This window comes from Leucopleurus acutus, assembly GCF_964270905.1.
Source record: "Leucopleurus acutus genome assembly, chromosome: 9".
NCBI classification, from domain to species: Eukaryota; Metazoa; Chordata; class Mammalia; order Artiodactyla; family Delphinidae; genus Leucopleurus; species Leucopleurus acutus.
This window is the reverse complement of record NC_139144.1, coordinates 18629954-18761697: the sequence shown is the minus strand read 5'-3', so window position 1 is coordinate 18761697 and position 131744 is coordinate 18629954. Positions and strand designations below refer to the sequence as shown.

At 41.5% G+C, this 131744-nt stretch overlaps 1 protein-coding gene across 1 annotated transcript; it reads right to left on the bottom strand.

Moving 5' to 3' along the window:
- Positions 1 to 14996: 14996 nt before the first annotated feature.
- LAMB4 (laminin subunit beta 4) lies at positions 14997 to 127035 on the bottom strand (the record flags this gene model as incomplete). The annotated part of the gene is given in 51 exon segments (XM_082846248.1): positions 14997 to 15128; positions 22382 to 22513; positions 22517 to 22540; positions 23833 to 24000; positions 26586 to 26724; positions 29662 to 29870; positions 34078 to 34221; positions 37212 to 37306; positions 37309 to 37369; positions 38350 to 38515; positions 38517 to 38553; positions 41428 to 41588; positions 45370 to 45745; positions 50809 to 50905; positions 55390 to 55610; positions 56445 to 56461; positions 56463 to 56574; positions 56577 to 56649; positions 58088 to 58092; positions 58095 to 58194; positions 58199 to 58250; positions 58689 to 58736; positions 58738 to 58773; positions 58775 to 58866; positions 58869 to 58906; positions 60362 to 60458; positions 60462 to 60505; positions 62029 to 62206; positions 67855 to 67865; positions 67868 to 67974; positions 68761 to 68870; positions 71647 to 71841; positions 83394 to 83544; positions 84463 to 84479; positions 84483 to 84542; positions 86884 to 86993; positions 89614 to 89683; positions 89689 to 89780; positions 108879 to 109067; positions 110373 to 110493; positions 111833 to 111883; positions 111887 to 111918; positions 111921 to 112046; positions 112225 to 112288; positions 113631 to 113795; positions 113799 to 113819; positions 115521 to 115594; positions 118128 to 118263; positions 121355 to 121440; positions 121443 to 121508; positions 127002 to 127035. Coding segments are annotated over 51 exon segments (5142 nt in total).
- Positions 127036 to 131744: the final 4709 nt, after the last annotated feature.

The following is a 131744-nucleotide window of genomic DNA, read 5'->3' as shown; positions in this document are numbered from 1 at the left end:
TTGCCTAAAAAGATTGGACCTATTTCTATGATACAACTGAAGGAAAAAGTAGGCTCCAATTATGAAAAAAGTATATGTATCATATTTCTTGAGATTAAAAAGAGGTGTCACCCAGGAATTATCTGTGTGTACAACCCCAAATATTAGACGATAGTTCTCCTCTTTCTTCTCCATAATGAACATGTATAGCCCTTGTTCTAAAAAATCAAAATTAAGATAGCTTCCAGTATTTGCATTCCTGTGGCTGCATAAAAGACTGATTCTCCTTGTTTAGAAGTGAAGGTCATGTTAATAGACTTTACAACCTAGATGGAGATATTGGACAATGTTCATATCTCTAAGAAAAGGGTCAGTCTTCTGGCCAGCCGAGACTGAGGAAAAACAAATCAATCTTGCAGATATCCCTTAAAATATGCAGGTACTCCATAAAAACTTGAGTTTGAGTTCTGTAGGAAGTGTCATGGTCTCTCTGGGTTTGAATGCAGTGTTACAACAGCCATGATTAATTTTTTAACCACTTCCTTTGCTCCTATGTTCTAATCAAAATATGGTAAGCTGTGTTCACAGTTAAAAGTAGATTCTTCTTAGAGAGTGTGTTTATGTCAAAATTTAAATCTTGAAGATTATCTATTAAATGTGCCTCCCATAGTAGGTTGAAAGAAAATTGAGTTTAAGTAGAAAATTTCATATACATATTTTTCTGTATCTGCTGTTTAGCATGTATGATGGTGGTCTAGACAGTTGAGGAACAGAACTGGGATTTTTTTTTTTTGGCCATGTGGCATGTGGAATCTTAGCTCCCTGACCAAGGATAAAACCTGTGCCCCCTTCAGTGCAAGTGTGGAGTCTTAACCACTGGACTGCCAGGGAACTGGGATTTTAAAAATAAAAAGTTGTAATTTAACATATCAGGCATCTCTAAATAGACTGACGTTTTTACATTTATTCATAAGACATATTACACTTCCTCTTTCCAAATGAAAGCGATTGTTCCCTTAACCCTGAATATTTGGTTTTTCCCATTCATATCTTGCCTTTCCTAGATGAGTCATAATGGCCAACAAAAAGCTAAACCTGAAGGTCATAAGATCCTAAGTGTTTATCTTTAGATATGGAATGTTTATACAACTTCTCCAAGATTTGAGCTTCTTCCCATGGTATGAATCCCTGGAATCCTCAAACACTAGTTCGGTTGCTAAATTTTTTTGGCTCCATTTAACTTCCATTTCTACTCCTTTTACGAATGTTCACAGTATGGTGATAACTTTAATAGGCTCAATTAACTGAGAATCAAGAAAAAAAGACATTGAATAGTAAAAGGATATGAACATGTAAAAGAGGACATCAGGAGAGCAAGAAAATGCAGTTTTTTTTTCCTGTAGAATGTGTTTGATCCTATATGACTACCAGTTGAAGGCAAGATAGGAAGGGGTTAATATACTTGAAAAACAGGGTAATCACAAATCAGAAACATACAATAGATTCACAAAAACGAAAAAGATGACAACATAAATACAAAAGAAAATCAAACCAAAAAAGGAAAAACAAGAAGAAAAAGGGACAAAGAAGAAATATAATAAAATCAACGGGAAGACAAGGTTTAAAATGGCAATACATTATCTATCAATAATTACCTTAAGTGTCAATGGACTGAATGCTCCAATCAAAAGGCAGAGTGGCGGATTGTATTTTAAAAAAAAGAGGCTACAATATGCTGCCTACAAGAGACCCACCTTAGGGCAAAGGACACACATAGATTGAAAATGAGGGGATGGAAAAGGATATTTCATGCTAATGGAAATGACAAGAAAGCAGGGGTCACAATACTTATATCAGGCAAAACAGACTTTAAAACAAAGGCCATAAAGAAAAAGAAGGACACTATATAATAAAAGGATCAATACAAGAAACGGATTTTACACTCATCAACATATATGCACCTAATATAGGAGAACCCAAATACATAAAACAAATACTAACAGATGTAAAGGGAGAAATTGATGGGAATGCAGTAATAGTAGGAGACTTTAAAATCCCACTCACATCAATGGACAGATCTTCCAGACAGAATCAATGAGGCAACAGAGATCCTAAATAATACAATAAAACACTTAGACTTAATTGGTATTTTCAGAGCATTACATACAGAATACACACTCTTTTCAAGTGCACATGGACCATTCTCTAGGATTGACTGTGTACTAGGGCACAAAACAAGGCTCAACAGATTTAAGACTACAGAAATTATCTCAAGCATCTTTTCTGACCACAACGGCATGAAACTAGAAATCAACCACAAAAAAAAAAAAGAAATGAGAATAAAATGATTATATGGAGACTAAACAAAATGCTACTAAAAAACCAATGGGTCAACAATGAAATCCAAGAGGAAATTACAAAATACCTTGAGACAAATGACAATGAAAACACAACCATACAAAATCTATGGGATGCAGTAAAAGCAGTCCTTAGAGGGAAGTTCACAGCAATACAGACCTTCCTCAAAAATAAGAAAAATCTCAAATAAATATAACCTTCCACCTAAAAGAATTAGAAAAAGAACAAACAAAACTTAAAGTCAGCCAAAGGAAGGAAATAAAGATCAGAGAGGAAATAAGTAAAATAGAGATTAAAAAAACAATAGAAAAAAATCAAAACCAAGAGCTGGTTCTTTGAAAGGGTAAACACAGGTAGCAAACCTCTGGCCAGGCTCACCAAGAAAACAGAGAACCCAAATAAAATAAGAAATGAAAAAGGAGACATAACAACTGATACTACAGAAATACAAAAAACCATAAGGGAATACTATGAACAATCATATGCCAACAAATTTGACCACCTAGAAGAAATAGATAACTTTCCAGAAACATACAGCCCACCAAAACTGAATCAAAAAGAAATAATTTGAACAGACTGATCACTAGAGGTGAAATAGAATCTGTAACTTAAAAACTCACTACAAAAAAGTCCAGTACCAGATGGCTTCACAGGTGAATACTACCAAACATACAAAGAAGAACTTATACCTATTCTTCTCAAACTTTTCCAAAAAATTAAAGAGGGAACACTCTCAAAGACATTCTATGAAAGCCACCATCATCCTGATACCAAAACCAGAGAAAGGCACCACCAAAAAAGACAAAGGCAAATATTTCTGATGAATAAAGATGCAAAAATTCAGCAAAATTTTAGCACACCGAATCCGACGACCCATAAAAAAGATCCTACACCACGATCAAGTGGGATTCATCCCGAGTTCACAAGGATGCTTCAACATATGCAAAATCAATGTGATACATCACATAAGCAAAAGAAAAGACAAAAACCACATGATCATCTCAATAGATGCAGAAAAAGTATTTGACAAAATTCAACATTGATTCATTATTAAAAAAAACTCTTACCAAAGTGGGTATAGAGGGAACATATCTCAACATATTAAAAGCTATTTATCACAAACCCACAGCCAATATAATACTCAATGGGGAGAAGCTGATAGCCCTCCTGCTAAAATCTGGAACAAGACAAGGATGCCCACTCTCACCTCTCCTATTCAACATAGTATTGGAAGTCCTAGTCACAGCAATCAGAGAAAAAAAAGAAATAAAAGCTATCCAAATTGGAAGTGAAGAGGTAAAATTGTCATTATATGCAGATGACATGATTCTATATATAGCAATCCTAAAAACTCCACACAAAAACTACTAGAACTGATCACCGAATTCAGCAAGGTAGCAAAATACAGGATTAACATACAGAAATCATTTGCATTTCTTTACACCAACAATGAAATATCAGAAAGGTAATGTTAAAAATACAATATCTTTCAAAATCACACCTCCCAAAATAAAATACTTAGGAATAAACCTGACCAAGGAGGTGAAAGACTTATACACTGAGAACTACAAAACATTAATAAAGGAAACTGAAGGTGATTCAAAGAAATGGAAAGCTATCACATGCTCTTGGATTGGAAGAATTAATATTGTTACAATGGCCATACTACCCAAAGCAATCTACAGATTTAATGTAATCCCTACCAAATCACCCATGACATTTTTCACAGAACTAGAACAAATAATCCTAAAATTTATATGGAAGCATAAGAGAACCAGAATTGCCAAAGCAATCCTGAAGAAAAAGAACAAAGCAGGAGGCATAACCCTCCTAGACTTCAGACAATACTACAAAGCCACAGTAACCAAAACAGTGTGGTACTGGCACAAAAACAAACATATGGATCAACAGGACAGAAAACAGACCCTATGAATAAACCCACACTCCTACAGTCAATTAATCTTCGACAAAGGAGGCAAGAATATACAATGGGAAAATAACAGTCTCTTCAGCAAGCGGTGTTGGGACAGTTGGACAGCTTCAAGTAAATCAATGAAGTTAGAACACACCCTCTCACCGTACAAAACAAATGAAATCACGATGGCTTAAAGACTTAAAACATGACACCATAAAACTCCTAGAAGAAAACATAGGCAAAACATTCTCTGACATAAATCATACCAATGTTTTCTGAGGTCAGTCTCCCAAGGCTATAGAAATAAAAACAAAAATAAACAAATGGGACCTAATCAAACTTACAAGCTTTTGCACAGCAAAGGAAATCATAAACAAAACGAGAAGACAACCTACAGATTGAGAGAAAATATATGGAAACAATGTGACCGACAAGGGTTTAATTTCCAAAATACACAACAAGCTCATACAACTTAACAACAAAACAACCCAACTGAAAAATGGGCACAAGACCTAAATAGACATTTCTCCAAAGAAGACATACACAGGGCCAGTAGGCACGTGAAAAGATGCTCAAGGAACTTCCCTGGTGGTGCAGTGGTTAAGAATCCACCTGCCAATGCAGGGGACATGGGTTTGATCCCTGGTCCAGGAAGATCCCACATACCGCAGAGCAACTAAGCCCATGTGCCACAACTACTAAGCCTGCGCTCTAGAACCTGTGAGCCATAACTACTGAGCCCATGTGCCACAACTACTGAAGCCCATGTGCCTACAGCCTGTGCTCTGCAACGAGAAGCCACCACAATAAGAAGCCTGCACTGCAACAAAGAGTAGCCCCACTACCCACAACTAGAGAAAGTCTGCACACAGCAATGAAGACCCAATGCAGCCATCAATCAATCAATCAATCAATGTATTTAAAAAAAGACAAGATGCTCAACATCACTCATTAGAGAAATGCAAATCAAAATTACAATGAGGTACCACCTCACACCAGTCAGAACGGCCATCATTAAAAAGTCTACAAATAACAAATGCTAGAGAGCGTGTGGACAAAGGGGAACCCTCCAACACTGCTGGTGGGAATGTAAGTTGGTATAGTCATTACGGAAAACAGTACAGAGATTCCTCAGAAAACTAAAAATAGAGTTGCCATATGATCCAGCAATCCCACCCCTGGGCATATATCCAGACAAAACAATAATGTGAAAAGGTACATGCACCCCTACGCTCATACAACACTATTCACAATAGCCAAGACATGCAAACAACCTAAATGTCCATTGACAGAGGAAAAGATAAATAAGATATGGTACATATACACAATGAAATACTACTCAGCCATAAAAAGAATAAAATAATGCCATTTACAGCAACATGGATAGACATGATCATACTAAGTGAAGTAAAAGAGAAAGAGAAAGCCAAATACTGTATATCACTTACATGTGGAATCTAAAATATGACACAAACGAACCTATCTATGAAACAGAAACACAGACATAGGGAACAGACTGGTGGTTGCCAACAGAGAGGGGGTTGCGGGAGGGATGGATTGGGAGGTTGGGGTGAGCAGATATAAGCTTTTATATACAAAATGGATTAACAACAAGGTCCTACTGTATAGCACAGAAACTACATTCAATATCCCATGATAAACCATAATGGAAAAAATAAAAGTATATATATGTATAACTGAATCACTTTGCTGTACAGCAGTAATTAACACAATTATAATATCAACTATACTTTAAGGAAAAAAACGTGCACTAGTTTAGATATGCACTTTCATGGAAGTAATAATCTGGATAGCTGTTATTACAGAGTCCTAGAAATTTTTATATCATATAGAACTAATGCTCCCAAACAAGTAGTTCTTTTAGTAGTTAGGTTTATTTTCTTTTCCTACATGATCAAATGAATTTATTAAATATATATTGTAATAAATTTTAGATAAAGCTTCATACCTAAAATTTGGCCTATCTTGTACTTATGTTACATTGTAGTTTTTTTTTTTAAACTACATGAAGAGTTTTGAGGACTGAAAATAATTCAGTTGAATGTGTTTAATAACTACAATGTATGCTCATGGAGTTGGATATTCTCTCAAAAGACATACTAGTTTGAAAAGAGTATACTTTTTTGTTCATACATTAAGGATAAAGTATTTCTATTTGGTTAGCTACTTTGACCTTTTTTTCCCCAAGCAGAAAGAAAGACTTTCTGTGAAATATTAACGTTAAAAATCTTTAACTTTTAAGACAAACCACTTATGTAAAGAAATGGGCTAGTCAATTTTAAGAAAATGGTTTTGCTGGATTTGATGGCCCATTAAGTAGAGCCTAAGACCGGTTAAAAGAGCAAGTGGTCTTGAAAGGGAGGGCGAGACAAAGGGGTGTATTTCCTATCACACCTGCCTTGGCCTTTCTGCCGACTAGCTGTGCGACCCTGGCTAAATTAACGTCGGTGCGCTACACAAAATGAGGGGATGGGACTAGGCAATTGTTTAGATCTCTTGCATTTGGGATTTCTTCAACCTCTTTCCTGAGCAAGAGGCAGGGTCAGGGAGCACATTATGTGTGAGAGCTCCGGAGATGCCTGCATCTAGTGTCTAAGGGTTTGCCCAGCTGCATCTAGTACTTCTGATAGTCATTTTATCTCTTTTCCCTTGAGAGGTAACCTCTTCCACTGGTAGATTTTATTATTTGGGTTTTTTGTTTCGTTTTTTACACTACCGGGAACGTTTTGTGGGCTAAATATTTCAAAGTCTTCACTGCAGGAAAGTAGCAGTACTATTTAGATTTTAATTCTTGGTGCCACGCTGGGATGACTAGAGAGAGCTCTGAAATGCAGCATCCTTTAACTATTACTACCTAGTGAATATAAGATAAAATGCAACCAACCACCTAACCCTAGCCTCTGGTGCTTGTCATCAACAGAGCTATGGTTGCATGTGGAACTATGTCAGATATCGCTGTAAATCAAACACTTGAGTGTTAAAAAAAAAAAAAAAAATCACAAATTCCATGACAGTCAAGAAGACACTTTGTGTCTCTGTTCAAAAACCCTGTATGTTCTGATTAATGTTTAATATAGATGGTAATAAGCTTGCTTGGTGTAACAAAGTTCGTTCAGGTGGCAGGCTGAATCAGAGACATGTAGGTAGAGCAGGAAAAGCCTTCTGCCACGGCACCCCGAATTTCATGAGTAAAGTTAAAGATTATACGTAGGTTCGAATGAACTTACAAAACGGAAATAGACTCGCAGACACTGAAGACAAACTTCTGGTTACCAAAGGGCAGAGGCGGGCAGGGACAAATCAGCAATTTGGGATTAACAGATACATGCTACTATATATAAAATAGGTCAACAACAAGGACCTACTATATAGCACAGGCAACTGTATTCAATATGCTGTAATAATCTATAAGGGAAAAGAATCTGAAAAAGAATACATATATACATATAACTGAATCACTTGGCTGTATACCTGAAACTTTGTAAAATCAACTATACTTCAACTAAAAAAAAGATTATATGTAGGTTCAAGTTATTCCCCCGAAGAGACAAAGCTAGGTGCTGACGGATGAGGTGTTAAGAGAAGGTCTGCTTTGGCTGCTTTATGTTGGAGAGGGAAAAACATATCCTCCTTCTGCCACTCTCACAAGAGAAGCAGCAGAGGGCTGAGGGCATGGAACATGAAAGAAGAAACAGGGGACTCCTGAGAAATTGTAAGCAGGCAGCTCGTTACTAAAAGCCTTAAAGCTTATAATGGAAAAAGGCAGTGAGAACTTCGATCCACGTTTCAAAACTGTTCCCTTTTCTGAAGCACGAGAACCAGGGCTGGGAAAGAACTTTTAGTTACAAGCATAAAGTGAGTCAAAAAAAAAAAAAAAAACCAAGAAAGTTCTAGTCAAGCTTGCTTGGGGAGGGGTGTGGCATGTTTGTGAGGGGTGGGAAAGGTTGGGGGCAAGGGGTAGTGAGGGCAGCATGAGGGTTCCTACACAGGAGGGTTTGATTAAACTGGTTTGTTTAATGACTAAGGGTTACTGAGAAGCCTAGCGATTCTAGTTGCATTTATATAAATTTTGCATATATCTTGAAGGGTATACATAACTATAGAAACCTTTATATATCTAATATTTATAAAAGTAGGTTTTCAAACGTGTCCTTTAGCGTCGTATGCTTAGTCACTTAAGCGCAGTCACTTTTTCTAGACAAAGGCTGACTGAGTGAAGAGGAAAGGCTGCGCTTCCCCCTGGCTCAGTGGGCTCTGCCTGGGAAGTGCGCTGTCACCTGTCGGTGAGGCCACGACCTGGGCTGGGGAGTGACTCACCCTCGTTTATGCTGTGTGACTTGGAAATCGTCAACGGTCCTGTAAACACACATACGTGGTGGGGGAAAAGCAAGCGCGAGCAAGGGCAAAGCGAAGACGCTAGATCTCAGAAGCAGAGGCGGCCACACAACAGAGTGAAGAGCTTGGCCTGGGGGGAGTTCTTAGCGGGGGCGGAGTTTCCAGAGACAGAGAGAAAGGGGACAGGATTTGCAATAGCTGCTCTGGAGGGGGTTAGTCACCGAGGGGGACAGAGATGCGGAAGAGGATATCTTTTGTCTTACGTATTCTCCCCAAGTGGCATTGTTTCCTCCAAATATGGAAGTAGAGGCTTGAATGATTCTCGAATACGTGTTGAGAGAGTTGACCCATAGGTTGAGCTGGGTTCATATTACAGCGAAGACCGTCTAATTCAGCAGGGGTCCGGAGCATGCCCGACCTCCAACACTTTGGAGTCCATTTACAGAACTAATGCGTAAGTGAACAAATACTGAGCGTGTTCTGCATTGTGCCGAGTTCTAACAGGGACACTGATGTGGCCGAGGACATTGTGTCTTCAGGGAACTTACCCTCTGGTTAGACGGGTAAGGTTTATCAGCCAGTTGGCAACAGGAGAGAGAGCTTCAGAGAAAGGGCTTTGAAGCAGGCCAGAGAGAGGGGACTGCAGGGTAAAGTGAGCTTTCCCTTAAGGAAAGGGCAGGTTTGGAGGGGCGATAACAATTGGGGTTTCAAGGAGGACAGCACTACAGGAGCGACGGCGGAAGGGAAATACAGATGTACCACATACAACGGGATAGGAATTATGTCTTAAAGGATTTCAGTAACACCTCACTCTGCTCAAAGCCCTTTCACTCGAATTGGCTCTGTGATCCTGGTGGGGAGGCCAGGTCTATTTACTGGCATGTTACAGCTGAAGGAAATGAGGACTCCAGATTCAGAGAGACTGTGAATCACCTGAGATCGCGGAGGGAACGAACCAGGATTTGCGCTTATCCCCCGACCCTTGGTGCCCCGTCCCCCTAATACGGGGCAGAGAGGGGACTGCTGTAGCAGTCTGCAGAGGGTTTAGAGCCCCCTTAGCACCGCAAAGATACTGATGAGAACGTTGGTTCAGCTGCTTTGACAGAGCCCCAAATCATAGTGACATAAATAGCAGGGGTTTGCTTTTCTACCTTATACAAGTTCAGACTGGCAGGTAGTCCAGGGGAGTCAGGCACAGACAGCTTTAATCCACAAGGTCACTGGACCTCTGCAGATCAATGTGCCCCCGCGCCCCCTGCACCCAGAGGCAGAGCTACTTGGACACAGCAACCCAGTTCCTTGGTTCAGCTAATGGGAAGTACTAGCAAGACATTAGACTTGGGGAGGGGGAGCAAAACCGCAGGGTGTTTACACCCCTAGACTCTCTGCAGGGTGGTCACAGTTGGCTGCATCCCTCAACCAGAGATCACAGGTTGCTGTTTTTTTTGGCCGTCCCCTCGGTTTGCGGTATCTTAGTTCCCCGACCAAGGATTGAACCCGGACCACCGTAGTGAAAGCACCAAGTCCTAACCACTGCACCACCGGGGAAGTCCCTACAGGTCCTGTTGAATGCCCCTTCTACGCACTCCATCTTTAGTCTGTTGTTTTCACCCTCTGTCCACACCCCTGTCCAACGGTGGCAAGAGCCCCCGCCTGGTGCTGGATCTGGGGTGCTGTCCTTTATGGCTTTCCTTCTCCCTGTCCACATCTTTGTCAACAGTTCCTTATTAAACCGTCCAGCTCATGCCCTTGTCTCCTGCCGGAACCCTCACCGGTACAGTCCTCCAGGGATCCGTACTGCTTTTACCTTGTTTCACCAGTGTTATCCCCCTCTACATGGTCACATCGGACTCACCATATTGTGGCCCAGCTGAAGGGTGAAAAAACAAATGGAAGGTGTATTCCTCTCCTATAGGCGCTGTTACTAATCACCGCAAACACAGGCCTTAAAACAACATGACTTTACCTTACAGTTCTGTGGGTTCAACGTCTGACACGGGTCTCCCGGGGCTGAAGTCAAGGTGTCCCATGGCTGTGCTCTCTGTTTGGAACCAGCGGAGGAGAGTCCTTTTCCTTGCTTCTTCCAGCTTCTAGGGTCCTCTTCTTCCAGCTTCAAAACCACCAGCAGCCGCCAAGCCCTTCCCAGCCTGGCGTCTCTCTCTGCCGCCCCCTTCCTCGTTTATAAACCTTTATAATTACATTGGGCCCACCTGGGTGATCCAGGCTGATTGCCCTGCGTCAAGGTCAGCTGATTAGTAGATCAGCACCATAATTCCACCTGTAATCCTAATTTCTCTTTACCATGTAATATAACCTCTTCTTACAGGTTACAGAGATGACAAAGACATCTTTTGGAGGCCATTATTCTGCCTACAACAGAGGGCAAACAGTTTCTCTTTTCTTTTTTTTTAATTGACGTACAGTTGATTTACAATGTTGTGTTAATTTCAGGTGTACAGCACAGTGATTCAGTTATACATATATGTATGTATATATTCTTTTTCAGATTCTTTTCCATTATAGGTTATTACAAGACACTGAGTACAGTTCTCTGTGCTATACAGTAGGTCCTTGTTGTTTACCTACTTTATATATAGTAGTTTGCATGTGTTAATCCTAAACTCCTGACTTAGCCCTCCCCCTCCTCCCTTTTCCCCGTGGTAACCGGAAGTTTCTTTTCTGTGTCTGAGTCTATTTCTAAACAGGTTACTTTTAAGGTTGTGCCCTTGTAGTTACACTCAACACTCTCACGACCATCCTGTTGGTCAGAATTTAGTCCCGTGGTCATACTGAACCGCAAGGGAGGTTGAGAAATATAGTCTGAGTAGGCAGCCGTGTGCCTGGTTCAACCATGGAGGAGTTCTAGTACCAAAAGAAAGAAGAGGGATATCGAACAGCACTTTCTAGCCTGTGCCCCATCAGGCTCCTTTGCTCTTGCCGGGATCTACTTTCTGTTTCCCTTCACTTCATTTTGCCCCCTTGGGGCTTTGGCTAATTGCACTCACCTACTGCCCCTGAGCCGCCCTTCACCTGGGATTGGTTTCTAATTTAGGAGAAGACATAGAATTGTTTCCTAAATGGACCACACCAGCTACCTCAACATCAGTTGTCCCCTGATATTCATAATTTCTCTAATGATTATCCTGATCTTCATAGTGAACTCAGGGGTGAGTTGCAAATGTTTCTAGCCGGTCTCTGGTAACAGGGTTTCCTCACACTTACTGGCCCGCACACCTGCTGTGTGGCCTACCCAGCCCGTGGTCCACCATCTTGCTCTGCCTTCCACATGCAGTGTCTTAGGTTCTATCTGCCCACCCCCACTATCGAATCTTCCAGTCTCAGTCTCTACCAGCCTGGTCACTACTCCCAGTGACCTTGGCTCCTGGCCCCTACCCTTCCCTCAACCCCTGCTCTGGGATGTCAGAATTCAGTCTAACCTTCTCTGTGTTGGTCTCTCATGCCTCGGCAGACCTCCCAGTGCTGGGCAGTTGATGTAGTGTTCACTCAACTCATATTTAGGAAACTATTAGAATAATTATAATAGAGGCAAAGGAAATGGATGCATGTCGATGCGTGTAATATTTATAGGAAGAATTAAAATTATCTTCTAATCACATTATTTGTTGACTATCATATATAGGTGCTTTACGTACTCTAATTCATTTAATTCTTCTTCGTTTTTAGCTACTTACATCAAATTATCTTCCTTAGATGGGAGGCAGAGCCATGCCTTCTACCGGGAAAGTTGATGAAGCATCGTATAGGCAGAATACACGGATCTAAAACGAAGAGTGGAAATATGTGTGAGCCCCCGCACCACAACTACTGAAACCCGTGCGCCCTAGAACCCGTGCTCCGCAATGAGAAGCCACCGCAATAAGCCCACACACCGCAACGAAGAGTAGCTCACGCTCGCGGCAGCTAGAGAAAGCCCGCACAGCAACAAAGACCCAACACAGCCAGTAAATAATCAAAAAAAAGTGACACTAGCGGCAGGGACGGCTGGAAATTAACGGGATGGTGGAGAGTGTCTATCAGGGCCAGCATGAGCATCCTTACCTGAGTGTCCCTGAGGTGTGATCTTGAATATACGCCCAGATGCATGATTGTCCTTGGTTACATTTTCTCCAGCCATTTCTTCAATTTTATGTGCTTTCAGATATCCTTCTTGTAAATTCCCTTCCTGCTTGATAAACTCTCCTCGGTTTTCAGTGTTTGCAGTCAAGAACTCAGACTGGGAAAACCATAATATTTAGTTGGTTTTTTATGTTTAGTGATTTGGATTCTTTTCATTTTACCATAAGTAGTGTGGCAATGAATTATCCCCAAAGCTCCTCCCTCTAGAACCCCGTGTTTAAGATTTTTCTTCTTAATGTACAGGTTTAACTGGTCTCAGGATAGATCATGCTATACATTGTCAAATTACTTCACAGTGAATAGGAGATACTGTTTTCACTGAATCTTTGTCTTGGTCACATCAAACTGATACAGCAAGTAATAGAAATTAAGATGATTTATCTGACATAACCGAGGAATGAGATTTTCCATCTATGTACATTTTAAAAAAGATAACCAAAGCTTACTATTTTCAGCACCAAAGTTTAGAAACCATAATCACTTTTTAGTTACAGTCTTTCCAAAGTACATCACATATTTCCAATGTCATTAAACTGCAATCCCTGGAGGCCCACAGAGATGATGGGTTTACCTTTGCCCTTGTACTTGATTCCCCAGATCACTGTGCTTTCCTCATGACTGGGGAATTTTCAGTCTCTCTGGAACTCAACAGCCTCCCTAGATAGAGGAGAGAGACTCTTCCCTCTTTAACCCTTTCCTCACTCTCTGGCCTATTACTTGTAGAGTGTGCCCACTGTAAAGGTAGAACAACTGAACGTAGCTATTTCAAACAGATCGCCATGCTTGCAAAACTAAGTCTATCATTTGTACCAAGTTGAAAGTCATCATCCTAGTGGGAAAGTTGGAGTAAACAATCATGTTTGTGATAGTCGTGTTCTTCGTCTGGTTCATTCTGTGGGCTGTTCGTTGGTGGAAGTTTCCAAAAGTCCAAGTGCTGGATGCATGGAGGATTACAACCATGTATTTCAAGAGAGACTTCTGGGGTGGTCCTTCCTGTAGAAAAGTTTCATCCTATTCTTTAGAATCACCAGGGAAACTGCGATTATCCTTAGTAACCTACATCTAAAGAAATTCCATACTTATATGGAATCCTAAAGCTCCTTTGTTGCATTTTTAAATCCATCTGTTATGAGTCAGCCCTTAATGGAAATGGTTCCAGCTGCTTTCTCTCTTTTATACATCAGTGTTGATGTATATGATGTCTCATTCACAAACGTGAATTGAGACGTTCAAATTCCCTTAAAGTAATCCCTCCAAAGGAGAGCGTTCAGTGTGCTCTGTCATACAACATACACGCAAGAAAAGTTAATATGAAATCATAGATCCATTTTGAAATGAAACAATCTGATCTTTTATACTAAACAATAGCAACATGATTGCTAGTCTTTTAAAAATGAGCAGATCTTACAGCAAAAATGCTTGCAGACAAATTATGAAAAGTAGCTCAATATTTATCTTCTTGTATATTGTTCTAGTGCCATTTGGGGAAAACAGAATCCTTTGGTTGAGAGAATGAATATGTAGGAGAGTGGGTGTAAAAATGAGTTATATTTTGAACTGTATGCATTTTATTCAGAACAGAATAAGAGTTTTACAGACAAAGCAAATCCAGATAGAAACTACAGAACAGTCTAGTATATCCCCTCCATATTTATGCCATCCTAGTATTAGAAATATTGATTTATTTAAATTTGTTTAAATTTATTTTTTGTGGTAAGAACATTTAATGAGATTTACACTCAACGCTTAAGTGTACAATACATTATCATTGACTATATGTATAACATAAGGCAGATCTCTAGAACTTACTCATCTTGCTTAACTGAAACTTTACTCCCATTGATGAGAACTCCCTACTCCCCCCACCCCAGCTGCTAGCAACTTATTTAACACTTAGGTTCACTGGACTGAAATGAGTTTGAATACATACTTATTTGCAGATTTGTACTTGTTATATGTACATATGTCTATATCTATTGTATGTCATATTTAGGCTATGAAAGGAAAGGAAGGCAAAAGGAAAGGTTTCCGAAACCAGAGATGATCCCTTTACTACTCCCTTTCTATTGCATATAAAGTGGCATTGCCTTAGTCAAGCTTCACTCCCCAGCTACACTGGGCAAGGAGAGGGCTCAGGGACGGAGGCAGAAGAGGCTGACCATTTGTGCGTCCCAACTTCAGCACTGCACCTCAGGTTTGCTCAGGAGAAGCCAGAAACGAAGGCACAGGTGATTTTGCACTTTAACTCCGCCTAACTGTAGCAGGTAGCATATTTATTTTCTTGCTCAATAATTTCTTTTTTAATGGCAATGACTTGATCTTCCAACTGTTTCAGCTGATCAGCTTTTTCTTGTCTACTTAGATTCAAAGCTTGGATCTTTGTTTCTAAATCTCAAAGAAGAAAATGGAGTAAATGTTTAATTAGGTCCCATTTGTTTATTTTTATTTTCATTACTCTAGGAGGTGGATCAAAAGAGATCCTGCTGTGATTTATGTCAGAGTGTTCTGCCTATGTTTTCCTTTAAGAGTTTTATAGTATTCAGTCTTACATTTAGGTCTTTAATCCATTTTGAGTTTATTTTTGTGTATGGTGTTAGAGAATGTTCTAATTTCATTCTTTTACATGTAGCTGTCCAGTTTTCCCAGCACCACTTATTGAAGAGACTCTCTTTTCTCCCTTGTATATTCTTGCCTACTTTGCCACAAATTAGGTGACCATAGGTGCGTGGGTTTATCTCTGGAGTTTCTATCCTGTTCCACTGATCTATATTTCTGGTTTTGTACCAGTACCATATTGTTTTGATTACTGTAGCTTTATAGTATAGTCTGAAGTCAGGGAACCTGATTCCTCGAGCTCCACTTCTCTTTCTCAAGATAGCTTTGGCTATTTGGGGTCTTCTGTGTGTCCATACAAATTAAAAATAGAGCTACCATATGATCCAGCAATCCCACTCCCAGGCATATATCCAGAGCAAACCATAATTTGAAAAGATACATGTACCCCAATATTCATTGCAGCACTATTTACAATAGCCAGGACATGGAAGTAACCTAAATGTCAATTGATGGATGAATGGATAAAGAAGATGTGGTACATATATATAATGGAATATTATTCAGCCATAAAAAGAACAAAATAATGCCATTTGCAGCAACGTGGATGGACCTAGAGATTGTCATGCTGAGTCAAGTAAGTCAGACAGAGAAAGACAAATAACATATGACATTGCTTATATGTGGAACTAAAAAATGGTACAAATGAACTTATTTACAAAACAGAAATAGAGTCACCAATGTAGAAAACAAACTTACGGTTACCAAGGGGGGAAGGGGAGAGGGGATACACTGGGAGACTGGGATGGACATACACACACTACTAGGTATAAAATAGATAACTAATAAGGACCTACTGTATAGCACAGGAAACTCTACTCAATACTTTGCAATGACTTACAAGGGAAAAGAATCTACAAAAGAATGGTATATGTATATGTGTAACTGATTCACTTTGCTATACAGCAGAAACTAACATACCATTGTAAATCAATTGTACTCCAATAAAAATTAATTTTAAAAAAAGTGGAGTAAATGATATCTATTTGATAGATTCCTCCTGGATACCCATGTTATACCAAACACAGGGATTTATATGTCAATTAAGGACATATTTAGTTTTCTGTTTTGATTCAATGGATAAAGCACTTATTTTCACCAGATTTCTCAAGGTTTTCACCTAAATCAGCAAATTGATATTTTTGTCTAAAGCTAGTTAGAATTCATTAGAAATGAAAAGACAGAGGACAAGCCTTGATTGGATTGGGTGAAGTGCTGTATTTTCAAAGGTTTGTTCTTCCTATATTCACTTTTCTTTAACATCTTTATTGGAGTATAATTGCTTTACAATGGTGTGTTAGTTTCTGCTTTATAACAAAGTGAATCAGTTATACATACACATATGTTCCCATATCTCTTCCCTCTTGCATCTCCCTCCCTCCCACCCTCCCTATCCCACCCCTCTAGGTGGTCACAAAGCACCAAGCTGATCTCCCTGTGCCATGTGGCTGCTTCCCACTAGCTATCTATTTTACGTTTGGTAGTGTATGTATGTCCATGCCACTCTCTCACTTTGTCACAGCTTACCCTTCCTCCTCCCCATATCCTCAAGTCCATTCTCTAGTAGGTCTGTGTCTTTATTCCTGTCTTGCCCCTAGGTTTTTTATGACCATTTTTTTCTTAGATTCCATATATATGTGTTAGCATACGGTATTTGTTTTACTTTTTCTGACTTACTTCACTCTGTATGACAGACTCTGGGTCCATCCACCTCACTACAAATATCTCAATTTTGTTTCTTTTTATGGCTGAATAATATTCCATTGTATATATGTGCCACATCTTCTTTATCCATTCATCCGATGATGGACACTTAGGTTGCTTCCATGTCCTGGCTATTGTAAATAGAGCTGCAATGAACATTTTGGTACATGAGTCTTTTTGAATTATGGTTTTCTCAGGGTATATGCCCAGTAGTGGGATTGCTGGGTCGTATGGTAGTTCTATTTGTAGTTTTTTAAGGAACCTCCATACTGTTCCCCATAGTGGCTGTATCAATTTACATTCCCACCGACAGTGCAAGAGTGTTCCCTTTTCTCCACACCCCCTCCAGCATTTATTGTTTCTAGATTTTTTGTTGATGGCCATTCTGACTGGTGTGAGGTGATATCTCATTGTAGTTTTGATTTGCATTTCTCTAATGATTAATGATGTTGAGCATTCTTTCATGTGTTTGTTGGCAGTCTGTATATCTTCTTTGGAGAAATGTCTATTTAGGTCTTCTGCCCATTTCTGGATTGGGTTGTTTGTTATTGAGCTGCATGAGCTGCTTGTAAATCTTGGAGATTAATCCTTTGTCAGTTGCTTCATTTGCAAATACTTTCTCCCATTCTGAGGGTTGTCTTTTGGTCTTGTTTATGGTTTCCTTTGCTGTGCAAAAGCTCTGAAGTTTCATTAGGTCCCATTTGTTTATTTTTGTTTTTTATTTCCATTTCTCTAGGAGGTGGATCAAAAAGGATCTTGCTGTGATTTATATCATAGAGTGTTCTGCCTATGTTTTCCTCTAAGAGTTTGATAGTGTCTGGCCTTACATTTAGGTCTTTAATCCATTTTGAGTTTATTTTTGAGTATGGTGTTAGGGAGTGTTCTAATTTCATACTTTTACATGTAGCTGTCCAGTTTTCCCAGCACCACTTACTGAAGAGGCCATCTTTTCTCCACTGTATATTCTTGCCTCCTTTATCAAAGATAAGGTGACCATATGTGCATGGCTTTATCTCTGGGCTTTCTATCCTGTAAGTGTCCATCACTTTAGGGCTTCCCAATCTTTCAGGAAATAGACTGAAGACTTTTTTTTTAAAAGACATGTTCATTTCTTCATTCTTCTCTGCTGATATGGAAGTCCCTGAACAGCAAAAGCAAAGTGATGCTTTTCACTCTTATCCAACCATGCATCCGTCTATGAATCCATCCATGCATTTATCCATGAATCCATCCATGCCTACATCCATGTGTCTATCCATGCATCCATCCACTCACTTATCCATTCTTCATCCAACAAATACCTGAGAATTATAGTAAACCCTAACCAGGAGCCCATAGAGTAGTGGATAGAAGAGGCACAGAGAGCTATAGCTAACAGTGTGAAGTGGCCTTTAGAAAAGACACTGACCTTAGGTTGAAGTGGAACTTCTAAAGGAAGGAAGGTAAATGTTCCACTTCACTTGGTCATATCACACCTGGATACTCAGTTGGTTTGGAGTAACTGTCAAACTAGCATGTAGCATGTGTTTAGAGGAACAAGCTAGATTGCTGGAGAAATATGAAATTGTCTTGTGAACAAAAGTCGAATTAACTTTTATGTTTACATTTCATACAGAGAAAGAAGATTCAGGGCGTGTGCTATAGCTATTTTCAAGTATTTGTGGCCAGAAAAGCAGAGTAAATGTGTTTTTGGTCATCCTGAGGACACAGAATGGAACACAGCAGGTGAAAGCCCCATGAAGGAGGATTTTTGTCTGAATACAGAGAACTTTCTAGTAGTCACAGCAGTTCAAAGACTAAGGAGCTGCTCTGGAAGGTGGTGAGCATTCTATCACCAGAAACTTTCAAATACGGGCCATCTGGGATTGAACAGGGGAGTCAGCATTGGAAGGGTATCTGTACGAAAAGAAAAAGAGATCCTTGGGTTTCTACCAAGGCAGTTAACAAGATCGTGCTGGATACTTTTCATTTGCCCCACCAGATCCTTGACCCCTCCTGCTCTGTGTCCTGGAGAGAAAGGCAGCCTCCACAGATGACATCACCTGGCTCCCTTGACCTCTGGCTCTCGTTCACACTTGGCCACTGGCCAGTTCTGAGAAGTGATCAGAGGGTGGCAAGAGCGAGCAGAATGCACCCTTGGTGAGCAGCAGGGTTCTGGCAGTCCTGCCCTCTCTCAAGTCCAGCTCCTGCAGGGTGGCCTCCTCCCTTCTGTCCTCGTACTCACAGTGCTGCTTCCCAGCACGCACACTCCTCCTTCCCGTGGCTCATTCAGGTCCAGGGATGCTAATGGCTTCTCTGCTGGTCACCCAGGGCCTCCAAACCCTTGGTTGATTCCCTTAATTCCTGTGTTTTTTGTTTTTTTTTCCCTCTAGTTCCTTCCACCAAGAAATAGAGTCTATTTACCCTCTCTCCCCAAACCAGGTCCAGCTTTGCAAGTTGTTTTGACCAATAGAAAGTGGAAGAAATGATGTTGCTGGACCTCCATCAAGAGCCTCGCGCCTTCTGCCCATTCTTACAGAACCCTGTGACCACCAGGCTCTAAAGCAGCCTGGAACGAAAGACCCTGTGGAGAGAGGCCCAGCATCTCTGCCAAGCCTGGGCCCTGGCAGACCTGCCAGCTGACCCATCAGACAATGAGGCTGCTTGAGTAACAGCCCAGGAGAGACCTGCACCACCCGGACAACCCACACACACACAGTGCACGCTTGTTGTTCTAAGCCATTACATTGGGGGAACAGTTTGTGATGCAGTAAATAGATAAGTGAGACAACTCCGCTTATAAACACACAATCCAGAATTACATCCAAGTGTGCTTTTTGTTTCTTTCTGGGATGCTGACTGACACAAAGCTCCACGGAGGGACCCTGGCTGCAGACTGAGGCCCACTCCCCACTCTCTCCACTTTGACCTCGTCAAGTTAAGTCAGGGCTCCTTTCTGGAATCCCATGGGCATCTCTTCCTAACCGATGGGAATAGAGCACAGACCTTGTGGTTCAGCTGCCTCTTAAGTGGCAGAGTTGGGAAGATGGCCAAACCACTGTCTTAGTTTCCTATCTTGTTGAGTTGTGAAAACAGCCTTATGGTGAGAAGAAAAAAAAAGTACTAGAATGCATCACTTTTGACTTGAGAAGTCGCCTGACTCAAACTTCTCTTCCGACCTAATTTTAAGAACTGTGAAAGTTTTAGTCTATGGGGAAAAGTGGCAACAATGCAGACCCTGACATAAAATATAAGACAGAAAAAGTCCTCCCGGTGTTTTTGTTCTCACAGGAAGGACCAAGGTCTGGGAATAATAGAAACTGATTTTTCATGGTATCGCCTATGGAGAGCAAGGTAAAAACAATATTTGTCTTTTTGAATCTTTCCTAGTTATTTCCTTTTTTAAATTATTAAGAAAATACTGAAAGTGAAAAAAACTCACTACTTTTACCAACAATTCTGTAAATGTAAAAAGTACTGTTTTCCTCTTCACCCTCCTTGCCCCCACAGATATCTAATGGTAACAGTTTGGTATGTATTTTTCCTGACTTTGGCCCACACTAATGTTGCATTCTCATGTTTTTCATTTCATAACAATGATATAAATAGTTGTAGGGCCAATGACTCATTTTATAATAAAGTAGCATTTGTAAGTGAGAGTTGGTTTTTTTTGGCCCCGTCCTGCGGCATGTGGGATCTTACTTCCCCTACCAGGGATCGAACCCATGCCCTCTGCATTGGGAGTGCAGAGTCTTAACTACTGGACTGCCAGGGAAGTCCCTGGGTTATTTTAGTATTTTGAGAGTTACTTATATTCGAAATGAATATGGATAACTTTAAAGTTGTGGGAGACAATAAATAAAACTAGAAGTAAAACTAGACCACTTATCATTCAGTATTTCTTGATGATTTAGAGGTGGTTCAGGACATGATGATTGCCCAGAACAATCATGAGTATCAGCTGTGGAAAAAAACACTGATTACCTTTCTGATTGTATGTGTTCTATGTTTGCTACACTTGTAGTGCATCAAAATTTCCATTTTTTTCAAGAGTATGTTTCCTTTCTGGATTGCTACCTACAGACCCATGATAAATGACTCAGCACCCTAGAGTCTAGATCGTAACTCCAAAAAAGTAACTTGCAGGAGCGGAGAAAATGAGCAGCACAGCTTAGGACAGGGTTTTCCAACCTCGGCACTATTGATACTTCGGGCAGAATAATTGTTCATTATCAGGGGGATGTCCTGTGCATTACAGGACATTTAGCAACATCCCTGGCCTCCATCCACTAGAATGTTAGTTGCACCACTAGTTGTGACACGCAGAAATGTATTCAGACTTTTGTATCCCCAGGGGAGGGGATAAAATCACCCCTGGTTGAGAAGTACCAAGTTAGGACAAGGGCATTTCAAAGTGACCATAGGCAATCTCAGTGTGTTCCAATTAATGCACACAGAGCTCATCAGTACTTGTTGACATAAAATCAGGCACGAGGCATATTCCGTTACAGTCACAAACCCACCTCCTACTTCTCTCTCCTCGGTGGACTCAGAAGTGGTTAAACTGTGTCAACGATAAATTGAAATTGGTGTATGTTCTACCAGAAAGGTGGAGTATTATGACGTTATTGTCAAACTGGGGCAGTGGGTAAAAGGATAGAGAGAACTACCACATGGTCCAGGAATCCCGGATTTGTGTATATATCTGAGAAAACCAAATCTGTATCTCAAAGAGATATCTGTACTCCTGTGTTCACTGCAGCACTGTTCACAAGAGCCAAGACATGGAAACAACCTGAGCGTCTGTCAACGGATGACTGGATAAGGAAAGTGTGAGAGGCATATATACACACATCAGATATATACACATACATGTATAAATATAATTCATCATTACAAACAAGGAAATCCTGCCATTTGCAACAACATGAACGAACCTAGAGGACATTATGCTAAATGAAAATAAGCCAGACAGAGAAAGACAAATCTGTATGATATCACTTATATATGGAATCTAAAAAAAAAAGTTGAACTCATAGAATGGTGGTTGCCAGGGGTTGGGGGATGGGGAAATGGGGGGAGATGTTGGTCAGAGTACAAACTTCCAGTTATAAGATGAATGGGTTCTGGGGATCAATCAGATTGTATTGTATATGTGGGTAGATCTGAAGCATTCTCACCACATACACACAAAAAGTAAACATGAGGTGGTGGACGTGTTAACTGTGGTAGTCATTTCACAACGTACACGTCCATCAAATCATCGCGGGGTACACTTTAAATACATACAATTTTATTTGTCAATTATACCTCAATAAAGCTGGGAACGTCTAAAGAATAGATATCTGTTATTCTTCTTACCTTGTCCTCTGTATCTGCAGCCAGTTTGACTGCTGCATCTCTTAGCTGTTTCACTTTCCCTAAGGTTTCCTTTGTCAGTCCTGGTGCGCTTGTCTTATGCTGAAGAATAGCTTATTGACATTGTAGCTCAACAAGCTCCTGTAACAAAGCAACACTCCCGTCATCAGAAAATATTTATAAAGCATGCACACGTGCGTGATGTTTGCCTGATAATGTTCATAAAAGGGATGAGCGGCGACCATCATCCAGTCAGTGACGCTTGAGTCACTCTGATATTTCCGACAGGGCTTTTATTTGCATGGTTTGGGTCGTTTTTTTCAGGTTGAAAAAATGCTCAGCTTTAGTTAGTCACAAATAAAATGTTTCTGTTACAAAATATCAAGGCTTTTTTCACGTTAAGACAACGATTTGTCCTGAACTATGTTAAGGTTAGAGATAACAGAGGACAGAACTGAGTCAGTTCTGCCCGTGACAAACGTTTGGTTCAGTTGGGTCGAACAGCTGCAAGTGCAAGGTGAAGGTCAGAGAGAGTGGTGAAGGTTCAGAAGCAGCAAGGACACAGTATTTGGTTGGCACAAAGGTGAAAGGGGCATGAGGAAGGAAGGGAGGCAGGAGGGTATGAAGGGCTCCTCGCGTTTAGAAGGGAAATCTTCAGGGTCAGCCTGAGTGGTTGACAGCTTGGAACGTTACATAGATGAATAACCACAAGACCCAGGAATGCACTATGGAAGTGGTAGAGGGTGGGCAGGAATCACCTTTCTCAACCTCTGTTCCATAGAAAATGCCCTCAACTCCCAAGTCAGTGGAAAACGTACCCAGCACATTAGGAATTAAGAGCAAGAGAATACACCAGTTACAAGAACACTTCAACCTCTTTCTTTTGCTTAAGCTGCTATATTAATGTGACCAAAGATTTCCTGCTAAGAAAATGAGTTGATAGCTTCTTTCAGCAACCGAAATGAACAGGCCATTTTCCACAACTGTTTCATGAACTCACTCTGATTTTTGTAACTTGATCTATTCTCTTTGGCAGATGACTTTCACTTATTTGTTTTGTGATTTAATTAGAGTAAAGGGATCAATCAGATTGTATTGTATATGTGGGCAGATCTGAATACATACAGTATAGACCCATGACATAAATTGTGTGTTTAGGAAAAATTTGCCTAAGATGTCACGAGTAATACGGGATGCGTAGATGGGGCTAAACACTCTAACGTAATCTGGCCAAAAACCTGTCTTCTTTGGAGACAGCACTCCACTTACAGAAGCATCTCCATGCCCAGCGGGGTCCCTACAAACATGCACTGCTGAGCATGGGCCAGCACTAAAGGAAATGCTGATCAATGGCACAAAAATCTAGGGTGAAGGGATTATCCTTCAAAGAAGCACGGTTGTCTGCTCTTAGTGGCAGGGGTAGGACCAGCGACCTCCTCAAGGCCCCCAGCCTGGCGCTGGGCCGATTCAGCCTGAGCTCCCACACGGACGGCCTCGTCTCTATTCCTTTGCAACTTGGTCTGCAGCCGGGCAAGTCCACCCTCCAGCGCTGACTGTTGCTTTGCTAAATCCAGCTCAGTCTCCCGGGCCTGATTTTCAGCCTGTTGTTGATTGAAAGACCAGGAAGGAGACAGTCTCTCTATGCAACAAACAAGAAAATACATGATGTAATGAGCCCTCTGAAGACAAGCTAGGTGTGAAGGGAAAGGAGATCATTCCTTTGCTTTTTCTGTTCCTTAAAAAAAAGTTATAAAAAAATACTTCAGACAGACAAGAGGTTCTAGGAGAAGATGTGGCACGTATCCGTGTACCCACCAGCTGGCTTAAGAATAAGTATTGCCAGAGAGCCAAGACCCTGGGTGTACCCCCATCATCACCCCCTCCCCCGCAAAGGTCACCACTACTCTGAATCTAATATTTCTCATTCCATATACTTCTATATGCTTTGAACGCTATCTTATTTGGTATTTCTAACAATATACAGTATTTTCTACTTTTAAACTTTATGCAAATACATCATCCTGTGTATTTCTGCAGCTTGAATTTTTTAATTCAAAATTATTCTGGTACAGGTCACCTAAGTTAATTTGCATAACTCTTTTTATTCTTTTTTTATTCTTTATTTTTTAAATTCTTTACTCACTTTTACCAACTGGAAGTGTTCCATTGTTTGAATATACAAAAATTTATTCTTCTATTTTCCAATGGATGCGGGTGGCTTCTAATTTTTTTCTCCCTTATAAACAATAACGAATACCTTATACTTGTTTCTTATTTCGGCGACTATACTTGTCACGTCTAAACGTCTGACAGGTCATTTGTTATCTCTTGTTCTTTGGTCAAACTTTCATGCCTTCTTTGATTTTTCTTAAGCGTAATAAACATTCTTATTTTGTACTGGATATCCAATAAAGGTAATGCCCAAAGTCTCCTGCATTCTGACTCTGTTTACTGTTACTGATGGCCTCTTGCTTAAGGCAATTTGTTTCTTTATTGTGTGTTTTAAGGGAATCCTTTGAGGCTTGGTTTTAAGGTACATTCCTTTGGAAAGGATTTCTTATTGCCTCTGTCAGGCATCTGAGGGCCCTGACAACCCAGGAGCACTTTAAATGACATTTTTAGCTTGGTTTACCAGGGCCACCCAGGTAGTATGAATTCTGGCTTCATCTCACCTGAGAGCCAGCTTGTTAATAATTCTTAGTGAAGACTCTCCCCCTCCACGCACAGGCTAATATCTTTACCGCCTCTTCCTCTCTCTGAAATAGTTTAACATTTCCTTGAGGGTTTGCCTTTTGGGGTCTCCTCTCTATGCGGGGGTCTCAGCCCCTCCTTGCATGGGTTTCATTTTCTGTCTATTACTCATGGCAGCCAGGGAAACCAACAGCTTTAATACACCAGGGACTGACAGCTACCCTCCGCCTGCCATCAGGTTCATGCTTCATTATCTGTCTGGATCATGTTTTCCGGCCATTATTGGCCTCTGAAGATTTCCTCCATTTTTTACCAATTCAGCTATGCATTTAAAAAATTGTTAAAACATCTAATCTTTTCAGGTTTTTTCCTACTAGATGGCTCCTTGATATACTGGTCCACCATGCTGTTAGAAATTGAAGCCCCTTCCTAGGCCCTTGGGCATAGGTGGGAGTTTTTCTAGAGCAGGAATCTTGAAGCTTTTTCTGTAAAGGGGCTGCTAGTAAATATTTTACACTTTGTAGTCCATAAAATCTCTGTTGCAACTATTCAACTCTGTGCCATTGTAGTGCAAAAGCATCCATGGACAATATGTGGCTGAATTCCAATAAAACGGTGTGACTTTGGATGCAACAGTTGGTGGGTCCCTGTGGCCCTTGGGCTGTATTTTGCCAACCCCTGTTCTAGAGTAGATGCCTAGAAGGGGAAAACCTGGAGACCGTCTTTATTTTTTGCTCCTGTATATATGCAACCTCTTCATATCTGAGCTTTTTATTTCCAGGTGCATGACTTCCTGTGCTGGTGCCTTCTGCTTTTCTTTTCAGGATGCAGGTACTTAGATATCTAAGACTCCGGGGAAGAACAGAGACTGAGAAGCTTGCAGTCTGCTGGGAAGAGGATGTGCTGGAGAGAGATACATCACAGGCTCTCAGTCTAGGTCCTGTTCTGCCCTCCAGCTGCCAGGCTTCCTCTTCTGGATCCATCCCCTGGGTTAAACCGTGGCTTTATTCCTGCCAAACAGTGGATGGAACCCTTTCTTTCAGGTAAGATAGTCTTTCAGTCTTAGGATACGCTGATGAGATTTCACGCATATTTTGTTATAAAAATCTGGCAACAATTACCTTAATTTCTTTGGTTGGTGAGCTCTCAGAAGTCCGTTACTTTCCCTGGTATCAGAAGGGATAAATACTGGCCTCACATCTACCATTAATTAGCTGCGAGACATTAGGTAAGTGACTTAACCTCCGCGAGTCTTATTTTCTTCATCTACAAGCTGATGGTAACAACACCTGCTTTGTCCCCCAGGCTTGGTCAACAGTGAGATGAAATAATGCCGGGATAACTCTGTAGAACGTTAATTAAACGCATAATACTATCATAATCTTATTTATCATCATCATAATTCCATCAGACAGGTAAGATGAGATATAAAAACTGTGCTGTCTTCACACTCAAAGTCTATTTCAGGTTAGTTTCAAGGAAGATAGAGAAATACCTGCAGTGCGTTCTTTTTTATTTTTGTCGTCTGGGCAGTCAGCTGTGTGATGGTAGAATCTGCCCGTACTTGAGTGATTTGAACTTGTTGCAACTTATTCAACATTTTGTCGAGATTTAATAGAACATTTGCTGCTTTTCTAAGATATTAACATATCAGATTAGATAAATATACAATTATTCATTTATTTCACCTTGAGAGTTCATTCGACTCAACAAAAACTTTACTGAATTATTCATAAAGTCAACTGAAATCACTCTTAAGCAAGGCAAAGTGCTGAAGTCTTCCTCTTGAGACATAGGTACATTTAGATGCCAGTAAAAGCACATACATATGCATGCATAGATACAGATTTTGCCAGATATGGAAATCAAGGATACAGGTCTCGTTTCTTCTTAACTTGTCATAAGCAGAGAGGTTTGGGGGATAAAACTGCCAAGCTTGGAACAAAAAAAAACTGTCTTCGGCCAATTCCAGTTCTCTGATTTCTCAAACTTAAGTAAGTAACGCTCTTGAAATCCTGATTGGAGTAGGGGGCGGGGTAGTCAAGAGGCCCCAGAGGGAGCAAAAGAGAAGGAAAGGCCCTGCGTTTTCAGGCTGTGTTTATTCAGGTTTATTTAAGCTTCGCTGACATTCCAGCTGCCCAGGGGCCCAGTCAGAGGTTACCGTCACAAGCTTTCCAGGTGATAGTCTATTTTACAGAAGTGAGCACACCTCAAGTCAACATTCACCAGATACTTAGGTCTGTGGGCTCAGAGGCACCTTTGCAAGAAGGTGCAAAGTCAGGGAACTAGATCTTAGCAGAGGCATCATTAGAAATGCTTGTGTGAGAGCAAAAATAGCTAAATGGCAAAACAACCCCTTCCCCATCCAACCAGCCTCTCCCCTTCCAGTGATAATCTTTCTCTCCGTTGAAGAGAAAAAAAAACAAAACACAAAACTTTTTTTTTTTTTAAGAGCAGTTTAAGTTCACAGCACAATTGAGAGGAAGGTACAGGGATTTCCCACACACTCCCTGCCCTCACACATGCATTACCTGCCCGATTATCAACATCCTGCACCAGAGGGCCCATTTGTTACAAACGATGAACCTATACTGACACATCGTAAACACCCGAAGTCCACAGTTTACATTAGGGCTCACTCTTGGTGTTGTCCATTCCATGGGTCTGGACAAACATATAATGATATGTATTTATCATTATAGTATCAAACTGAGTATTTCCACTGTCCTAAAATTCCTGTGCTTGCCTATTCATCCTTCCCCTCAACCCCTGCAACCACTGATCTTTTTTTTACTGTGTCTCCATAGTTTTGCCTTTTCCAGAATGTCCTATAGTTGGAATCATACAGTATATTGCTCTCCCTTTCTATACTTTTTTTTCTCTACAATTACAGTGAGGGTTCTGGAGGCGTTCCTTCTCATAACTCCCCCCTCCCCCATATCTTTTTACTGAATTCTTTTTTTCCTTTAGATTTTCAATGTACTGCTCATTATAGTAAATTTAGAAAGTACCCCAATAAAAGAAGAAAAAAATATCAGGGAGGGAAAATTTACCAGTAATCCTACCACCTGTTAAGATATTGGCACATGCTAGCATTTTTGTCCTACCAGTTTTTTTCTTTTCATGATTGAGATCCTCTTCTACATATAATCTGTTATATTCTTTTTTTTAATGAAGATTTTTTTAACATCTTTATTGGGGTATAATTGCTTTACAATGGTGTGTTAGTTTCTGCTTTATAACAAAGTGAATCAGTTATACATATACATATGTTCCCATATCTCTTCCCTCTTGCATCTCCCTCCCACCCCTCCAGGTAGTCACAAAGCACCGAGCTGATATCCCTGTGCTCTTTTTACAAGCATTAACATTACACTGTAAGAATCTCTGCATGTTACTAAAAATCCTTCGTCAACATCATTTTTAATTGCTGCATGATTGTGTCCAGTTGCTTAATCTTCCTAGTTAGAAATATTAAAACCAGAAGGGGCTGGGCTTTCAATGGAGTCTGATGTACTTCACTTGTAGAGGTGGATGATGAGAGAGTGAAGGCAGTTCAGGTATCAGCTCTGCTTCTGGGGGTCCAAAATGGTGATGGGTGTTGATGATGGTACCATCATCCAGTGACCCTATGACCTGGACTCACAGCACCCCATGATCATAAAAACATCAAGGTGGCTTTTCCTCTTTGCTTGGCTAAGTCGACAAGGGCAAAAGGAAGCAAGAGTTGGTTGACTTTGTGTACCGTATGTATCATTCTACTCCTGTATTACTCCTGGGGCACTCGTGTTCATTTCTTCTCTGTCTCACCGTCATATTTTTAATGTGATATACTTTCTTTAATCTAGATTTTCAAAGTACTGATATTGTAGTAAATACAGAAAGAAACAAAAATAGGTATGCAAGACGTAGAGAATGGACTTGAGGACACGGGGAGGGGGAAGGGTAAGCTGGGACGAAGTGAGAGAGTGGCATGGACACATATACGCTGCCAAATGTAAAATAGATAGCTAGTGGGAAGCTGCCGCATAGCACAGGAGATCATCTCGGTGCTTTGTGACCACCTAGAGGAGTGGGATAGGGAGGGTGGGAGGGAGACGCAAGAGGGAGGAGGTATGGGGATATACGTATATGTATAGCTGATTCACTCTGTAATACAGCAGAAACTAACACACCATTGTAAAGCAATTATACTCCAATAAAGATTTTTAAAAAAATAAATAGGTATGCAAGAAAGGAAGAATACACAGACAGTCCCAGCACTTGTTAAGATATTGGCATATAATTAATACATGGCATTTATTGGTGTATATTGGTATAAGGAGGTAACAGACACTGGAAGGGCATTCAGAGACTAAGGAAAACGGGAAACCAGCATCTCTGCACAATGCCTCCCAGCTTCCCAGCTTTCTGGGGCACCTCCACAGACAGCTTAGCCCTCATTTTGGGCAATGAACTATCAGAGGGTAATTTCATTTGAACGTTATAGCTCCTTAGGCAAATATTTTTCAGATGGCCTTTTGGCAGATGGCCTGTTAAGAGAAGGAGGAGAATATTAATACTGTACTTACTCAGCTGCTTTTGCCTTCACCAAAACCTTTCGGGCTCCATCTGCTGCTTTATGTAGCCTGTTCTCCTCTGTCCTGTAGTCCTCACAGAGTTGCAAAAGTTTCCGTATTTTGTCAAATTCACGGGTCAGATTTGGCAATGTTACTGGTAGGTGGATGTCAAGTACACGATTTGCAACCCTCTCTATGTCCTCTGGAGGCGCGTTATCCTCCTAAATAAGAAGATGGGTTTTAGGTAATTGTGTCTCCTTATCATTCTACCTTGTAAATATCACCACAATGAATTCTAAGTTAATTTGCATTTGATGATGTGTCCCTAGAATACAGGGATTATTGTATATGTCTCACAGATGCTTCTTCATCCTCAATTTTCCCTTCTCTCTGAAAGAAATGCTGCTCGTGTAAAGCTGAATTCATTCAATGCTTGTTGGAAAAACGAAAAATGACAGATTTGGAATACTGCGTGTGCTACAAAATGTCCTCACAAGAATTGCTTACTATAAGTACAGATTCAAAAGCAATTAAAATGTTTAGATGTCATTAAGATTCAAACACAATGGCAAACTATTATATATAGGATGGATAAACAAGGTCCTACTGTATAGCACAGGGAACTATCTTCAATACCCTGTGATAAACCATAATGGAAAATATAAAAAAGAATGTACATATGTATAACTGAATCACTTTGCTATATAGCAGAAATTAACAACATTATAAATCAACTATACTTCAATTTAAAAAAAGAGATTCGGGCTTCCCTGGTGGCGCAGTGGTTGAGAGTCCGCCTGCCGATGCAGGGAACGTGGGTTCGTGCCCCGGTCCGGGAAGATCCCACATGCCATGGAGCGGCTGGCCCCGTGAGCCATGGCCGCTGAGCCTGCGCATCCGGAGCCTATACTCCGCAACGGGAGAGGCCGCAACAGTGAGAGGCCCGCGTACCGCAAAAAAAAAAAAAAAAAAAAAAAAGAAAAGAAAAAAGAGATTCAAATACCATGAATGAGACAATGGGGAAGCACTGGGTTTGGACTCAACAAAACTCTACTCCAATCCTCCATGACATTAAAAAGGCTCACAGTTTTTGCTCACCAGCATAATTGGGTAATTATAACTGATGCTACTGCTCAAGGGCCTATTTTGAGAAGGGGATGCAACAAAACAGAGTAATTTACAGTATGATTAACGTATTATAAAGAAACTTTTAGGGAACTCCCTGGTGGTCCAGTGGTTGGCACTCTGTGCTTCCCTGGCAGGGGTCATGGGTTCGATCTCTGATTGGGGAACTAGGAGCCCGCATGCCGCCAAGTGCAGCCCGGGGGCGGGGGCGGGGGCGGAGAAACCTTTAAATACATCTATGTCCTGCTTTTCAGAAGAATAAAATTGGCCCCCTTTGAGAACTAAAGTGCGTAAGATGGACTCTCGGTATGTGGGGTAATAGCTCTTTGTCTCTCTCTGGCTCCTTATCGAGGCACAGATGCTGAGTGCCACGGGGGAAGTTAGAGATGAATCAGACACAGATCTGGTCCTCAAGGGGTTCACCACCAAGTGGGGAATTATAAGTCACTTTAGATGATTACTGATCCCTTAAGAACAGAAGTGATAAACATATGCCAGAATGATGTGGGGTTCAGAGGCAGGAGAAAATACTTCAGGAAGAACTTCAAGACAGCATTTAAACCCGGTCTTGGAGGCCCGCACAGACTACATTTGTGGAGACGTGCAGTGAGAAGAGGGGTAAGGGCATTCTCCGCCGAGGACAAGCTCAGGGTGGAACAGGTAACAGTGCGTGGATCACTCCCAGCTGGCCAGTGGGGGGTGGGGGGGCTTAAAAAGTAACTAAAAAAGCAAAAAAGTGTCTAAAAAAGTTAAAAAAAAAAAAAAGAGTGGAAGTTCAGGAAGGCTGGGAGCAGATCACACATGCCCCTAAACGTGAGGCTAAGGAAACTGGACTTCATTCAAGAGACAATGTGGGGACTTCCCTGGTGGTTCGGTGGTTAAGACTCCACGCTCCCAATGCAGGAGGCCGCGGTTCGATCCCTGGTCAGGAAACTAGATTCCGCATGCGTGCCACAACTAAAACCCGGCACAGCTAAATAAATAAGTAAATAAATATTAAAAAAAAAAAAAAGGACAATGGGAGGCCTGGATAGCTTTTAGTATTTGAGTGACATGACCCCAGTATACATCTTCTTTGCACTCATTTCTGCCTTAGCTATTCTTGTTTAATATATAAAAGGAATATTTAACTTCCTTTTTTTTTGGCCACACCCTGCGGCTTGTGGGATCTTAGTTCCCCGACCAGGGATTGAACCCAGGTCCTGGCAGTGAAAGCACAGAGTCCTAACCACTGGACCGCCAGGGAAGTCCCAAAAGGAATATTTTACTTCCTATAATGTTTTTGAAAAAAATGTGATGAGAATTCTTCATGAATAAGTTAACACCATATTTTAAACAGAATCATGGAGTTGGCTCTTTCTAGAAATAGTAACTTTTGTTAAAAAAAAAAGTTCTAATAAAAAGTGAATTGAATTTAACCCCGTATTCAGTCATGAAACATTTCTTGGCATTTATTATGAGATTAAAAATTCATATTCAAGTGATTATAAATTCACTTTCAGGAGAAGTGACACATAACTCTGTTAATAAGGAATTCAGACCGTAAGGAAAATATTAAGATGGTAAAAGAAGACCTGAATAGTGTGGCCACCATAAATGTAATGATCATTTTATTTGGGCTTTATAGCCAAGAAAAACAAAGAACTGGGTGGGTGAAGGGCACTGCTTCCTGGTGACCAAGAGTCTTGGACCCTGACCAGGAAAGTTCTTCTTATGGAATAGGATTTTTCTTGATGTCTAGTCTAATTTTTATTGTAATAATCTGAGTTTTTTTCCCCTAATTCCTTAGGCTAATTAAAGTGACATTTTTATTAGAAACTTATTTAGTAGCAATGAGAACTAGTATAGGAGTAGGCTCTGTGACCGTTGCTGGAAATGAGGACGCTGTGGCAGCTCTGATTTCATTTTAGTTTTGGTGTCTGAATTGACTTGTATCTGCAGAAAGAGCTACCGTGTTCTTCACACAGTTCCTGGATCTGTGTCTAGTTAATATCAGTCCGTCTAGCTCGCTCACTGAAAACTTGCTTTTGAACAAACAAAATGTCCAGTTGACTGATCCCACACCCAATCGTTTTTACTACTTATTTTGGTCATTTTTACTGATCATTTTTACTCTCTATTCTTTTCTAATTTTGAAAATCAGGACTAAAGCTGCTAATACAATTTCTAGAAACAGTGAGATGGAAAGAATACTTGGCCACAGGGGTCTCTTATAAATAAACAGGTTTAATAAAGTGATTGCAAAGATTGTAACTGACATCTCTACTGTCTATTAATTCATGTGGAGAATATTAAATTATTGAATTTGGAAGATGGCTATAGGAAAGAAAGCCTCCTCAGATCAATTCCACGTAGTGTTGTACCCAAACGACATTATTGACCAAGAGCGAGAGTTCCCGTCAATTTCCAGCTGTACTATTTGATTTTTATCTTTAACTAATAGTTCTCTGGAGTTTAAAACAAACCTCTCCGAAAATAAGGCACAATGAAGGACACTAAGTTCATAATTATAATAATAATTCATGATAATAATGAATCCAATAGTTCCCCCTTTGGTCACAGAAAGCCAACATGAGTCTTAGAAAACAGTCAATAATATTTATCTAAAATAACCAATATTTTAGATGCCACCTCACTACAGTATTTGATACACTAACCAACAGCTGGCGTACCTTGATCTCACACACTCTGTCAGCAGAGAAAGTTGTGGAATCTGACAGAGTCTTCATGTTAGATTTTTCTTGTTTTAAAAAAAATAACTTTAAAGACCAAGTTCACTTCTTTGGAATTCTAACTAAATTCTAGGATGTATTACTAAACCGATCTTATACAGAGAGCCATATTATTTTTGATAGAGTTAATATTTTGGAATTGTTTCCATGAAGAAATTTAAAATCAAGGAGTATATCATGATTCTGATTTAGCCATGCCATTTCCACTTAACGTAATATGGAGTTGGTTGTGATGTCTGAGTATAAATTAAAAAAGGAAGAAAAAGGAGGAGGATGGGGAGAGAGAAGAGGAGGAAGAGTGTGGGAGGGACAGAAACTAGTCCTAATTTTTTTTTTTTCTTTCTTTTTGCGGTATGCGGGCCTCTCACTGTTGTGGCCTCTCCCGCTGCGGAGCACAGGCTCCAGACGCGCAGGCTCAGCGGCCATGGCTCACGGGCCCAGCCGCTCTGCGGCATGTGGGATCTTCCCGGACTGGGGCACGAACCCGTGTCCCCTGCATCGGCAGGCGGACTCTCAACCACTGCGCCACCAGGGAAGCCCCAGTCCTAATATTTAAAAGAAAAAAATTACCTAACAAGAACATTTTCAGCTTCTTGATTAAAAGATTCATTTTTTCTTCTTCAGATTCACTTTGGTTTTTCATATTCCTCAGTTTCTCACTTAGCTGTAAGGCATTGTTTTTGGAGACTTCTGCCAGTTTACTTATATTTTTGATCTGGAATAAGAAAAAAACAACGAGGCAAACATGACAATTAGGCACATTCTGTGACGTGTCCTTACTTAGCTGGACCAAATAGAGGTCACTAAAAATATAACAGAAGTCTACATAATTAAACAATAGATTCATGTTAAAGGACTCTTTTAAAAGTTGATATTATCTGTTTTCATTACCATGTTTTCTTAATAATGTGAACTTATCTCTTAAAAGATTATTAGTGATCAAAATTGTTATTTGAAAACAATTATTGGTGTAGGACTAATGACTTTTCCTGATACAAATCGAAAACACAAATTCTGTTTTAATGACATGTTAGCATTCTATCATATCAACAAATGTCACAGAAAGTACTTACAGTGATCATTACGTTTAGTAAGTTGAGAACATATTCTTTAATGTAAGTTAAAATATTAAGTTTAAATAATAAGTTTAATATAAGTTAAAATACACTTTTAAACATTCTTCTGATTCAGATAATGTACTTTCTTTGAGGGTAAAAAGAAAGCATTCTTCCTTTTAATAAACGAGTTTGAACTCAGAGCAGGCTACAAAGATAAATTCCAGATACTGTGTACACTTGGTGGAGGAATGATAGAACTAAAATGTTTACAACCTAGAAGTGCAAATTCTTAACTGTGTGCTTTGAGAAAGGTCATGGACTTTTTCTTGGGATTCCAACAAATGAGAGAAAGAGAAAAAACAAAGAGAAATAGGACAATATCATCCACAAGTTGAGCTGTATTTAATAAATTAACTGTGACAGAAGCAGGGCTAATTAGGATCAAACATAGTTAAGGAAAAAAGAAAATCTCACTTTATTTCCCCACAAAAATAGGCAGCCTAATTTAAGCCACACAGATTTTGTGGAAAAGGATTTAATGGTAGTCATTGGCAAATGATGAAACAAAAAGAAATATTTACATGATTAAAAATATGTAATTTAATTTTTTGGAGTTGTTCCTTAATTCTCTAGAACTTTTTAAACTTTAAAATGGATAACGGTTGCTAAGAAAGATCTTAAAACTTCTCATCACAAGAAACAAAATGTGACTATGTGTGGTGATGAATGTTAACTAAATTTATTGTGCTAATCATTTTGCAATACCTACATATATCAAATCATTATGTTGTATACCTAAAACGAATACAACATTCTATGTCAATTATATTTCAATAAAAAAACAAAAGGGAGAAGCAGTGAGTAAGAAGGCATAGAAGATGAGAATTCCAGAAATAAATACTCTGGACAGGAAGCACCAAATTATACACATGAAATCTCAGTGTACATTAGTCAATGCCATATTCAGAAAGAAAGACTGCTAAATTACTTCACTCTTAAAACATCTCTCTGCAATCCATCCTCTGTCATGACTCCTGAGAATTCTCTCATAATCTCTTCTGGCATGTTTCCCCCTTCTAATCAAGAGGAAAATAGCACATCATTTTATCAACATGACAACCCCCATCCTTTTCCAGTTCTCCATTTATGTGCTGATTAAGCCAGATTCTGCTATTATACACTTCAGGGATTATCTTTTAAAAGTAATAGCTTAACACGGGGCTTATTTAAATGGTGTGAGATTTCTGGTTTTTGAGAAGGGGCAACATAGTAGTTTAAAATTACATTAAAACATTAAGGATTGTTTTAACCACAGGGATGCAGGACCAGGATTTGCGTTTGTTCACTGCTGTATTCCCAGCATCTAGATACATGTCCAGCACGCAGTAGGTACTCAATGAATATTTGTTAAAGCAATGAAGAATAACATACAAGTGAAAAACTAGGTGGCAATATAGAACTATGACTATGTAAAAAAATTTTTCAACATTTAGGATGTGTGGGGATGTTCTCTAACTTAATCAGAGACTTGCTCTGGAACTTGGATCCGGAACCTGTGGAACAAGCACATAGGACCAGCCGGGGTTCGGATGCATGGAGGTGAGGCTCACGGAGCAAACTGGTGCTCTGCGTGTGCACATGTGCAGGAGTGTGTCTCATCGCTGTGGTTCTCACCCCATTCCCAAGGCTGGCTCTCTATTCTCCTCTCACTTCTGAGACCCAAATATCTTCCTTTTTGGTGAGGGGTTGGTTTCTGTTGCTTGACAACAACAATGCTAACTGATATAATATTTACCTTATATTGGTAAAAAATTCAGCTCTTTTTTCTTCATCAAAGGCTCTATGTATACTGTCCAAAAAAAAAAAGCAAACTAGGGAGCACATCATCATCTTGTTTTTAAGCTGAACACAATGTATTCACAAAACACCTAAAATTGTATTCATCCTTTCCAGATAAATATAATGTATTCACCAAAAAACCCTAAAGAAAGATAGGTAATTAAAAATTATACTCATTTATTAATATGACCAGAAAAGTAAATGAAACCATTTAAAATTATTAGAGATTCCATTATCAGGTACTTAAATATTAAAACAACTTTGTCATGTCTATCAACATAGGAAAGAGTTCAAGGCATTAAGAGTATATTCCCCTTAAAATATTTTCTAATATTAAATTCTAACATCAAAATTTGTCTATTTAGTAGAATTTCAAACATACCCTTGAATTTATGAAAAATATTCTTTACTTTGACAGCTCTATAGTTTGAAACCTTCAAGGCTAGGAGTTTACACATTTCTATGCAGTGTTTGCTATAAAGGAAACCTATCCACACAAGTCTGTGTATGTCCTACAAACATATACTTTGATGTTTTTCTCTTCTTTCTCACCATATACACACATACACACTATACATATATATGAGAAAATATATGAGAAAATATATCAATATTCACAGCTACTTCTAAATCACCATTCATATCCACATCTATATTTTTATTCTATATTGTCAGGCACAAGAACACCTAACATCTAGAATCTACCCTTATCACTTAGAAGTTAAATGGAAATTTAAAAAATTTCAAATAGTTTGCTTTTTTAATTGCTATTAATTTTACAAATAAAGCATGAGAAGACATCGTTTACCTGATTTTTCAACCCTTGAACTTGGCTGTTCAAATTGCGAATCACGAACTCTGCTTCCTGAGCTTTGTGGAGGGTGTTCCTCGAGAGGGTCAGGAGCCGGGACAGCTCGGGCCACCACAGGACAAGAGCACAGAGGGCATGTTCCATCCTCCATACACCTGACAGGAGAAAGTATCTATGTTAAAAAGCAACTTGTTGGGGCTTCCCTGGTGGTGCAGTGGTTAAGAATCCATCTGTCAACAGTGCAGGGGACACACGTTCGATCCCTGGTCCAGGAAGATCCCACATGCCGCGGAGCAACTAAGCCCGTGTGCCACAACTACTGAGCCTGTGCTCTAGAGCCCGTGAGCCACAACTACTGAAGCCCGCGAGCCACAACTACTGAAGCCCGTGCGCCTAGAGCCCGAGCTCTGCAACAAGAGAAGCCATGCAATGAGAAGCCCACGCACTGCAACGAAGAGTAGCCCCTGCTCGCCACGACTAGAGGAGGCCCACATGCAACAATGAAAACACAATGCAGGCAAAAATTTTTTAAAAATTAAAAAGAAAAAGCAACTTGTTGGCAGAGCTTTTTCTAACATCCTCCAGGCTCACCAAGGCAAGACACTGCTCTATTCATATGTGTTTCTTCAATAGCTGTTCACACTTAGTACATGGATATGACTGATTAAGTATTTCCTGGTTAACTGAATAAATATCTAACTTATTTGTTATCAGCATTTGGGCCAATCAATGTCGCTTTTACACTTATAGTTTTGGGGGAAATAGTCACATGTCTAGCATTTCCATGTTAATTTCATTTTTTTTTTTTAAATAAAAAGTACCTTTTACTTATGAGGCAGGAGGAGTAAATGTCCATAATCTGTACCAGTTGAGAAAAAGTAAATAGCATAGGATAATAAAATCAAGCCACAATCTTTACTCTTTGTTTTTTCTCAAACTTTGACTTAAGAAATAAAAAATAAAATATAAATATTTATATTATTTTTAGATTAAATATATATTATTTATAGATACTTTCTACACTTATAAAATATAAATAAAAAAATAAAATGTAAGACAGGGAAATACAATCGAAGAGGTCTGTATATCAAGTAGAAACCACAAACACTTTGACTATACTGTCATGAATATTTACCTTTTCATGCAATGTTTGAATATCTGGTATCTGGATCTGCTTTAATTTCTCCAATGACAAGTTTTCTTTTGAGGTTAGTGTATCTAAGATGGGAAGTAAGTCATTCCTGTTTTTTTTAGAGTTATCTATGATGGAAGTAGTTTCATTAGTTTTCTTTTCAGCAGATAGAGCTCTGATAATACTTCTTGATGTTCTTTGAGGAATCTACATCAACACAAATTGAGGTAAGATAAATTTTGTGAAAACAAATGAAATTATACATGGGTTATCGAGATAATCATTCCCCAATTTGACTAGACTGTCTTGGTCTCAATGATCAATACAAAAATACAACATCCTCTCCCTTGAATTTGCACTTAACAGGGAAGTAAAGAGTAAGGAATTGGGCTTCCCCGGTGGCGCACTGGTTGAGAGTCCACCTGCCGATGCAGGGGACACGGGTTCGTGTCCCGGTCCGGGAAGATCCCACATGCCGTGGAGCGGCTAGGCCCGTGAGCCATGGCCGCTGAGCCTGCGCGTCCAGAGCCTGTGCTCTGCAACGGGCCACAGCAGTGAGAGGCCCACGTACCGCAAAAAAAATAAATAAATAAAATAAATAAAGAGTAAGGAATTTGTTCTCATTCCTAATCTGGAAGAAGGTGCCCACTGAAAGAACTGAAAATCTGTCAGCAGTTACCCAAGACAGGCAGAAGAAAGCAAAAGTGCCCCTACGCTGATTTTCTCAAACTTGCAGATGTCGCGTCATGGATATACATGTAATAGCTACAGAGCACTGAGGCTTAAGTTTGCAGACATGGGTTTGAATGCTGGCTTCTCCCTTTACTGTCTGGGTATGGCCTTGAGCAAATCCATTAAATCTCTTAGATTGTGTTTCCTTATCTGTAAACTGATGATGATAATTTGTTGAGATTAAGTGAGATAATATAAAGACCCTCTGTGAAGTTCCCCAAATGTTATGTATTAATTTTGACCACCCATATGAATCCAATATGATGAAACAACTAAGTTCACCTCACTGTATAGAGCAGGAGTTGACAAAGTCATTCTACAAAAGACCAGAGAATAAATGTTTTAGGCTTACCTGCCATCACATTGCTGTCACAACTACTCAGTGCTGCCACTGTAGAGTGACAGTAGCCACAGACACCACATAAATAAATAGGTGAGGTGGTGGTCTCCTAGTGAAACTTCATTTACAAAAACAGGCTGTGGGTAGGATTTGCGGGCAGACTGTAGTTTGCTGACCTCTGATGTTGAGGCTGATGACAACAGCTAACATGCTGAGTGCTTTCTATACGCCTGGCCTTCTCATCAGTTCTCATCCTTGATCTCCACAAAACACTGTCAGGCGGTTAGCACGACCACCACCATTTTACCAGTGAGAAAAGGTGGCTCTGAGGATAGCAAGGTCTCACTGATAGTATGATGTGAAGCCAGGATTTGAAGCCAGGTAGTTGGACTCTAGAACCTGTGTTCTTAAACACTTCTCTGTATTTTCCATATTGTAATGAAAACACAAATCCCTGAAAGTAATGTGGGATGTTTTAATGTAAATGAGAGTATCTTAGGGCTTTAAACTGTTCTAGGAACCAAAGGCCCAGGGTTCTGATCTTTACTCTTATGTAGTCATAATCCAGGCATGACAACCACACTTTATCTTTTCAACATTCCTGGTTTTTACACTAACGGACTCACTATATTGTGATTTTCATTTATCATGAACCGCCTACCCCCGCCCCCCACCCCCCATCTCACACACACACACAAACAAACAAAAAGCCATGTTTCTATTGCTTGGAATGATTTTCTGCCTTGATTTATCTGGCAAATTTATCTTTATTCTGAGAGGCCTTTTCTAATAGACCCAGGAAGAACTCCATTCTCTCTACTCTGCTCCCGAAGTAGCTTGAAAACGTTCTGATAGAGTCTTTTCATTGTTTGGGGATTGTTTATATGTCTGTCTTCCCCCCACAAGACTGGGATGACTTAAGGGTGAGACTTACTGCCTGTCTCTGCTGTTCAGCACAGTGTCAGGCATCAACAAAAAGCCCAGTAATTGCTGTTGGACTGCAAGTTTGAGAGAATCAGCATGGGGCAGTTTTGCTCTCTTCTACCTGGCCTGGGTGACTGCTGACGGATTTTCAGTTCTTTCAGTGGGCACCTTCTTCCAGATTAGGAATCGGAACAAATTCCTTACTCTTTATGTAGCATTTATTGAGCGTCATCAACAGTGATTTCATCAAATTTAGGCTTTCCTTTAGGGTCATAATTGCCAGCTATTTTTTTCTCTTTTAGCTCAAGATCAGATGACAAACAGGACCATAGACATAGGATGAGGAAAAGCAGACAATGTTTGTGCCTTGAGATAGGTTTCACGTATATTTTCCCTTATACCGCTCAACTAGATGGGTTTGGTGTGAATAAGTTCGGTGCTGCCTCTCCTGGTACTAACAAGCTGTCTGTCCATTTCCAAACATAACAAGGATCTCATGGGAGATCAGCAGATGAGCTAATTCAAGTTCTGCTTTAGAGTTCCATTTCTCCTCCAAGTTGATTTTGGCATAATTCCCGTTCATTTTTAAGAATTATGCAATATGAATTACAGGCTTCTAGTATGTTACATGCCTCCACATTCCTACAAAGTTCTTAAGAGAAATTGTTTAGGTCCCTTTTGCCTCATATTCCTTTGCATTTGTGGTTGCTGGAAATGGAGTGGCTTGTACTCAGGAAGGCACAGAAACATGTCTCTCTCATTTCCTTACGGCCATAATAGAATTTCCAAGCTGCTGATTAAACGAGATCCTAGCATGGTTTGGCATCACAATACATTGGGTTTCAGTATTTGTTTAGTATCGCAGATTGTTAGCGTTATTTTGTGCAAATGCTATCCATCTCTGCAATGTTTTAAAAAGTTGAAATATTCATGCACAAATAATACCTTTAATGGGTGTGTTTTCACGTTCTAAAGTGCTCAGGTGCTGTGGCAATAAGCACAGGGAGATTCACTAATGGAATGCACTATGGATTTTATCAACTCCTGTCCAGAAACAGACATTTGAGGTGCATTTTCTCTCTTACCCATGATGCTTGCATTACGGGCACGGGAGTGCAAATCAATTTCTTCTTGAAGATCTTCAAGTAAGAGGTTCACTTTATTCCTCGTTCTTCCTCTTCTTTCTTTCAGAACTTGAAATTCATACACTGTTTTCCTCTGGTCACTTAGTTGAATGATTTCTTTTCTATAGGAGAAAATGAGAGAAAATGTAGCTAAGCTTATATTACATTTGAAAGATTGTGAAAAAAACACAAGTAAAGAAATTGCCCTCGGACTTCCCTTTGTGGCGCAATGGTTAAGAATCCGCCTGCCGGGCTTCCCTGGTGGCGCAGTGGTTGAGAGTCCACCTGACGATGCAGGGGACATGGGTTCCTGCCCCGGTCCGGGAGGATCCCACGTGCCACGGAGCGGCTGGGCCTGTGAGCCATGGCAGTTGAGCCTGCGCATCTGGAGCCTGTGCTCCGCAAGGGGAGAAGCCACAACAGTAAGAGGCCCGCGTACTGCAAAAAAAAAAAAAAAAAAAAAAGAATCTGCCTGCCAACGCATTGGACACTGGTTCGATCCTTGGTCTGGGAAGATCCCACATGCCACAGAGCAACTAAGCCTGTGCGCCACGACTACTGAGTCCATGCGCCACAACTACTGAGCCCACGTGCCACAACTGCTGAAGCCCTCACGCCTAGAGCCCGTACTCTGCAACAAGAGAAGCCCACGCACCGCACCAAAGAGTAGCCACTGCTCGCAGCAACTAGAGAAAGCCCACATGCAGCAACAAAGATCCAACATAGCCAAAAAATAAATAAAAATAAATAAATAAATTAAATAATAATTAAAAAAAAAGATTGCCCTCATTATTAGGTATCCTCATACTTAGGATGGATTCCCCCCCCAAATTTTCATTTGACAGTTTATGATTGTTTATGGCTTATCTCTTTCTTGTTAATTCCGCTTCCTAGAGTATTTCAGCACTCATTTAAAATGGCTTCATAGCATAAAGGTTTTTGAATCTTTCAATTTCAGCTGTTTATACTCTGTCTCCTTTACTTTGGTTTTCAAAAACACGTATTCAGACGTGGTTCATTTAAATCAGTCTAAGGGAGCCAACCTATATTAGGCTTTTAACAGAATCCCTCACACAGACAAGGATAAAAATCAGTACCTCATTTAGAATAAATCTGCTTCCAGCAAGGTTCCTTTTACTCTTACTTCTGTACAGTGTCTTAAACTTTGAATTTCCACAAGTGACAGGTTTCCTTGCTGGCGAGTGTACATTTGGGTGTGTTCTTTCTACATCACCTTTGATGGTGTCACCTTTGTCCCACTTCAGTTGGCTGGGTTCAGCAAACACAGTTCAGGTGAATAATTAGAATATCCCTCATGAAGGGGAACTTGGGTACAAATCTTGAAGAGTACAGTTCAGGGAAGCTACAATACAAATTTATGGGACTAATTTATCTTGGTATGACTGCAAAGTATTAACCAATGCTTCCTAGCATTTTCTGCTCTCACTCTCCCTTCTAATCTACAGACTTTTCCTTCAAGCTCCAACTGTCAGCACTGTAATTCTTCTGGCTAATAACAGTAACAGTACATACTATTATTATAGCTGGTACTCTTAAAGCACTTACTATGTGCCAGACACCATGCAAAGTGGCTTGTCTTGAGTGATTCTCACAAGAACCCCATGAAATAGAGACTTTAACCCTGCTTTTGATGAACAAACTGAAGCTTGGAGAAGCTAAGTAACTTCTGAGGCCACACAGCAGCAGGTGGATTTGAACCACAGTAGTTTGACTTCTCAATCTATCTTATGATATCTTGGTTTCTCTATCCTCCCCTTCCCCTTTGATTTGTAATTTACCCAACAAACATTTATTACTTAACTAAACCAGGCCTGAAGAAAGGTACAGAGAAGGCAGCTTTGCCCAGAGGAGTCCCTCAGTGAGGCAATGGCTGAGCCGAAAAGACGTGGGAAGATGCAGAAGGAAACACATCCTCTCTCAGGAGGTCAGGGAAGGCTTCAGTGAGGGGGCGGTGTCTGGGTGCTTGTTGTAGAGAAATAGGAGTTTAGCAGGTGGACCAAGACGGGGCAGGCTTTCCTCACGGCTTCAGGCCTGGCCCCGGGACTCCGGCTCCTCCGGCTTTCTTCTCTCTGGTTCTGCTCGGGGCTCTTGCAGTATCTCTATCTACAGCATCTACTGTGGATTGGCTCCTTCTGCTTTCTCAGTTCCACTTCATCCGCCATGTCTTATAACCACAAACCAGTGGTCCATGAGCCAAAACTCATTCTCAGACAAGTTTCTTTGGCCTCTACAGTGCTTTTTGAAAGCACTACTGGATTACCTGCCTCTATTTTAAAGTGGGGACATTTCCATAAAACTCTGGATGTCTGACATTGTTTAAAAAATGAGGAGATCTGGGAGCCCGGGGCCACAGTCTTTACCAGGGCATAGCAGTGCCTGTCCTCACCTGCCAACTTGACTTGGCTATGTGATATCTCTGGGCCCTATAGCTTCGTTTATGATGCAGGTGGCCCTTCCTCTGAACTATCCAGGTGAGTTGTATCAACTTCCTTGTGTAACTTTTAAGCAGTTGCCATATACTTCAGGATTTTTTGTCTGGTGATAACGAATGGCCTTATATTTATGCTTGTAGGTGTTTGTATGTTTGTTTGTTTGTTTTTGGCTGCGTTGGGTCTTCGTTGCTGCGCTCAGGCTTTCTCTAGTTGCGGCGAGCCGGGTCTACCCTTTGTTGCGGTGCGTGGGCTTCTCATTGCAGTGGCTTTTCTTGTTGTGGAGCACAGGCTCTAGCTGCGCAGGCTTCAGTAGTTGCAGCATGTGGGTTCAGTAGTCGTGGTGCACAGGCTTCAGTAGTTGTGGCTCGTGGGCTGTAGAGTGCAGGCTCAGTAGCTGTGGCGCACGGGCTTAGTTGCTCCACGGCATGTGGGATCTTCCCGGACCAGGGCTTGAACACATGTCCCCTGCATTGGCAGGTGGATTCTTAACCACTGCACCACCAGGGAAGCCCTGACAGGCAGATTCTTAATGACTGCACCACCAGGGAAGTCCCTACACTTGTGTTTCATGTAACATAAAACTCTGCAGCTTCAACTATTCTTTAATCCAGGAGCTTTTCTGGGGGAGGAGGGATATTTTTCTATAGAACTATAATCTTTTTGGTTTCTTAGTAGACTATGTACTCCTAGAGGGGTGGAAACTATACCCCGCTCATCCTCATTTTGCCCACAGCAGGTCAGCAAACTTTTTCTTTAAAGGGCCAGAGAGTAAATATTTTAGGCCTTGGGGGCACCATAGTGGCCCTGTCACAATCGCTCAACTCTGCCATTGTAGACAGAAAGCAGCCACAGAGGATGTAAATAATGGGTGTGGCTGTGTTCCAATAAAACTTTATTTACAAAAAAATGTGATGGGTCAGATACTGCCTGTGGGCTACGGTTTCCTGACTCCTGGTCCAGAGCAATCACCATAATCTCTAGAAATATTTGATGAATGAAAAGAAGGACTCAATAATATATAATAAAAAAGATACTGCATTTTGAAAGAATTACTGTACTCATTATATGACTTCACAGTAATGTGTGGGCTTATAAACAACTGAAGAATTTGGGAACATTTAGCAAATTTCCCTGAGAGCATGGTCAAAAAAAAATTTTTGTATTAGAAACTTCCCCACTTCCAATTTTGTCTTTCAGCTCTGCTGGGTTTGGGTTTCTCAATTAACCTCATGATTGCCTTTTTGTTATAATCAATGACATCTCGCAAAATCATGTCATTCTAACTAGGTAAGAAAGAGACAACGATGATTCCCAGCCTGGTTATTAATGGAACAATGATTACTTCCCTAACATCAACAAAGGTTCATTTCTGAGTTGAAGGCTGCTAAAGTTCACAGGACTTAAGGTAAATCAGGAACTTGGCGATCTATTACTTGCACACTAACCTTACCGAACAGAGTCATGATAATCCTTGACTTTTAAGAATTCCCCAGATGAGAAAACAGGATGTCTCCAAATCCTTTCTATTTCAGACATGTTCTCTCTGAGGCCTTTGAAGTTGGCCTCACAGATAGGCAGGGTCTCTCTTTTATCTTCCGTGTTAGCAGCCAGCCTAATTAACCCTTGCACCGCTTTGGAGAGGGAAGAAATGGTGTGGTCCCATGGATCAAAGCACAAGTGACACCGAAGACAAGCAGGGAATTTCTGGCCGTGACCCTGGGTGCAGCGATCACATCGTGGGCTGCTAACACCCTCTCGGCAGTGACACGTGCCCATGTCCTGGTCACAGATGTGCTTCTGGGAATCTTTCCTGTTGCAGTCACATGCTGAAAAGGATGGGAGAAGGAGCGGAGAATGTCAGTCACCTGGCCTTTGGCTCATGACCAGCTCAAGAATAAAGTCCTCCCCTCTCCCCTGAGAATCTTCCCAACTCTCATTTCTAAAGTGAATGTTAAAAAGCAGGATAGGGCTTCCCTGGTGGCGCAGTGGTTGAGAGTCCACCTGCCGATGCAGGGGACACGGGTTTGTGCCCCGGTCCGGGAAGATCCCACATGCTGCGGAGCAGCTGGGCCCGTGAGCCATGGCCACTAAGCCTGCGTGTCCGGAGCCTGTGCTCCGCAATGGGAGAGGCCACAACAGTGAGAGGTCCGCCTACCGCAAATAAATAAATAAATAAATAAAAGCAGGATAATTTCAGAGATCTGTGCAATGGCCATTAAAACAGAGCATACCTCGTTTCATTCCACTGACCAATCAGCTCTCGGTTTTTTTTGTTTTTGGACACTCCACTGTGGCTTGCGGGATTAGTTCCCCGACCAGGGATCAAACCTGTCCCCCCTGCAGTGGAAGCGTGGAGTCCTAACCACTGGACAGCCAGGGAATTCCCAGCTCTTGTTTTTTATATGGACATTATTAGGTGTCACTTTTACTGCAAGTGTGAGTTGTTCCCATCTAGTTTCTTTACCTATGTGAGTGAAGAATATGGATCTAACGGATGACACACTTGTGACGGCTGCTACTGCCCCCCACCCCCACCCCAGGGTGGTTCAGGTGTGTCACAGATTCTCTAAGAAGGCCCATGATCACACTTTTTCTTGGTGAAACCCAGCCTGGGTGTGCTGTCTTCCATTACATAAGGAAAACTGTTTTGTTATCAAAAAAGGGGTAGGTGGGCGGATCGCTCTTTGGTATTTACCCAAAGGAGTTCAAAACATGCCCACATAAAAACCTGCACACGGGTGTTTTTAGCGACTTTATTCATAACTGCCAACTTAGAAGTAACCAAGATGTCTATCAGTAGGTGAATGAATAAAGAAACCATGGTATATCCAGACAACTGAATACTATTCAGCACTAAAAAGAAATGAGTGTTGAGCCACAAAAAGACATGGAGGAACCTTAAATGCTTTTACTACTAAGTGAAAGAAGCCAGTCTGAAAAGGCTACATGTTGCATGATTCCTTCTCACATTCTGAAAAGGCGAAACTATGGAAACAATAAAAAATATCAGTTGTTGCCAGGGGTAGGGTGGTGGGTAAGGATGAATAGGCAAAGCACAGAGGATTTTTAGGACAGTGGAAATACTCTGCATGATACTATAATTATGGATACATGTCATTATTCATCTGTCTAAACCCACAGAATGGACAACACCAAGTGTCAACCCTAATGTAATATGAACCTTGGTGATTATGATGTATCAATATAGGTTCATGAATTGTAACAAGTGTACCACTCTTCTGGGGATGTTGATAATGGGGGAGGCCATGGTGGGGGTGGGGGTATATGGAAAATATCTGTATCTTCCTCTCAATTTTGCTGTGAACCTAAAATTGCTCTTTAAAAAAGTCTTTTAAAAAATAGAGAACATTAAATTCATTTTGTCTTAACTAAAAAAAAAAAAATCCGGATACTACATGCACTTCAAATGAATAGGTTTTTGATTAAGCCTGAGGATGAAGGATGGGAAGAGCTATTGAAGTTACAGCAATTTCCAAAAGGTCAGGGGATCACTAACCTATGCCATTGGCTTGACTACAAGGAACAAGTGATTTAAAAATGCATTTGGCCAGCTTGAGTGAAACTAACGCCAATTAGAAATAAAAACTGATTAACACACTAGGCTCCTCCAATAGACGTCACCTGTCTGGCACATTCCCTTTGGTCCAAAGGCCTCTGCAGAAACCCCTGGGGGAGCTCTGTGCGCTTCACCAGCTGGAGGCCAAGGCTCCCCCTTATTACCTGCTTGTCCCCAGGAGCACTCGTGGGATCTGTGGCCTGAGTGGACTGTTTGCAAAGTTTCCTCTGTGAAAGATGAAAACATTTTTATAAAGTAAGATTATTAAAATATTAGAGGGGCACAGGAATAGAGGCTCTCTAAGACAGTTTTTCTAAGAGCCAACATTTCTCCCTGGTTTTTTTTTTGTTTTTGTTTTTTTGTGGTACGCGGGCCTCTCACTGTTGTGGCCTCTCCCGTCACGGAGCACAGGCTGCGGACGCGCAGGCTCAGCGGACATGGCTCATGGGCCCAGCCGCTCCGCGGCATGTGGGATCCTCCCAGACCAGGGCACGAGCCCGTGTCCCCTGCATCGGCAGGCGGACTCTCAACCACTGCACCACCAGGGAAGCCCTCTCCCTGGTATTTAAAGTAGCAATTCCATTTGGAAAATTGAGTATTTGAATGGGGCAAAAATCCAAAGGCATTTTTTTTTTAAGCCACAAAAGCACATGGAGAGGAGGAAAGAGTTACTGTATGTGGCTACATTGAGGTGACCACAATCATAAATCCATTATATCTGACATTTCTTCGGATTGATTTCTTTTGGAAACCGATTTCAAACAGAGATTCAAACAACCCTCCTCCTAGAACCAACCCAGATTCTAAATCTGCACTGTCCGATGATATGGTAGCTACTAACCACATGTGCTATTTAAACGTAAATGGATTAAATGAAATAAACAATTGTTTTGCTCACATGCACGAGCCACATTGCAAGTGCTCAGTGGCTACATATGGCTGGTGGCCCCCGAACTGGACAGTGCAGATGTAAAATGTTTCCATTTCTGCAGAAAGTATCGAACAGCCCTCCTCTAAATTCTGTAACTATTGCTGAGGCATGGAATGAAAGACACTAGAACACAAACTCCATAGGTTGGGGGCCTTGCCTTATTTGTTCACTACTTTGAGTACCCAGTAGACACTCTGTGAATATTTTTAAATAAATAAGTGAATCTGTGATGGACCCCAAGTTATGAGAGCCACATTGAAAAAACATCCACTCTGCTGACTTCCTATGATCCATCTCCCAGCATGTACCTTAATCGAAAGTAGTTATTTTTGTCAGCATGTTTCCAAATAGCAGAAAATTGGCTACAAGTTACGATCTCAGAAATCTGTTCCATTTTAATGACTTTGAGGAATTTCAATATAGGCTAACATTCAATATAGCGTAAAGTTTTAATATAAGAGAAAAAAATTTATAGGGCTAAAACATTTCTTTTCAAAACTAGGATTAAAGTTTGTGGACTTTCAAATATAAGACATGACACCACAGAACTCCTAGAAAAGAACATAGGCAAAACAGTCTCTGACATAAATCATACCAACGTTTTCTTAGGTCAGTCTCCCAAGGTAATAGAAATAAAAGCAAAAATAAATGAATGGGACCTAATCAAACTTACAAGCTTTTGCACAGCAAAGGAAACCATAAACAAAATGAAAAGACAACCTACAGACTGGGAGAAAATATCTGCAAATGATTTGACGGACAAGGGCTTCATTTCCAAAATATACAAACATCTCATACAACTCAATAACAAAAAACCAAACAATCCAATAAAAAAAACAGGCATATATATATACACTACCAAATGTAAAATAGATAGCTAGTGGGAAGCAGCCGCATAGCACAGGGAGATCAGCTCAGCGCATTGTGACCACCTAAAGGGGTGGGATAGGGAGGGTGGGAAGGAGACGCAAGAGGGAGGAGATATGGGGATATATGTATATGTATAGCTGATTCACTTTGTTATAAAGCAGAAACTAACACATTGTAAACCAATTATACTCCAATAAAGATGTTAAAATATATATATATATATATTAGGATTGGGAAAAAATAAAGAAAATGCATAGATTTTTATGCATTTCTTGGAGCATTTTCATCAAATAAATTCTTGTGAAGGAAAAAAAAGAAAATGGGCAGAAGACCTAAAAGGACATTTCTCCAAAGAAGACATACAGATGGCCAACAGGCACATGAAAAGATGCTCAACATCGCTAATTATTAGGGAAACACAAACCAAAACTACAATGAGGTACCATCTCACACTGGTCAGAATGGCCATCATTAAAAAGTCTACAAATAACAAATGCTGGAGAGGGTGTGGAAAAAAGGGAACCCTCCTACACTGTTGGTGGGAATGTAAGCTGGTGCAGCCACTGTGGAAAACAGTATGGAGGTTCCTCAAAAAACTGAAAGTAGAGTTGCCATATGATCCAGCAATCCCACTCCTGGGCATATATCCAGACAAAACTGTAATTCAAAAAAGAGGGGACTTCCCTGGCAGTCCAGTGGTTAAGACTTTGCCTTCCAATGCAGGGGGTGCGGGTTTGATCCCTGGTCAGGGAGCTAAGATCCCACGTGCCTCGGGGCCAAAAATCCAAAACATAAAGCAGAAGCAATATTGTAAAAAATTCAATAAAGATTTTAAAAATGGTCCACATCAAAAAAATCTTTAAAAACAAAAAAACACAAAGATACACATACCCTTATGTTCACAGCAGCACTATTCACAATAGCCAAGACACTGAAACAGCCTAAATGTCCATCGACAGATGAATGGATAAACGAGATGTAGTGTATATATACAATGGAACACTACCAGCCATAAAAGAGAATGAAATAATGCCATCTGCAGCAAAATGGGTGGACCTAGAGATTATCATACTACGCGAAGTAAGTCAGAAAGACAAATACCATATGATATCACTTACATATGGAATCTAAAATATGACACAAATGAACTTATCTACAAAACAGACTCATAGACATAGAGAACAGACTTGTGGTTGCCAAGGGGTGGGGAAGGACGGATTGGGAGTTTGGGATTAGCAGATGCAAACTATTATATATAGGCTGGATAAACAACAAGGTCCTACTGTATAGCAACAGGGAACTATATTCAATATCCTGTAACAGATCATAATGGAAAAGAAAAAAAACTAATTGGTTACAGCTTTCATTTTATTAATATTTTGTGGAAAATTTATTTTAAAGTTTGTGATTTTTCGACCAAACAAAGGAACTGAAAACTCAGTTGGTTCATAGCAAGCCCGTGGTAGGACCAGGCTGACTGTACTCATGTTTTCAGAATTACCAATACTCATGAATGCATCGCCCCAGGGGATCCCCATAATAATTTTCCTCACACTCACTGCAGCGTTTCCCATCATAGCCTAATCTACACGGACACTGGCCTGTAAGCTCAGTCATGGGTGAGAAACTGACAAGCTCTATGATCTAAAAAAATAATGCATTTTAATACAAAACAGTTTTCCCTCCAGTGATTTAGAACATACAGCTGTGCAAAGGCAGAGGCAGGAGGATTCCCGCAGCCAGCAACCAACCCCGACAGCACCAAGGATCAGAAGTTAATGTTTTTTGCCTGAGGGCTCTTGAATATACCGCCTGCTTCCAGCTGTTCAGGGACAGGTGGCCCCAAATCAGGAAACAGCCACAGACGCGAATGAAAACGAAACACATAATGGGAAATAGGCCACATTCACTCCCAGGTTCTGGGAGTTCTCCCCTAACAGAGGCAGACCCAAGACCTGGACTTAACCTCCATCAATTAATTTGGCAAATAATTGTTTCCATTATGGAATGTAAAGTGGAGTTTCTCCGAATTGGGCTAATGTTTTTCCCCACAAAACATTTTTTGTAAATGAAGCTTAATCATTCAATGACAGTTATTTAACTGTGTTTTGGGGAGAGGGCTGAACTTTCCTGCATCCTCCCAACTGCACTTTATTTTTTTGGCTGCGCTGCTTGTGGGATCTTAGTCCCCGACCAGGGAGGGAACGAACCCATGCCCCCTGCAGTGTGGAAGTGAGGAGTCCTAACCACTGGATTACCAGGGAATTCCCCCAACTGGATTCTTGAAAAGCTTTTCTGAACACCAAGGAGACTGGAAAACTAACAGAAGAAAAATATAAAATCAAATCACTATTGTTGTGGTCCTAGGTTATACCTGACCAAAGCTGCTTACCCAACAACAACTCCAGAAGTGGCTGGATTCATAAAGTGACTGGGTCTACTAAGCTTCTACCCATAACCACTGGCTTCTACTCAAATACAAGGAGTTATGGGAGCTTGTTGCCATATTGTCCTTGTTGGGCAATGCTGTCTTACATTGATGCAGAATCTGCTCCTTGTAACTTGTTCCCATTGTTCTGAGTCCAGTATAAGGAAATTGCACAAAACAGGCAGCCTCCCTCTTCCCACTTACAGTCCATCTCCCAACTAGAGGTGGCCATCCTCAACTTGTATATGCTTCATTTCTTTAAGCCAAGCACCCCTAAGACTTCATCACGAAATACATGGTTCTATCCATTATCCTCGTTGTCTTCCTTTGGACACATGCTAGTTTGTCAATACAATGTTTAAAATGTGATACTCAGAAATGAGAACAATGTTCCTGGAAGCCATCTGGCCACATAGAAGACAATAGGACAACAGCCGCCCTGAAGCTGGGCACGGCACACCCAATCCCCTCTTTGGCAGCCCAGCCACACCACTGGCTCACTTGAAGCATGCAACCAAAATCCCCCAGATGTTTTTCTCACAAGCTAGCGCCAACTTATTACTCCCACCCTGTATTTATGCAATGGATTTAAAAAACCCAATTGCAAAACTTTATTTTTAACCCATGGACACATCATCTTCTTGTTGCCAGCCAACAAGACAGGCTTAAAATATCTTGTCTCTTGTTTTGTCTTGATCACATTAACTTATAACTTTATAATATCTGCAAATTTGATAAGCATGTTTCCCCAACTCCATCTAAACTGTTGATGAAAGTATTGGACAGCACATTTGGATCTCTCTGTGAGAATGCACTAGGGACCACCTACTGGCTGACATAGAGACATTTATCAGTAGTTGTTTAAACAGCTGGAAATCTAAATGTCCACATGTCTCTTCTATACTCCAATGAAAGTGTTTCCTGATTGTAAAGAGCAAACTTTCCCAAGGAATTCCCTATGGACCAGATGACCCCAAATACCCTTGTCATAAGGGTGTCTTTGGTTAAACCGACACCATCTGCTTTTCAGTTTTGTAGATTTCCCTTAGCCTCCATGACTGAACTGTTGTCTCTGTCAAGTCCTGCTACAAATATGCTTCCCCAAAGGTCTAAGAAGTATGCCAGACAGTGATGTCATGAGCATTAGGAGTTCCTCATGAATGAGGAAGCCATGCAGTGTGTAGAGATCTACCAATTTGTTCCATGGTTGGTGGCTGCAGGTGTGAGGAGTGAAGAGAAGCATATAAATGAGGCACGGTCCTCTAGTGCCCAGATCTTGGTTTCTAATACCATTCTCCAATAAACGGAACCAGCCCTCCTTAAAGAAATGGCTGATTCTAGGATGGGGCAGGAAATACACAAGATGAGCTTAGAGCACCTTGCAGTGCAGAAAGTAAGGAAGTACTTAAAAACAAACAAACAAAAAAATAATATGTCAAATGCACACAGAAGCCAACTAAAAGAGCTCCCCATGACCAAAGCTGGAAAAACTTGAATAACAAAATTAAGGAGTGCTGGATTATAACTCAAAACATAGTACAAATATCCTGAGTCCACTGATATTAAAAAATGATTGAGGGACTTCCCTGGTGGCACAGTGGTTATTAAAAAATGATTGAGGGACTTCCCTGGTGGCACAGTGGTTAAGAATCCGCCTGCCAATGCAGGGGACATGGGTTCGATCCCTGGTCCAGGAAGATCCCACATGCTGTGGAGCAACTAAGCCCATGTGCCACAACTACTGAGCCTGCCCTCTAGAGCCCGTGAACCACAACTACTGAGCCCCTGCACCACAACTACCGAGTCCCTGCACCACAACTACCAAGCCCCTGCGCCACAACTACCAAAGCCCACACACCTACAGCCCAAGCTCCACAGCAAGAGAAGCCACTGCAAAGAGAAGCCCGCGCACCACAAAGAAGAGTAGTCACCACTCACGGCAACTAGAGAAAGTCCACGTGCAGCAATGAAGACCCAAAGCAGCCAAAAATAAATAAGTTCATTAAAAAAAATGATTGAAAAAAATGAAGAAATGGGGGACAACAGACAAAACTCCAGTGCAGAAGAATTCCAAATAATTTACGGAGATACTCTGCCCTCAAAGAGACAGAGCATAACTGTCCATTCCTTAAATGTGGACTGTGTTTAGTGACTTCCCTCCAAGGAGTACAGTATGAAAAGGAGAAGGGTTGCTTTACAGTAGAGAAATGACACACACTGCTTCAGCCAGTTGATCAAGATTCAGGTCAACAGTGATCAGTCGTGTAAATGGTATGTATCCTTGATGTGATGTGATGAGAATAGCGCTTTACCTCTATTGTCTTCTTCTCAAAACCCCAAATCCAAGTCTCATCATGAGGAAAACATCAGATAAATTTGAATTGAGGGACATTTTACAAAATACTCCTCAAAACTGTTAAGGTCATCAAAAATAAGGAAAGTCTAAGAGACTGTCACAACCAAGAGGAACTTGAGGAATCATGATGACTAAATGTAATGTGGCGTACTGGATGAGGTCTTGGAACAGAAAAAGGATATTAGGTTAAAAAACTAAGGACATCTGAATAAATTATGGACATTAGTTACTGATAATGTATCAACACTGGTTCATTAAGGACAAATGTTCCACACTAATGTAAACATGAATAACAGGGGAAACTGGGTGTGGGGTACCTCTTCTCTATGTTCACAACTTTTCTGTAAACCTAAGTCTATTCTAATATAAACATTTATGAAGGGAAAAAAGGCCATTGTGTGCATTTGTGTGGGTATGGGTTGGAGCAGGGAGGGTTGGAGAGAGAAAGAAAAAGAGAAGGGAAAACACATTCAACATATAAGAACTACCTTCAAAAGTTGACTTGTACAAAATTTGGCCTTTGAATAAGTTGAACAGTGGAGCTGAAATTGGAGGTGAGCCGTACTTATTAGTCAGGAAGATTCCAGCTTCTGAAATGAGCATTTTGATTCCAATTAAACCCTAATCCCTCTATTGTGGATTGGACTCTAAAATTTCTTGTCATTGTTTTACCCTTCTTCCTGAATCTCTACTAACGTAAAAGTGTTTCAAAGAATACATTTATCAAACCAAAAAAGCCTAATAATGACACTGTTTTCTCCATAAATAATGTTAATATTCTTTTTAAAAAATTTCATGCTCATTGTTTTGACTGAAAATCACATGTGCAGTTAAGTAGTGTTAACTGTATATTAAACAATAAAGATTTGCTCCTAGGCTGCATTCTTTAGAAACAATTGCTGCTGGTCTGGTAACTATAAGATAAATCAGATAAATTAAATGAGAAGACATCTTATTTAACCATATGTAAAGCAAGTGGTGAGCTGCAGGGAATAACAGCTTGATTTTTTTAAATGGAATTATGGATTCTGAAGGAACCCGTTAACTTTCATTCTGATTCATAATCAATTCCGATTCATGATGGATTTCTAGGGGCTTGCCTATGCTTACACATATGAAACAGTGAAAGAGAGGGTGCTCTGGGTTTCATTCCTTGATAAAGGCAGACTCTATCCCCATGTAAGTCCAATCCTATCTAAAAACACTGATTAACAGCAGTATGTAAAGAAAACATTCTTTACATATTTAGAAAGCATGTCTCCCCATCACATCTCACTTTGACCCCACAGGAAACTGAAAGTCTCTTGCCTGGTCACAGTGTCTACTGAGTGAGGTCCAGGGCTCACAATCCCATGGCTGACATCCTCTGCCGGGGATGACATTCCAGCATCCATCAGCACGATGGTCACAGGCCCGGCCTGTGACGTTGGGCATACAAGGGCATGTGCCGGTGTCAGGGTCACAGAGACAAGCTCCTCCACCAGGGGGACACTCAGAGGGACTCACGCCGGAAGGATGACAGGAACACCCTGGGAGCACAGAGCCGTCGTTGGGGGGTAAATCCGTGATAACGCTGGCATCAACAACCCCTGCAAACAACTTTAAAAGGCTCAGGAAAGAAACATCTTACAATAGAACAAGGAATCTAAGTAGGTTGAACCCATTCAACTGGTTTTGATGTCCCCAAAATGCAAGTTCCTATGCTTCTACCTACTACTACATTCCGAGAGCTCACAATTAGGATAAATGAAAGTCTCACTTTTTCCTCACGCCACTCACCAAAGTTCCACTTATGTCAACACTCCAGAAACAAACTGACTTGGGTGAACTGAAATAATTAAAATATCTCCTAAAAATGAGGAGCATATTCCTCCTCTTTATCATGGAATTAAACCCTTGTCCTCTTCTACATCAGTGATTCTCCTATTTATACATTAAAGTCACTTGATGAGCCGGTTACAAGGCAGATTCCTGGGCCCGGCTCCCAGAGATTCAATTCTGTGGGTCTGAGGCACAGCCCAGGAATCTGCATATTGATACCACACGCCCCCCATCCCCAGGCGGCTCTGGTACAGTGCATGGTAGTCCACACTCTGAGAAACAAGGCTCCGAATCCACTAAGGCACGTGTTGAAGAAAACAGTCACAAAAGGCAAACTAATAACACCAGTGAGTACTCTGCAGCTGCATGTGCACTGCACCTGTTTCTGCTGCTGAGTTCAGGACATCAGCCCATCACCCCGTGGGCACTGGCACTACTGACCTAACTGAAATAAGTACGGGAGTTGCCACCACAGTTAAGAGCTGCCACATCCTGCCCCCCGCCCCCCCGCCCCCCAGGGAGCTTTGCAGACTTCCTCCTACAGGTCTGATTGAGGGTCAAAGTAACCTGGCCTGCAGAGCTGGCAGCTGGGGCCTTGAGTGTTGTGCAGACATTTAAGGTCCTCCCCCGTGCCTGGGCTGCAGGACTCTGGATCAGTTACATCGATGTGCTGTTGCAGGCACAAGGTCCGCAGGGGGCTCCCGAAATTCTTGGATTTCCATAGAAACCAGCAGAGCATTCTCCACACTGCACACCAGAAAGAAGGGGAGAGGAAAAGGGAATGAGATGAGGGGTGTGTGTGCGTGTGTATGTGCTTGGGGAGGGATACGGAGAGTGATGTGGATAACTGGACTCCTCCAGGGTTAATGAGAGGTCACACATTTGGGATGAATAAGGAAAAGTGCTCTAAATTAAAACAAAACATTCATTTAAATTTATTACCCATTCAGAGAATAAAAAGATGATTTGGATTTTAAAAGTCCTTGGTGAAGAATGGACTCTTTCTTAAAAAACTACAGACTTGTGAGTGCAGGATTCCTGGGTCATCATATAACCAGGATCACCCCAAAATGCCTCCAGATCCAAAGCTAATCTCAGCCTGTTTTCTGAGGCGGGGGGCACCCCAACCCTCATCTGGTCCTAGAGGTGAAACAGCAGCAGCCTGAGATAATGTGCCTGGAAGTGAAGAGGGGTGAGTAATTGTCTTGATGTGTGGGCCCTCGAGGGTATTTTGTACTAACCTTTATTAAGACACCTTGAGGGTGTCCCCATTAAGGATGATGGAGAAACCATTCCCATCTCTCCTACACTCTACTCTTTCAATCTCCGTGCAACTGCCATTGTTTAGGTGCCCAAATCACGGGTCCAACTTCCATGTTTTGGTTCATTCCATTTAGAGATGGTCTCATAGCCCAACTGTGGTCTCATTTCTTAACAACTGACCAACCAAGCCACAGTGCACATGGAGAAGAGGCTATAAGAATTAACTAGAGACACGTGTAACCTTAGAGGTAACAAATACGAAAAAAAATGGCCATGTAATTTATCATGATGTTAATTATCATTGAAGAAAATAATAATGCCATATTTTCTATTATGATTCAATCAAGTAATTTTTTTCCTTGTTTGCACTACATGTTTACACTCATGCTTAAACTCTTGAAAATAAAATTTTTGATTGAGGGACAGACACAAATATTGAATTAATTTAGGCAGTATCTGTATAATGCCCAAACTGGTGCTTCAAAACATCTGAAAAAATCAATTATATCTGTGAAATACCAAACTGATTACTTGGAATTATATAAAGAAAGCATTTGACTGATTAATTCTTAACTTTTAAATTATGTTATATGTTTATATATACATATATCATTTAATCACATATGTATCTTACTTAATGAGCCATTATTTTATTTTAAAAAATTAATTTGATCTGAACTCATTTGGTCAGTTTTCTAGAACATTATTTAAAAACAATTATAGCTCAGTGAAATGATTTTTTGTCATTGGTTTTGAATCATTCAAATTCTTTATTCAGTAAAGTAGCAATTTACCAAATTGTGTCTTCTTACCATTAACTTATATCCTGTACCACTCATTTGTCCAAGGCAGATAAACTATGAACATGTCATCATCTTTTAGATAGCAATGTGGGATAAGAAAAAAACATCATGAACTATACTGCATACCTGCATAACCTTGAAGACAACTGCAGATTGCATCTGAGCTCCAAGGACTCTGATAACAGGAATGGGCAAAATACTGATTGCTTGGGGGAACATCTGGACATGCAAGGACGGCAGGACTGTCCTGAAGAAGGATTTCCATAGTAACCATCAATGCATCTGTCAAGGCAACTTTTTACTAAAATGTTACCAGGAACAGCTCACATTAGCCAATGTGGATTTGCTGTGCTTCAGGACAGCGCAACTCTCAAAATTCAGTATTTTTAGAAGATGCTCATTTGCTCTGTAAAAGGGTTTTTTTGCTTCATATTGAAAGTTCCATGGCTTAGTCATTAAACTCAATAAAAAAGCACCTAATTTACATGCACATTTTAGGAATATAAAAAGGTGCCAGGCAAATGCCTGTTATTGATTAGTTAGACACTGCTTGGCTCATAACAAGATTTTGAAGGATGATAAACTGATGCTCTATCTTCCTCGCCCATAGTCATCACTCTACACTTAAATACTGTTGCTTCTCTACTCAATGGTCCTTCAGATAATGTTGTGAAGTCAGAGCAAAAGAACAAAAAATAAGAGTGCATGTGAATTCCATACCTTTCACAGTTTCTCCCAGTTGTAAAACCTCCACAACTGGAGCATGACAGTGAACCCATTGCAGAGGCAGGGGCGGCAGTTAGGATCCAAAATAGCCCTCAAGGCACCGATCACAGTAGCAGCCGGCTACCTCTCCATGGCAGGGGCACCATCCCATTACCTGGTCACAGGACGTCCTGTTACAGTGTTCTCTGAGCCTTGAGGGTGGCAGTGACATGCTGGATAAAGCAAAGAGAAGCCTGTTGGGGTCGGAGTAGGGGCAGTGGTGTGCTGGTGAGAGAGTCACAGTTCTGATTTCACAATCTCTAATTTACTGTATCGACCCTATCAAGGTGAATAAACGGAATCTATACAGTGCTTAGAATAGAGCCTGGCATGTACAGAGAACCAGGTAAAAATATTTGTTAAATAAGAATCCACTGATTCAATCAACAGAATGTTGTGGACAACTGGGTTTTTTTTTTTTTTTTGAGGTATAACTGACATACGACATTACATTAGTTTCAAGTGTCCCACATAATGATTCAATATTTGTATATATTGCAAAATGGTCACCACTGTAAGTCTAGTTAACATCCATCACCATAGTTATAATTTTTTTTCTTCTGATGAGAACTTTTAAAATCTATTCTCTTAGCAACTTTCAAATATACAATACAGTATTATTAACTATAATAGCCATGCTGTACATTACATCCCCATGACTTATTTATTCTATAACTGGAAGTTTGTACCTTTTGACGCCCTTCACTCATTTCACTCACCGCCCCCCCCCCCCCGGCTTGCCCCTGGAATACACCAGTCTATTGGTGCTCTATACCTATGGGCTTGTTTTTTTGTTTTTTGTTCATTTTACATTCCACATGTAAGTGAGATTATCCAGTATTTGTCTTTCTCTGACTTATTCACTTAGCATACTGCACTCAAGGCTTACCCATGTTGTCGCAAATGGCAATACCCTCTTCATTTTTATGGCTGAATAGTACTCCACTGCATGTATATACCACATTTTCTGTAATCATTCATCTGTTGGTGGAAACTTAGATTGTTTCCATATCTTGGCTATTGTAAATAATGCTGCAATGAACATGACAGTGCAAATATCTTTTCGTGTTAGTGTTCTCATTTTCTTCAGATAAATACCCAGAAGCAAAACTGCTGGATCATATGGTAGTTCTTTTACATTTTTTGAGGAACCTCCATACTGTTTTCCATAGTGGCTGCATCAATTTACATTCCCACCAACAGTGTAGGAGGGTCCCCTTTTCTTCACATCCCAATCTCACTGTTTTAGCCTTTCCAGCCACTGGGCTTAGGCACCAGATGTTAAAGCCAGGTTTATACAGCCAACTCCATGGTGTCCTCACATCCTCACTGGACTACCATCTACCTGATACAAACTGAAAACTCCCTGAAACATGGACCATGGTTTTTTTTATCATCACTCATGTTTCCTAATAGAGCTCTGTACACAGTCAGTGCCCACTGAATGGAAGAATAAAGTATAGCGGAAAAACTTTCAGTATATTTTATCTACATAGACAAGACAATCTGAATAATGAAGCCAAACTCCTAATCCCTCCCCTTTCCAACTCCCCACAGTGATTTTCCTGCCTTTAAAACTCCAAGGTTGAGAACACGTGAGTTTCCCCCATCTGGCTTTTGCTACATACAGTGACAGCCGTGATGCCCCAAACTGTAGCTTCCTGTTGAGCACGTGTCACAGCAGTGGCCGGTCACACGAGGCTTACACTGGCACTGGCCTTCCAGTCAGCTGCAGTTGGGTCCCACTGAGCCCTGTGGGTGACAGTTGCAGGCTGCAGGGAACAAAACAAGTTAGAGGCAAAGGAAGTGACAGAGAAGCACTCCGTCCTATTAGTAGCGCTAGTTCATGTCTTACTCATTAGTTACCTCTAATCCTTAACTCCCTCATCTGTTAACTGGGGATAATATATGATATACCTCCTGGGGATATAAGGATTGAAGACAATCATGTCTGTGAAGTACTTAGAATAGTGTTTGGCACCTGTAAGTGCTCAATAAACACTACTTAACAAACATCACTTAGCAATGAACATTACTTAACAAGTTACTGAAAGGCTTAAAATAAATTGCTTCAATCATTAATTGTTCCAATGTAATTATTATTTCTTCCATTCCTGATAATCCATGTTGGTGCTGAACTATACCTTTCATTTCCCTTGTTCCATATCTTTCATGAGATTGCAGGCATCCCAAAAGCCAGAGTCCTGCATGGAGAAAGCATCTGTCTGGAACTTGGAAAGCCCAGACTCTCATGGTGGCTGTCACACTATAGCAGTGATTCTCAACTAGGGGGAGATTTTGCCCCCCAGGGGACATATGACAAAGTTTGGGGACATTTTTGGATGTCACAACTGAGGGGAGGGTGCTACTGGCATCAGGTGGGTAGAGGGGAGGGTTGGTGCTAAACATCCTACCATGCACAGGCCAGCAACCCCTCCCCAATGAACTATTACCCAGCCCTAAATTTTAAAAGTGCTGAGGGCGAGAAACCCACTCTATAGCTCAGCGAAATGGGCAAGTTGCCTAATGTTTTGGACCCAACAGTCTCATTTATTAAATGAAGGTTTAGGGATGAAAGAAGTTGTTTAAAGTTCATTCCAGGATTCCAAAGAAATATTTTAGGACCATTGTTCCAGGAATCTGGCATCCCCAAGCGACTGCCAGGCTCCTCTTTTATACACTTCTTGTACTGCGAGTTATGATTCCAACACATGGACAGACTGCTCTGTGTACCTAATCATCGGGCAGATGGTATCTACATTCGCTGGTAGGAGTAGATACTAAAATACATTAGACGATTTCACTCATGTTCCTAAAAGCCTTTGCAGAGATAGCGGCGATTCGGTACAGCCCGTTAAACAGATACTCAGGGACTTCCCTGGTGGCGCAGTGGTTAAGAATCCACCTGCCAATGCAGGGGACACGGGTTCGACCCCTAGTCCGGCAAGATCCCACATGCCGCAGAGCAACTAAGCCTGTGCACCACAACTACTGAGCCCACGTGTTGCAACTACTGAAGCCCACACGCCCTAGAACCTATGCACCGCAACTACTGAGCCTGCAAGCCACAACTACTGAAGCCCGCAGGCCTAGAGCCCGTGCTCCGCAACAACAGAAGTCACCACAATGAGAAGCCCGCGCACCGCAACGAAGAGTAGCCCCCGCTCGCCGCAACTAGAGAAAGCCCGCTCGCAGCAATGAAGACCCAACACAGCTAAATACATAAATACATACATACATACATGCATACTAAGGCAATTTCTATTTAAATAAAAAATACCAAACAGACACTCACCCACGGTCCCGTTGTGCAGCCTGGCAGACAAACTGGCTATAAGCCTTTCACATGCTCCAGGGAGCACCTGAGGTCCCATTGCCGAGGCAATTTCAACACAGCTGTGCAGGTGATATTCATCTAAATCCTGCTTGCTGCAGAAATTCTCCAATGAGTTGATTTGGGGAATAAGACGAACCTTTTGAAATAATGAGAAAAGAAGACTTACGTTCAAAACTGTCCCCTATTCAAGATTCCAGTTATTAAAAAAAAAAAAATTAGATCTGTGAGAATCGTGGTTGAAAAGAGACTCAATTCCATCCTTTCAATTGCATATGACTGAAGATTTTAAGATTTTCAGTTTAGTTAAGAAATCTTTAAATATTTACATTTATTGACTTATGGCAAAGAAAATAAGGTTTTATCTTTTTATTACTATATTTTTTACTTGTTAATCAATTTGTCTTAGATTTGAAAGAGTTTTAACTAGGCTACTTGTGATAGATTAAGAAATTATGGTTTACACATAGCACAGGGAGATCAGCTTGGTGCTTTGTGACCCCCTACAGGGGTGGGATAGGGAGGGTGGGAGGGAGATGCAAGAGGGAGGAGATACGGGGGTATATGTATATGTATAGATGATTCACTTTGTTATAAAGCAGAAACTAACACCATTGTAAAGCAATTATACTCCAATAAAGAAAGAAATTATGGCTTAGACGTTGCATTCTGTAGTATTACTGTGGAACTCTAAAACTCTCCTTTAGAAAGTTTTATCTTTTTCAATTACATACGAACAGTGCTGTTCTACATCAAACTATCTGCCTCCTGGAGATTCACAGTACAGATTAACGTATTAAACCTCTGAGAAGCACTGCAAGAAAGACACTGTTGTTACTGAAGCAGAGTTGATTTACAATGTGTTAGTTTCAGGTGTACAGCCCAGTGATTCAGTTTCCATTCTGCTACCCCCCAACCTCTCAGCTCAGTGGTTCTCAATATGAGAGGTACTCACCCCCAGGGAGCATTTTAGAAATTCCAAGGGGTGTTTTTGGTTGTCATGGCTACTAGGTGAGGTGTGTTACTGGCATTTAGTGGGTGGGGATCAGACATGCTAGACATTCTCACAACAAGGAAAATCATCGCGTGCCTCCGACAGCTTTTGAATATTTCACTGAACATCCATGAAGGAGGATTCCGTGCTTATGATGATGAGTTGAAAACCTTACTCTGTGTTTTTAAAACATGATAAACATGTTTACAACACACTTGCTTGCATGGCTATCTCGTATGTAGTGAATCTACGTGTTTGAGCATCCCTGTACTTCAGTATGACTCCCGGTGTGTTCATGTCGGTATACGTATGTATTGAAGTACATATTATTTCTTCGTAAATTACTTCCCTTTTATTGTGTTTGCACATAACATTGATATTATTTGGAAATTATGTGTGCAGGTAGGCTCTAATGCCTGTGAATTTCATTGCAGGGTAGGAAAGACGGTTACAAACTAATCAATATTTGTAATAAAAAGGGAAGGTTGGGGCCGCTAGACTTCTGAGATGGCCCACAGTCTGTGGAGTGTTTCTCTCCCAGGGCCGCTCGCACTTTCCAAGATGACTCCATGCCCTGGGGCTGCTCTTGCCTTTTGAGATGGACTGCCTCCTGTCTATGGAATGTGTACCACTCTAAATCAATCTACTTCGAACCAATCACTTTGTCTCTCACTACATTCTTTCCGCAAAGAGACATGAAGAACCTGAGCTGCAGCAAGTCCTGAGACCAGGCGTGTGATCTCAATTACAAGAGAGTGGGTTCAAGGGGGGAGAAAAAAAAGGAAGGTTGTGTCAGATGACATTGAGAGCCACTGTCCGAGCCACACCAAATGACCTGTCACAGTTTCCAGTATCTGTCACACTGTGTTGTCATTTCCTGTGTAACTGCCTGCATCTCCCCTTTAGAGCATCAGCCCTGGCGGGGCAGGGAAGGTGTTGGTCTCGTTTACCCTGTGCCTGCCCAAGTGGTTAACTTACAGTAAATGCTTACTAAAAATTGTGCAGTAGGGCTTCCCTGGTGGCGCAGTGGTTGAGAGTCCGCCTGCTGATGCAGGGGACACAGGTTCGTGCCCCGGTCCGGGAAGATCCCATATGCCGCGGAGCGGCTGGGCCGGTGAGCCATGGCCGCTGAGCCTGCGCGTCCAGAGCCTGTGCTCCGCAACGGGAGAGGCCACAACAGTGAGAGGCCCGTGTACCACACACACACAAAAAAATTGTACAGTAAAGAAGTATACATACATTCCTAGTATTGTATCTTTGATACTAAAATGACTCTGCATTCTCCAAACACAAACCAAGCAGGGTGACATCTAGAAGGAAGCCAGATGGGCTAGGCTTGGTGGTGAGGGCGGCAATCAGGGACAAATTGTTTACAGTTCTTGGTCTCAGCCGGTTTAGAGTTGGCCATTCCTGGCACCAAGACGACAGAGCAGATGACAAGAGTCCCTGTCTATCAGCGATAGGATTTTGTAATGCCATGACTCACTTCTAGAAACTTTTAGGGGCTTCATGTTTACCAAGTGTCATCCAACCCATGGTTTAAAAGAAGAATGGCAGTTTTATGTTCTAGAATGCATAATTTATGTTTGACTCTCAGCACATTTTTATGGGCACACATATCATGTAATCAGGGCGACTGAAAAAAAAACCCCAACCATCTCACTATGGCTGCCAAACAAAAGACACTTATGCAGAAGGATGACAAAGCTTTCCTCTGGTCTTCTTGGTAATGCATCTCAGTCTCAGATGCAAATGTTAATCTGGCTGCAGAGAAGAATGAACTTTGAAAGGGTCAGTTCCAAACAATCGAGTATCTTCCCAAAGCAGCAAAACTGCTTTAGGCTGGAATCATAAAATGTGTAAGGACTTTCTCCTACTGCCATCCTGGGTCAGGGACTCTAGGGTTCACTGCAGGTGCCCTGCCTGGATCCTCCCATCCACCAGCTGCTGTGGCACTGGCTGCTAAAAGCTCACAGCTGTCCCCTTCTCCAGAAAATTGGACCTAGCCAAGTGAGTGCGCTCTCTGGGGGGTTGGGGAGTTGGGTAGCTGATGATGACGTGGGCACACAAGGCCCCACCCCTTCGCCTCCAGGTGGAACCAACCCTGTGGTGCAATTTATGCTCCAGGACCCCCTGGAGACCACATCCTTGCCGGGATCCTCCCCCCCCCCCCCGCCCCCGCAAGCATGCCCTCAATAACCCAGGCCAACCTGAGTCCCTGCTTGTAGGAAATCTGACCTAAACTGCGGAGCTAGGGCCTCTTCTGGGAGTTTGGACAGTTTGACAAGATCGGGGTGCTCTCTTAATTTCTATTTTGGTTTCAGGGTTTTCATGGCTATATATAAGGAGAACGATTGCTTGATAATTGACCAAATGGACATATTTTAAGTTTATTTCAAATTATCCGTTTACATTCTGCAGCAAACATCATTGCAACGATTTTGTTTACATGCCTGTCTTCTGTGTCAGGCTGAGGACGCCTGGAGGGCAAGAACCAGATTTTACCCCCAATCCCCAGGAACCAGCACAGTGCCCGGCCCACATACCCTCAGAGAAGGGGTGATGAATGGACAATTTGGATGGATGCATCTAACACAGCATCCAGTGAGTATCTTTGGAATTTACAAAATTTAGAAATATTTAGGACATGGATTTAAAAAGAGGAGTACTCGGCTCTCATAAATTTGAGTTTCATGACTGTCATGATACAATAATAACATCGCTTGGTGATTAGGAATCCTTATTTTCTTCCTTTCCCTTTCTTTACTCTGCCTGGGTTTAGCTTTTTTTCCTGAATTAAACCTGTTGGATTTGAGTCTCTTTCTTTGTAACTCACACGTTGGTCATGAGCACAGTTCTATTTAAAGCTCCTCGGTAGAGAATATGAGTTATATGGACAGGGAAATCATGATAGCTTACATTTCCCATTCAAGAGTTGGTTTCTACTTTCCACTTCAATTCTATTGAATTTCAGAGAAACAATGAATAATTTTTTAGTATATATAATGTAATATTTTAGGGCAATATTTGGGACATATTTTTATGATATTCAAATTTAACTGGGTACCCTGTATCTTTCTTTCCTCCCTCCCTCCCTCTCTTTCCTTCCTTCCTTTCCTGTATCTTGCAACCTCACCTTTGGTAAAATAATCTTAAAACAATGGCTTTGTTTCATGTTATAAAAGCTGAACTTATTGAATAAAATCTAAGATATACCTGGCCTCATACTAAATTCTATAGTAGATGATGAAATTAAAAAGTTCTAGGGTATAAATTAAAAAGGTTCAATAGTTAAAAACTGAACTTTAAAGACACAATACACAAAATGTGGATATAGTTCATTAAATCAGGGGTTGACAAACTTCCTATAAAAGGCCAGAGAAGAAATATTTTGAGCTTTGCGGTCATAAGGTCTCTTGCAAATAGGTCTTTGTAGCTTGAAAGCAGTGTAGATAATATGTAAATGTATGGGCGTGGCTGTGTTCCAATAAAACTTCATAGGGCCGTAGTTTGCTTATTAAATCACAATATTAGAAGATTGCTACAAATGTTTAAAAATGCAATTTTAACAAAGCAATTCCATTTTATCCACAAAAGTACTTTAGAAGAGTCCCACACAATTCTCTACAATTCTGCTAAAGGTGGAATGAAACCGGCACTTCCATAAATTATTGATGATCCTGAAAATTAACTGACATATAAATTAATTAATACCTTCCAGAAATTAATATGACACATCATTTCAAGAACCATAAAACCCTGGGTAAAGTAGGACTGTATTTTCAAATGTTTAAAAAATATACCAACTACACAGAGTAGAAAAAATAGAAGCAACTTAAATGACCACAAGTAGGGGAATAGATAAGTACATTAAGTAAATTTATTCAATGTCCAAACTCTGCCCAGGGACAGGCCTGGGCCTGAAGTTGTGCACAGAGTGAGAGTTTGGAAGGAATGCCTGTGGCCCAAATTTGGAAGCCACAACTACTGAGCCTGCGTGCCACAACTACTGAAGCCCACGTGCCTAGAGCCGGTGCTCTGCAACAAGAGAAGCCACCGCAATGAGAAGCCCACGCACCGCAACGAAGAGTAGCCTCCGCTCACTGCAACTAGAGAAAGCCCGAGCACAGCAACAAAGACCCAACACAGCCAAAAATAAATAAATAAATGAATTTTAAAAAAAGAAGCCACTTAAGGAAATACTATGCATGCTTCCTAAGAATGGTAAGATTACATAAGCATAATAAGAAAACACTTATGATATAATAGGAAGTGAAAAAAAGCCATGTACAATCTTGTCTAAGCACTCTGATTACAATGATATGAAAACATAATATGCAAAAAATGGGAACTTGTAAGCTGATAATAATTAACGATTGGTGGAATTTCTCCCCAGACTTTCTGCAGTGCCAGTGCACAGCAGTGGCTCCAGGCAGGGATGTGTGAATCAGGCCTTCTGGCTCTGATTTCTCACTCCTCATTCACTAGCTTTGTGACTCTGTGCCTCAGTTCTGTCGTCTGTAAAATGGGAATAATGACAGTACTTAACTCATAGAGTAGTTGTGAAGTCTAACTAACAGAATATGGAAAACACTTCAAACCATGGCTGGCACATACTATTCTGGACGATTTGCCATTGTTATTAGATGACCTTTATATAGAGTAGGTGATTTTTATAATGAAACAAATACTTTTCTATTTCTCATGAAACACTTCAAAGTACAAGCCTACTTTTAGAATTAGAATGGAGCTCATTTCAGAAGGAAGCACACCCAAGAGTCTGTTATACTTACAGAATCAATTCAATGTGTGAATGAGCCTGGAATTCTCCTTCCAAAGGCTGGGGAAAATAGACATCTATGGAATATTGTACATCTGGTTCTAAACAGATGGGTGTGGGAAGCAGCATGATTCTGTATTAAGAGAAATAAAGCAAAAATTCAGTGACAAAAGTACAGTTATATAAGCTAAGCGGCCATCATATTTGGTGTGTTTCACATGTGCCGTGAAGTGGGTGCCACTGTGGGATGGAGACCAGGTTGAGGTCCAGACCAGCTCAGGTGCGTTGGGTGGACAGTCAGTTCACACTCAGATTCTCTGTGGCTCTTCCGTAGGGTTGTGACAAACAGCAAAGCTTTGGAAACTGGCCATGATTTGTCATGACTGCTCTGGGAAAAGGATGGAGCAAAGGTCCTTCATCCCACCTATCAGGCTAATATCAAAAGGGTCTCTGTTCTATTCAGCCACAAATCTCCAATGCAAAATTAGTGGCCTCAAAACTAGACTCTCAGCTGTTGAGATAACTCAAGCTGAATACTGTCCTCTTATTCTCGTAGCATTTCATTTTCTCACATCTCCAGGCATCTGGGGAATGGGAAACAAACATTCAAGATCTAGGGTCAGGATATCTGGGCTGGAGCCCTGGTACTTCTACACATTAGCTATAAGACTTGGGCAAGTCCTCAGAGTGTTCTCATTCTCAATTTCCTCCTCATCTGATGAAGACAAAACCTACCTCCTTGAGTCGTTAGCAAGATTCAACGCGGTATGAATGTAAAGCAGAGCATAGCACATAGTAAACACTTAATAAACATTATGTCTCCTTTGATACATCTCTACTCTCACTTAGTTCCTGGATACAAATTCCTGATAGATGAACAACATTCTAAGAAACGTTTGAGGACACGCCCCCCGCATACCTGGAAGCTGCTGGTAAAGGCTGAGGCTTTGGCTGTGGGGTCTCGCGTGCACTGTGATCGCTCCCTCCGGCCAGGTTAACCACCATCTGGACAGTCCAGTCATCTGCAGACTAGACAGGCATCACGTAAGAGCACGTCCCTGCGAGGATGCATGCACCAACATATTCCTAATGGAGAGTGCATGGGATAAATTTGCAACCCATGGCCCGCTCAGAAAACAGAATTTTGGAGTTGAGAGAAGAGGTTCGTTCTCAGGCTCAACTCTCTGGTGTTTGAATTGTGATCCAGATAGAAAGAATGTTGTTTCTGGCCATAGATGTAATTCCTGGGTCTAGAGAACAACCCTGGCACTCCGACAGGTCTAATCTTTAACCTCTGTCTCCCAAAGAGTCGATTAAATCATCATGTTCCTGACTTCCTAACACCATACACAAAAATAAACTCAAAATGGATTAAAGACCTAAATGTAAGGCCAGACACCATTAAACTCTTAGAGGAAAACACAGGAAAAAACACTCTTTGACATAAATCACAGCAAGATCTTTGTGAGCCACCTCCTAGAGTCATGGAAATAAAATAAAAAATGAACAAATGGGATCTAATGAAACTTAAAAGCTTTTGCACAGCAAAGGAAACCGCAAACAAGATGAAAAGACAACCCTCAGAATGAGAGAAAACACTTGCAAATGAAGCAACTGACAAAGGATTAATCTCCAAAATGTATAAGCAGATCATGTAGCTGCATATCAAAAAAACAAACAACCCAATCCAAAACTGGGCAGAAGACCTAAATAGACATTTCTCCAAAGAAGACATACAGACTGCCAACAAACACATGAAAGGATGCTCAACAACACTAATCATTGGAGAAATGCAAATCAAATCTTCAATGAGGTATCACCTCACACCAGTCAGAATGGCCGTCATCGAAAAATCTACAAACAATAAATGCTGGAGAGGGTGTGGAGAAAAGGGAACCCTCTTGCATTGTTGGTGGGAATGCAAATTGATACAGCCACTGTGGAGAATGGTATGGAGGTTCCTTAAAAAACTACAAAAAGAACTACCACATGACCCAGCAATCCCACTACTGGGCATATACCCTGAGAAAACCATAATTCAGAAAGAGTCATGAACCCCAAGGTTCACTGCAGCTCTATTTACAAGAGGCAGGACATGGAAGCAACCTAAATGCCCATCAACAGATGAATGGATAAATAAGATGTGGCACATATATACAATGGAATATTACTCAGCCATAAAAAAGAATGAAATTGAGTTATTTGTAATGAGGTGGATGGACCTAGAGTCTGTCATACAGAGTGAAGTAAAGTCAGAAAGAGAAAAACAAATACTGTATGCCAATGCACATATATGGAATCTAAAAAAACGGTACTGATGAACCGAGTAGCAGGGTAGGAATAAAGACGCAGATGTAGAGAATGGACTTGAGGACACGGGGAGGGTGAAGGGTAAGCTGGGACGAAGTGAGAGAGTGGCACCGACATATATACACTACCAAATGTAAAATAGATAGCTAGCGGGAAGCTGCCGCATAGCACAGGGAGATCAGCTCGGTGCTTTGTGACCACCTAGAGGCGTGGGATAAGGAGGGTGGGAGGGAGGCTCAAGAGGGAGGGAATATGGGGATATATGTATCCTTATAGCTGATTCACTTTGTTGTACAACAGAAACTAACACAACTTTGTAAAGCAATTATACTCCAATAAAGGTATTTTTTAAAAAATCATGTTCCTGGATCACAGAAACAAAAAAATTCTTCACAAAAAGATATATTTCTTTCATATTAGTGCATATACATTATTATATAAGTTTATATTATTATATTATTAGATCTATTTATACATATCTGTATAAATACATACATATATAGAGAGACATACACACACACATATATATAGATAGACAGCGAGCGAGCGAGAGAGCATATGCTAATTACCTAAACTCTGGAAGCCTTACAATTAGGAAAAGCTTTTTAAAGCTATCAGAGATGTGTTCTCTCTATAAAAAAATTAAATATATTTATGTGTATATACACATATGAAAAAAAAAAATGACTTTGTCATACTCACCAGGTCAAAGTTCCCTGAAGTCCTTTGCCTTTCACGTGTAAGTGAGAAATTGAGAACAATGTCATATTAAGAGTTTCAAGGCAGATCATCAGCTCGGGTCATACCACAGAAAGTGAGCCCTTCCAGAGTGTGGTCCCTGGAGAGACTCTGGGGGCTCTGAGGCCACCCCCAGCCATATAAAATATTTTCCAGGGCAGATGGTCTGTGGGGTTTCAGACCATCAAAGAAAAGGTTATACAAAGAAAGGGTTAGGAGCCACTGCTCTAGGTCAAGTGTTTTTCTAATTTGGTTTCTCTTCCTCTTAGATATTTCTCAAAGGGTGGGGGAAGGCTAGAAAGGTAGCAGGCAAGAAGCGCAGGCTGCTTTTAGCTTTTCTCTTGTTTCCTGGTAAAATCCAAGTGCAAATAAATGCCTGTACTGCATCCCTGAGTCTGAATCTCTACACAGGTTTATTACATTTTTAGGAAGAAAAAGTCCCAAGAGGGCAGGATTTGCATTATTTTAGTTATTTATTGTCCTCATACAAACATTCCATCACCACTTCCCTAGAACTAGTATCTTAAATCTATAGCCCCAGCTTTAGCTTCTCTCCACAGAATAAGGCGTGTGTGCGTATGGCTGTGTTGCTTTGATATCTTTAGGAAACCCTTTGGTTTATAACGCTCTCCAGATGTTCGACTTTTTGCAAATCCTGTTAAGATGAACACAGGCAAGATTGGAATGGAAACACTTAGCTCGAGAATGTATTTCAGTCAGCTCGGAACCACCACCGTGGAAGTGGAGTAAAGGGTACCTGAGCTTCATAGCGAATGGCAACAGCAAAATCCATGGGAATGGGGATGTTCCCCACAGCAAATCTCAAGCCGGGCCCAGCGAGAACCCTGGCAAATCCAGGTCCCATCCACGTAACAGGCACCCCAGGAACTGGCCCTCGGAGAACGACAGAAACAGCAGGCAGCTGGCCAGAGAGGAATAAACACAACTTTGCCTAGAGTGAAAGGCTGGAAGAGTTCACGGGGGAAAAAAACAAAAACAAAACCCACGGGTTTCTTTTTTTTTTCCCCACGGGTTTCTTGATGTGTATATGATCCATCTGAGTCCCGAATAAATTATTCCAACCAGGATACAGTCCAGCACACAGCGGAGAAAAACGTGCTGAATCTGCAGCTTTGGAACATATGTTACTGTATAGAATAATCACTTGGAAAGCACTGCCACTGGCCAGTACATTATGTACTCCACGTGTCATGTACTGAGTGATTCCACATTGGTGACCTTGGCTTTTCTCAGATCTGACTGTGGAGTTCTGGCTAAAATACGGAGGGCAAGAAAATATTCCCATGCCTACACTTTATGGACTTTGCCTAATTGTGCATGACAATGATCAAACCCACCCAGTTTTTTTTTTTTTTAGATGTTTCTGCCATGCAAATATGAGAAATGATCTTCTCCCATCTGCTTGGGGGCACATAAGTACAAAACTGCTCACACACTTGATCGATTAGCAGCCCTGCCGGTCTCATGCTGGATGTCAGCCTGGGGCCATCTGGACCCTATAGATAATACTTCCTTGATGACTTTTGCATCTGCCTCTCGACACTTCCAGCCTCCACCGGAACGCTGCCTCTTGTTACTTTCTGCCTGTATTGCTGCAACAGTCTCTTGGCTGTTCTCTCCGTGATCTCGCTAGTCCAATACATACCGCACACTGCTGCCAACAAGCATTTCAAACGCTCTCTCACTGCCAAGAGCATCATGCCCAAATTACTTAGCCTGGAGTTCAAGTTGCTCTGTGATCTACCACAAACTGCTCTTCATTTGACAAATGTTCATTTAGTAACAATTCAACCCCCGCCTCTGAATCAGGAATGCATATACGAATAGGACAGATTCCCAGCCACAGAGGGGTTTAGAATCTTGCGTGGGAGACAGAAAGGTAAATAAGAAATGAGACGGAGATATATGTAAACTCATCTCTATGCAACATTTTTCAAACTTTAAAAAAAGTACTCTGGAATTTGCAACAGACACTATAGGTACCCCCCCACCCCGCCCACCCTGGGATCCCCCTTTCCTTGGTTTGTATACCCATCTCCCAGTTGCGTGTGTGCGTGTGTGTGGTTTCTAACAGCTCACAATTGCCCCCCTTCTCCGGAGAACTGCCCTCTCACACCCCAACTGCCTACTCCTACCCCTGGGGTAGCTCACAGCCAAAGACTACCTGATAGGAGGTTATGAAAGGCTGGCCCTGTCGTCTCAAGGGGCAGGACAAATGTATCTGCAGTTTATGTTTCTGACTTTCTCTGTGGATCAATCCAAGTTTTGTTTTACCTGAGACCACCTCTGACTCTTTCCTCATGTTTCCTTCACTCTCTTAAAGAGTTTTCCTGAAGAACACTGCCTTCGTAAATTACATGCACCTGAATCCGGTCTTAGGCTCTGTTTCTAGGGCCGCTGACCTGAGACAGTTGGTAGCAGACAGTGTAGACCCTAAGATGCCTTCCTGGATGTGGAACATTTACTGCTCGGCTGGCAATGAGGAACCCAGTGGGTAACGTGTTGATGACCCTCGTGTAGCAGCAGAGCCGTTGCTAAAACAGTCATCTGTGGCCACCTGGGACAGGATAGAGGGCGAAGGGGAGGCACTGACTTGAGCAAGATTTCTGATACGGGGAAAGAGTGGTTACAAGGACTGTGGACGTGGGTGGCTACTGTTGTACACCACTGACGCATTTGATGAAAGACGACGGCAGGCTCAGGGCAATCGATCAGCAACTTAGAGTCAAGTGTGAGAATCAGAAGGGCTCCCTGGCAGCATTTAAAGAAACTCATCTCCTTTAGTGAGAGGGCAGGAAGAGCTAGAGACCAGGCACAAGACTTAATTGGAAGAGCTGCGGAAGTTCAGGGAAGGCTGAGTTCTCAGCCTGGGTAAGTCACTTATGCCCAAGTCAGGCCCTCCCTTCACAGGGAAGCAGGGGGATCTTGAGGCATGGGTGATGCACATAAGAATCGTGAACCTTGAGGTTCTCCTGAACACTCCTGGACTATAGAAGTAATCCACTCACACTTATTAGAAAATAGAGGCCCCCCCTCCATCCTCGCCCACCTCCATCCCTGCCACATTTGGAGACGAGGCAGAAATCTCAAATGATGCAGGTACCTTAAAAGAAAACGTGTGCATTCCTGAGGATGTGCCCCTCCTGACCACTTGCCTGATAATTAGGGTCACGTTGCAGCATGATCTGATGGGAAAGGGCTGCATCTCCGAGAAGGACCTGGTTAACACGAACAAGTAGCAACTGGGAGAGGATGGCTGGGCATGGATCGTGAGGGGTGCCAGATCAAGGGGATAGAATATGAAATCAGGTAAGGAGAGTTTGTTGGTTTGGGGTCACCGGTGATAAAGGATTTAGCAGTCTGGCAAGGGCCCTGGAGCCCTGTGAGATGCTTGGCGAAAGCTGTGGTCCAGAGTAATGAAGCGGAGCTGCCAGAACTGCTGTAGCAGGCTGGGGAGGATGGGTTATAAGGCTCAAAGAACCAGGCATGCTTGAATGGGTGCAAGACGCAAGGCTGGAAAACCCATCAGCTGACTATATTCCTTGTCCATTTTTCAAGACAGTGAGGAATGAACTGGTGAGGGGCCACCAGCATCACTGAGCAGCAGAGGATAGGGTACCCTCTGTAGGCTGGTAGCCTAAACCATTACAAAATTGAGCTCCTCAGTATTAGTGTGGTGGACAGGATCGCAGACTATCAAGGGCTGGGGAGCATTTAACTCTCAAAAGCAAGATGGGTGTAATTATAATGGTCAGCGAGGTTGGAATAGGAGACAAGGGGGCCTGACCTACAGGAATCTTCTGTGGAGACGACTAATAGAACATGATGCTCCTAGTCGACAAAATATTGCCTAACATGTGTACTCCAAAGTGATCAAGTATGAACTGGCAGAAGGCTGAGTTCAGCCACCTCAACAGAAAGACATAATCCTTTCCCAAATTTATAGAGCTGAGCAAATTCTCAGACTCAGACCCCAGTGACTGAATGAGAGGCTGGGTCCCGAGGAGGAAAGACTCTTCAACACCACAGCAAGTGTTAATTCTCTCACTTATCTCTCAAAGAGATCTATGTTTATTTACTAGTCTATTGGGGAAGCAGAAATGCCTAGATCTTTCGAGGGCTAATGGATACAGGATCTGAGTTGATACTGAGAACCATGTACCCAAAGTGTCATCATGGTCCCCGTTAGAACAGGGAATATGAGGGTCAGGGAGTACATGGAGATCTGACTTAGGTTCTTTTCACAGTCAGTTCTCTGGGTTTACTGAACCATTGATTGTTTCCTCTAATTCTTGTATATGTATCGGAATGGACCTGCTTAGCAGTTGGCATTGATGTTAGTGCTCTTATAGTAGGAAAGGCCGAGTAAAACCTTGTGAAATGCCCACCCTCCATTGCCCTCCCCACCACCACCAAGCCAAGATAGTAAATAAAAAGCAATATTGCAAATCAGAGGCATTCTCAAAGTGCCACTCTCAAGACTTGGTGGTGGGTCTCATATCATATCCCCATTACAAATTTTATACGAATATAACTAAGTTGTAGCCCCACTTGCAGCTGTCCTGCTGGAAGGAGTATCATGACCAGAGCCGGTTACCACCACCCTGGTGCATGATACGCAGCTATTGAAATGCAAAATGTGTTTTCTTCCATCTCCGTGAGGAAGAAGAAACAGAAGCAATTTGTATTCGCTTGGGATGGGCGGTCGTGTATATTTAGTCTTGCCCCAAGGCTATTAATTCTCCTGCTCGCTGTAACAGTATAGCCCCAAAGAATCTGGACCATCCAAATGTTCTACAAAATATGACACTGACTCCCTATATTGAAGGATAGTGAATCGGATCCCTTGGTCTAAGGCGATGTCATGTGGTGTCCCACAGTGAGAATCGGACACTCTATGGCCTTGGTCAGCACCACTCTGACAGCTCAAAGAGTGTCTAATTCACCAATGTCGTACAACACAGCTTCCTCAGCCCAAGGGATCCACTTTACAGTAAAAGAAGTCTATCAGTGGTCACGTGACTTTGGGATCCACTGTTCCTACACAAACCATGGCACCCAGAAGATGCTGACCTGAGATGGCAGTGGGATGGGGCCCCTAAAAGATGCATTCGTTTCACGAGCTTGGAAATGACACCCTGTGAGATGGGGCAGTTTTCTTCTAGATGTTATTTACTCCTTAAACCAATGGTCTTTATGTGATGCTGTGTCCCCAGCAGGGAAAAAGCATGGGTTTGGGAACCAAATAGGAGTAGCCAAGCTCATTGTCACTCCCCGTGACCATGAATTTCTTATGTTTGCAGTTAAAATTGGCACTGCATGCTATAGAGATAAATAGTATAATTCAGGTTAATAATTTAAATTTTTAATATTTCTTCAGAGTGACATTAAATAGCACATAAAAATATTTTGACAAGTTGAGAGAGACTATGGAGGAAAGTAAAAAGCTTTATACTTTACTATCTTCAAGGGCCCTTTCCCTAATTTCTGAATAAGGGGTCCTGCATTTTTTTTTTTTTTTTTTTTTGTGGTACATGGGCCTCTCACTGTTGTGGCCTCTCCTGTTGCGGACGCGCAGGCTCAGTGACCATGGCTCACGGGCCTAGCTGCTCCGCGGCATGTGGGATCTTCCTGGACTAGGGCACGAACCCGTGTCCCCTGCATCGGCAGGCGGACTCTCAACCACTGCGCCACCAGGGAAGCCCAGGGGCCCTGCATTTTAATTTTTATTCTGCCCTGGCCCTGCACATGGGTCTGAGCATGCCAGGAGTGAACTTGGGTCTGTGCTGTTAGTGTACTGCCTGGTCCCCTTGACTGGGCCACTCTATCACGCCACCAGCTGCTGGGATTGCTGGTCTCACCACTGCTCCCTTCTCTTGAGAACTGCCCTTGGCTCAGGTGAGCCCCCTCACCTGGGCCATGATCTGCATCTGCCCTGGCAGCCTACAGCCATGTCTGCCTGACATGAGAAGACAGCCCTAGGGCCTCAATGGGGGACAACTCTGTGGTGCAACTTCTGCTTCACAGCTTCCCCAGGGGATCAGGCAAGGCTAGACTCAGGCAAGGCCTAGCTGCCATCCTTGCCTCACTTTCCCCGCTCCCCAGCCTACTGCCCTCCTCCCTGACAGGTTTCTCCTGATGAGTGCTTCCTTAGTAAAACACATGCACCCAGATCTCTGTTGTAATCTGATTGTAGAGAATCCAACCTAAGACAGTGACCCAGTGCGTGTGCGCGCACACACACACACACACGCATTTATATAAAACCGAAATAAAAGTTTCACAAAAAAATGCTCGTTTTATATTCTTCTGTTGTAGTAAACTGATCCAGTCAATTGATTTCATGACCTACTTACTAATAGGCATGACCTGTAGTATGAAAAATACTGACCTATGGGACTCCAGAGATAGAAACAATTAATTATGTCCAGATGTCAGGGTAGGGAATGTCAGAGAAAGATAAATCTGAATTGGGTCTTAAGGGATGGCTAGAAGTTTTGCAAGTCAGTAATACAGAGGTGGTCATTTCAGGCAAGAGTCAGGAGAGGAGGCCGTGGATGCTCTGAGCAGTGTTTCTCAAAGTGCTGCCAGGGACCACTCATATCGCTTGGGGCGCTCGGCAAACATGCAGATTTCTTTGCTCCCTCCAAATGATCCAAAATGTGTGGGTTTTTTTTTTTTTAAATCATTGTGCCAAACACTTCAAATATTTAAATCCAAATGAAGATCACAAAATGTACCCATGTTTTCCTAAGTCTTTGATGGTTCCAATTTGAACCTCATTGCTCCAGAGCAATACTGCCTAACTGAACTTTCTACAATAATAAAAATGTTCTATATTTGCACTATCCAATACAATAGTCCTGTGTATAGAGTTACCTGAAAAAACTTGACTAGTCTCACATTCCCTGATTCAGCATCTCAAGTGGAAGGGCCTAGCATCTGCATTCTAAACAATCTCCCTGGGCAATACTTACGCACAGTAAAATTTAGAGGTTCACTGATCATTGCCACAGCAAGCAAGGGCACTCCCTACTTTTCTCTTTCAGGTCGACTTCAGATTGAGATGCCTAGAGTCAGAGAAGGCTTCACAGGCACGTGGCATGGGAACAGAAACAAGTAGAATAAAGAGCAAAGCCTCTGTGACTTGGTGTACATGGGCCCGGAAGGAAGAACGCCTTCTATGAAGCCTTCTCTTATCCTCTCGGTTGGAGGTGCTTCTCCTTAAGTGGAATCCGTATCACATTACGTACACCTCTTTACGGTACTTACCCCACCCTGCCATGCATTCACTGTTTGTATACGTGGCTCATTTCCCCCACCATAATCTTAAGGGCAGGCTCTATGTCTAGGTATTTCCATCTTCATTCAATCAATCATTTCATCCACTCGAGAAAGTCTCTTATGAATAAGGAACTGCTTCAGCTGCTGGGTTTATGAACAAGACAGCTAACGTCAGCTTTCCTTTGCTTTTCCAACATGCCCCTTCGTGCATATGCACACAGGAGTGCTCAGTAAAGACCCCCGGCATAACAAATGAACAAACAAACAGGCCTAAAGTGGCCCTGACTTCAAGTGAATACTAGTTGGCTAGCTACAAGGTCTTCAGGTCTCCTCTGGCCTTCTGAAGCCATCGGAGGGAGGGCCCTGTGGAGGCGGCATCACGCTGGCACTCACGCCGGCAATGACCAACTACATCCATCTCAGATTCAAGGGCACAGTCACACACCACCCCCAGGGACATTAGCATGTCCTTTCTTCTCCAACTGGGAAGACAGCCATTCCTCAATACTGTATCTCTCCTTTCTAACATGATAAGAAAGTGTACATTCAGAGTCTGACTCTTCAACTCTCCAAAATCTTATTTTCCAGAAATTTTCATTGTGTAGAGAAATAAAGCTATTGAAGTTTTCCCCAGAGCCTCGAATTACTTTGAGCTGGCTTCTTCCTTTCCTTCATTCTATTCTTCAGGATAACAGGGCTTACACTGGCTGATCACTTACATGGGCCACGCATGGTTCTAAGTGCATTACCCGGGTTATTTGCTTATAGTACAACAGACAACGACCCTGAAGGAATGATATACCTTACTCTGCTCAGCTGCTCGAATGCTTTGCTTCTGATTTCTCTTCAGTATTATGCTTCCTTTGTCAGTTACGAAATCATCTCCTTGTTGCTGGAAATACACATCACATGTAGGCAGAGCTGTTGCTAGTACCTTAAAAAGAAACGGCTGTTTAAGTAACCAACAAAAGTTCCAATTTTACCAGAGTTCAAGAGTTTCAGACTATACCGTACTTTAAAAGGTAATCATGATTCTCACTTAATAGCTTCAGGAAGAACACACAGAGGCAGCTTATAATTTTTTGTTTCTCTATGAAAAGGGGAAATTTTTAGTGATCCTAAAACTATGTGTTGGGTTTTCTTTTTAAGGGCTGCTCAACTAGTGCAATTCTAAACTTTGAAAACACTTCTTATTTTCTACTGGTTTCGTGGTGTTTCGAAAATTAACAATATGCATGATATACAGATTCAAAGATTATTAGATGTTGTAATTTTAACACTCTCCAGACCAATTTCTTTTAATTCTCATGGTTTGCAGAATCTGGTCTTAAACGTTCCCATGAGAGATTATACCGGGATAGCAAGATTCCACCAACCAAACTATTAAAACAGCAGAGTAGCATTCATGCAACTCCAGTTTCCTTAAAATCCTGGGTTTTATGGGACTCTGTTTTATATCATCTCCTTAGTCATTCAGCTGCCGACCCAGCTAGAATCTCCAATTGCTCGTTTCCAAATTCTCACTATACCCTAGACATCGATGTTTGTTTGATGTTTCATTGTTGGTTTTACAGTCAAGGTTTTTAATTTCACAGGTGCCCTGGTTGTTCACCGTGAGCAGGCAGCCTTGAGGTCAGCTGTAGTCAACTTCAGGAACCCTCATACTCTGTGGTCACTATTCAGACTCTCAGCCATGCTCTCCGACCAGCTCCTCAACCTGTGTGATGAGGACCCTTTGGACAGGCCACACTGGATTATGTTTATTTTTCCTCTTCATTTTTTTCCTCTCACCTATTGTGTTCATCTTGTAACACAAAATTATAAGCTATTTACCACTTTTATACAGAAAACATATTATGGAATTAACTTTATATTATACTACATTAAATGCCGTACCATGTTAAATTCAATCAATATTAACTTTTGTGACCACAGTTAGTTTCTATAACAAGCCAGTGTTTCCCAAACTGTGTACAAATCACCTGCGGATCTTGCTAACATGTAGACTGGATTCAATAGGTGTGGGTGGGGCCTGAGAGCCTCCACGTCTAATGAACCCACAAGTGATGACACTATTGTTGGTCTACACACCACATTTTGAGTAGCAAGGATATTGCCATAGACTGAAGGTTTGTATCCCACTCCCCCTCTCCCCAATTCATATGTTGAAATAGAATCTGCAGTTGATGGTATTAGGAAGTGGGGTTTGGGGGAGGTGATTAGGATTAGTACCCTTATAAAAGAGGCCCAGAGAGCTCCCTTGTCATGTGAGGACTCAGTCATCTAAGAACCTGGAAGTGGGTCTCAGACATTGAATCTGCAGGCACCTTGACCTTAGACTTTCCAGTCCGCAGAACTGTGAGAAATAAGTTTATGTTGTTTATAAGCTACCCAGTCTATGGTATTTTTAGCAGCCCAGACAGACTAAGAAAGATTAGATACATAGATAGGTAGGTAAATGATAGGTGAACAGATGGATGAGATGACAGATAATAGGTAAACAGGTGATTGAGAGATGATAGATAGATAGGTAGATGTAGATACAAATATAGATATCTTTCTGAACACCCACCAAGAAAGTTAACTGTCATTCTTCTTAGCTGTCCTATTTGAGTATTAAAACAATTATTTGAAAGCTGGGGTCTTGGATTCATGTCCTTTCATGTCTCCATCCCCATCTTCTCTCTTCTCCCTGAACCTTGCCCCTTCTCCATCCCTGTCTGGACTACTGCACCCTGAGCCCCTCCACCCCAGGCTCCACTTCTGCTGGATGGTGTCCCTAAGGGCACAGAGGACAGTCTTCATCACGTCATGCCTTTGCTCAGAAGGTTTCAACGAGTTCTCATTGCCCCAAGAAGAAAATTTAGCCTCTTTAATAGGAGAATCTAATTTTCTCTTCCTGTACCTCTTTCCTATATAAACTTTCTGTTCTACCTGCAAATACACCTGCGTTGTTTCTCCTCTGAGCTGTTACTTAGAACTTTGCTGGTTGGACTGTCTTCTCCCCTCATCCACCAATGGAAACGCTCATGGCTTTCTAGTCTCAGGCAAATGATTCTACCCGCGTGTTAAGCCCATTCGTAAAGGATCAGTCGTGGCTCCAAAATCCTAATGCACTTATGGACTCTCCCCTTGTTGCATGGCACTGCTCCCATCCTGAGCCATCTATGAAAAATATCAGCTACGGTTAAAAACTTCTAGAGGGCAGAGATGCTAACTAATCCCTTTGTACGCCAGTCTTAGCCTGGAGCTCAGCATTGTGCACCTGGCTATAAACTGGGGTTCCTGTGACCCCCTCCTTGAGTTCGATCATTTGCTAGAATGGCTCAGAGAACTCAGGGAAGCACTTATTTATATTTACTGGTTTGTTATATAATAAAGGATATGATGAAGGAGACAGATAAACACTCAGACGAAGATGTACATAGGACCGGAAGGATCCCACACACAGGAGCTTCTGTCCCTTTGTGGCTGGCATGCACCACCCTCCCAGCACACAGATACGGTCACCAACCTCGAAACTCTCTGAACCCAGTACTTTCGGGAATTGGATGGAGTCTTCAACCCACACGCAAGATGGATCATTACCTCAGCCTCCCTCACCTCTCCCCTTCCTGGACGCTGGTGGGTGGAGGCAAAAGTTTCAAGCTTCTAATCATGGCTTGGTCTTTCTGGTGACCAGCCACCACCCTGAAGCCATCCAGGAGCCCACCCAGAGTCACCTCATCAGAACAAATGACACTCTTATCACCCAGGAAAGTCCAAAGGATTTGGGAGCTCTGTGTCAGGAGCCAGGGGCCAAGATCACTATGTATATGCATATATTTTTTTCCTATTATTTCATGATAGTTTTAGCCTAAATATAAATATCAATATTCTTTTCCCAAAGCTTTTTTTTTTTCAGTTACCGTCATAAACCTGCAATACTAAAAGCAATGAAGAAGAATCTAGACATAGGATTGCTTTATCTTGACTCCACCCACCGCAGTTGTGAGTCTAGGTCGGGACAGTGCAAGCCTCCTTTTCTTGCCCTAATCTCAGTCAGTAAAAGAGCAAATTACGGGCTTCCCTGGTGGCGCAGTGGTTGAGAGTCCGCCTGCTGATACAGGGGACACAGGTTCGTGCCCCGGTCCGGGAAGATCCCACATACCGCGGAGCGGCTGGGCCCGTGAGCCATGGCCGCTGAGCCTGTGCTCCGCCAACGGGAGAGGCCACAACAGTGAGGGGCCCGCGTACCGCAAAAAAAAAAAAAAAAAAAAAAAAAGCAAATTCCAAGCCTCTTAAGGGGTATTTTCATCCCTCCCACCAGTCGTGCCCAGATAAGGAAGAGACCTCAGGAAAAGACTTACTCACTGGAACCTGGAATGAGTTCCCAATTTTCTATCCAAATCCTGTCTCCAGAATCAACTTTCACATGCCTTCTCCCCTTGAAGTCGTTTGCCTCACATTGCCTTTTCCTTTGTCACATTCCTGCTTGTGGCTGGAGTCAAAGGCATAAGAGTGTTATGGGAGGCTAACCTGTATTTTCTCTGATGGGTTCAGATGCCTGGGTTTGCCCCCCTCATAAGACTTTGAGATAAATATTTTTAGGGAGCATCTCCCGCAGGACTGCTGACTTGTAGAGAATGAAGCAGACCAAGCGACATTTCCAATCACACACTCCTATGAACAGAACTGAGGACTGCTAATCCGAGATGAGCTTCAGGAGGCCAGTGAGCACATCTTACACTTAGCTCAGTACCGTATTCATTCGTTCATTAGCAGAGATCCATGGCTTCCTACTATGCACCAGTCATAGGACTTGTCACTAGAGCAACAGTGGCGATGGGGTACACATCCTCCCTTCCCTCTTATGGTTTACAGTGTTGTCAGGGAGACAGACCAGGAAATGCTCAATAAACACATTCTATCTGATGGGTACCTTGAAAGAGCAAAACTCAAGTCCATTTCATCACAACTTAATGCAATTCACACTTCTGTGCCAGGCTCTGTGCCAGAACAGGGATACAAAGATGAACAAAATGCAGACTCTGCCCTCAAGACTTTATAGAATCTGCAGTTCCATGATAGAATCGACTCTGCTGTGTTTGGGGGCAAAACCACTCTCTTCCGGGTAACTTACCCACGATCTCAAGGGTGTGTGTATTTACCCACACCGCTTCAAATGAAGTCTGTAAAGAGAGTCAATGAAATACGAACCAAAGGAGCCAGTCCCTGGAGTGGCGTGGCTTCCTCTGCCTCGCAGACGTAGAAATTCAAAGGAGCAAAGAAATAGCTGGGCGCTGGCTCAGCGTAGCTGCGACCTGTGACATGCGGACGACAATCACACTGCCCGTCCTCGGGTGAGCACCTGAGGGAAAACAAAGCCACCTCCTAAAAATAAGATGGAGGAGGGACGGGTGTAAGATAAGGGCCTTGGGGGTGCTGGGCTAAATGCCCCTTGGGTTTGGGCCCATTCTTTGAAACCATCAATCAACCATCCTGGGGAGGATGTGGAGAAACAACGGATCTACAGGTCTGGTATTTTTGTTTGTTTTTTAAACTTTTTATTTTATATTGGAGTAGAGTTGATTAACAATGATGTGTTGGTTTCAGGTGTACAGCCAAGTGATTCAGTTATACACATACATGTATCTATTCTTTTTCAAATTCTTTTCCGATTTAGGTTGTTACGTAATACTGAGCAGAGTTCCCTGTGCTATACAGTAAGTCCTTGCTGGTTATCCGTTTTAAATACAGCAGTGTGTCCATGTCAGTCCCAAACTCCCTAACTATCCGTACCCCTGACCGCACCACCACCACCTTCCCCAGCTAGTAACCATAAGTTTGTTCTCTCCATTCTACAGGTCTAGTCTTGACAAGCAAATCCAGATCAATGAAACCTTGGTTGCCACTTCTCTCCTCAGAGGCTCTCTGATTCTGCTCTAAAAACCGGGCAAAGGAGAGTGCAGGACCTCTCTTTACAGGCTGACAAAAAGTTGGAGTTTTAGGCAGGTCAGATCACACATTTGCAGGCATCTTTCATACCACCTCGGGATGACAGTTCTACTGCCTGGGTATCTCACCCGTGGAAATATCTGAAGTGAAAGAAATCAGTTGGGCTACTGTTAATGTCTCAAGGTCATAGCTTTTCAATGCCCTTTGCTTGTCGGAATGAACTCCTTCACCTATGACTATAAGCAGGTCCAAATGAAATGTGCTTTTGTTTATTTGATGGAAATGGAAGTGAGGAATAATGCCACAAAACTTATTCATTTTACTGACTTACACGTTGGAATAAGCACTTCAAACATCACAGTCACAGGGAGAACATCTGTGGAGGTGATTTTCCAGTCCCCAGTATCCAACCTACAAAGAGAAAATGCTCAGTTGATTCCAGCCTTCAAGACATCTGCTGCTCTGAAGGGTAATGTTAAAAACACTACAGTTCCATCGACGCATAGCAAACAGCCATGCGGCCTGAACAATCACACAGTAGCTTGCTTGCCTACGCACTTGGTAATGATCTTCTAAAAACACACACCTCCCATTTCTAGGACTTTAAATGAAGGGGACGGGGGTTTGTCTATGTATTGCTTTGAATGGAAATGCGATGGATAATCAAAAAGGACCTACCATATAGCACAGGGAACTCTACTTAGTATTCTGCAATAACCTAAATGAGAAAAAAATCTGAAAAAGAATAGATATATGTATATGTGTGACTGAATCACTTTGCTGTACACCTGATACTAACGCAACATTGTAAATTAACTATACTCCAATAAAAAAAAGAGAAAGAAATGCAGTGGAAATCTCACAGCTCCTCTGACAGCGTCAATGTTAGCTTCAAGCTCGGTTGTCTAAGGTCAGCCAGGAGAAATTCTTTCACTAGCCTACTTGCAACTGCTTTCAGTCCCTTACCATGAAATCCCTAGGGATTTTTACTTACACACTATGGCAACGTTTGGGGCTAAAAAAAAAATCATTCAGGCTGATTTTGACATCTTACACGAATATCACAGAATCACTTGCTTATAAATAATTGTTTTGGCTAACATACTCTCCCTGTGTGAGAGACTCAACTCTATTCAAGACTTTTGTCATCATTGCAACATCTTGACCTTTATTTGATATAAACAGCTGGTGAGATATAAACAGCTACTTCTTAAGTCTGACATTCACTGTAAATACTCAGAAAAAGACTTCCGCCTCAAATCCCCATTTAACAAACTCAGATAGAATTAACATCTTAGTAGGCACGGAACTCTCATTTGAAATTGGTTAAGCATCTGTATGCTTTTGGTTGTCATCTTGGAAAAATTTTATGTCCACTTTACTCAAAAAGATTTATTTTAAATATCAAAAGTTGACATAATTTGTTACAAAACGCAGCAAAGGGCCTTTGATATTTTTCCCAAAACCAAACTTTAGTTTAGGCAAAAACAACGTGAACTGAGCTGCTTTATCCAGGATGGGGCTGTGAAAACCCCCTCTAGGCAGGGTACGCTGTCATGTTGGCCCCCCAGTGGACCATCCAGGGCACCACTGACAGATGTGCGGTACCAAGCAGATGCCTCGGCTCAGCCATGATGGACAAGTTCCCCCATCACTGGCCCCTGCTCAGTTATTTTCCTTTTGCAGACACAATTAAGTACACAGTGGCAGTTCACAAGCCAACGAAAAAAGTTAGGCCATGTCTAAGGTTTGTCTGGAATGATCTGACCTGGTGTCTCCGTTGATCTGTTCACCAGCTCTGCACTCTTTTTTTGTGTTGTCCACTCACGGTCATGGAGCTCGGCATGGCGCACCTTCCAACGTGAAACTTCTAGATATCCCGTCGTACACAGAGTTCCCTCTACATATTTACTTCCTTGCTTTCTTTCCCCACCTCCTCTGCCCCATCCCCCATGTGTTTTCAGTAAAGCAACTTACAATATTAGCACAAAACTATGTCGTAACAGACATATGTTTCTTATTTATCAGCTACATTTCTTCAGACACATCAAGGTCACTGTTCTTTTATCAGGTTAAATTTTTGTTTTTTCTTTCTAAAATGTCATGGTGGGCTGCCAAGATCAGAGGACAAAGAAAAGAGCTGGGTTTTTAACTCCCTAAATGCGTGACACATTTCTTATGGAGTGAAAAATGCTTTATTTTGCTAATTTGAGACATACGTGCTCATGTGGGTAGTGGAGTCTGTCAAAAATCCAAGGGTTTATTTCCCACAGGAATCTACAATACATTTAAACCTAAGGGTTGTTTTGTTTTGTTTTTTTAATGAGCTCATCCAAAATATTTTTAGGCATGGAGTGGTAAAGGTGGGAAAGAGACTGTGTATAAGAGACAGAAGAAAAGGCCCCATGATCTGGTGGGTTTAACAAGGGGGCTAGATAAATGCTCTTATATTCTACTGCTTGGTACATCCAAGAGAACAGAGGATAAAACTATTGCTGTTGGTGCCTGGGTCGATTCGGTCCCAACTGGTAAAAGTCACGGTGCTGGTAAATGTTTAACAACTAGCTCTCTGCAGAAACGTGGGGGTTTATTTCCAGTGTTCGCTGATTCCTGTAGTGTAAATACTTTTACCACGGGAGTACCAAAACACAATAGGACAAGGAAAGCAACCAACAGGACCAAGTCTCTTCTAGGCAATGCCAGTAGAAGACTGCATCACTCCCTAAAGGCGAAATCAGAGACAAATACGTATAGTGCATTCCTCACAGTGTGGTCCAGTAGCAAGAGACTGACACACGCATTGGCCTGTTTCCACATCACAGGTCAAGAGTGGCATAATCCTTAGGGGGTTACAGTCACAGGCTGAAAGCACAGCATACACAATTATTCTCATTTTGATTTCTCCACACTGGTAAATGTCCTTAACAGCTTACACTGAGCAAAACACGTGTCCACAAGAACACAGAGCAGCCCGCCCTGCCGAGTTCATTGTCTGCCTGGCTGCACCATTACTGGACTGCATTTAACCCCGCACGGGAAATGCAGTGCCAGACACTTCTGCAGCCCTCACGTGGTTCTACTGGATGGCAGTTAGGAGGAGACAAGAGGTCATGCATGCTGCGGAGCTGGGCACAACTCTGAATGATGCTGGCTGGGTCGGGCGACTAGGGGAAGGGTTTCTGAGTGTCACCATTACTACCGACAGCTCCCTCTCTGGCAGATGCATCTATGATAACCCTTTCTCTCCTCTCTCTTTCTTAGCACCTTGTTATTTTTTTTTTTTCCCATTCCCTCTCTCCTCTTTCTCTTCCACCCACTGGCAATGCTAATCCTGCTTATGTTGTAAAGGTTAAGAAATTGTGCAACCAGAGCAAGATGTGTATTTCCCCTGCAGGAAAAGCCAATGTGCATGGAAACAGCCCAAATGTCCGTCAACTGACGAGTAGATGAATTGTGGTATACCCATACAATGGAATATTATTCAGCAGTAAAAAGAAATGAAATACTGATATGTGCTACAACATGGATGAACCTTGAAACCATTATGGTAAGAAAAAGAAGCCAGACACAAAAGACCACATATTACATGACTCCACTTGTATGAAATGTCCAAGATAGGCAAATCTATAGAAACAGAAGCATATTAGCGCTTGCCTAGGGCTGGGGGGATAGGGAGGTGGCGGCTAAAGCACGGGGTTTCCTTTCTTTTCTTTTTTATGGTAAAATACATATAACATAAAATTTACCATCTTCACCATTTTTAAGTGTAGAGGTCAACAATATTAAGTATACTCACACTGTTGTGCAGTCAATCTCCAGAACTCTCTTCCTCTTGCAAAACTGAAACTCTGTACCCATTAAATACCATCTCTCCCCATTCTTCCTCCCTCCCCCCAGCCCTTGGCCACCACCATTCTACATTCTGTTAATATGGATTTGAGGGCTTCCGTGGTGACGCAGTGGTTGAGAGTCCACCTGCCGATGCAGGGGACGCGGGTTCGTGGCCAGGTCTGGGAAGATCCCACATGCCGCGGAGCGGCTGGGCCCGTGAGCCGTGGCCGCTGAGCCTGCGCGTCTGGAGCCCGTGCTCCGCAACGGGAGAGGCCGCAACAGTGAGAGGCCCCAGTACCGCAAAAAAAAAAAAAAAAAAAAAAAAAAACCAAAAAAAAATATGGATTTGACTACTCTGGATACTTCATATTAGTGGAATCATACAATACTTTTCCTTTGGGGTCTGGCTTATTTCACTTAGCATAATGTTTTCAAGGTCCATCCATATTACAGACTGGATCAGGATTTCCTTCCTTTTTTAAGGCTGAATAATATTCCACTGTGTTTACCTAACACACTTTGTTTATCCATCCATTCACTGATGGATACTTGGGGTGCTTCCACCTTTTGACTGTTGTGAATAATGCTTCTTCACATTTCTTTTTGGGGTAATGAAAATATTCTAAAATTGACTGTAGTGATGGTTATACACTCTGAATATACTAAAAAATCACTGAATTGTACACTTCAAAAAGTGAACTGTGTGTGAATTATGTGTAACTGAAGCTCTTACAAAAGAAAAAACAAAGCAAAACAAAAAACCAACGTTTGGTCCATTTGCCGGAGGGCATAAGGTTAGTGATCCAGGGGAAATGCCAGGAGTACTGAAAGGTATAATAGGAAATTACATAATTCATTATGCTGAAATTTAATTTTGCATCAAGTCCAAAAAGAAGAGCTTTTTTTTTTTTTTTTTTAACAGAATGATTCATCTTGCTGCTTTCTAAACATGCAAATAATCCAGTTCCTTATATGGGCAAAACCATAGAGCATGACACTATGACCAAAGGGAAATAATTAACCCAGATGCTCTGTGGAATTAGCAGCTCTGTGAGACCCCAGGCAGCCCTGAGTTTCTGTGATCCTAGAGCCAATGACCTCCCCATTTGGCCCCAGAAAACTCTAAGGTTATTTCTATTTTCCCACAGCCACTTCCCTTGCTTCTTTCTTTCCTTTTCTTTGACAGAGAACACAAAACAATACTAAAAGCAGTGAGAGAGGGAGAAAATAATTTAAAAAAATAAAAAGAAACCCCCCACTTGAAAACTGCCTAAGAAGTCATCAACCTATGCAAAAATGTATAATGTAATTTAACAAATTTGTAAAGTAGACTCCTAGTGGAGAATTTTTTTTTTTTAAGTTTTCATAACTTGGCATTAAATTTCTTGGCATTTCCCCCTGTGTTTGCTCCAGCAGCGAAAATGTGAGCACCCCCTGTTGGTTCTTCATGATAAACTCAGCAAACCACCTAAAAAAGTTCTCCACTAACTTACTAAAATTTATGGGAGGTTTGCTACACTTAAAAAGAAAAAAAAAAATCCAGAGGCTGGTAGGACTCAGGTACTTACAATGACCAAATTTTAGACGTGACAGAGGCAGCTCCAAGCCTTAAATGCATTCAGGTTGGTGGCCCAGGCCCTGTCGACTTAACGCTGACAGCCCAGGGGGTTGGTGACGGTCAGTCCATAGTGGTTGGTTTTGCATCGGTCGCACTCGGCTCCTTACACAGGCACTGGCCGGCCAAAGACCACAAGTCAGGATCAGAGCGGCTCACACAAAGGCCACCCGAAATGGTCCCATCAGTGTCACATTCACAAGCTGGGGAGATAGACATGCATTATCTTAGTTAACTGCAAATTGTGGGAACCTTGAAATATAAGCGTACCATTTTACCTTCACTATAACTATTTTAGTTTGTTTAAATCAATAAATATGTTTAAATAATTAGACCAGAGAGCAAGTGCTGCTCAGAAATATCTCCCACATCTCTGGACTTGGAAAATATTGAATAATTCTGGGGAGACATATATATATATAAAGTGACGGTAAAGGAAGAGGACCAGGAACAGTGTGCTATTATGAAAACAGCATGTTAAGAATAGATTGATGAAATAAAACAAGCAACCCTAAAATATGTATGGACCACAAACAACCTCAAATATCCAAAGCAATCTTAAGAAGAAAAAAGCTGGAGCCATCATGCTTCTTCATTTCAAACCATGTTACAGAGCTACAGTAATCAAAGGAGTATGGTACTGGCATGTTATAGAGCTACAGTAATCAAAGGAGTATGGTACTGGCATAAAAACGTACATAACTCAGTGGAATAGAATAGAGAGCCCAGAGATAAACCCACACATGTATGGTCAATTAATTTATGACAAAGGAACCAAGAGTATAAAATGGAGAAAGGACAGTCTCTTCTATAAATGGTACTGGGAAAACTGGACAGCCACATGCAAAAGACTGAAACTGAACCGTTATCTTACACCATATACAAAAATTAACTCAAAATGGTTAAAAACTTGATTGTAAGATCTGAAACTATACAATTCCTAGAAGAAAACATATGCAGTAAACTACGTGACATTGGTCCTGGCAATGATTTTTAGATTTGACACCAAATGCAAAGGCAACAAAAGCAAAACTAAGTGGGACTGAACTAAAAAGCTTCTGCACAGCAAAGGAAACCATCAACAAAATGAAAAGGCAACCTACCAAATATGAAAAAGTATTTGCAAATCATATATCTGGAAAGAGATTAATATCCAAAATATATAAAAAATTCATACAATTCAATAGCAAGACTCCAGCATGGCTAACAGCGCAGACCCCAGAGACGGACATGAGACGCTAAGGCTGCTGCTGCTGCCACCAAGAAGCCTGTGTGCGAGCACAGGTCACTCTCCACACCTCGCTTCCGGGGAGCCTGTGCAGCCCGCCACCGCCAGGGTCCCGAGATCCAGGGACAACTTCCCCGAGAGAATGCATGGCGCGCCTCAGGCCGGTGCAACGTCATGCCAGCCTCTGCCGCCGCAGGCTCGCCCTGCACTCCATACCCCTCCCTCCCCGCGTACTGAGTGAGACAGAGTCCCCGAATCAGCGGCTCCTTTAACCCCGTCTTGGCTGAGCGAAGAACAGACGCCTCAGGCGACCTACACACAGAGGCGGCACCAAATCAAAAGCTGAACCCTGGGAGCTGTGCGAACAAAGAAGAGAAAGGGAAATCTCTCCCAGCAGCCTCAGGAGCAGCGGATTAAAGCTCCACCATCAACTTGATGTGCCCTGCATCTGTGGAATACCTGAATAGACAACGAATCATCCCAAATTGAGGAGGTGGACTTTCAGAGCAAAATTTATTATTTTTTCCCTTTTTCCTCTTTCTGTGAGTGTGTATGTGTATGCTTCTGTGTGAGATTTTGTCTGTATAGCTTTGCTTTTACCATTTGTCCTAAGGTTCTATCTGTCCAGCTTTTTTTGTCTGTTAACTTTTTTAAAAAAATATTTCTTAATAATTATTTATTTATTTTAATAACTTTATTTTATTTTACCTTGTTTTATTTTCTTTTATCCTCTTTCTACTTATTCTCCTTTTTATTCTGAACCGTGTAGATGAAAGGCTCTTGGTGCTGCAGCCAGGAGTCAGTGCTGTGTCTGAGGTGGGAGAGCCAACGTCAGGACACTGGTCCACAAGAGACCTCCCAGCTCCACGTAATATCAAATGGCGAAAATCTCCCAGAGATCTCCATCAGAACACCAACACCCAGCTTCACTCAACGACCAGCAAGCTACAGTGCTGGACACCCTATGCCAAACAACTAGCAAGACAGGAACACAACACCACCCGATAGCAGAGAGGCTGCCTAAAATCATAATAAGACCACAGACACCCCAAAACACACCAACAGATGTGGACCTGCACACCAGAAAGACAAGATCCAGCCTCATCCACCAGAACACAGGCACTAGTCCCCTCCATCAGGAAGCCTACACAACCCACTGAACCAACTTTAGCCACTGGGGACAGACACCAAAAACAATGGGAACTACAAACCTGCAGCCTGCAAAAAGGAGACCCCAAACACAGTAAGATAAGCAAAATGAGAAGACAGAGAAACACACAGCAGATGAAGGAGCAAGATAAAAACCCCCAGACCTAACAAATGAAGAGGAAATAGGCAGTCTACCTAAAAAAGAATTCAGAATAATGATAGTAAACATGATCCAAAATCTTGGAAATAGAATAGAGAAAATGCAAGAAACATTTAACAAGGAACTAGAAGAACTAAAGATGAAACAAGCAACGATGAACAACACAATAAATGAAATTAAAAATACTCTAGATGGGATCAATAGCAGAATAACTGAGGCAGAAGAATGGATAAGTGACCTGGAAGATAAAATAGTGGAAATAACTACTGCAGAGCAGAGTAAAGAAAAAAGAATGAAAAGAACTGAGGACAGTCTCAGAGACCCCTGGGACAACATTAAATGCACCAACATTCAAATTAGAGGGGTTCCAGAAGAAGAAGAGAAAAAGAAAGGGACTGAGAAAATATTTGAAGAGACTATAGTTGAAACCTTCCCTAATATGGGAAAGGAAATAGTTAATCAAGTCCAGGAAGCACAGAGAGTCCCATACAGGATAAATCCAAGGAGAAACACGCCAAGACACATATTAATCAAACTGTCAAAAATTAAATACAAAGAAAACATATTAAAAGCAGCAAGGGAAAAACAACAAATAACACACAAGGGAATCCCCATGAGGTTAACAGCTGATCTTTCAACAGAAACTCTGCAAGCCAAAAGGACTGGCAGAACATATTTAAAGTGCTGAAGGAGAAAAACCTGCAACCAAGATTACTCTACCCAGCAAGGATCTCATTCAGATTTGATGGAGAAATTAAAACCTTTACAGACAAACAAAAGCTGAGAGTTCAGCACCACAAACCAGCTTTAAAACAAATGCTAAAGTATCTTCTCTAGGCAAGAAACATAAGAGAAGGAAAAGACCTATAATAACAAACCCAAAACAATTAAGAAAATGGGAATAGGAACATACATATCGATAATTACCTTAAATGTAAATGGATTAAATGCCCCCACCAAAAGACACAGATTGGCTGAATGGATACAAAAACAAGACCCATATATATGCTGTCTACAAGAACCCACTTCAGACCTAGAGACACATACATACCGAAAGTGAGAGGATGGAAAAAGATATTCCATGAAAATGGAAACCAAAACAAAGCTGGAGTAGCAATTCTCATATCAGACAAAATAGACTTTAAACTAAAGACTATTAGAAGAGACAAAGAAGGACACTACATAATGATCAAGGGATCGATCCAAGAAAAAGATATAACAATTGTAAATATTTATGCATCCAACAAAGGAGCACCTCAGTACATAAGGCAACTACTAACAGCCATAAAAGGGGAAATCGACAGTAACACATTCATAGTAGGGGACTTTAACACCCCACTTTCACCAATGGACAGATCAGCCTAAATGGAAATAAAGAAGGAAACACAAGCTTTAAATGATACATTAAACAAGATGGACTTAATTGGTATTTATAGGACATTCCATCCAAAAACAACAGAATCCACATTTTTCTCAAGTGCTCATGGAACATTCTCCAGGATAGATCATATCTTGGGTCACAAGTCAAGCCTTGGTAAATTTAAGAAAACTGAAATTGTATCAAGTATCTTTTCTGACCACAATGCTATCAGACTAGATATCAATTACAGTAAAAGATCTGTAAAAAATACAAACACATGGAAGCTAAACAATACACTACTTAAAAACGAAGTTATCACTGAAGAAATAAAAGAGGAAATAAAAAAATACCTAGAAACAAATGACAATGGAGACACAATGACCCAAAACCTATGGGATGCAGCAAAAGCAGTTCTAAGAGGGAAGTTTATAGCAATACAATCCTACCTTAAGAAACAGGAAACATCTCGAATAAAGAACCTAACCTTGCACCTAAAGCAATTGGAGAACGAAGAACAAAAAAACCCCAAAGTTAGCAGAAGGAAAGAAATCATAAAGACCAGATCAGAAATAAATGAAAAAGAAATGAAGGAAATGATAGCAAAGATAAATAAAACTAAAAGCTGGTTCTTTGAGAAGATAAACAAAATTGATAAAGCATTAGCCAGACTCATCAAGAAAAAAAGGGAGAAGACTCAAATCAATAGAATTAGAAATGAAAAAGGAGAAGTAACAACTGACACTGCAGAAATACAAAGGATCATGAGAGATTATTACAAGCAACTCTATGCCAATAAAATGGACAACCTGGAAGAAATGGACAAATTCTTAGAAATGCACAACCTGCCAAGACTGAATCAGGAAGAAACAGAAAATATGAACAGACCAATCACAAGTAATGACATTGAAACTGTTATTAAAAATCTTCCAACAGGGGCTTCCCTGGTGGCGCAGTGGTTGAGAGTCTGCCTGCCGATGCAGGGGACATGGGTTTGTGGCCCGGTCCAGGAAGATCCCACATACCACAACCATACAAGGATGTCACAAAGAAAGAAAACTACAGGCCAATATCACTGATGAACATAGATGCAAAAATCCTCAACCAAATACTAGGAAACAGAATCCAACAACACATTAAAAGGATCATACACCATGATCAAGTGGGGTTTATTCTGGGAATGCAAGGATTCTTCAATATACACAAATCAATCAATGTGATACACCATATTAACAAATTGAAGGAGAAAAACCATATGATCATCTCAATAGATGCAGAGAAAGCTTTTGACAAAATTCAACACCCATTTATGATAAAAACCCTCCAGAAAGTAGGCATAGAGGGAACTTTCCTCAACATAATAAAGGCCATATATGACAAACCCACAGCCAACATCGTCCTCAATGGTGAAAAACTGAAAGCATTTCCACTAAGATCAGGAACAAGACAAGGTTGCCCACTCTCACCACTTTTTTTTTTTTTTTTTTTTTGTGGTACGCGGGCCTCTCACTGTTGTGGCCTCTCCTGCCGCGGAGCACAGGCTCCGGACGCGCAGGCTCAGCGGCTATGGCTCACGGGCCCAGCCGCTCCGCGGCATGTGGGATCTTCCCGGACCGGGGCACGAACCCATGTCCCCTGCATCGGCAGGTGGACTCACAACCACTGTGCCACCAGGGAAGCCCCATGATTCACTTTGTTATAAAGTAGAAACTAACACACCATTGTAAAGCAATTATACTCCAATAAAGATGTTAAATAAATAAATAGCAAAACCCCACAAACAACCCAATTGAAAAAATGGGCAGAGGATCTGAACAGATATTTTTGCAAAGATGACATACAGATGGCCAACAGGTACATGAAAAGATGTTCAACATCACTCATCATCAGGGAAATGCAAATCAAAACCACAAGGATATACCACCTCACACCTGTTAGAATGGCTGTTATCAAAAAGACAAGAAATAACAAGTGTTGTCAAAGATGTAGGGAAAAGGGAACACTTTGGCACTGGTGGTGGGAATGTAAACTGGTGCAGCCACTTTGGAAAACAGTATGGAGGTTTCTCAAAAAATTAAAAATAGAGCTACCATATGATCCAGCAATTTCACTTCTGGGTATTTATCAGAAGGGAATGAAAATACTAATTCAAAAAGACACATGCACCCCAACGTTCACGTCAGCACTATTTACAATAGCCAGGACATGGAAGCAACCTAAGTGTCCATCAACAGATGAACGGATAAAGAAATGTGGTATATATACAATGGAATATTATTCAGCCTAAAAGGAACAAAATCTTACCTTTTGCAACAACATGGATGAAACTTGAGGGCATTATGTTACATGAAATAAATCAGACAGAGAAAGACAAATATTGATACCATATGATCTCACTTATATGTAGAATCTTAAGAAACCCTCCAAAGCAAACTCATAAATGCAGAGAAAAGATTGCTGGTTTCCAGGGGTGGGGATGGGTGAAATGGGTCAACGGGGTCAAAAGGTACAAACTTTCAGTTATCAAATAAGTCACGGATGTAATATACAGCATGGTGATTACAGTTAATAACACTGTATTGTTTATTTGAAAGCTGCTAAGACAATAGTTCTTAAAAGTTCTCATCACAAGGGAAAAAACTGTAACTATGTGTGATGATGGATGTTAACTAGCTTACCGTGGTGATTGTTTTGCAGTACATACAAATATGAATCATGTGGAATTCCCTGGTGGCACAGTGGTTAAAATCCACAGCAAATGCCCTGGCCTGGGAAGACTCCACATACCGTGGAACAACAAAGCCAGTGTGCCCCAACTATTGAGCCTGCTCTCTAGAGCCACAACTACTAAGCCCACGTGCCACAACTACTGAAGCCCGTGCGCCTACAGCCCATGCTCTGTAACAAAGAGAAGCCACCACAATGAGAAGCCCGCACATCGCAACGAAGAGTAAACCCTGCTCGCCACCGCTAGAGAAAGCCCGCGCGCAGCAGCAAAGACCCAACGCAGCCGAAAATAAATTTATTTTAAAAATTAAAAAAGAGAAAAAATATGAATCATGTGAGACACCTGAAACTAATATAATGTGATATGTCAATTATATCTCAGTTTAAAAATTAGATTATTTGGGGGGTGATGAAAATGTTATGGAGCTAAGTCCATGTGGTGGGTGCAAAACACTGTGCTGGTGAATTGCTGTTCACTTTAAATGGTTAATTTTATGTTGTGTGAATTTCACCTCCATTTTTAAAAGGCTCTAAAAAGTGAAAATAAGGTCAAGAGATAAGAGTGGGATGCTGTAATGAAATATATATCATATATATTTGATCTCATTCACTATAAAGGCATCAAGGGACATGACATAGAGGGAAAAACATCACATAAAATGTCGACCAAATCTCTGAAACATGGTTAATAAAGTAAATCTGTCCTTCCCCAGCGCAGAAAAATATGTTGCAAGGGTAAGTGCTATCATTCTTTTTGATTCGTCTTGGAAGGAGCACCTACAAGAAAGAAAAAGGAATAAGAAATGTTCAAATCTTTATTTTTGGAAATCTGTTGGTGGGGCAAAAGCTTGGATGAAGAGATTCTGGAAAATGAGATAAACAGTCATCTGTAGCAAAGGTGTAACAAAAAGTAACCACCTTCCCCACTTTTTTTTTTCTAGTAGAAACTCAAACAACTAAAAGAAGGAACGTCATATGAAAAAGGATGCTGATAGTACAAACTCCAGAGAGTAGAAGTTAGAAAAGGTAGAGCTTGACTGAGTATAAGGAAGGAATCTCTAACAGTTAAGGCTTCCCAATAGAGCAGTGACCCTCTCATCATTGGAGGCGTCCAGGCAGGGGCTGGCACAGCACTAGTTGTGGCTTTGGTATACAGGACAAGCGCATTGGTAGACATTAGATGACCATCAAGGTCTCTTGTATCTTTTTGGTGCTGTGTTTCCAAGGGATTCCACTTTTAAGGAAAAAAATAAAGATGAAAAAAATAAATATCCTGATTCTAAGAAACAATTATGTAAGATTTATACATGTTTGCTTTGGACTAATAAAAACAAAACCCTCAAGTCTAAAGCAATGTTTACATAACCACCATTTAGGTTATTAGTGAGTTTAGTGGAAAAAATCTAGTCTGGAAACACTGAAGCAAACAGTTGTCTGACAGAATCTTTTAATTTTCTTTCTTTATATATTTATTTTTGCTGCGTTAGGTCTTCACTGTTGCGCGCGGGCTTTCTCTAGTCGTGCTGAGCGGGGGCTACTCTTCATTGCAGTGTGCGTGGTTCTCATTGTGGTGGCTTCTCATCGTGGAGCATGGGCTGTAGGCATGCAGGCTTCAGTAATTGTGGCACGTGGACTCGGTAGTTGTGGCTCGCTGGTTCTAGAGTGCAGGCTCAGTAGTTGTGGCGCACGGGCTTAGTTGCTCTGTGGCATGTGGGATCTTCCCGGACCAGGGTTCGAACCCATGTCCTCTGCATTGGCAGGTGGATTCTTAACCACTGAGCCACCAGCGAAGTCCTCTTTTGGTTTTCAATTGTTTGTTATTGGATTGTGACTGGTGACAAAAATCTTACTGTGGAAAACCAACACTGGGTTCTGTTAAGTTTGGGAAAAAAGCCCACAATTTTCTTCTAATCAAAGCCAGTTGCTTCTAGGAAGGAGCAACAAACTGAGTTTATTTTATAAGTAGCCAAAACGGAAAAAGCTCAGCTTTATTTGGGAGATACTCCAAACGGTCAGCAGTGAGTTCCAGAGTATAATTTAATTATACACAGAAATGTTCTTTGGGACATTTACTTTGAAATAACCCTATGTATGGTCTTTAGAGTAGAAGTCCAATAATATGTCTTGGTGTCACGCAATTTAATTCCAGCAAACTTATACTATCAGTGGTGGAGTCTACCAAATATTTGTTTTTCCTGTGTCACATCTGACTGTGTCTTAAATCATAGAAGACTTAAAATTTGTCATCTCTTAGGCCTGGAATCTGATCATGTAAACATTTAGGCTCAAACTAGGACAACTTAGAGAAAATTTATATGAGAACACTGGTCAGTCTTAACACACGTCATTTGTATACACACACATACACACAAACATGTGTTTAGGTAAACTGGGAGAAACTGGGAAGTCTCATAATGGTCATTTTTACAAGCTCCTCATTTGCCTTTCCTCAAGAAATTCCTTACTTACAAAGGATGGTTTCTTAATTTCGTATCAGAGGTACTAGTTTTCTTTCCTTGTTTTCCTCCAAAAGCACCATCAAGTTAATACTAAGTGGTTCTTAACGAACAAGACTCTGGTTGATGCATGTGAAATATTTGGTTTAGTTATTTCCAATCTCTTTCCAGACTCCTAAATTATCTGTTTCAAAACTGTATTTCCCTCGGACTTCTCTGGTGGTGCAGTGGTTAAGAATCCGCCTGCCAGTGCGAGGACACGGGTTCGAGCCTTGGTCTAGTCTAGAAAGATCCCACATGCTGTGGAGCAACTAAGCCCGTGCACCACAACTACTGAGCCTGTGCTCTAGAGCCCGCGTGCCTAGAGCCCATGCTCTGCAACAAGAGAAGCCACCGCAATGAGAAACCCAGGCACCGCAACTAGAGAAAGCCTGCACGCAGCAACGAAGAACCAACACAGCCAAAAATAAATTAATTTTAAAAAAACCTATTTTCCTGATTCCATCTAAGAGAGAAATTTCATCTTCTTTTACAAATGCAGAGCTTTATAAACATTAATAAAGGTTGCATATATATATGTGTGTGTGTGAGAGAGAGACAGAGTGAGAAACAGAGACACAGAGAGAGCCAGAGGGAGTTTGATCACAGATTCTGGTAAAAAAAAAAAAAAGGACACTTAGGACACTGATTTAAAGAAATATATTTTCTGAGGATCCTGTATTATTTCAAACAGGTCATGTAAGGTAAACTTTTATACAATCAGCTACCTACTGAGTGATCTGAGCAAAAAAACCTTCATTTATGCTTATTCCACATCATGAATATTTAACGTTTGAAATCTAGGACACTGCATGTATTTGGGTGTCTACTGATTTACTTTTGCTCAAGACTTCAATTTACGTATCATGATTATATAAAGTTTGAAACTGGAGTCTCATAGCAAGTTCCGCCTGCCACCAATATAAAATAACATTATATTGACGATACAGCCTAAGAAGCAGGATTTCCGGATATCGGGAGAGGCCATCTACCATGGGTCCTGGGCATGTGAACATTGTTGCTGAGTGTGTTAACAATGCAAGGCCTTGACGGCTCTTTGCTCAGGTCGTTTCTCCAGGTTGTGGTTGTAGTAAGCTACCTTGAGGGATGAGGTAACATTTTCCCCCAGAAAAAGAACGGGCTTGCTTCCACTTGCTGTAAAAGCAATGAGTTCTCCAAACTCAGTGCTCCTGGGCTGTGACGTAAGCTCATTAGCTGTGCAGGATCCAGATGGTATCCTCTGAGTTGCCCCATGGGCCTTGGGGACACGGGAACTCACACAGATACAAACATCTCGTTGCTTACTGTGTCATCAGCAATAAAGTCCTTTGTCTTTGATCCAGGAGTTTCATGTCTTCGCCCAGCATCCATGAAACAGTAACAAGCTAACCTGTTAGTTTGCCAGTAGAGTTAAGATCTCGGACCCAGTAACTCACACTGGGCGTCTGAAGTCAGGTTGGAGTATCTTTCTAAGCAACAATCTACAGCACTACTGGGGCAAGACTGAGGCAAGCGGGGTGCCCAGGGCACACAATTTAAGGAGGCACTCGCTGTCAGCCGTGTACTCACATGACTCAGAGTGACAGTGTCCTGAAATTTGGGGACCTAGGTGTTTTCTTGACTCTCCCTAGTCTCAGTCCTATAGGGAAAGGCAAATTAATGATGAGATACTATTTCATTAGCAAAAATTAAGCGTGGAGGAGCTTCAGGATGGCGGAAGAGTAAGCCGCGGAGATCACCTTCCTCCCCACAGATACACCAGAAATACATCTACACGTGGAACAACTCCTACAGAACACCTACTGAACGCTGGCAGAAGACCTCAGACCTCCCAAAAGGCAAGGAACCCCACACGTACCTGGGTAGGGCAAAAGAAAAAAGAAAAAACAGAGACAAAAGAATAGGGACGGGGCCTGCACCAGTGGGAGGGAGCCGTGAAGGAGGAAAGGTTTCCACACACTAGGAAGCCCCTTCGCGGGCGGAGACTGCGGGTGGCGGTGGGGGCAGGTTCGGGGCCACGGAGGAGAGCACAGCAGCAGGGGTGCGGAGAGCAAAGCGGAGAGATTCCCGCACAGAGGATCAGGGCCGACCAGCACTCACCAGCCCGAGAGGCTTGTCTGCTCACCCGCCGGGCGAGCGGGGCTGGGAGCTGATGCTCGGGCTTAGGTCAGAGCGCAGGGAGAGAACTGGGGTTGGCGGCGTGAACACTGCCTGCAGGGGGTTAGTGCGCCACGGCTGGCCGGGAGGGAGTCCGGGGAAAAGTCTGGACCTGCCGAAGAGGCAAGAGACATTTTCTTCCCTCTTTGTTTCCTGGTGCTCGAGGACAAGGGATTAAGAGCGCTGCTTAAAGGAGCTTCAAAGATGGGCGCAAGCCGCGGCTAAAAGCACGGACCCCAGAGACGTGCATGAGACGCTAAGGGTCACTATGCACACCTCCCCTCCCAGGAGCCTGTGCAGCCCGTCACTGCCAGGGCCCCGGGATCCAGGAACAGCTTCCCCAGGAGAACGCACGGCGCGCCTCAGGCTCGTGCAACATCACACCGGCCTCTGCCGTCGCAGGCTCGACCCGCACTCCATGCCCCTCCCTCCCTGCGGCCTGAGTGAGCCGGAGCCCCCGAATCAGCAGCTCCTTTAAACCCGTCCTGTCTGAGCCAACAACAGACGCCCTCAGGCGACCTACACGCAGAGGCGGGGCCAAATCCAAAGCTGAACCCTGGGAGCTGTGTGAACAAAGAAGAGAAAGGGAAATCTCTCCCAGCAGCTTCAGGAGCAGCGGATTAAATCTCCACAATCAACTTGATGTACCCTGCATCTGTGGAATACCTGAATAGACAACCAATCATCCCAAATTGAGGAGGTGGACTTTGGGAGCAAAGCAATATATATATTTTTTGCCCTTTTTCTCTTTTTGTGAGTGTGTATGTGTATCCTTCTGTGTGTGATTTTGTCTGTATAGCTTTGCTTTTACCATTTGAACTAGGGTTTTGTCTGTCCATTTTGGGTTTTTTTTACTTCTAAAATTTTTTTTCTTAAAAATTATTTTTTATTTTAATAACTTTATTTCATTTTATCTTCTTTCTTTCTCTCGCTCTCCCTCTCTCCCTCTCTCTCTCCCTCTCTCTCGCTCTCACTCTTCCTTTCTTTCTATTTTTTCTTCCTTTTATTCTGAGCCATGTGGATGACAGGCTCTTGGTGCTCCAGCCAGGTGTCAGTGCTGTGCCTCTGAGGTGGGAGAGCCCAGTTCAGGACACTGGTCCACAAGAGACCTCCCAGCTCCACGTAATATCAAACGGCAAAAATCTCCCAGAGATCTCCATCTCAACACCAGCACCCAGCTTCACTCAACGACCAGAAAGCTACAGTGCAGGACACCCTATGCCAAACAACTAGCAAGACAGGAACACAACCCCATCCATTAGAAGAGAGGCTGCCTAAAATCAGAATAAGGCCAGACACCCCAAGACACACCACCAGATGTGGACCTGCCCACCAGAAAGACAAGATCAGTCTCATCCACCAGAACACAGGCACTAGTCCCCTCCAATAGGAAGCCTACACAACCCACTGAACCAAGCTTAGCCACTGGAGGCAGACACCAAAAGTAATGGGAACTATGCAGCCTGTGAAAAGGAGACCCCAAACACAGTAAGTTAAGCAAAATGAGAAGACAGAGAAACACACAGCAGATGAAGGAGCAAGATAAAAACCCCCAGACCTAACAAATGAAGAGGAAATAGGCAGTCTACCTGAAAAAGAATTCAGAATAATGATAGTAAAGATGATCCAAAATCTCGGAAATAGAGAAAATACAAGAAACATTTAACAAGGACCTAGAAGAAATAAAGAGCAAACAAACAGTGAGGAACAACACAACACATGAAATTAAAAATTCTCTAGAAGGGATCAATAGCATAATAACTGAGGCAGAAGAACGGATAAGTGACCTGCAAGATAAAATAGTGGAAATAACCACTGCAGAACAGAATAAAGAGAAAAGAATGAAAAGAACTGAGGACAGTCTCAGAGACCTCTGGGACAACATTAAATGCACTAACATTTGAATTACAGGGGTTCCAGAAGAAGAAGAGAAAAAGAAAGGGACTGAGAAAATATTTGAAGAGATTAAAGTTGAAAACTTCCCTAATACGGGAAAGGAAATAGTTAATCAAGTCTAGGAAGTGCAGAGTCCCATACAGGATAAATCCAAGAAGAAACACGCCAAGGCACATATTAGTCAAACTCTCAAAAATTAAATACAAAGAAAAAATATTAAAAGCAGCAAGGGAAAAACAATGAATAACATACAAGGGAATCCCCATAAGGTTAACAGCTGATCTTTCAGCACAAACTCTTTAAGGCAGAAGTGAGTGGCAAGACATATTTAAAGTGATGGAAGGGAAAAACCTACAACCAAGATTACTCTACCCAGCAAGGATCTCATTCAGATTTGACAGAGAAATTAAAACCTTTACAGACAAGCAAAAGCTAAGAGAATTCAGCACCACCAAATCAGCTTTACAACAAATGCTAAAGGAACTTCTCTAGAAAGGAAACACAAGAGAAGGAAAAGACCTACAATAACAAACCCAAAACAATTAAGAAAATGGTAATAGGGACATACATGTCAATAATTATCTTAAATATAAATGGATTAAATGCTCCAACCAAAAGACATAGACTGGCTGAATGGATACAAAAACAAGACCCATATATATGCTGTCTACAAGAGACCCACTTCAGACCTAGGGACACATACAGACTGAAAGTGAGGGGATGGAAAAAGATATTCCATGATAATGGAAGTCAAAAGCAAGATGGAGTAGCAATTCTCATATCAGACAAAATAGACTTTAAAATAAAAACTATTACAGGAGACAAAGAAGGACACTACATAATGATCAAGGGATCGATCCAAGAAGAAGATATAACAATTGTAAATATTTATGCACCCAACATAGGAGCACCTCAATACATAAGGCAAATACTAACAGCCATAAAAGGGGAAATCGACAGTAACACAATCACAGTAGGGGACTTTAACACCCAACTTTCACCAATGGACAGATCGGCCAAAATGAAAATAAAGAAGGAAATACAAGCTTTAAATGATACATTAAACAAGATGGACTGAATTGATATTTATAGGACATTCCATCCAAAAACAACAGAATATATATTCTTCTCAAGTGCTCATGGAACATTCTCCAGGATAGATCATATCTTGGGTCACAAATCAAGCCTTGGTAAATTTAAGAAAATTGAAATTGTATCAAGTATCTTTTCTGACCACAACACTATGAGACTAGATATCAATTACAGGAAAATATCTGAAAAAATACAAACACATGGAGGCTAAACAATACACTACTAAATAACCAAGAGATCACTGAAGAAATCAAACAGGAAATCAGAAAATACCTAGAAACAAATGACAATGAAAACACGACGACCCAAAACCTATGGGATGCAGCAAAAGCAGTTCTAAGAGCGAAGCTCATAGCAATACAATCCTACCTTAAGAAACAAAAAACATCTCAAACAACCTAAACTTACACCTAAAGCAATGAGAGAAAGAAGAACAAAAAAACCCCAAAGTTAGCAGAAGGAAAGAAATCATAAAAATCAGATCAGAAATAAAAGAAATGAAGGAAACGATAGCAAAGGTCAATAAAAGTAAAAGCTGGTTCTTTGAGAAGATAAACAAAATGGATAAACCATTAGCCAGACTCATCAAGAAAAAAAGGGGGAAGACTCAAATCAATAGAATTAGAAATGAAAAAGGAGAAGTAACAACTGACACTGCAGAAATACAAAGGATCATGAGAGATTACTACAAGCAACTCTATGCCAACAAAATGGACAACCTGGAAGAAATGGACAAATTCTTAGAAATGCACGACCTTCTGAGTCTGAACCAGGAAGGAATAGAAAATACGAACAGACCAATCACTAGCACTGAAATGAAACTGTGATTTAAAATCTTGCAACAAACAAAAGCCCAGGACCAGATGGCTTCACAGGCAAATTCTATCAAACATTTACAGAAGAGCTAACACCTATCCGTCTCAAACGCTTCCAAAATATACCAGAGGGAGGGACACTCCCAAACTCATTCTATGAGGCCACCATCACCCTGATACCAAAACCAGAGAAAGATGTCAGTGAGAAAGAAAACTACAGGCCAATATCACTGATGAACATAGATGCAAAAATCCTCAACAAAATACTAGCAAACAGAATCCAACAGCACATGAAATGGATCATACACCATGATCAAGTGTGGTTTATTCCAGGAATGCAAGGATTCTTCATTATACACAAATCAATCAATGTGATACATCATATTAACAAATTGAAGGAAAAAAACCATATGATCATCCCAATAGATGCAGAGAAAGCTTTTGAGAAAATTCAACACCCATTTATGATAAAAACCTCCAGAAAGTAGGCATAGAGGGAACTTTCCTCACCATAATAAAGGCCATATATGACAAACCCACAGCCAACATCATCCTCAATGGTGAAAAACTGAAAGCATTTCCACTAAGATCAGGAACAAGACAAGGTTGCCCACTCTCACCACTATTATTCAACATAGTTTTGGAAGTTTTAGCCACAGCAATCAGAGAAGAAAAAGAAATAAAAGCAATCCAAATTGGAAAAGAATAAGTAAACCTGTCACTTTGCAGATGACATGATACTATACATAGAGAATCCTAAAGGGGCTACCTAAAGGAGCTAATCAATGAATTTGGTAAAGTAGCAGGATACAAAATTTATGCACAGAAATCTCTAGCATTCCTATACACTAATGATGAAAAATCTTAAAGTGAAATTAAGAAAACACTCCCATTTACCACTGCAACAAAAAGAATAAAAAACCTAGGAATAAACCTACCTAAGGAGACAAAAGACCTTTATGCAGAAAATTATAAGACACGGATGAAAGAAATTAAAGATGATACAAATAGATGGAGAGATATACCATGTTCTTGGATTGGAAGAATCAACATTGTGAAAATGACTCTACTACCCAAAGCAATCTGCAGATTCAATGCAGTGCCTATCAAACTACCACTGGCATTTTCCACAGAACAAGAACAAAAATTTCACAATTTGTATAGAAACACAAAAGACCCCAAGTAGCCAAAGCAATCTCGAGAAAGAAAAATGGAGCTGGAGGAATCAGGCTCCCTGACTTCACACTATACTACAAAGCTACAGTAATCAAGACAGCATGGTACTGGCACAAAAGCAGAAACATAGATCAATGTAACAGGATATTAAGCCCAGAGATAACCCCACGCACATATGGTCACCTTACCTTTGATAAAGGAGGCAAGCATATACAGTGGAGAAAAGATGGCCTCTTCAATAAGTGGTGCTGGGAAAACTGGACAGTTACATGTCAAAGTATGAAATTAGAACACTCCCTAACACCATACTCAAAAATAAACTCAAAATGGATTAAAGACCTAAATGTAAGGCCAGACACTATCAAACTCTTAGAGGAAAACATAGGCAGAACACTCTATGACATAAATCACAGCAAGATCCTTTTTGACCCACCTCCTAGAGAAATAGAAATAAAAACAAAAATAAACAAATGGGACCTAATGAAACTTAAAAGCTTTTGCACAGCAAAGGAAACCATAAACAATACGAAAAGACAACCCTCAGAATGGGAGAAAATATTTGCAAATGAAGCAACTGACAAAGAATTAATCTCTAAAATTTACAAGCAGCTCATTCAGCTCAATATCAAAAAACAAACCACCCAATCCAAAAATGGGCAGAAGACCTAAACAGACATTTCTCCAAAGAAGATATACAGATTGCCAACACATGAAAGAATGCTCAACATCATCAATTATTAGAGAAATGCAAATCAAAACAATGAGATATCATCTCACACCGGTCAGAATGGCCATCATCAAAAAATCTACAAACAATAAATGCTGGAGAGGGTGTGGAGAAAAGGGAACCCTCTTGCACTGTTGGTGGGAATGTAAATTGATACAGCCACTATGGGGAACAGAATGGAGGTTCCTTAAAAAAACTAAAAATAGAACTACTGGGCTTCCCTGGTGGCACAGTGGTTAAGAGTCTGCCTGCAGATGCAGGGCACACGGGTTCGTGCCCCGGTCCAGGAAGATCCCGCATGCCGTGGGGCGGCTGGGCCCGTGGGCCATGGCTGCTGGACCTGCGCGTCCGGAGCCTGTGCTTCGCAACGGTACAGGCCACAGCAGTGAGAGGTCCGCTTTCCACCAAAAATAAATAAATAAATAAAATAAAAAAATAAAAAAAGAACTACCATACGACTCAGCAATCCCACTACTGGGCATATACCCTGAGAAAACCATAATTCAAAAAGACTCATGTACCACAATGTTCATTGCAGCTCTATTTACAATAGCCAGGACATGGAAGCAACCTAAGTGTCCATCGACAGATGAATGGATAAAGATGTGGCACGTATATACAATGGAATATTACTCAGCCATAAAAAGAAACAAAATTGAGTTATTCGTAGTGAGGTGGATGGACTCAGAGTCTGTCATACAGAGTGAACTAAGTCAGAAAAAGTAAAACAAATATCGTATGCTAACACATATATATGGAATCTAAGAAAAAAAGGTCATGAAAAACCTAGGGGCAAGACAGGAATAAAGACACAGACATACTAGAGAATGGACTTGAGGATATGGGGAGGGGGAAGGGTAAGCTGTGACAAAGTGAGAGAGTGGCATGGACATACATACACTACCAAACGTAAAATAGATAGCTAGTGGGAAGCAGCCGCACAGCACAGGGAGATCAGCTCGGTGCTTTGTGACCACCTAGAGGGGGGGGGATAGGGAGGGTGAGAGGGAGGGAGACACAAGAGGGAAGAGATATGGGGACATATGTATATATATAACGGATTCACTTTGTTATAAAGCAGAAACTAACACACCATTGTAAAGCAATTATTCTCCAATAAGATGTTAAAAAAAATTAAGTGTGACAAAACCCACATTACCAAGAGTTAAAGTGTGACAAAACCCAGTGCTGGCCAGGAAATAAAGTAACAGGAACTCTCATACACTGTTGGTGTGGCTGTTAATTGTTATACCCACTTAAGGGACAGTTCACTATTATCTAATCAACTTGGAAAGGTTAACAGTCTATGGCCCAGTCATTCCACTCCTAGGTATGACTCTTAGGGACAGTCTCTGCATGTGCACAAGGCCACATGTACAAGAATGTTTACTGAAGCATCGAAAGAGAAATGGACAAATAGATTTTGTTACATATATAGGAAGGAAGAATTCTATATAGAAATTAAAATGGGAGAACTAGGAGCTACATGATATGGACAAATCTCAAAAATACAATGTTGAATGAAATACTCAAGGGTACATACAGCATATCATCTATCTCAAGTTTGAAAACACGTCAACATGTATTGTTTGTGGATGAAGACATGTGAAAGTCTAAAAACAAGCATGCTAATGATGATTGCCAAGTATATGAGAGTTTATCCCTAGGAAGGAGGGTAGACAAAGGGGACAGGTGTGCAGCTGGGACATCCCATCCACAATGCTGTAGTGTTCTAGTAATAGCCTGAAGGTGAGAGGGTAAGATATTACGTTTTCACAAAGCTAGTGGTGGCTCTGTTTTATATATATATATATATATATATATATATATATATATATATATAAAAAATTCTGTACTATTTTGTCTATGAGTGAAATATTCCCTTTGAAAAAGTTGACATTAAAGATAAAAGGAAAGATTTTTAAAGGTTAAAAAAAGAAAAATGAAACGAGGTAATAGCCTAGCAAAGTTGAATCATCTACAGCCAAATGCTGTAGCCAGTTTCTCTAGTTACTTCCTTGAGCTGACACTGCAGGTGCACGCGGCCTCTTCTGAAACCATCACCCCATCCTGGTTGAATTCAGAACAGTTTCCCGAATCATCAGTATCAGCCCCGGCCGCAAGACCACCAGGACGGACCTGGATTACCTGGCCCAACTTGTTCAGAGAGAGAAAAGCTCTCAGAGCCGAAGCGATTTTGCAGTTCCCACCCCCCAGAGGGCAGTTTGGAGATGCCGCTGAACCCAGGGTGGGCTGACGGCCCCAGGGACACCAGCTCTGCTCAGATGAGGGGAGAGGATGGGTCAGAGGCTGGGGACTCACGAATGCACGCGTTCGGATCCGAGATGGCCTTGAGGGGGTCCCTGTAGAAAAGGGGTCTGAAGCGATCGCAGTGCTGGCCCTCGGTGTTGTGCCGGCAGCCGTCACACACGTACCCTCTACGAATCCCGCTCGCCAGGTACACGGTCTTGTCGAAGTGACAGCGGTCAGAGTGTCCGTTACAGCGACAAGCTGAGAACCGAGTGGAGTTACGAGAGATTCGCCAAGGCCTCAGGGATGAGCACCCTCAGGATGGTGGCTCCACGCCCCATCACCCATTCTCCCCTCCTCTGCTTTCTTCAGCCACCCCGCCTTCTTTCACCAAATATACAAAGGCTTAAAATAGGTGCTTTCAAGGATCTTTCTAGTACTCCGATTCTGCTCATACACTCTCTGTAAATCGTGTTCCTGAAATGTTTAATATTTAGTTTTTTTTTTTTTTTAATCACGCGAACAAATCTACATCATGTGGGTGACCTAGAAGCCCTAGCATGCAGTATGTTTGTTGTCCTTCGGTAAAGAATACTTTGACTGACTCGGGCTTTGTAAATCTGAATTTTTACGTCATATACTCTGCAGTATGGTACTACTGGATTCTCCGGATCGGATGCTAGAGCTGGGCCCAGCCAGCCTCTGCTTCTCTAGGGCAGAATTGCTGGAAGCGGGGCTGCAGGCTGTTTTCCTCCCATCAGGGGCTCAGCCAGAGTGTCGGAAGGAAAGGCAGTCTGTTTAGAGGGACTTGTGTGTCTTTGTGGTAATGTCTATGCTGTTCATCCTGTTGGGTTTTTCCCTGTAAAGAGCATAATCTCTGCCTACGTTTTGCTGGGTCTTATCCACTGTGACACTCACGGATGGGGTTTTCCATAAAAGCTCATCTGACAACCTCTCCTTCGAATCCTGTTTTCCCCATATTTGGGAAAAGAAACTGGATAACAGGTTTATTTGGAAGTTCATCAAAATTCGGAGGCAGCAAACACATGACAAAACGCCCTCCTATCTTATCAGCCTCAATATTTTATAAAAAATACAATAGCCTGTCCAACTCCATTCTGGACCTCATTTCTCATCTTAGCTGACATATGGTTCAAGGTCACCTTCATTGAGTGTGTGATAATTCAGGAAAACAGTGGGGATCTTTGTACCCATTCTAGGGGTCACCATATTCCTGGAGTGGCACTGTCCTCACAGATATTACCATTTCATGGCTATGCCCCCCCTCTGCAAAGGGGCCACACAACATGCATATTGTCTTGTTCTTCAAATTAATATGAATTTTTGGTGTGAAGGTTTGAGAAGCTGGTGATTCTTCTATGTGAGATACTGGGAGACATGAGGCTATCACACATTTGAAGCTGTAAGCCACAGGGTTCACCACCTGTGCTGCCTGCAGCTCCACAGACACAAACTAAATGTTCTCCAAAAGAAGGAAAAGCAGAGATCGTGTAAGGAGCTCATATAAGAAAAGTCGGTGTATGCTGAGAGCGGAGGTCCACCCACCTCGGCAAGTGCTGTCCAGGGGGCCCACGGCTAGCCTCCAGGGAACGTCCTGGAAGAAGTCTTTGCACCTCCCACAGTTCGGGCCACCTGTACTGTGCTGACAGATGTACCGACCATGAACCTGCATGTGTGAGGAACATAAACGGTGTGAACACAGGGCTTATCTTAGAGCTTTGAGGACGCTGGGGTTCTTTAAATGGAAAATGACATACCAGGCCACGGGGTCCCTCTGGGTCTTAGTTTCCCATCTGTTAGTTACAATACCAGCCTTGACCATCTTTTATTATTTGCTTAACTAGCTATTAAATTTTTAAAAATTTAAGATGTTTAGTGAACACCTAAAATAAATGTTTTTGCATTTCTGAATTCTAATTTCAGGGAATACAGAACACACATTTTGCAGCCTTTGGCAAAATGAGGGCCAGGATGGGGAGTATGTGTGTGCACGTGCGTGTGCACATGCGTGTGCGTGTATGGGGCAATTTAGGAGTATCAAGGAAAAGAGGGAACTAGAAACCAGAAAGCACTAGAGAAAGGTATGTGATTCTCTTGTTTTTTTCACAAAATGCCCTCCATGTCCATGTTCCCAGGGAAAAGTTCCATTTCCAGTGAAACACAGAGGTGTCTAGGTGGGAAGATGCAATAGCCTCAATGCAGCCTTGTCTGTTATGACCAATAGTTCAAAACTATTGAGTTAGACACACCCCCAGGACCCTGCAAAAAATACCATTCTTCGGGGCTTCCCTGGTGGCGCAGTGGTTGAGGGTCCGCCTGCCGATGCAGGGGACACAGGTTTTTGCCCCGATATGGGAAGATCCCACATGCCGCGGAGCGGCTGGGCCCGTGAGCCATGGCCGCTGAGCCTGCGCGTCCGGAGCCTGTGCTCCGCAACGGGAGAGGCCACAACAGTGAGAGGCCCGCGTACGGCAAAAAAAAAAAAAAAAAAAAAAATACCATTCTTCTACTACATTACTCTCTTATGATTAGTCCCAGGAATGGAGAAGATCTGCACTGCTTAAGATAGAGTCATTTGTAGTGTAAGTGTTACTTGGGGTGACCATCTTCAGAGCATCAGATGTCACTCAGACACCTTGGCACTGAGCACAGGCTCTCACATGATAGACCTTCAATATGTTTTTGTGAGACAACGCATGTGAACGTACAGGTCATCCCTAGCAAATCTCCATTCCCTAAAAAACCAATAAACAAAAGACAGCAAAACGGACTATCTTGAAATCATAAATTATAAATTCTGCCCATTAGCTGAATGATGCCCACATGTGGCAGAATCCACAAGAACCTCTGTCCAAAGAACCGAAGGACCCCAGAATGGCCTGACGGGCCAGGTTGAATGAAGCAACATTGTTGATTCCCCACATACAGAGTCTGATCTACATTCAGCACCAAGACAGTGAAGGGAAGATGGGAGAGCCAACCACGCTTTCAGGTCTGTAACTCACCATTCCGGGAGGGCTGAAAACGTCTCCGCGCAGCTTCTGTGTTGGGCCACATTAGCTAGCATGGCCACTGCAAAAACATCTTCCCCAGCCACCATCTCATAAAGAGCATAGTAGTATTTATCAAGGGAATCATTTTGCCTCCTTCCAAGCAAAGTATCCCCGAGGGTATGGAGTTTGGTAAAGTTCACCCTCAGGTTTGTTAATGTCACAAGGTCTAGAGAAAGGAAAATAATGAAATTAACGAATCTAAGTGCATTTAGGTTGGATGGGTTCAATGCACCCTGCTTGACTGACATCTCCTTAATGTCCCCTAGACATGCAATAACAAGGAATTTCCCTAACGTGAAATTCTAGAAAAGGAGTTGGTGTGAAAAATATAAAGCAATTCATACCCTGGACGTAGGGGCTGTAAGGGTTTTCTATTTCAAAGCTGGGATCCAAAACTACTAAAACAACCTGTAAAACAAAGGTAGGTTAATTTAGAGTATTTTACCCCAAAAACATAATTGTTAAATATACTCTTAAAGAAGAGATTCTGACCTTACAAGAAGGCTGAGCCATTGCTTCCCACCTGGTGTAAAACGCAGATTATCATTTGGGTTTGAGACAAGCTGGGACCTGGGACCGTTTGCTGCAGTGCTTGCACCTGAACACAGCTCTCCTCCAGCAACAAAATACAGAGAAACTGCATGGGACTAAAAATAACTGCATGCATGCACAGTTGGGGCATATTCTGGACCCGAAAGATACAAAGAGACCAAAAAACCCAACTGCCACTTTTGAAGAGCCTGGAGCAAAAACAGGGTGTCAGGAGCAAAAGCAGGGTACTGCGCGTGCCCCCCGCACGCAACACCACCTAAGGGGTGGGCAGAACACCCAAGCCACCCCTCTGGCCCGACCCCTGGACACAGCCTACCCTCACCCCCTATAAGAAACAAGCTTGCCCCCCCTCGGGGAGCGAGCAAGCAGGGGAACCTGTGGTTTGTTCTCGCTCCCCCCTGCTGCAGCAGGGGCCCCAATAAAGCCTTGCCTGCATTTCTTGTCTGGCCTCTAGTCAATTTCTGTTGATTGGGGAAGGCCAAGAACCCTGGTCAGTAACAGGTTCTCATATGAATAAAAATACCAAGAATGAAAATGAAGGAAGGTTGTTAAATAGTCATTCTGGCTCTTTACGCACAAGTGGTCCATGTAGACGGAAGTGCTGATACCACTGGTGAAAGGGCTCCTCTGCTGGGTTGGGGTGGAGTGATGGGGTCACTATTCGGCAAGTCATCGTCAATTTAGATCTGGCAGGGGATTCTGGACCTGCCTTCTGCCACTCTTCCTTCTACTCTAGCTGATAAGGTCGTATCTCCCAAGCACACTCCTACCCCCTGACCCTTTGCCCATCACCAGCTTTGCTCTGAGGAAGTTCCTGGCAGATTCCACGTGGGTGGGGACTTACAGAGCACGGAGCTGAGACAACTAATCCAGGGCTGCCGCCAGCCTCTGTGGTTCCTTTACAAGGGTTAGAAAAAGATGTTCCTTCCTCTGGTGCCCAGGCTGCATTTTAGCCCTTGCTTACCTTCAGCACAGCACTCCTCTACAGGATGATTTCTTATAAGGTATTTATAATTTATCTGCATATAAGATGAATTCAGGACTCATTTCGATCCAGACACATTCATTCCGAAACAACCAGCAGCTCAAGTTCAATTTCAGTAGACACTACCTAAATTGTGCGCATCTCAATTAATTAACCACATTAACAAAAATAGGTTTCATTTATGGCAAAGAAATCCAAGGAAGGAAATGCTACCTCACCACCAGTGGAGGGTTCAATATCCGAATATTTGGAGTCACAAACAAGGTCTCCCACTCCGTGGGCCTGGCCAGATGTGATGTTGGGGAAGGAAGTAGCACAGTCTTTGGCAAAATATTTGAACACTCTCCAGGTGTGTCCATAGTCTGTGGAGCATTCAATTCACATTGCGGCAGGCCAAAAAGTCTAGGAGAAAAATGAGTTAAACTTGTCATACCTCACAAAAGTTGATTTTATTACTCACTCCAGATTGAATGTTTCCATTTTCAAATTCCATTTTTTAAAACTTCATTTGTATCTTTAAAAATCTATTCTACCGGGCTTCCCTGGTGGCGCAGTGGTTAAGAATCCGCCTGCCAATGTGGTGAACACGGGTTCGAGCCCTGGTCCGGGAAGATCCCATATGCCATGGGGCAACTAAGCCTGTGCGCCACAACTACTGAGCCTGCTCTCTAGATCCCGCGAGCCACAACTAGGGAGCCTGCGACCCACAAATACTGAAGCCCGCGTGCCTAGAGCCCGTGCTCCGCAACAAAAGAAGCCACCACAGTGAGAAGCCCGCGCACCGCGATGAAGAGTAGCCCCCGCTCACCGCAACCAGAGAAAGCCCGCGCACAGCAACGAAGACCCAACACAGCCAAAAATAAATAAGTAAATAAAATACATTTACAAAAGAAACAAACAAAAACATCTATTCTACCATGAAAACACCGAAATCTCTTTCTAACAAGCGGGCGAGTATTTATGAGCACATGCTTTGCCCCAGAATCGAATTCCACTTTTAAATTGTTTATGGTTCTGTGAATTATTAATTGAAGCAAGATAGCATACTCATTTTTTAAAAAGGCAGTGTAGCAGATATTTTACAGCAATTTGCATGTGGTTTTTCTTTGCCTAGAACGCTTTTCCTCTGGCAAACTCCTACACATCCTTCAAAATCCACCATGAAGTTTACCAACTCCCCAGAGCCATCTTAGCCATGTCAATGAACCCCCCAGCATTCTAATCATATATCTATTTCTGCACTTGTCACTTGGCATTATAATTTCAAATTTATATATGTATGTGTGTGTGTATATATATAATATATATATTACATATATGTTTGTATACATGACTAGACTGTGAGCTCTTTGAAGGCAAAGACTGGGTTCTTTTTAAAATTTTTAAAACATTTAGTTTTATGTTCCTTTTTTTTTTTTTTTTTTGCGGTACACGGGCCTCTCACTGTTGTGGCCTCTCCCGTTGCGGAGCACAGGCTCCGGACGCGCAGGCTCAGCGGCCATGGCTCACGGGCCCAGCCGCTCCGCGGCATGTGGGATCTCCCCGGACCGGGACACGAACCCGCGTCCCCTGCTTCGGCAGGCGGACTCTCAACCACTGCTCCACCAGGGAAGCCCCTTATGTTCCTTTTTTATTACCAAAACCTAGCTCCAGGCTTGACATCAAAATTAGAATTTTGATGAATGATTAAAGAATGACAATAGTACAGGATTTTCTCTGTCATCTACCTAATCTCAGTAAAGAGCCTTTAAATTTTCTCCCTCTTTTGATCACAATTTTTCCCTAAATAATTTCCAGTTCCTGCCCTCTTATGTCAAAAATTATCTTTCTAGTTCTTGTAATGTCTATCAACCCAGGGCTTGGAGGTTTCCTTTTTGCTGTATCTTCCAAGATTTTATTTTATTTTTATGCTTAGTCTATATAAGTTATTAATGAGCAGAGGGGTTTTTTTTGTTTTTCATTCAAGAACAAAAACCCAGATGACAGAGCTTCAGTTGGATTTAAACAGCTTTTTGTTCTCTGTAGGGAAGCAAGGAAGCAAAATTGTAGGTATGCCAAGCATTTGGTAAATAGATAAGGGGACAGCAGCCTACACATCTGTACCTTAAAGGTCAGAATAAGTTGACTGAACTGAAGTAATGCCTCTAGATCCAGTCTGATGCTGACATGATCAAGACCTAAAGGAAAAACCAGAAAGAAGAAAATCAGTGATTTTGAGAGACCCCTGTTTATCACGTTAATCCCTCATTGTGGCTTGTCTGTAACGAAACCCTTTGAAATCTCATGGCTGGTGATCAACACTCTTGCCTAGTCTGCTGGAGTGGTTTCCCAAGCCACCCATGCCCAGGAGAAGGTCCACGTGAGGGTAATACCCATTTTCCCCTGACTGTGCCCACATCCACCTTTTGGTGGCAATGCACACGGCCACTGTGTGGCAGCATTACGTACCACCAACGGAGTTCCCGGACATTCCCCAGAGGTGGAAAGAGAAGGATCATTTCCATGACCTCAAATCTTGACTCAACATAAGCTAGCAGGCACAGCATGGCAAACACCCTTTTCTTCCAACAGCTGCAAAAAAGCATTTGAACTAGTTGTATTGTCACTTAGCAGAAAACCCAGCTTGGATTATTTCCCTGGGACTGAGGGTCTGTGGGGGCTCCTCTGTGGCCACCAATCATGTCCTTGTTCAATGGATGACATAGAAAGACAACCTCATATTATGCTTGCCCTAAATGAGCTTATATATTATGACGATTCGCACACTCCCTTCTCATGATCTAGGATCTCCTAAGGGGGATATATTTAGGTGTCCAAAGAGAACACATGGATTGTAGCCCAAAGCATCCTGGCCAGGACTTTGCACTGAGATAGCGGCCATCCAGCTCTAGCACGGACACAGAGGATCAACTCCAATCCAGACGTGATAGAAGCCACTCTCGAGTGGAACTGTCCAATGGGAACATGAGTCCCATGTGTCATTTAAAATTTTCTAGCAGCCACATTTTAAAGTAAAAAGAAGCAGGAGGAATTATTTATCTTTATTAATAATAAATATAATAAGCAATACTTTATTATATTTATTATAAATTATTTATAATACATACATATGATATATTGAATATTACTTATATGTCATACGTGATATGATTTATCATATATTTATAATGTCATATATGATATATATAATATACTTAATCCAATATATGAAAAATATTCTCATTCCAATGTATAATCAACATTTTAAAAATTAGTAGTGCTTTATTACACATATTTTTCTCTTAGAAATCCAGGATGTTTTTACACTCACAGTGCACCTCAGTTTGGTTTGCCATGTTTTGCATGCTCAGGAGCCATGTGTGGAGCCACCGTATTGGACAGTCTAGTTCCAGAGAACAGTGGCTGCACCGTGGTGAGTTGGGGAGCAGCTTAGCCTTCTAGGCTGAATGGCTTGGAGAAGGATTTGCTGCCGAGAGAGCAGCCACACTCCAGGCTCTGTGTCAAGGGCTCCTAGCTCTTTCTGGAAAGGACATCTCTTGTCCCCTGTCTAAAGTGCTTGGTTGAGAACCCATCTTCTGTGTAGTCAGCTCTGACCGAAGGGCATTCCTTCTGTAAGGAGACGTGGAACGAATGCTGGACGTGTGGGTCAAAGCAGCTGTGAAGCAAAAATGGCCGCATCCGTCAGTGTGGCAAAACCCACCAACATTCACTAAGGAGAGTCCAATGACAGACCAATCATTAGGATCCAAAATGAACCAGCATTTAATAGACACCAACCATGTCCCTGTCCAATGGGTGACATAAAAAAATAGCCTCATATGATGCTTGCCCTAAATGATCTTACCTATTATGATTATTCCCACACTCCCCTCTCATGGTCTAGCATCCCCGAAGGGAAATATGTTTAGGCATCTGAACACAAGAGAGGAATTGTAGCCCAAGGTGCAACATACAGAGATGTGGCAATGGAATCCTTTTCTGGGTTAAGGGCTCCAGACCAGTGTTGAAGAGGGCCCATCATTTAATATAGCCCAACCAGCTGCATTAAACACATAAGGCCCAAGGCTGGGGTGGGAAACAAGAAATCCCCGATCAGCTCCAAACTCACAGTGGTGTCTAGGAAATAAGGACGGTCAGGGCCGGTGTGAGGTTCAGTATCACAGTTATTCATGAACAGGGAAGGGCATCAATCCAGGAAAGAAAGAACTGCAGTGAGTAGTCAACTCTCCTCTCAATTCAATTTTTATATTAAAATCTTTGGCTTACCGTAAGAAATAAAATGTCCTTTCTCTTTTTCCCTTCAGGAGTTGAAAAGGGAAAAAGCACATGGTATTAACTCTCAGACTTCCCCTGGGTTATTATTTCTGTTTACAGCAGTGTGTTTTATATATGGCTTAATTTACCAACACCTCATAACTTTTTTTCTCTTTAACGAAGAACAAGAGGATGCAGAGCTATGTTCCTTCCCACCACAGAAAAAGTGAAACATTCTGAGTTATGTGCTTAAAAAATACTTCGATTTCTCAAGAGGAAAATAATCTTTCTTAAAATAAAAATTAAATTTTGTTTTTTTACAGGGTTTTACATTCTCAGTGGATACTATTCCATTTCAGTATAACTCCTTGTTGTGATAGTGCCAAAATCATAGAGTGAAAGGTGCCTTACAAAAAATTTGAAGGAATAAAAAATTGGAATGGAACTTAATCATACCGTTTTCTGATTGCCACCATTTCTTTTCTCCATCTGGTTCAAAACTTGGGATTGCATTCTCAGTGGTGTTGCTGTTGGGTTGGGCGTGCGGATCATATGGAAATCTGGAGTCACAGATGAGGCATTTTTGTTCCCCCTGGAAAACACATCATTAAAATTAAAGAATCATCATTACTTATTGTTGATATGAATTTAAAAACAAGCTGTACTTACTATATTTTTCATTCAGTCTGGCTAAAAATACAAAGTAGAGGAAGTAACAAGACATCAATTTTTCCATCAATAGGCATTTAACTACAAAAATAAACAAAATTAAGATGTGACCTAGAAATTTTATAAATTTATACATTTGGGACAAAAATGCAGATTTATGTAGAACTAATAATTTTTCTCATACAAGGGGCAGAGGAACTGGAGGTTATTTTGAACTATAGAAAAATAATTAGGACATACTATTGAGTTGGAATGACTCTCTTTAGCCAAAAAAAAGAATAATTAGGGACTCCCCTGGTGGCACAAGGGTTAAGAACCCACCTGCCAATGCAGGGGACACGGGTTCGAGCCCTGGTCCGGGAAGATCCCACATGCTGCGGAGCAACTAAACCTGTGTTCCACAACTACTGAGCCTGCTCTCTAGAGCCCTCAAACCACAACTACTGAGCCCGCATGCCACAACTACTGAAGCCCTCGTGCCTAGAGCCTGAGCTCTGCAACAAGAGAAGCCACCACAATGAGAAGCCCGCACACCGCAATGAAGAGTAGCCCCTGCTCACCACAACTAGAGAAAGCCCATGTGCAGCAATGAAGACCCAACGCAGCCAACAATAAATTAAAAAAAAAATAAAATTCAAATAGCTATATAAAAAAAGAATTAGGAAGAAATTAATGAAATAATTGGCCATTAGTTTATCTGCAACCATCATCCTTTCCCTCTCAGACATTATTTTTGGCATAAAAGCTTCCAGGGCCAAAATCTTTACATCACACATGTGGATTTGATAAAAGATTTTCATTAAACTCACAACAGAGAGACCCACCCTCTTGTCTTGCAGACTAGAAGATTTTAGTTAATTGGAACTAGTTTTGCTTGGGATGGATTTTCAAAGGTTGTAACAGTCAAGATTGGCCTTTGAGTTTGCTTAATTTAATGCATCCACTTGTAGCTCTACTTACTTAAAACTCCTGGGGAAATCTCCCACGATTTCCAAAGGACTGCCAATGGTCTGCACAGATGTTCCTGGCTAATATTTGCGGGACTCTGGAGGATCATTTTTGCAAAGCTTCCAGGAAGCAGGAGCTATTTCTTACATTTCCATATTGGAAATTGCCCACAACAGCAAATGTGCTGGTAGGTATTCAGCGAGTGTTTGATTTTATGTTTGATCATGGCTTACAAGGGCCTACGCGATCTGACCGGGCCCACCTCTTTTGTTGAACAAATGCATGATGATTTTAATGACTATTTCAGCTAGAGTCTGTCCAAGTAAACCAGCCTTTCAAGAGATCTATAAAATCTTTTTAGAAGCATGGGCCACCATAAGCCTTATACTTGAAGAAAACCAAAATGCCTTGGAAATGAAGGACTCATACAAGCAACAACAGTTCTGCCTACAGGGAGGTTTGCCCCAGATCTGTCCTAAAAGAGCAGCAGGAACCCTGTGATTCCACTAAAAGGTGTCAAGACTTCATTTCAGTAATACTATGAAAATTATTGGGGAAAATGTCTAACTTCAAGGGCCATTTTGATTGTGGGTCATTTTTTTTTTTTTTTTCTGTAAACATTTTCAAAGCACAATCTTTGATGGAAATGCCTACAGAGGATGCTTAGTTGTGGCAACTACATATGGGAGGTCCAACTTGGGTAGCACTCTGAGTCAATGTTGACTTGAAGATTCGGAAGAGAATGTTTCACTTGATAGCTCTTTGCTAGACTATGGATGAAAAAAAATTATCTTCCATGCCAGGCAAATGTTTACGTAACCAGTACTTGTAGTCCCACCTGTAATACTTTGTCAGCCGGAAGCTATCTTGAGGTTTTTTTTCCAGTTTGAAGATGAAGATTTCTGTGATTACCTAGACCAAAGAAGCTCTGCAGTTTGATTTATTTCTATTTTTGGTGTAACTTTGCAACCCAGGAACATCAATTTCTAATTATCATCACAGTATATTGGCTCATGACAACTTAAGCAAATGCCAATGGTGGAAGGACAAGAGGGGTGATGCCAGTGTTGGAAAGTTTCTAGTATTACAGTTGGGAGCTACTTCTTTGTCCAGAGGACCTGGACTTCGGGAAGTTACCTGAAGGGCCTTCCATCCCACCTGACCTAAAACTGAGCAAAACTATAGTGTCATTTCCTTGCACATATAGAGGATTTGCCTTCTTATACAAGTACTTCCCAACCTTAGGCCAGGGCTCAACATTCAGGTATTGTCTCCACTTATTTATAATCATCTTCTTTTTACTAGAAACCAATGAGAATACAAAGCCTTTCCCAGAGCCTCCGGGAGTTGCCTTAAACGAACAATACATGGAAAAGCCTGGGCCACTAACATTAGGCTTACATCCAACTTCCTTCCTGAACATCCTCGCAGTTAAGGGGTTGACGTGACTGCCTTGGGCTTTTCAGCAGGTATGATACTCAGATGACCTTGGATGCTTGTTTCAGAGCCCAGGGAAGAAAAAAAAGCAACTGGTCTTTTAATAAAATGGGTCTTTAAGAAAAAAAGGCACAAACATATGTTCACATCAGGATTTGATAGTCTCTAGGCAAGACAATTTCCAAGTAGCATGGAACTGTAGACAATTCCAAGTCTGCCCCACCTCCATCTCCACCTGAAGCAGGGCAGTGAGAACTCACGTTCAGCATAATAGCCTTGCGGCCCTGAGGGATCTTCCATCTTCACCCAACTAGTCCATTAAGTCCACTCCATAAGAGTCACTAAGGCAGCCAAGCAGAACAGTATATGGTACAGTATTCCCTTCAAAGACTGAATCAAAAAAGGCTTTTCTGTCTAACTCTAAAGGTAACAAGAAATAGATGAAGTCCATTTTCCTTTTTCTCTGATCAGGGAAGGTTTCCCGGATGTTGAATTGAATCACTTGTGTCTCTGATGTTTGGGAAAGCGTGCTGTCTCCTCTTTACTGTTGTCTCGACGGCCCTATATGTACTTGGAAAAACCTACATCACTGACTAAATCATGTCCCAACAAGTAAAGAATCAACCCACCTCAAGGTAGCTGAGGATGCAGCATTTCTGGGTCCCACCCAGCCCACAGGTAGAAGCAGAGAGCTGCGCGCTGCAACCCACCAGAGATTGCTGGTGGAGGGGCGACAACCACCTCTGTTGCATTCATCCTGAGCTTCCATGTAACTGAGCAACCCTTGATCATGACAGAAACAGGACAGAGGAGGCAGTCTAAGGGTAGCAGAAGGCTTAGAGAAGCAACTGGTTAAGTGGGAGTGTTAACAGTCTGTGTATTTTTAATGCTAGTTCTGTGATTATTAAGATCCTGGTGGTGGATGCTGTTGGTGCCCTCAGCCTGATGGAAATCTCTTAGCCTGGGAGGTTAAGCCACCTGTGCTCATGTCCCCACCTGGCCCAGCCGGTAGCCAATGACTGATGGATACATATTTCCCAGCTATTGCCTCAGGCTGGGATCCACTCTGTGGTGCAATTTATGCTCAGAAGCTCTCCTGGGAGGAGGTTGAAGCCAGACTCCTGCTGGGACCCCATCCTGCCTCCACCCCCCTTACTCTCCCCCTCCTCAGAACACTCCCTCAATAAATCACTTGAGTCTCAGGTTCTGCTTCTGGGAGACCTGATCTGAGACAGCCTCCATTCGCTGGGAATTCTCTATGTGTTATTTTAGGGCAAATAACAAAGATGAATGCATAGACACAAGCAAGGAGAATCCTCATCCTGCCTCTTATACCTGTTGTCCAAACATGGAGAAAATCAACTGGAGAATTTAAGAATTTCTTGGGAAATAACTTTCTCTTAAAATATATAAATTCAACTGACCCCTTTATAACCTGAATTGCTGGGTTCAGATACACCATGGACCAAATCATACCCCTTTGGGATAAAGGATGGGACAGGTGGGAGTTTCAGCCTGTATAGTACACTTAGCCATCGGTGCCTGCCGTCCAACAGATCTGTCATGAAGGTTTCAGTCACAGGTGAGCTAGAGCATTAAAGGGCAGCTCTATCTCAACTGTCACCTCAGTTCTTTACTTTTCACATGTAGCCTCTGAAATAGTATCTTTAAAGCTTGGTTTAAAAATGATTTTTAATGTTCTGTTTGTTTTAAAATGTTAAATTCTGAGTTAAGGTAACTGTTAAATCTTTATATGTGAATGCGGGGCGGGTATGGTAATCCAAACTGTTTCTTGCCTGCGTGGACTGTCTGCAGGGTTTACTCCGTTATGTTAAAGTCACACACTTGCGTTGACAACAAGCTCATGATCCATAAAAAGAAAAATTGGTAAATTGGACCTCATCAAAATTAAAAACTTTGTGAAGAGGTAAAAAGGCAAGCTACAGACTGGGAGAATATAATTACGAATCACGTATCTGACAGAGCACTTGACCTAGAATATATAAAGGGCTCTCAAAACTCGACATTAAAAAACCAATCCAAGTAGAAAATGGCAAGCAGCATGAATAGACATTTCACTGTAGGAGACAGACAGATAGCCAGTAAGCACCTGAGAAGATGTTCAACATCATTAGCCATTAGGGAGACGCCAATCAAAACCACAACAGCACTACATACCTAACAGAATGGCTAAATAGAAAACAGTAATAACTCCAGCTGCTGGAGAGGATGGGGAAAACTGGATTACTCATACACCGCTGGTAGGAATGTAAAATGGAACAGCCACTCTGGGAAGACGTACGGTAGTTTCTTATAAAGCTAAGAATGCGCTCATCATACAACCTAGCAATTACACTCCTAGGTAATTATCCCAGAGAGATTAAAATATCTATTCATAAAAAATCTGTATAGCATCTTTATAATGGCCCCAAACTGGCAACAACCCAGATGTCCTTCAGTGGGTGAATGGTTAGGTAAAGTGTGGTCTATCCATACCATGGGATACTACTCAGCAATAAAAAGAAGGGAGTCGTTGATACATGCAACACTATGGATGGATCTTCAAGGAATGATGCTGAGTAAACAACACCAACCTCAAAAGGTTATATACTACGTAATTCCATTTCTTGAATGACACAATTCTAGAGCTGGAAAACAGATTCATCGTGGCCATGGGTGAGGGAGGGGGAGAGGTGGGTGTGGATATAAAAGAGTATTACTAGGGATCCTGGAAGTGATGGAACTGTTCTGTATCTTAACTGTGGTATGGTCTCATGAATCTATACACGTGATGAAATCGCATAGAATTAAATACACACACACACACACACACAAGAGCATGTAAAACTGCAGAAATCTGAATAAGGTTAATGGATTATTTCAATGTCAGTTTCCTGGCTGTAATATTGTATTGTAGTTACACAAGATGCTACCATTGGGGAAAATTGGGTGAAATGGGATTTCTCTGTATTTTTTTTCTTTTTTTTTTTTTTTTTTTTTTTTGCAGTACGCAGCACTCTCACTGTTGTGGCCTCTCCTGTTGCGGAGCACAGGCTCCGGATGCGCAGACTCAGCAGCCATGGCTCACGGGCCCAGCCGCTCCGCGGCATGTGGGATCTTCCCGGACCGGGGCACGAACCTGTGTCCCCTGCATCGGCAGGCGGACTCTCACCCACTGTGCCACCAGGGAAGCTCTCTGTATTATTTCTTACAACTGCATGGGAACTTGCAATTATCTCAAAACAAAAAATTAAAAAAAAAAACAAACCCCAAACAACTCCCTCTCCCTTCAAAATCACCCCATCAGCCTCTGGATGGTGAATCATGTAAATCCCACACTCTAAAATAATACACACAGGACAGGTTCCAGCTGCTCCTATATACTTTTCCCTTCAGACATGAAAATTTATGCCAAGCCCTGATTTCAGCAGACGGGGGTGGGAGGAATGGGCCTAAAAGGAAAAATAATTACCGTACTGTGGAATAAGCTTGGTTTCTCCTCAGTTTTTCCAACGATAAAAATATAAAGAATCTTCTATCATGGACTTGTTTTGAATGGATTTAATGGATTGCTTTCCTTCAAGCTGTCCTCCAAAAATACAGCCTATTGAAAAATAATGTTCTTTCCCTTGTGTGCACATTACCCACATCTATTCTGCTAATATGGTCATTTTGTGATTATTATTAGGTGTTCAACATATATATAGATCACGTTTCTACAGCTAAGAATATGATCCACAATGTGTCCTTCCCCACAGATTACCAAAAGTCAGTTTGAACGGGGAACTTTCCACCTTCCATCTCATTGCAAAGATTATTATACTAAAACAGAGCATAATATTTCTTTCTCTTTCTTTGAGATGTGGTTAGGCCCCTCACACACTTTATTTCACTATAGAATAGATGATCCTAGCTTGGTTAACCTGGATGTTTCTTTTTATTCACCCAACAATCCAAATCCAGATCTCCTTTTATTTCCTAGAATTGGCATCTAGGATAAATAACTAACTAAAGTTTGGACTTCAACAGACAGAGGCTTTTTCAAAAAGGGCAGGTATAAAATCTCTGCTAATGCTACGTGTGGATTAGCTAAGATTCCCCTTCCAGGGCTTTATTCTTTTAGACAGGTTCCATCCTGAATTCTTTTATTGGAATTGTTGCCTTAGAGATTGAATATGTTTTTAGAACCTGACTTGGCCAAACATGTTTTAATCAAACATGTACTTTTCAGAAATAAAAGTATTCCAGGACTTTGGGAAATTGAACTATTATTCATGTAATATTCTACCAACAAATATGAACTTCTAGTCTAAAATACTTGGCAGAAAGTGGTGAAAAACCTTAAGCAGTTAAACCTTCATGCCTGAACGTAGATAGACATAGCAATATCCTTCCTGGATTAAAGCTTTCAACTGCTGAGATTACATGAGCAATAGGTTGGAATTGATTTCGAGAATAATGTTTCTATCTTTAGAAAATCAATGTATTGCTCAAAAATGACATAAAACTTGATGACAGGATCTTATTAAAAATGAATTTAGGAAAGCTGGTCATTTAAAGAAAATATACAGTAAATTTTCGGTAAAGTCAGAGTCATTTATAGATACAACCATTATTATATGATCTCAGTAATTTTGGATATTGTTATAATTTTCTTAAACACGTGATGTTTTCATCTAGTTTAGACTTCATTTCAGAGTTTAGAGGCTATAAACACACACATCCATTTATGTGGTCACACACATTATTTACTATGAGTGAGCAAACGTGCAAAGGATGCACGTTGGATAAGATTTGCATTTTGTATACAGTTCCCCAAACCTGGGGTCAATTTTATGATCCTTTCTCCTTATCTTCCTTAGTTAGAATACAAGACAGAGGGTTTAAATAGGCTTCAGTATTTATATAAATGCCTATGGTCGAACTATAAACCAGAAAATGCCCATGCAGATGAGGTGGGGCTAACCTGGTTAGTAGTCTGACCACAGGCTACCCTAGAGATTTGGGTTAGAGCAGGTCAAGCTTAGGTTTAGAAACCCAGGATCTGTTGCAGGGAGGCCTTTTCCACCCAAGCTAATTTAGTTTTGAAGGTTTTCCCTCCAGAGAGAAGGGTCTTCTGATTGAGGAGGCCTCTCTGAGGTTCTGTGGCGTGGTTTAGAACTTTGGCAAGGTGTACGTTATCCTATGGAGAGGCCGGGAAAAGATGCCATGACTGGTTGCTTCTGATTTTGAATACTGTTTTAGTCTTCTTTGGAGAACATCCAAAGAAGATATAGATGGGGACTTCCCTGGCCGTCCTGTGGCCAGGACTCCACGCTTCCACTTCAGGAGGTGTGGGTTTGATCCCCAATCAGGGAACTAAGATCCCACATGCTGCGCAGTGTGGCCAAAACAAACGAACAAAACAAAAAACAAAGTAGATGTAGACAAGACCAACTCTTCTCTGACTCTTTGAGACCAGATCTAAGCTTCCTAGTCCTGGGGGGGAAAGCGCAGTTCAGTGAGTCTCCGCTTCCATTGGCTGGCTTGTGGCTTGCCTCTGAGGCAGAAATTTTTCAACAAAGAACAAATGAGCCTTTACCACCTAGAGCGGTTCTTCTTTGTTCCATGACCAGCCAAGCTAACTGAGAATTTGCCTCAGGGTTTGGGAGTTGCCAAATTAAAAGAGGAGATTCTTAAAGTCTACTGCCATGAAGAAATTCAGCAGGAATATTTGAAGAGAAGGTTCTAAGCAATTTAGTTAGTACTCACCCAAGCAGAGCTGTTACAGATACAGAAAAGCAGGATCAAAGAGAGTAATTTTTGGAAACATCTTCTCTATGACTAATATAAATGATTCTCAGCTTATTAAAGACAGCCCGGTCATGGAGAATTTGGCCGTTTAGTTCTGAGCTGCAGCTTACTCAGAAGAGGGAATTTTGCCTATAAATTCTTTATGAGACCTCATCACTGGGATAAGGGCTACATTCAAAGCAGAGCTATTTTTAAAAATTAAAATGCATTGTATGTGTAAATTAAGAATCTGAAAGTAGTTTGCTTTTTTTTAGTGTCTTATTTACCTGCTGCTGCTAATACTCCATTAAAGAGTGACAGAAATAGCTATGGGTGGATAATGGCCATGTTTGAATGGAACTTTCTAGTTGACACAATTATACAACAGAAGAGTCATGCAAATATGTGATAGTATAGAAAAAAGAGGTGGATATGTTTAAAACCTATCTCCACTAAATATTTTAGAACAATTCAATAAAAGCAGAAAATGGATTTTGATAATACCAAGGTGCAAAAAATAGGTCAGCTGAAATTGCATTCCTTGCAAGGATTCTTCAATATACACAAATTAATCAATGTGATACACCATATTAACAAATTGAAGGAGAAAAACCATATGATCATCTCAATAGATGCAGAGAAAGCTTTCGACAAAATTCAACACCGATTTATGATAAAAACCCTGCGGAAAGTAGGCAGAGAGGGTACTTTCCTCAACAAAATAAAGGCCATAAATGACAAAACCACAGCCAACATCGTCCTCAATGGTGAAAAACTGGAACCATTTCCACTAAGATCAGGAACAAGACAAGGTTGCCCACTCTCACCACTATTATTCAGCATAGTTTTGGAAGTTTCAGCCACAGCAATCAGAGAAGAAGAAATAAAAGGAATCCAAATCAGAAAAGAAGAAGTAAAGCTGTCACTGTTTGCAGATGACATGATACTATACATAGAGAATCCTAAAGAGGCTACCAGAAAACTACTAGAGCTAATCAATGAATTTGGTAAAGTAGCAGGATACAAAATTAATGCACAGAAATCTCTGGCATTCCTGTACACTAATGATGAAAAATGTGAAAGTGAAATTGAGAAAACACTCCCATTTACCACTGCAACAAAAAGAATAAAATACCTAGGAATAAACCTACCTAAGGAGACAAAAGACCTGTATGCAGAAAATTATAAGACACTGAAGAAATAATTTAAAGATGATACAAATAGTTGGAGAGATATACCATGTTCTTGGATTGGAAGAATCAACATTGTGAAAATGACTCTACTACCCAAAGCAATCTACAGATTCAATGCAAGCCCTATCAAACTACCACTGGCATTTTTCTCAGAATGAGAACAAAAATTTTCACAATTTGTATAAAAACAAAGAAGACCCCGAATAGCCAAAGCAATCTTGAGAACGAAAAATGGAGCTGGAGGACTCAGGCTCCCTGACTTCACACTATATACAAAGCTACAGTAATCAAGACAGTATGGTACTGGCACAAAAGCAGAAATATAGATCAATGGAACAGGATACAAAGCCCAGAGATAAACCCATGCACATATGGTCACCATATCTTTGATAAAGGAGGTAAGAATATACAATGGAGAAAAGACAGCCTCTTCAATAAGTGGTGCTGGGAAAACTGGACAGCTACATGTCAAAGTATGAAATTAGAACACTCCCTAACACCATACTCAAAACTAAACTCAAAATGGATTAAAGACCTAAATGTAAGGCCAGACACTATCAAACTCTTAGAGGAAAACATAGGCAGAACACTCTATGACATAAATCACAGCAAGATCCCTTTTGACCCACCTCCTAGAGAAATGGAAATAAAAACAAAAATAAACAAATGGGACCTAATGAAACTTAAAAGCTTTTGCACAGCAAAGGAAACCATAAAGAAGAGTTTATGGTTTCCTTTGCTGACAACCCTTTGACAACCCTCAGAATGGGAGAAAATATTTGCAAATGAAGCAACTGACAAAGGATTAATCTCCAAAATTTACAAGCAGCTCATACAGCTCAATATCAAAAAACAAACAACCCAAATAAAGATGGGCAGAAGACCTAAATAGACATTTCTCCAAAGAAGACATACAGATTGCCAACAAACTCATGAAAGAATGCTCAACATCATTAATCATTAGAGAAATGCAAATCAAAACTTCGATGAGGTATCATCTCAGACCGGTCAGAATAGCCATAACCAAAAAATCTACAAACAATAAATGCTGGAGAGGGTGTCAAGAAAAGGGAACCCTCTTGCTCTGTTGGTGGGAATGTAAATTGATACAGCCACTATGGAGAACAGTATGGAGGGTCCTTAAAAAACTAAAAATAGAACTACCATATGACCCAGCAATCCCACTACTGGGCATATACCGTGAGGAAACCATAATTCAAAAAGAGTCATGTACTACAATGTTTATCACAGCTCTACTTACAATAGCCAGGACATGGAAGCAACCTAACTGTCCATCGACAGATGAATGGAAAAGGAAGATGTGGCGCATATATACAATGGCATATTACTCAGCCATAAAAAGAAACAATATTGAGTTATTTGCAGTGAGGTGGATGGACCTAGAGTGTGTCATTCAGAGTGAAGTCAGAAAGAGAAAAACAAATACCGTATGCTAACACATATATAGGGAATCCAAAAAAAAAAAAAAAAAAGGTCATGAAGAGCCTACGGGCAAAACGGGAATAAAGATACAGACCTACTAGAGAATGGAGTTGAGGACACGGGGAGGGGGAACGGTAAGCTGGGACAAAGTGAGAGAGTGGTAGTGTATATATGGACATATATACACTACCAAATGTAAAATAGATAGCTAGTGGGAAGCAGTCGCATAGCACAGGGAGATCAGCTCGGTGCTTTGTGACCAGCTAGAAGGGTGGGATAGGGAGGACGGGAGGGAGGGAGACACAAGATAGAAGAGAGATGGGGATATATGTATATGTATAACTGATTCCTTTTGTTATAAAGCAGAAACTAACACACCGCTGTAAAGCAATTATACTCCAATAAAAATGTTAAAAAGTGGTCACATGACAATGACAGGGTTCAGGGTTCTAAATTCAAAAAAAAGAAAAAGAACCTAGAGGCAAGATGGGAATAAAGACGCAGACCTACTAGAGCATGGACTTGAGGACACGGGGAGGGGGAAGGTAAGCTGGGATGAAGTGAGAGAGCGGCATGGACATATATACACTACTAAATGTAAAATAGATAGCTAGTGGGAAGCAGCCGCATGGCACAGGGAGATCAGCTCAGTGCTTTGTGTCTACCTAGAGGGGTGGGATAGGGAGGGTGGGAGGGAGACGCAAGAGGGAGGAGATATATGTTTATGTATAGCTGATTCACTTTGTTATAAAGCAGAAACTAACACACCATTGTAAAGCAATTATACTGCAATAAAGACGTTAAAAAAGAAGAAGAAAAGCTTGTTAAACTCAAAAGCTTTTGCACAGCAAAGGAAACCATAAACAAAACAAAAAGACAACCCACGGATTGGGAGAAAATATTTGCAGATGATGTGACTGACGAGGGATTAGTCTCCAAAATTTACCAACAGCTCATGAGGCTTAATATCATCAAAACAAACAGCCCAAGGGCTTCCGTGGTGGCGCAGTGGTTGAGAGTCCGTCTGCCAATGCAGGGGACATGGGTTCGTGCCCTGGTCCGGGAAGATCCCACGTGCCGTGGAGCGGCTAGGCCCCTGAGCCATGGCCGCTGAGCCTGTGTGTCCGGAGCCTGTGCTCTGCAACAGTGAGAGACCCGCGTACCGAAAAAAAAAAAAAAAACAAACAGCCCAATCAAAAAATGGGCAGAAGAGCTAAATAGACGTTTCTCCAAAGAAGACATACAGATGGGCAAGAGGCACATGAAAAGATGCTCAACATCGCTAATTATTAGAGAAATGCAGATGAAAACTACAATGAGGTATCACCTCACACCAGTCAGAATGGCCATCATCAAACAATCCACAAACAATAAATGCTGGAGAGGATGTGGAGAGAAGGGAACCCTCATGACTGTTGGTGGGAATGTAAATTGATGCAGCCACTATGAAGAACAGTATGGAGGTTCCTTAAAAATCTAAAAATAGAGCTACCATCTGATCCAGCAATCCCACTCCCGGGCATATACCCTGAGAAAAACATGGTCCAAAAGGGTACTTGCACCCCGGTGTTCACTGCAGCACTGTTTATAATAGCCAAGACCCGGAAGCAACCTAAATGTCCATCAACAGAGGAATAAAGAAGATGTGATACATATATACAACGGAATATTGCTCACCCATTATAAAGAATGAAATAATGCCATTTGCAGCAACATGGATGGACCTACAGAATGTCATACAGAGTGAAGTAAGTCAGAGAAAGTGAAATATCATATGATATCCCTTATATGCAGAATCTAAAAAGAAATGATACAAATGAACTTATTTACAAAACAGAAACGGACTCACAGACTTACAGAATGAACTTATGGTTAGCGGGGGAAGGACTGGGCAAAGGGATCGTCAGGGAGTTTGGGATTGACATGTACACACTGCTATATTCAAAACGGATAACCAACAAGGACCTACTATATAGCACAGGGAACTCTGCTCAATGTTATATGGCAGCCTGGATGGGAGGGGAGTTTGAGGGAGAATGTATACATGTATAGGTATGGCTGAGTCCCTTTGCCTTGCACCTGAAACTATCACAACGTTGTTAATTGACTATACTCCAATATAAAATAAAAAGTTAAAAAAAAAAGAAATTGCATTCTTTCATCAGGAAATGATTAAATTCAATTCTGCTAGGTTTAAAAAAAGAAGGAGGTTAAAGTCAGTCACTGATAAAATCAATAACTGTCAACAATTTTAAGTGACTGATGCTTTTTTTGGACTTATTCTTCTAGTCTTTTTTTCTCCTCTCTTTTTAAAATTGTAGTTCATTTACGATGTTGTTTTAGTTTCAAGTGTGTCTGATGGCTCTTATACTTTTGAGATACAAAATACCCACAGTGCCCAATTCCTTAAAAAATGAGCGTATACAAGTTATACAAATATTTGTTTTCTATCTTTTGAAGAAACAGAAGGCAATAATCTATTTTGTCCATTTTTATTTAGGAAACAATTTTAATTATATGATTAACATGTACTCATTGAAAAAATAGAAGTATCAGAAAACAAAATGAAGGAATTATTATCCGCTGAACTACCACCCAGAGAAAAGTGGTT